The sequence below is a fragment of the Phragmites australis genome, chromosome 1, assembly GCF_958298935.1.
Source record: "Phragmites australis chromosome 1, lpPhrAust1.1, whole genome shotgun sequence".
Lineage (NCBI taxonomy): Eukaryota > Viridiplantae > Streptophyta > Magnoliopsida > Poales > Poaceae > Phragmites > Phragmites australis.
In genome coordinates, this window is record NC_084921.1 from 48,927,752 (window position 1) to 49,069,882 (window position 142,131).

At 43.7% G+C, this 142,131-nt stretch overlaps 9 protein-coding genes and 1 non-coding gene across 16 annotated transcripts; 4 read left to right on the forward strand and 6 right to left on the reverse strand.

Annotated features, from left to right (window-relative positions):
* Positions 1-14,472: 14,472 nt before the first annotated feature.
* LOC133924395 (protein HESO1-like) lies at positions 14,473-21,678 on the forward strand. 2 transcript variants are annotated; one of them, XM_062369914.1, is made up of 9 exons: positions 14,473-14,675; positions 16,321-16,480; positions 17,312-17,473; positions 17,720-17,898; positions 17,982-18,077; positions 18,175-18,244; positions 18,324-18,454; positions 20,118-20,225; positions 20,315-21,678. In XM_062369914.1, the coding sequence occupies exons 2-9, from the start codon at positions 16,330-16,332 to the stop codon at positions 21,353-21,355; spliced, it is 1,938 nt and encodes a 645-aa protein (XP_062225898.1). In that variant the 5' UTR covers positions 14,473-14,675; positions 16,321-16,329; the 3' UTR covers positions 21,356-21,678. The 2 variants fall into 2 exon arrangements, with proteins under 2 accessions (XP_062225898.1, XP_062225889.1); XM_062369905.1 differs by having other exon boundaries at positions 14,474-14,692.
* Positions 21,679-21,830: 152 nt separating this feature from the next.
* LOC133924406 (uncharacterized) lies at positions 21,831-22,925 on the reverse strand. Its single transcript, XM_062369926.1, has 3 exons — positions 22,762-22,925; positions 22,150-22,312; positions 21,831-22,072 (listed from the first exon to the last, which is right to left on the reverse strand). The coding sequence occupies exons 2-3, from the start codon at positions 22,309-22,311 to the stop codon at positions 22,025-22,027; spliced, it is 210 nt and encodes a 69-aa protein (XP_062225910.1). The 5' UTR covers position 22,312; positions 22,762-22,925; the 3' UTR covers positions 21,831-22,024.
* A 1,747-nt stretch (positions 22,926-24,672) lies between these two features.
* On the reverse strand, positions 24,673-24,829 carry LOC133891199 (U1 spliceosomal RNA). The gene has a single exon (XR_009904155.1). It is a non-coding gene; the product is annotated as a U1 spliceosomal RNA (small nuclear RNA).
* A 520-nt stretch (positions 24,830-25,349) lies between these two features.
* Positions 25,350-31,260, reverse strand: LOC133924416 (probable methyltransferase PMT11). Of its 2 annotated transcripts, none has more exons than XM_062369943.1 (9): positions 30,423-31,260; positions 29,855-30,004; positions 29,498-29,768; positions 29,068-29,178; positions 28,071-28,230; positions 27,464-27,721; positions 26,595-26,737; positions 26,068-26,145; positions 25,350-25,817 (listed from the first exon to the last, which is right to left on the reverse strand). In XM_062369943.1, exons 1-9 carry the CDS (start codon positions 31,137-31,139, stop codon positions 25,720-25,722), a joined length of 1,986 nt encoding a protein of 661 aa, XP_062225927.1. In that variant the 5' UTR covers positions 31,140-31,260; the 3' UTR covers positions 25,350-25,719. The 2 variants fall into 2 exon arrangements, with proteins under 2 accessions (XP_062225927.1, XP_062225921.1); XM_062369937.1 differs by having other exon boundaries at positions 26,615-26,737; positions 30,423-31,259.
* An 11,498-nt stretch (positions 31,261-42,758) lies between these two features.
* On the forward strand, positions 42,759-47,962 carry LOC133924431 (ultraviolet-B receptor UVR8-like). 2 transcript variants are annotated; one of them, XM_062369954.1, is made up of 11 exons: positions 42,759-43,269; positions 44,107-44,180; positions 44,271-44,355; positions 44,457-44,582; positions 44,683-44,919; positions 45,000-45,242; positions 45,791-45,834; positions 46,305-46,487; positions 46,635-46,725; positions 47,200-47,243; positions 47,330-47,962. In XM_062369954.1, the coding sequence occupies exons 1-11, from the start codon at positions 42,774-42,776 to the stop codon at positions 47,450-47,452; spliced, it is 1,746 nt and encodes a 581-aa protein (XP_062225938.1). In that variant the 5' UTR covers positions 42,759-42,773; the 3' UTR covers positions 47,453-47,962. The 2 variants fall into 2 exon arrangements, with proteins under 2 accessions (XP_062225938.1, XP_062225946.1); XM_062369962.1 differs by having other exon boundaries at positions 45,006-45,242.
* A 12,945-nt stretch (positions 47,963-60,907) lies between these two features.
* On the reverse strand, positions 60,908-65,942 carry LOC133924446 (transcription initiation factor TFIID subunit 12b-like). Of its 2 annotated transcripts, none has more exons than XM_062369984.1 (8): positions 65,271-65,942; positions 64,286-64,498; positions 63,302-63,811; positions 63,044-63,118; positions 62,786-62,864; positions 62,628-62,692; positions 61,933-62,140; positions 60,908-61,283 (listed from the first exon to the last, which is right to left on the reverse strand). In XM_062369984.1, exons 1-7 carry the CDS (start codon positions 65,814-65,816, stop codon positions 61,967-61,969), a joined length of 1,662 nt encoding a protein of 553 aa, XP_062225968.1. In that variant the 5' UTR covers positions 65,817-65,942; the 3' UTR covers positions 60,908-61,283; positions 61,933-61,966. The 2 variants fall into 2 exon arrangements, with proteins under 2 accessions (XP_062225968.1, XP_062225959.1); XM_062369975.1 differs by having other exon boundaries at positions 63,302-63,814.
* Positions 65,943-90,977: 25,035 nt separating this feature from the next.
* Positions 90,978-93,729, forward strand: LOC133924453 (probable mannose-1-phosphate guanylyltransferase 3). Of its 2 annotated transcripts, XM_062369997.1 has the most exons (5): positions 90,981-91,164; positions 91,397-91,541; positions 92,112-92,174; positions 92,267-92,506; positions 92,578-93,729. In XM_062369997.1, exons 2-5 carry the CDS (start codon positions 91,431-91,433, stop codon positions 93,247-93,249), a joined length of 1,086 nt encoding a protein of 361 aa, XP_062225981.1. In that variant the 5' UTR covers positions 90,981-91,164; positions 91,397-91,430; the 3' UTR covers positions 93,250-93,729. The 2 variants fall into 2 exon arrangements, with proteins under 2 accessions (XP_062225989.1, XP_062225981.1); XM_062370005.1 differs by lacking the exon at positions 91,397-91,541 and having other exon boundaries at positions 90,978-91,164.
* Positions 93,730-94,731: 1,002 nt separating this feature from the next.
* Positions 94,732-97,168, reverse strand: LOC133924467 (CASP-like protein 5B1). Its single transcript, XM_062370017.1, has 3 exons — positions 96,713-97,168; positions 95,695-95,827; positions 94,732-95,120 (listed from the first exon to the last, which is right to left on the reverse strand). The coding sequence occupies exons 1-3, from the start codon at positions 96,841-96,843 to the stop codon at positions 94,920-94,922; spliced, it is 465 nt and encodes a 154-aa protein (XP_062226001.1). The 5' UTR covers positions 96,844-97,168; the 3' UTR covers positions 94,732-94,919.
* Positions 97,169-119,992: 22,824 nt separating this feature from the next.
* LOC133885666 (uncharacterized) lies at positions 119,993-121,411 on the reverse strand. Its single transcript, XM_062325407.1, has 2 exons — positions 121,094-121,411; positions 119,993-121,028 (listed from the first exon to the last, which is right to left on the reverse strand). Exons 1-2 carry the CDS (start codon positions 121,351-121,353, stop codon positions 119,993-119,995), a joined length of 1,296 nt encoding a protein of 431 aa, XP_062181391.1. The 5' UTR covers positions 121,354-121,411.
* An 8,096-nt stretch (positions 121,412-129,507) lies between these two features.
* On the forward strand, positions 129,508-133,675 carry LOC133924474 (aldo-keto reductase family 4 member C10-like). 2 transcript variants are annotated; one of them, XM_062370027.1, is made up of 7 exons: positions 129,512-129,889; positions 130,028-130,078; positions 130,406-130,482; positions 130,706-130,793; positions 131,467-131,739; positions 131,846-132,094; positions 133,252-133,675. In XM_062370027.1, exons 1-7 carry the CDS (start codon positions 129,779-129,781, stop codon positions 133,333-133,335), a joined length of 933 nt encoding a protein of 310 aa, XP_062226011.1. In that variant the 5' UTR covers positions 129,512-129,778; the 3' UTR covers positions 133,336-133,675. The 2 variants fall into 2 exon arrangements, with proteins under 2 accessions (XP_062226021.1, XP_062226011.1); XM_062370037.1 differs by lacking the exon at positions 130,028-130,078 and having other exon boundaries at positions 129,508-129,889.
* The last annotated feature ends 8,456 nt before the right edge of the window (positions 133,676-142,131 follow it).

The window sequence follows — 142,131 nt, forward strand, 5'->3', positions numbered from 1 at the left end:
CGAAGCGCCTAAAGCCATCCCTCCCCTTTTATGGGGTGACACCAGGACACACACTACCCCTCTGGTAGGTTGAGCTGCCCGTCACCTTCGGGAGCCGGGATAATTTCCGGACGGAGAACGTCATCTTCGACGTCGTGGAGGTCCCTCTCCCCTACAACACGATCCCCGGGCGCTCGACGCTCGCCAGGTTTATGGTGGCTACACACTACGCCTACCTCACCGTCAAGATGCCAGGCGCGGCCGGCCCCATCTCTGTGCCTACCGAAACTGGCAGTGCCGTCTCCTGCGCCCAGCAGCTATACTTGGCCTTAGTCTCCACTCGAGCTGAGATCGAAGGACATCCAGGGGGTCCGGGACCCACTTCTTCCAAATCCCGACTCGCCGCCGACGCCTCCATCCCCACGAAGGAGGTCGCGGTGGGCGAAGACCCGTCTCAGGTCGCGCTTGACAAATAGGAAAGCGTGCTCGTTGCCTTCCTAAGGGCTAACGCTGAAGTGTTTGCATGGCAGCCGTCGGATATGCCCGGGATCCCTAGGGAGGTGATCGAACACCACCTTGCTGTGTGCCCAGACGCAAGGCCGGTGAGGCAGAAGATTTGCCAGCAAGCGCCTGAGCACCAGGAGTTCATTCGGGAGCAAGTCAACAAGCTCCTTGACACCAGTTTCATCCGAAAAGTTCTCCACCCGGAGTGGCTAGCAAACCCCGTTGTCGTCCCAAAGGCAAACGACAAGCTGAGGATGTGCGTCGACTACACCGAACTTAACAAGGCTTGCCCAAAAGATCCTTTCCCTTTACCCCGCATAGACCAGATTGTTGATTCCACTGCGGGGTGTGATCTGTTGAGTTTTCTTGATGCCAATTCGGGTTATCACCAAATTCACATGGCCAAGCAGGATGAAGAAAAAACATCTTTTATTTCCCCGGTGGGGACATATTGCTATGTGTCTATGTCTTTTGGTTTGCGTAACGCTGGATCTTCAATCCAGCGGGCCGTGCGCATTACCCTTAACATGCAGGTTGGTCGCAATGTCGAAGCTTATCGCGACAACATCGTGGTCAAGTCTCGAGAACGTTCCACCCTGCTGGAAGACTTGGCCGAGACGTTCAATAGTCTCCGCTGCACGCGCCTGAAGCTCAACCCCGAGAAGTGCATATTCGGGGTACCCGCGGGCAAACTCCTCGGCTTCTTGGTTTTCAGTCGTGGAATAGAGGCCAATCCCGAGAAGATCCAAGCCATCGAGCAGATGCGTCCCCCAGCTCGGCTCAAAGAGGTACAACACCTCGCTGGCTGCATGGCAGCCTTGGGGCGCTTCATCTCCAAGCTCGGGAAACGGGGGCACCCACTCTTCAAATTGCTGAAGAAGATCGGTTGTTTAGACTGAACAGGGGAGGCCGAGCAGGCCTTCCAAGACTTGAAGAAGTATCTCACCTCACCCCCCGTACTGGTGGCCCCCGCCGAGGGTGAACTTTTATTGCTCTACGTCTCGGCCACTCCTCAGGTCGTGAGCATGGTGCTGGTGGTGGAGCGTGATGAGTGTTCGGGGCAAGGCGCTGGGTCCGAGCTCCTGGCCACCCCCGAGCAGCCTCCCGGACTCAGGATCGGCCCCGGCCAGGGGGGCGAGCCCGCGGCCTCGGTAGGCCCCGACCACTACGTCGAGCTCGGGGGCTGTGACAAGTCCTCGGGTGAGGCCGCAGTCGGGGCCCGCCGGATAGAGCGACAGGTGTACTTCGTCAGTGAAGTCCTCCGAGACGCCAAGACAAGATATCCTCAGGTACAGAAGATGCTCTACATAGTGCTTATCGTTTCCAGGAAGCTACGTCACTACTTCCAGGTGCACAAGGTCTCGGTGGTGACCACATACCCACTAGGACCGATCCTGCGGAACCGAGAGGGTACCGAGCATATCGTCAAGTGGGAGGTCGAGCTCACAGAATTCAAACTGTACTTCGTCAGTCGCCATGCTATCAAAAGCCAGGCTCTGTCCGACTTTGTGGCGGGGTGGACGCCGGTCCCCGAGATCGATAATGAAGAATTATCCGCTTACCCCGGGCAAGACGGACCTGGGTACTGGGTCATGCACTTTGACAGCTCCCTCACGCTGAAAGGCACGAGGGATGGAGTGGTGCTCACCTCTCCGACAGGTGAAGTACTCCAGTATGTCGTGTAGCTGCATTTCTGAGCAACAAACAATACGGAGGAATACGAGGGCCTCATCGCTGGACTCCGAGCAACGGTGGGTCTCGGGATCCGGCGGCTGCTTGTAAAAGGTGATTCCCAACTAGTGGTCAACCAAGTATTCAAAGAATACCAGTGCGCAGACCCGCAGATGGCGGCGTACGTGGCGGAAGTCAGGAGGTTGGAGCAGCACTTTGACGGCCTGGAACTGCAGCATATACCTCACCGCGACAACACCGTGGCCGATGACCTCTCCCGCCTGGCCTCCGCCCGGGCACTCGTCCCGGCCGGAACCTTTGAAGAAAGGCTCACACGGCCATCCGTCCTGTCTACCGACTAGGATGAAGTGGAACCCTTAAGCTCAGTCGGGGGGACCCAGGCTGCACCTTCAGTGGGAGGTCCCGTCAAGGTGCCGCAGCCCGGCGAGTACGCTGCGTTTGCCGGTAGTCCTCAAGAATCCTCGTGGATCGACGAGATCCGAGGGTACTTCAAAGAAAACATCCAACCCGGGGACGATGCCTCTACAGGGAGGATTGCACGGTAGTCCAAACGCTATGCCATTGTAGATGGGGGTCTCTACCGGCGTGGCACGGACGGTATCCTCCTAAAATGCATCACCCAGGCAGAAGGCAGTGAGCTCCTCACTGAGATACACGAGGGCGAGTGCGGTGGCCATGCATCATTCTGCACGCTAGTCGGGAAGGCCTTTCGGCAAGGTTTCTACTGACCAACAGCCCTCCAAGACGCTTCCGAGCTGGTTCGGCGCTGCAGGACGTGCCAGTTCCACGCAAAGCAGATTCACCAGCCAACTCAGGCTCTTCATACCATCCCCTATCTTGGCCCTTCGAGGTCTAGGGGCTGGACATCTTGGGTCCATTCCCCCGAGCAATCGGGGGCTATGAGTACCTCTACGTCGCCATCGAAAAATTCACCAAGTGGCCGGAGACGGTCCTAGTCGTCAAGGTTACCAAGAACACGACGGTCCAATTCATCTGCAGCATCACAAGTCGCTTCGACGTCTCGAACAGGATCATCACCGACAATAGCACCCAGTTCACAAGTGCCCTGTTCGGGGAATACTGCGAGAACCTCGGAATCAAGCTTTGCTTCGCCTCTGTTGGTCATCCCCGTAGCAACGGGAAAGTTGAGCTCGCCAATGCTGAGATTCTGAAGGGGCTCAAAACCCGGACCTACAACGTGCTCGCAAAGCATGGGAAAGGGTGGATCGATGAGCTACCCGCTGTGTTATGGGCCAATCGGACCACGCCAAGCCGGGCCACCGAGGACGCCTTTCTTCCTCGTCTATGGTGCCGAGGCGATCCTCCCCTCCGAGCTTACGCTCGCCTCGCCTTGTGTGAATGCATACTCAGAAGGCGAACAGGAACAACGAAGACGCGACAACGTCGAGCACTTGGAGGAGGGTCGACGACGAGCCGCCATCCGAGCCGCCAGATATCAGCAGGGCCTGAGGTGCTACCATCAGTGCCGTGTCCGGACCCGGTCACTCGAAGTTGGGGATTTGGTTCTTCGACGCGCCCAGACGCGCGAAGGAAAGAATAAACTCTCCCCCATGTGGGAGGGCCCCTTCATCGTGACCGGTGCCCCGCGGCAAGGCTTGTTTCGGCTGGCCACAGAGGACGGGCAGCCTCTCCTAAACGCGTGGAACATCGAGCATCTACGCAAATTTTATCCATAGGTGAGCGTGTTTGTGCTCGGGCCAACCAGGTCAGGGGCCTTCCCCCTGCCCAAATTGGCCGGGGGCTGCCACCAACCATATAAGTTAGCACTTGCTATTTATTTTCGTCACTTCTGTATAACTCATTAATATACGTCCATGTTACTCTCATTCTGAGTTTTCCTCTGGAATCCATATGTTTAATCTGCTTGGTGAGATGCTCGACTCGTGCGAGAAAAATAAGCTCTCTCTCTTTTTCCCACTGATAAAAATGGATGTAGGTCGGTATGCGGCCCGGGCAGTGATCGCTGACCTAAGTCTATTGTGGTAGGCTGTGGTGCCCGGCTGCATAGCAATGCCCCGAGCACTACCGAGCCTCTGGGGTTCTCGGGTAATCCTAATGCTCAAACATGAGTGGTCGGGACCGCCTAGACCCTGGGGGCGGGCTGTCGGTGCTCGGCCTGGTCAGTCCTACCCTGGGCACCACCGAACCATTGGACCTCTTGGTCATATCTCTGTCTGTACACTTCACCGGTCCAGGCATTTGAGAGGTCACGGGTCAAAATGAGAGCAAGCTATAATGAGTACCGCACTAACAGAGCGCACCAAGCAAAGAACCTTTGCCTATCTTAAGCTTACAGATAAATGCTCGAGAACCAAGCAGCCCGAACACAAGGGCCTCAGTGCCCAGGGTGCTGCCGAGCCTCTAGGTCCTCGGGAAATCCTACCGCTCGGACATTGTAACACCAAAAAATTTAATATTTGCAATAATTTAAAATTTTGCTAGAAATTAAATCAGGTGTTGCAACTTAGCTCAATAGGAAATTAATTTCTAAATTTAACTTGGCCTAGGATAAATGTTTGAATGCATTCATGCCGTTGTAGATGCAATAAGGTTTTATTGGGTGGAAAAAGTTTGCAAAATTTCGCTAGGATTCGCCGCTTTAATACCTCATTTGGAATTGTGTTGAAATTCAATTGGAAAAGGTTTTGAAAATAAAGAATTGTGTTTGGGCCGAATTCCTTTTCCGGCCCAGCTCACCCCCTCCCCCTCCCTTCTCCCCCCTCCCGCGTGGGCCGGCCCTTTCTCTCAGCGTTAGCCTAAGTCGGCCTACTCCCCCGCCGAGCCGATCCGCCTCCCCCGCCGCTCTCACCGCCCGGTGGGCCCGGCTCAAGCCGGCTGCGCTGAGCCGAGCCGCCCCGGCTCCTCTTCTCCTTCCTCTGGCCGCGCCCGAGCTCCAATGGCCGCCGGTCGATCCACTTCCCCGGTGCCCTCTCCTCTCCCTATAACCACCGAATTCAAACCCTAAAGCTCCACCAAGTGTTCCCCGGCTGTTTCCCTCTCTTCCCCCCTCTCTATTGCGCGGTAATTGCGAGAAAACACCAGCCATTAAGGCCATGGCCGCGGCCCCTTCCCCTTCGAATTCCGGCCGCCCCGCTCGCTCATTCCCCTATTTTAGCCGCACTCTACCACCTCAGTGAGGACCCACACGCCACCGACCCGCTCACGCCTTGTTTTTCCGCTCGGAACGCCGTCGCCGCCCCTTTTCTTCTTCGGCTCCGGTGAGATGTGCCGCCACCGTCGTCCTTAGCGTGCGCGCCATCTCCGGCCGAGCTAACCGCCCCTTTGGACCCGCAGGACCATCCAGAGCTGATTCCTCGAGTCGCCGTCGTCGTTCGGGCGCCGGAGCGCCCCTTCCACCGCTGCACCGACCGCCGCCGCCGTCCTCGTCGTCGCCCGGTCACCCCGACGCCCCTTCGGCCTTCCTTTTGCTCGGGGTAAGTTCGCCGGCTCCTCCTCATAGCCTTCTGCCGCTCGCCGAAGTGTACCGGCCACCGAAGCCCCGTTTTCGGCCAAGTCCAGCAGCCCTCCGCCATGCCCGCCGCCGTGCTGGGCTGCCGGCCTCCTCTGGTCCATCGTGGTCCAGTGGACCGAGGGCTTTCCCTCCGATCCACGACCCGTGGACCCGGTTCACGTAATTTTCTAGTAGCAAATAATTCCAATTTTTATTTATCACATCAGCAGGTGCAATAAATAAGGTTTTCAGTATAAAAATTAATCATTTTATTCTCAGAATTAAACTAAAATTTGCAAGTAAGCCCCTGAAACTTCAAATGATCATAACTTTTTGCTCGTAGCTCCGATTTAGGCGATCTTTGCGCTCATATTCTCATAGCGACGTGTACATTTTGTTTATAGGGTTTTTCCCTAGTTTTAGGACTATTTGGTGTGCTGTTCTTATGTTTGATAGTGTGGTCGGGTAGACGATTCAGTCCAAGAGTTCGGGAACTTCCAGGAAGAAGATTTTGAAGGACCTGTGCATCACTTCGACGAAGGCAAGTGTCTTGACCATGTTGTAAACCCAGTTTTTACATAAAGATAGTCCTTATCAAATATGCATGATGTTTTACAAAATGGGTAGTATAGCAAATACTAGTGTTAGTTGTAGATGTTTCATCCTTAAAATAACATCATGTTTATGCTTAGCCATGCTTTTAGATGAACATGTAGCATGTAGGTGATGAATCATGAGTTATGAACTAAAAGTTGATATAGGAAGTATGACATGAAAACTGATGTTATTAAGGGAGTTAACAACAAAGATATTTGGGGTTTTGGGCAAGAAAGGGGCTATTTTTCTCAGCATGGTTGGTTGTTTGGAAATGTTTGGTAAACTACCCTTATGGGGTTATTGGAGGTCTTGCCTAGACTATTTTAAGGACCGGTTCATGGAGCGATCATCCATGGCAACAGAACAACCACGAGACCAATATGGTACGGCTTGGCCTAGTAATTAGATGTTCTCCCAGTGTTGTATAAACCAATTGGATGTGTAGATAAGGAGGGTTATTTCCTGATTCTACCCAGTACAAGAGGGGGCTTCTGGGGTGGAGGGTTACTCCACTTATGTACGGCGGTAAATACTGGGAGACTTTTTGAAAAAGCCTCGTAGTGATCTCTTGGAGCACACCCCGGAAGTATGTAAGGTACCGGCAACAGAGAAGATCACGACTCGTGGGTTAAGTGTACAAACTCTGCAGAGTGTCAAACTGAATATTCAGCCGTGCTCACGGTTATGAGCAGCATGGACCCTCACATGATTAGTCGGGTGGATGTCTTTCATGATTGAGAATTGGTTGAATTCTCGGAGGTTAAAGAAAATCTTTGTACATCTTTTCCTTTTTAAAAATAAAATTTGCTTTTCCATAATTCAGGGATAAAATCGGCTTTTATGCAAATGAAACCCTAGAGAATAGGAAATCTTGGTTCAAGCCACCATATCATATTTATTTTTCCCCCACTTGTTGAGTATTGGAAATACTCACGCTTGCTGTTTCAGAAGGTAAAACTTTTAAAGAATTCCCTGAGGATGATTTCCCTGAAGATGATGCCAAGTTCTAGGCTTGTGGAGCTCCCGGTCGGCTGCCTGTTGGTGTGGAGCTGCGCTGTTCTGTTCCGCTGTGGTGTATTTTCTTTTAGACCCGTGTGTGGTCATTTTGTAATAAATAGCGTTGTAATAAGAAGCACTGTGTCTGTTATGCACTGATGACGTCGCTATATGTATGAATAAACTGATCCTGGCATACAAATAGTTTACATCTGGTTTTGATCTTAAAACTGGGTGTGACAGACATGAGTGGTCGGGACCGCCTAGCCCCTGGTTCCATTACTAGGTTTGCAGTGCTCGGGTGCTGAAAGAACAACCTGAGGGCTAAAGCGCTCTGCACAAGAGAATCCATGTTCCCGGGTGCCCCGAGCTCAAGGCATCTACCCTTTCCTGGCCTGGTCGGCCAGAAGGTTGACACCGACTCGATCAGTCACTAAAGTCATATGAATTTCCTTTCATACATACGCAATAACTATTGTTTCCGAGTTATCCTTGGGACCCCTCGTATGCTAATCTGTTCGGCAAGGCGGTCTCCTCGCGCGCAAAACCCTGCCCTCGTGTTCATTTTTCCGGAACGACAAAGACAAACAATAGTCGGTGTACCGCACAGGCGGCGATGGCTGACCTAGGTCCTTTATGGTGGCTGTGGTGCCCGGCCAGCATGGAAGTACCCCGAGCACTACCGAGCCTCTGGGGTTCTCGGGTAATTCTACTGCTCGAACATGAGTGGTCGGGACTGCCTAGATCCCGGGGGTAGGCTGTCGGTGCTCGGCCTGGTCAGTCCTACCCTGGACACCACCGAACCGTGGGGACTCTTGGTTGCATTTCCGCCTGCGCGCGTCTCCGATCTATTTGTTTGAGAGGTCGCGGGGTGAAAAGCGTTCACTGGTCGTGGCGTGTACCTCGCCAAGTGGACTCGTTTCCCGAGCAAAGAAATTTGTGTGTGTCTGTGTTTATTTGACTCATCAGCCGCGTACTTGCAATCACCCGAGGGCTGCGTGCCCTGAGCATGGGATCCTACGCGCGGGCTCGGGGGTTGGATGCTCAGATGGTCCGGCTGCTCGAGCGCGAGAGGCCGGGGCAACCTATCTTCTCGGGGGTAAACTGCCGGTGCTCGGCCTGGTCAGTGCATCCCGGGACATCAGTACAAACAACATCAAGGAAAAACAAGCACAAAACGGATTTCGATTCCAAGGATGGCTTCTTTTATACTGAAAGGAACCATTCAGAAGGGAATCACTCCCATATTTAAAACTTTAAAAAACAAGACCCCTAACGTTTTACAGGCTAAGGAGGAGGGCACGCATCGCCGCTGCTATCACTGCCAGGGGCCGGCTCCCACACAAAAAATTCCGCCACCTCGGTGGCAACATCGCAGACGGCTGCCCAGGCGGCGACTTCCTCTGCCTCCACCACACCCTGCCAGGCTGGCTCCAGCGGGAAGGCGGGGTCTCGGCTGCAGTAGCAGGTGAGAACGTGCTCGGCCACACCTTGGGCCAGCACACACCCCTCCTGGGTCGCTAACTCCTGGACAACTGCAGGGAGAGCCTCGATGCATCGGGCAATCTCCGAGAATCCAAGGGCGAGATGGCCTAGCGTTTCCAGCCCCTGGGCACCCACAGATACGAACACGAGCCCAGCCGCCTCCATGGAATCCTGCGCCCGCTGAAGGACATCCTGCATCATCGCCTTGACATTCGTCTGCTCTTCGTGGATGGCATTAAGGTCCTCCACGGCTTTCTTCAGCTGAGCTTCAAGGCGTTTGTCGTCTGCGGTGATGGCAGGGGAGTCTTTCGCGGCCCGTACCTCCTCGAGTTGGGTAGCCACCTCGATCCGGGCCTGCTCCACTTGCTCGGCCTGGGCCTCGATGGCCTGCTCTCGGGTAGTTAGGCCTGCCTCCTTGTTGGCGACGGTCTCCTCCCGGGCGGCAAGTGCTGACGATGCCAAATCAGCATCCGTCTCATGCAGTGCGACCTGCTCCTCCCGATGGAGAACGTCGGCGCGGCCGCGCTCAAAATCATCGACTTGGCGGCAGAGGTCCGCCTATGCAGACCGCACGGCTTCCTCCCTCTTGCCGACCGCCTCCTCCCGTGAGGCAACCTTCCGCTCGTGCCGGGCAAATTGCTCCTCGCGAGCGGCAAGCTCGCCGGCACGCTTCCTCGACACTTGGTCGCGCTCCACTGCGAGCCGCTCCAAACGGTCGGCCTCCTCCTGGGCGGCGATGGCCTCTTCGCAGGCCTCCTTTAGTGCCTTCTGCTCCATGGCCAGCTCCTGCATGGACCTTTCATATGCAGTGCGAGTCGTGGCCACGCGGGTCTCCAGCAATTTGCGGGCCTTCTCCAGCCACCCCCTTTCGTCAACTAGGGCGGTGCGCTCCCCATCGAGCTTGGCCCGTTCCGCTGCAACGGCCACCTCGAGCCGCCCGAGGATGTGCAGAGTCCCGGGGTCTCAGCGCCCCAGGCGGTCAATCGGCCCTTGGGCGTCAAAGGACGGAATCGACTCTTGCAGAGCCGCCCGGCTCTGGTCTGCGCAAAGCGCCAGGTCCTCGCGTGACAGGACTGCCTGGGCAAGGTCTTCAACGCCGGTCACCACCTTAAGCAGCGTCGCCAGGGCCCCCTCGTCGAGGTCCCTGTCCTTGCCTATGCACGTCCTCGTCAAGTCATGAGGCCCGGTGTACATCCAAGTGAAGCGGGCGTGTTCTCTCAGGGGGCCAGCCAACGGCGCAGGAAGTCAGCGACCACCATGAGCGAGGTAAGCCCCGCCCAGCGCAGGTCTTCAATGCGATTCAGCACCGGACGCAGCCGAGCATCCTCCGCGGGGGGGGGGGGACTCCCAGACCAGTTTGTTGGGCTCCGCCGGCGATCGGGGCAGGTAGAGGCAGTCATGGGGACCGACATCAATGTAGACCCAGTCCTGGCACCAGTCGTCCCACTTACCGCGCAACACCTGCGGGATGTAGGCATCGTCGAACCCCTCACGCAGGCGGAAGTTGCAGCAACCCACGACCTCCACGTCGTCCGACCACTTCTTCTTCCCGGCCGCTCAAAGGATGAAGAAATGCCGGAAGAGCGCGACCGACGGTGGCACCCCCACAAACATCTCGCAGAGGTGGGCGAAGACCGCCAGAATGACCACTGAGTTTGGGCTCAGGTGGGCCAGCTAGACATCATAAGTATCTAGCACTTGCAAGAAGAACATCGAGAATGGCGGCACCAGACCGGCGGCGACGAAGGAGGCGAAGATTATGATCTGCCCGGGCCTACGCGGGGCGGGCGGATGGGTGGCAGGCGTCACCACCGACGCTCCCCGCTGGCCAGCGGGGACCATCAGCTTCCGAACCTTCTCCGCGCCCTCCTCGTTCAGGAGGCAGGACTTCGGCAGGATGCCACTAGCACTCGACGCTTCCCGACGGCCGCTTCCTGCCCTTGGCATTTTTGGGGGTGGGAAGTGCGCTGGAGGAGACTAGAGACAAAGTGCACTAAGGGCTGGAGAGAAGGCTCCCAGTGCGTAAGAAAGACGAAAGCAAGAAATGGCAACTGCAAGAATGGCGAATGAGGGGGTAACGGTTCGTTGCCCCTCCCCTTTTTTCTGTCGCTGGGAGTTCAAACGCCTTATTCCTCGGCGTAATATGCGAGGCGCATCTCCCTCGATCCGCGTGGTTGCCAGCCGCGCCTCTCGCCTCATCATCACTTTCCTCAAAAGTCGGAAGGGCACGCGCCCTTTCGGTTCCTCCTTGGGCTATACCGAGAGCCTGGGCTAAAAAATTACAAGGCCCGCAAAGATTTCAGCACCGGGCGACAGAAAGTCACGTGGCACCAATGCTGTGATTCGGCCTCGAAGAAAAAGGGCCCCATCCGCAGTCTCTGGGTCATCGCCTGCCGATGGGCTCGGGGGCTGCTGTCGATGATATGGGAACCGGGGGTTCCCGAGTCCCGAGGCCAGGACAGCGCAGTGCCACATGGCGCCATCCCTCGGGGACCATCTCCCCGAGGGCCCGAGAAAAGCCAAGTCCAGGAGGGGGTGCTCGGGGCCGAGAACAATTGGTCCCCGAGTACCCAGAGTTCCCCGAGGACCCGAGAAGAGCCAGATCCGGGAGGGGTTACTCAGGGCCAAGAACAATTGGTCCCTGAATACCCAGAGTTCCCCGAGGACCCGAGAAGGGCCAGGCCAGGAGGGGATGCTCGGGGCTAGGAACAGTTGGTCCCTGAGTACCCAGAGTTCCCCGAGGACCTGAGAAGCCCCTTGCCGGTGGACCCCGCAAGGGCTCCATGATGAGGTGTCGATCGGTGGGAGGCTCGATGCTGCATTTAAGGGGGAGCGTGGCTGGTCACATCCAACCACTCCCCCCCACGCATGTCGTACTGAGTACGTCAGTCCCTACCGCCGCCTAGCAGGGAGGCGTGGGCACAATTAATATGACGAGTCCCATTGAATGTCCTTCGCGGGGCCCAAGGAGAAAGATGGCTTAAAGATATCGTCGATGGGCTCGAGGTGTATCACCTATCGCCCTGCTGCGTCAGAACGTGTCAGACCCACTCTGACCAGACGGGCATGAGAGGATACTCAGTGGCTGGCCGGTGGCCCCCCTGCACCTGCTAAAGTTGGGGCATAAAGACCGACGGGGCCGTCCAAGGGACGTATTTTCAACCCTTGTAACTTCAAACTGTAGACCCATGATGATTGTTTTTCATTTATGGTTTATGGAAACTTGTGCCTCCGTTCTGGGCACACCCCGGAGGGCCTCCCACGGTAGATAAAAGGGGGGAGCACTTCATAGAAAGACAAGTTCAGAAACACCTTCACTGGAGTTAGAGACTTCAAGCTGAGGCGAACAAACCAACAAGAGAACAAAAAACCTTATAACACAGAGATCCAGAGAAAGGCATTCCAAGAGCTGCATTTACTCCTACTAGCTGACGATCATTCGTCCCGCCTATGTCCCATACACTCGCATTAACTCCACGTACGAGGTAGATCCAGAATCAGCCCCCCAGCCGAATCTCAAAGGGGGTCCCTCAGGATCCCCGCTTACGGTGTTCGTCCAACGACAAAGGCTTTAGTAGGCGTTTATGCCGCTCGGCCAGACAGGAGGTTTCTGGAGACAAGGCAACATGGACAGCGTGTATGTCGTTGCCTGGAGATCAGAGGAGCTGGGAGCGTGCTGGTTCTGTTGGGGAAAACTATAGAATCTATTTATATGATTTAGGGAAAATTATGTACGTGCTATTGAGACTTCTCCTGATTTGTTCATGTGGCGTCCAAAATAAAGTATTTGTATATGGGCCATTGAAAACATTTAGGCAGCTTGGTTCGATGGCGGTGATGGTGCAATGTGTACTTCTCAGAAGCGACGGTCAGTTTGGTTCGTGTGTTGAGGTGCAACGTAGGAGCAAGGCTTCGTCGGCTGAGTTGAGAGTGGAGGTGGCGTGGGAGCAGGGTTCCGCCGACCGTTTAGAGTTGAGATACAGTGTGGGAGCAGGGCTCCGCCAACTGAGTTTAGTTGGTAGTGCGTGAGTTGAGTTGGGTTGGACTTCGTCGTCTGTCTAGCGGTAGTGCGTGAGTTGAGTTGAGTTGAACTTCGCCGTCTGTCCGGCTACGTCTTTTTGAGTTTGACGTCGTTCTGCCGATCAGAGTTCATATTTTGTTAGGGTCCCTGTCGGTGTTGAATCGCATTTGTATACTTTGTCTAAACTAAGTCTATTTTCTTCTCTATCAATATAATAGACGGTTCTCTTACATGTTCCTTTAAAAAAAAACACCGAGGTAGATGACGTGTGCCATTTTTTACTCGTTGGGGAAACAACGTCAAAAGGTAGCTTTGAAATGACACACAATATTTATGTTTTTTCTTTCACTTTTCGGCTGCATCTATCTCCGAAATTTTAATCATTAAGTATCTCTAAAAGGTATATGCACAAAAGAAGTTATTGTTTCTTATCTAATACAATATCATTGCGGTAAAATATGCATACATGATTCGATTTTAGAGATCCTTCACATCCTTCACGGCAAAAATCTGCATACCTGATTCAATTTCATGGATCCTTCACATCCTTCGACGCACAGGCTATTCGAAGGGCTCATTAGGAGGGCAAGTATAAGTTTTTGCTTGGCTCTTGGTGCAGAGCAAAAATCTAACATCGGACAAGCTCATCGTGCGGAACTGGCCGTGCAACCCGATCTGCCCTCTATGTACTCAAGAACAAGAAACTAAAACACACGTCTGTCTCCATTGCAGTTTCGCATCTGGAGTATGGGAGAAGATAGACAACAACGTGGTACCCATACCTGCAGATGACTGCGGACGGGCTGCAGTGACAAAACTTCATGATGAAGGAAGCTGATGAAAATTCAACTCTAAAAAGTCTTTAAAGTAGACCGTGCAGTAGGGACGCCGTAAAAAAACACCTGCAGATGACTAGTCTATAGCACAATGGTGGCAGGCATTCCTGCTGCACCTCACAACCAAGGAGAAGAGAAATGCAACCGGAGGACCGTTGAAGAAAAGGCGCAGCAACCAAGTCAAGTCTTCCAATCAATCAAGAGGAGATCGTGCTGAGAAACACATGTGGGAGCCCATAGTTTCCTTTGTTATTCCCATGAGTAATACAGAGGCGTGTATTATGTAACATACTCTTGTAAAACTCGACTTACCTCCTCTACTTAAAAATGAAACATCAGTGCTACTATCAATCCTCCCTCCCGAGATTTATCCTAGTCTGCCTATACCTCTTGCAGTCTATTTTTTTTTTTACAAATCATAAATACCGAATCAAAATTCTGACACCTATGATGATTCTAAGTTATATTTTATATATCTATTTTTTTTTTACCAAATCGGATTTTGACACCTTGCATGTGTGAAGAACACTCATAGCACAGGCCTGCACCACCTAAGACTATCTCTAAGTGAGTCTTTTCGCGGATGAGAATCCATTCGCGAAGATATTTTTGTTTCCTTTAACGTTCTGACGATTTTTTTCACAGTTTTCGTCACAAAAGAATTTCTAAGACTATTTTTTTTGTGAGATTTTTTTTTTACGAATCTCTTTAAAAGGAAGTTGTTAAAGATAAAAAAAATAAAAAGAACGGGAATGAAAAGAAGAATTAAAATAAAATAAATATGATTTGGGATGGTTAAAGCGAATGCCCGAATCCGATCTGGTCTTTCCGTTTGGGTCTGGAGTGACCTGGCGCGCACCGCTTCGGCTTTCCGAGAGCAACACTAACATCCCGACGTGGCCGCTACTAAATCTGGCATGACCTCCTTCCTCCTCCTCGGACAAGTCGTCCCCCCGCATCCTCTTCCTCCTCCCATCCCGTCTCCACGACGCGAGCTCGGCGCACGGGGAGGTCAACGCCGCCGCCGCCGCCACGTAGCGGGCGCCGACTCGTCCCCTCTCAAACTCCCAGATCCACCTGCTACTTTTGCAAGGTGAACAAATCCGCAAGGTAGGTCGCGCCATCCGCTCCGCTCCGCACTAGTTCGAGAGTTCCAGCAATCAGTTTGGAACACTGGGTTTCTCGAATGGTTGGTGCCGTTGATCATCTAGTTAAGGTGTACCCACTGCCTGATTTTTCCGATTGAGCAAAATACTAGCATGCTACGGGGGGTTGGTTATACTGTTGGAGGGGATATGGTTGCCACTTACTGGCCACTGCGCCGTTAGATTGTTAGTGATGTGATGTTCTCGATTCGTACATTAGCTGAATACAACTACTTGTGATACTATGCGTGGCGCATTGGCAAAGTTGCACAAAGGGTGCTTTTGCGGGGATGCCAATATGCTGTTTGTCAGTTATGTTCAGAAATTTTGTGAGAAGCACGCCTATTGCCAGCCAAAATACTTAGAGCACTAGAAGAAGGCGGTAAGTTGATGCGGATTGGGTGTGCTGCCATTCATAATCTCATACATGTAGTTTCCTGTCACATTGTTGCTGCTCACCAGCAGTGGCGGAGCCATAAAATTTTGACAGCCTGGGCAAACTTTACCGGGACCAAACATTAACTGGCCCAACTTCGATTTTTCCCGAGCTGAAGCTACCAAAGTCCAGTTAGACAATAGTCTATTCTCCTCTGCCTGTATGCATGCTAGTGTTAGATCAGGGGCTTGCCTTTTTATGTTAGCCGTGTGGGCCTGTTGCATGCAGGATCGAAACGGAGACGTCATGGCTCATACGCGGGTTGTTGTGAACTTGTTATAACTTAGTCTCACGGTAGATGGACAGTTGTGATCTGGTTATAACTCGGGTCCACAGTAGATGGACAGTCAGATATTTTTTCTGTAATTAACATGAGAATTTTTTTATAATCTATAATTCGCATAGATATAGATAGATAGATACATATATAGATTTCGGACTCATGCATTTCAATCACAATAACATTAACCTGTTCCCGAAACACGCCGTCCAAACTTGAAATCATGCTGAACAAATACTAAATCAATCCATCCTCTTAAAAAGAAAAAAAATCGGTTCCAGGCACATGCCAGCGTTCGAATGCGCAGGGCACCAAAGATCCTGTAGGCACTGGAGCAGTGAAGGTGACATGCATGGTCTCCCTCAGATTCCAGTTCCTGCATCACTGCATGCACGGCGCACTTTGAGGAGGGACGAGGCAAAAGGCGCGCATCCTCATGTCATAACTCGACAAGCTCACAGACAAAAATCGCAGTCATGGGAAGCAAGTGTGTGGCACGTAGCAATGCTACACTAACGCTGCTATTAGTAGAAGTACTATCTGGAGCCGGGAGCCCAAGCAGCTACCTAGGGTCGCCGGGCCCTGGCTCCGCCTCTGGTCACTGGTGTTTGTGAATGAAAAGAGGCTTAGACATGCGCAGAAGTGTTCCTTGAAGTGGGTGAGGAGGCTTACTGCATGTGTTACTTAATCTTCTGTGTTAAGTGTTGCGGTGCTGCTTTAGACTTGCAGTCTTCTCACTGTGCAAGTTTTAAATTTTTGGTTTCTGTCTCGGTGTCTCCCAATAACATCTTCTTTTGGGAATCTGGTACAGTGGTAGCCACACGATTTCAATTTTCTTTCCTTGTTTGGTCACATATGCATTACTTGTTGGCTGCAGGATTTCAACATGATTGATTTTGTCCATGACTATGTTGTGCTGGAGAAGTGTGTTAAAGACATTCTTACACTAATCAAACCGGCAGAGGATGATCGAAAAAAACGACTGTCTGCAATTCTGGAGCTGGAAAATTGCATGAATTTTGTTCAGTCACTGAGAGGTAACTTACTTACTCCTTTCGTTACTACATAAGCCTTCTTGATTATCCGCAAACTGTCACTTGTGATCCTATTTTGATTAAGGTGCAACGATGTATTTTTTTACATTGGAGCTTGGGCAGACGTGTCAGCAGTATTGAAGATAAATGTTTTCCCCTTTCTGTGCATGTTGTATCGTGGACTTTCAATGTAGATTACTGAAAGATATGCATAGTGGAGCATATTTCCAAAATGTTAATCACAACTTCCGTTGTATTCCTTCCGGATTATTTAACGACACAATAAATAGTAAAATCTACATGTGCTAAGCACTGGTCAAGCAAAGTTCAGACTGCACTGCATCTGAAGATTTTGAACAATAGTTTTATGAAAAGATGACTACATGAGGATTGATAAGCTTGTTAAATTCACAATTCTAAAAGGATAGGTTTGGTTGTATGAAAACATGGTGAGCAATGGTCTTCCCACTGTGAGTACTGTAGATGAAAGGCAATGCCATCTCATTGACAAGTCCTCGAGGCTGCCATTATGCAACCAGTGATCTATGTCAGGATTAGGTAACAGTTTGTTTTGTCACGCTACTGCTACATAATAATTGCCTAGTACTCAGCAACATGGCAACGGTACAAGGTATCTGTGTTGCTAGAATGGAGCTGCTCAAACAGCACATGATGGACTTGGTAAAATGAGAAGTTTCTTTTCTTTGCGTATTATGCTTAACCAACACATCATTATTTGAGAATTTTTTTTAAATGACAAAGGAAAAGTTAGATACATTTATAATGATAAAGTTTTTATGTCCCATTAACGGAATTTTCAAATTTCCTTTACAGGTGTTGCTGTCAAACCTTTTGGATCCTTTGTATCAGATCTTTACTCAAAATCAGGTGATTTAGATCTGTCAGTTCAGCTCTGGAATGACTCAAACGTACCTACAAACAAGAAAAAGAAGCAGAATGTCTTGAAGGAAGTGAGGAGAGCTTTGCTAACTAGAGGTAATCTTTTTTAGATCGCTTCCACAATAGATAATTATGTGTGCTTACTGCACATTCAGTACATCCATGAAATAGCTTTAAGCAGAATGATATATTTGTGCTATCATATAATTTGAGGTAAAAGAATGATAATTTTGTTCTATGATTACTTGATTCATTATGATAGATACCTATCATTGTGTGTCTCTATAATCTTTACAGAACTGTATAATTTGCACTTGGTTTTATTGCTTTTACTGTATTCAGGTGTTGCTGGATATATGCAGTTCATTCCTCATGCAAGAGTTCCAGTTCTTCAGTATGTGAGCAACCGCTTTGGCATTTCATGTGATATATCAGTTGACAACTATGCTGGTCGAATTAAATCCAAAATCTTCTATTGGGTGAATACTTTAGATGAGCGCTTTGGTGATATGGTCTTACTGGTACGATCTAGTTAACTAGTAGTTTTATTGCTGCCACAGTTTTTGTTGGTAAGCTGAATGCTCAGCATCACCTTTCCTTGCAGATCAAGGAATGGGCAAAAGCTCAAAATATTAATGATCCAAAATCTGGGTCCCTCAACTCCTATTCACTTTGCCTACTTGTCCTCTTTCACTTCCAGGTATTATTTCTTCAGAAGCTCTCTAGTTGCTCTTTACTTATTTATTGTTTCACTAAATTTCTTGCTAATTCATACTTCCTTACCTTGCATCTTCTAGACTTCCGTGCCACCAATTGTACCACCTCTGAAGGAGATTTATGAAGGGAACATTGCAGAAGATATTACAGGTTAAATGAAATTAGCTTGTATTTTATTGTTATCTAGCATTTAAGTGCCTAGTCATTTACTCGTCGCATTCACATGCAGAAGTGGCACTTTATAATGAGGAACAGCTTGATGAGGTTTGTGCTGCAAATATAGCAAGATTTCGACTCCAGAACAAGGGACAAAGAAATGAAAGTTCTCTTTGTCATCTCCTTGCAACCTTTTTTCACAAGGTACTGAACCTTGGGACCCCACTATGCTGACTAAGTCAGCATTTTGTGACTATCTAAATTGCAGGTGCTACCTTCTGCTGTTCACATCTTGGTAAAATATGCTATTCATGTTTCTTGATGTTTTTCCTTTTATTTCTTATAGGGCCATCGACTTGTCTGTTACTTTCTAGTCCATGTTTGGTTCATTTTAAGCTTTTCATCATAGTTGGCTCGGCTCGGCTCAGTTCGGCTCGGTTTGCGAACCGAGCTAAAATGATGGCTCGGCTCGGCTCGGCTGCTGGCTCGAGCCGGCTCGCGAGCCTGCCAGACCATCAGGCATCAGTGCAGGCCAGAAGCTCGAAAGCACCTCACACGCAAACAGGAAACACACGACGACAACAACTACTAGATTTTTTTATATACATATATGCATGTCATAAAACACAGTTCAGGCTCACACTATGTAGCCTCAAACTTGCTGCGGCTTTGCAGTCTTCATCACCACGCCTAGCTATATGCCTATATAGCTCTGCACTGCATCCATCACGAGGCCTAGCTATGAATAAGCGGGGCAACAAATCAATGGAGCAAAAATATTCACACACGCACTGTCTACAAATAAACGGACTGATGCTGGAGTGCTGAACTACTGAGCCGGGCATGCTAAGGGTCCATGGCTCGGTTTGGTTCATGAGCTAGCTCGGCTTGGCTCGGTTCACAAAGCGAGCCATCGGTGTGGCTCGGGCTCGGCTCGTTTGGGTAACGAACCGAGCCAAGCCTCCACGAGCCCAAGCTAGTTCGTGAGCCGCGAGCTTTTTGTCCAGTCCTATAGTTACCTTAACATAAGGGTTGAATATCTGGCTTCTCTTGGGGGTGGGCTGGTTAGCACTCCTATACAGAGAGAATCTGAACCCAAAACAATGCAGGAGGGGAAGAAGCTCATGTGGTATAATTGGTTGAATTGTCGGAACATCTTTGATCCTACTTGGGCTTTGTTTGGCATTCCAGTGGTCATTGTCCGTTTCACTGTACTTTATTTTTCTTTAATCCTTGTGAACTTGTACACTTGTGACTTGGCTTCTTTAGAAGTCGGGCATTAACGCGATACCTTGTTTCCGAAATAAAATCAACTAATTGATAACATATCTTCTAGAGTTATAAATGTTTTACTAGAATTGGTTAGATTCCCCTTGAGTAGATTCTGCAGCATAGCATAGTGCAACACTGCAACAGCCAAGGGCAAGCTGCCTCATTAGCTCCCTGGGGTTATTGGGTTATTACAAGTCCACACTAAGCCAAGTATGCCATGGATCTTCTCTTTTGGCAAATAGTTTTTTACCTTTGCCAAATGAGTTTAATCCCATGTCACAATATTAGTTCATTTCGATAGGTTGATATTGTCAGCAAAAAATATGTTTAGTATTTAACTCCCAATGACCATTAGTACTACATCTGCCCGACAGAATTTGGTATGATTTATTGGCTACCAAAGGTTTATAAGTGTTTTCATGTCAAAAGGCATTGCAACATTTATTCTTTTTTAACCCAAGAGAAATAAGTTCAGCTGATTATTATATTAAGTGTTCTCATGTCAAAAGGCTTTGCAACATTTATTCCTTTTTAACCCAAGAGAAATAAGTTTAGCTGATTATTATATTTTGACTGATGCCTATATTGTTCACAGTTTATTCATATCAGTGCCTTTCCGGATGATGTCATATCTACTTACACGGGCCAGTTTGAGCGAACCCAGGACAACCCAAGTCGGATGACCAAATCTTACAATCTGTTTGTAAGACTGCCTATGCATTTAGTGGTTATTGCTTATCTTAATCTTAGCCGATGTGCTTACAGCCCATCTGTTTGCCATCTTTTGTTTAGGTTGAAGATCCAATTGAGAGACCTGATAATGCTGCTAGAGCTGTTAGTATGAAAGGTCTTAACCAAATTGCTTGTGCATTCAATGATGCTTATCGCAAGTTTGACTCTCTTGAGCATATCGACCGGAATGAATTACTGGCGCTGTTGTGTACTCCTGGTGTTGGCTCAAAACTTGGTGGGAGAGTCATAGCTAACTCTTACACAACTACTCCACAAAAGAGTCATCAGCTAACTAGGTCTATCGGACGTGGGGAACGTGATCAACGTCTCCAGGAAGCCAGAGGGTCTACTGGAAGCAGACAAGTTAATAAAAATCCTCAGGCGAATACTACAGTGCACCAAACAGCGGTGCAACACCAGAATCGTAACTGTCCACAGGGTTATACTACAGTACGACAAACAGCAGGATCATCCCAGAATACTACAGTGCACCATAAAAAACCTCAGCCGAATACTACAGTACACCAAACAGCAGTGCAAAGCCAGAATCGTAACTGTCCACAGGGTTATACTACAGTACGACAAACAGCAGGATCATCCCAGAATACTACAGTGCACCATAAAAAACCTCAGCCGAATACTACAGTACACCAAACAGCAGTGCAAAGCCAGAATCGTAACTGTCCACAGGTTTATACTACAGTACGACAAACAGCAGGATCATCCCAGAATCGCCATCATCCACAGGCATATATTGCAGGGAATCAAACAGCACCATACCTAAATTATTATCATCCACAGGTGTATCCTGCTTTGCTTCAAACAGCAGGACCATACCAGAATCATGATCAACAGGTTTATACTACAGAGTTCCAAACAGCAGGGCCATACCAGAACCATAACCAACAGGTTTATACTTCAGGGTTCCAAGCAGCAGGACCGTTTCAGAATCAGCAGCGGAGAAAGGAGTACATGTCGAATCGTCGGACTAATAGGCGTGCTGCTACAGCAAGCTACGAGCCTGTTCGTGGACAGTTCTACAACGGATCGACATGGGACTCACGATCTCAAGCCTCAAACAGTGCAGCTTCGCAAAGATAGCCGCCAACACCGACAGCTGACCAGTACAGAGACGCAAGAGGATAGTAACAAATAATCTTCTGATTTTGCATGACAATGTCCATCGATTTATGTTATCTTCAGCTTTTGCGTGACAACGGGCATCAATTTAAGATATCAAACATAGTTTTTTTCAGCCAACTCTTGTATAAGCCTTATGTTTTGTAGATCGGGGATTCGAGGTATCTAAAACTTGTATTGCCGGACAGCTCTCTGTCTCTGCTATCTTACTGTAAATTGCTGTTACCAGCAGTCAGTTTACAATTGCTAGTAGATGCAAGTTATTTTATTGTTGTAAGGTGCAATTTCATGACTCAGGTTCATTATAGAGCCTTCTCGGAAATTGGTTCCCCACAGATCTTATATAAGTTTTAGTAAAACACTTGGTCATTTATAATTGTTGCTCCAAGGCGTGCAGAAACGTTTTCATCATGCAAACTGCAATAGTGCATAGTCCACGAAGCAAATTAAACCACATCAGAAGCTGGACATGCAAAGAAACACGGTTCAGATGCACAGAGCAGTTTTACAAATTACAACCGCGTCACACCCGCGATACCAGGTACTGATACACGACGAACAACATACGAGGATGCCATGTCACAGGCCATCGAAGACGGCACGAAACTGGACTGACCGACTAGGCCCCCTTCATTCCTTCCTTCCGATGCCATGGGACATGTTGTAGACTCCTCTTCCCTGCTCATCAAACACGCCCGTACGCATCAAACAGAAAGCCAGCGCTCGTGTTCTTGTAGCGTGACGGATTCACTTACGATGAGGAACAAGCTGGAGGCGGCCAGCGCGAGAGGGATGCCAACGGACGTGATCGCGTCGTACCGCGCCTTCAAGTAGGTGTGCTTGTGGACGCTCTGGAAGTATCTCTGCACCTCGAGAAGTTTCTCCCTCGGCCGGAACGGTGGCTCCAGCTCCGGCATCCTGCAGCCGAAGGGAACTTTGGTGTGTCAGAGCCCTTTCTAATTTAAATTTTTACGGAAAGTAATATTTTGAGAAGTGATTATATGGTTGAAAGTAATTCTCTAAGTAATTCGCTACAACAGAGGAAGTGATTCTGTATGAGAAAGTGAATCAGGAAAAACTACTCCTCGGTTTCTAATTTATTTCAGAGAATAACTTTTACGAATTTTCCTCAAAAAACTAAAAACTGAAAGTTGCTGTTTGACAGAACTCTTTCTAATTTTAACCGGAAAACTGCTCTCTATCAAACAAACCTTTTGTATCCTTCGTGGGAAAACAGATTGCTAAGGGAAACTGGCCAAGAAGATGGCAAGATAGTATGGTATTCTTCGTGGGAAAACTAATCATACCGTTGCATTCTGATATGTTTGGTTCTCGTCGGTAAATAAAGCACGAGTGGAAGTGTGTACCTGGAAAGTTGTGAGATGATCGCTATGTACCGGTACGTGAGAAGAGCTCCAAGGTTATCCGAAGGAGGCTGCAGCAAAGCTAGGCTAAGCTCGCCTCTAGGATAAGCTGCTGGACGGGAGAATATTTTCCGGGGCACGAGTGTTTTCAACTGGAAGCTCCCAGAAGCAAGCCGAAGGATCCAGGATAGGGACGTAAATACAAATTTAGATTTGCATCGCAGCCGTCAACCATGGAATCTGTTGTTGGCAGCCCAGAATGTTCTGCAGACAACCGGAACGAACATTCCACTCTACGCTGCTCATGTTCTGCATGCCGAGGCTTCAGGGGACGCGACCGGACCTTTGCAGAATCGTTCGTGCAGAGGCGCGCCTCACTTCTGGCCAGTGTGAGATCCAGAATAAAAATGATTGAATATCTCATTTATTAGATTAGAGTTTAAGATGTCTTATTTTTTAAGTTAGAGATGTTTATGAATCTAATATATATGATAGATCATTGAAAAATAAAAATTATCAGATATCATATACACTCTAGCCTTAAACGTGAGTCCACCCTTGCTTTCGCCCGCTTTCCCGAGTTCAATGGATAAAAAAGAGACAATAACAGTTGTGTGCCCATGGCTCCATGCGATACAGAGGTAGAGATAGCAATTGGATCCGTAGGTTCGGGTATCCACAGGTTCTGCACTCGATGGACCCAAATTAGGGTCTAGATTTTCATCCGTGGGTTTGACGGGCCAGGTCCCCGAAATAGGTCAGGTCAAGGCTAGGTTTTCACTCTCACCCGCAGGTGCCCAAGGGTCACCGAAATCATTCACACACAAAGGCTCAGCCCAACTCAAGCAGTCAAGCCAATCCAACTCACTCGGATCATCAAACGCACACCCAACGCCCCCTATGTGGTACTACGGTTTGCCTACCTCCCCATCCCGCTCGGCCACCTTGCCCTCCCCTCAGCCTCCCCACCGGTCGCTGCCACTTCGCCGCTCAGCCTCCCTGATGCCCCACCCAGCCTCCCTGCTACCCCCTCGGCTTCCCCACCAGCACTAAATTGCCTGGCCTCATGACGCCCCCACCGAGCCTCCTTGCTGCCCTCTCAACCTCCCTGCTGCCACTCTACCGACCGTCAATGGTCATAGATCTGGCCTCCCCAGTCCCCGCCATGACGCCGCCTTGCTTGGCCACCCTGTCGCCCCCTCGGCCTCCCCGCCACCACTTTGCCGCCTGGCCTTCTAGCCACCCGATGGTTGCAGATCCGGTCTCTCCGCCATGGCGCCGCCTCACCCAGCCACCCTACCGCACTCTCGGTCACCCGGCCCGACCCGGCCTCACCATAGATCCAGCCTCCCCACGAACATCCTCCGTGCTCCTTGGGGGTCAGCAGGGGTGGATCCGCGGCTTCCACGCTCGAGCTCATCGGATTTGGCCGGTGCTCAGCGGCACATCGGTTTTGGCTAGTTGCGTTATCTCTAATGCTGCTCGGCGAGGTGGAAGTGAGGGAGGGGAAGGGAGAGAGAGACAACAAAGAGGGAGAGAGAGAGAGAACAGAGAGAAACCCAACAGGCACCTGAAAACCGGTGGGTGCGGGTTCGGGTGTCAGCTTTTACCTGTTTTTCACTTCAGGCACGGGTTGGGTTGCGACTGGTGAGTTTCGGATCGAGCGTGGTTTTGCTCCACCCAACTCTGACATGTTGCCATCCCTATGCAGAGGTGGTGACTGCAGAGGCAGTACCGCTCTTCCCGGGTCACATAGTTGTCTTCAGTGCCGTGATGCTACTCGGGAGCTTGCGCTAACATTGTATCAAACCCCATCCATCGCTAGATTAATGAATGAATTCTAAAAGAAGGACACAAGCCAATAGAAAAACACAACAAATACAATCAAAATTTAAATTTAATCTGATTATTTGGTATAGGCCACGCAAACGCTACCTCTCTTTTACAAATTATGACATCCACTCTCCCACTTGGAAACATAATAGGCTAGAGCTCCTCCTAAGTGTAATGGAGGCTGCTAACCTAGGCCATGAGCCTTCTTATCACCCATTGACCCCGGCCAGGTAAGTATGGTTAAAGGCTGCACATGGTGTTTACTTTGTATCCTTAGTACCTCTGACCCCCAACTGTAGAGGATCGATGCGGGACTAAACCTATGTTTCTCCTCGGCCTTCCCAGCCTCCACATACTGTTTAGCGTGCAGCAACGCGGATCCAAAACGACTTCGAGTCGGTTAAGCTCTATAATTGTTCGGCCTGTTGGATTGTCGGCAAGCCCATGGCCTGCAGAAACCTTCGTAAACCAATCCAACAAATTTATTGTACTAAAAACAGAAGAGAAAATTATAACATCCCATGTTCATTGCTTTCCTCTGCATCATTCCAACTTTGTCAGGTATCTCCGAAGAGAAGTTAATTGCTTCCTGCTAAGACGAAGTTCGATGCTTAGCCGATTCTGAATCTGAAGTCTCTCAGATGTGGTACACAAATCGAGATCATGAGCTGAGATGGAAAAGATCAGCGAGACCAAGTCAATGGCTCCTTTTATCAGATCTAGAGAGAGAGAGAGAGAGAGAGAGAGAGAGAGAGAGAGAGAGGCCCCTCTTTTTCTTCCGGAAAAACAATTCTCCTTTCCAACGTTAGATGTTACAACAAAAATATGCCATGCGTCAGAACTACACGTCATCATTGTACAAACGAATGATCAATCAAATTGCGTAGTTACAAATTTTGACCTTTACCTATCCTATCTAAGGAACAAATGTCAGTCTCGATAGCAGCTCTTGTAGTCAGCTCCAAAGGTGCCGGAACATTAATCCACATGTCACCGCAGCCCTGCTCCGCAGTTCCAAAGGTTAACGCGCCATAGGCTTGTCACACATCAAAACCTTCCGACTAGCGTATGGGCCTTCGGAAGTGTCCCGTATAGTAGCACGCCACCCCATGGCGTTTGTTACTTCTTTTATCTCCTGTATAACTTCTTTCCGATCACGAATATAAGCCCTGCCACCTGGTCTGAGTATGCGATCCATCTCCAGCAAGATGCTTGAGATGTTACACCTAGGAATCGAAGAGAACGTGGTTAGATGCTGATTGGGTATCTGATGTAACAGTGGACTGGTAGAACGAGGCAGCTTCATAAGTACTCATATTCCGGAGCTATCTTTACAAATTTAGTTAACAAGGTTTAAGATCATGAATGTTGTTAACGCACATGTTTCTTTTCAGTTTCGTCGTCGAGTCAGATGAAGCAAACAGATACAAAATGAATTTCATTATCAATCGAAATAATTAAATAGAGTACTCCTACCTTTTCTGCTCATTTGAGAAAAGACTGAATGCATGCAGTAGATCATACGTCCTTGGGTATGTATCAAATGGTTCACACCTGCCCATACAGAAGGTAAAAACACTAACATGAGTCAACTCAGGGCAGAACTTCCAATGTTATTAGCTATGAGATTCAACTCAGGGCAGAATTTTCAATGTTATTAGCTTATTAACATCAAGCATCCAGCTATTGCCACTTAGTAAGAAACGCTTATATCCAAAAAAGAAGAAGCATCTTTTTAGGAGAACAGTAAGGGAGGACCCTACTGACTACTAAAAATAAGAAGCTTGGTAACAATTATAATCAGACACGCAGGCTCAAATTAATCTATGGACCTCCCATTCTGACAAACTAGAATTCACAAGGCTCTGGGAAAACAAGGGGCGATAAGGAAAAGATGCAAGTGATCACTGTGCTCTATCTAGTACATTATAGATTGCAGTATAATACAGTTTCAAATAAACAATTCTGAATCAAGTTGAAATTGAAACGATATTTGATCATACCAGAATATACAAATGCATACCAGTCATGAGCCACTCCAAGAAGCCCCCGGTCATAAATTACAGGAAGCGTATTAGGTTCACTAACAGAAACAACATTCATCACCCAACAATCAAGTTTATGGTTGATCAATGCAGCTGCAAACCTACATATAAAATGGCAAGCAAAATAAGAATGGGAGTAATAAAAAAGATCACAATACATAACCACAGAAGTGAGTCCATTTCCTAATTATTTTGTCTGTAAAGGAATAGCTTAGCCAAACCACCAAATGACATAGAAACACATAATGAATATACAAGGAAACAGAAAGAGTTTAACTACAATAACTTCTCTTATTATACCCGTACAACAGTTCGACGTCAAGAGGTTCAGTTGGAATTATGCAGGTGATAACAGTAACTCAAGTGCATATAACACAACACTTTAAATTCTAAGATTGAATGTTTCACTCAGAGATGTCCTTGTTCAGATAATCTTTTTTATTTTCCAGTTATTCGTTAAAAATGCCTGTGGTTTTTGAGGAAAAATAACCAAATAAAGCTGCTCAGTTGCGTATTTCAGCAATTATTCTTTACGGCCTGTTTGGCAGCTCCAGCTCCGAGATCCATGCTGCATCTGGAGTTTGTATAATAAAATAAAGTGGTTTAAACTTTTATTTTTAGTTCAAAATAAAAACCAAATTGCTCAACTAAATACCCTCAATCCACACACAGCTCCAGATCCAAGATTCCTTGAAGTTAGGCTTGACCAGCTCCAAGAAATCTTGGATCTACAGCTGTGCCAAACAGGGCCTTAATTACATACTGCACAGATCAAAGTCATGCAAACCAAAGCAATTAGAAGGAAGAGCTTTGAACAGAAAAAATACCCTCCAAATCCAGCCCTCATGTCCATTACATTCCGGAATTTGAACTTCCTCCACTTAAAAACTCGAATATAACCTTCAACTATGTCATCCCAAAATTTTGTTTCTGCTTTGAAAAGCTCATTCTTTGACGAGTATGCATCCATTTGAACACCTTGAAGCCTCTTTGGCGGCTCCATTAGGCGTGCAGGCCATCGGATGGGAGTTAGTCCTTCACCATTTTCAGGAAGCCGACTGATACATGCTTTCAGATTAACATACCTGAGTCAAAAGAGAATGTAAAAAGTAGTCACAAAAGGTTCTGCAGCAAAGATATGTATAAGGATAACTGCAACTGTGAGTCTGTGACAACAAATATGCTGATGGAATAAGTCCATACTTCAAGGGTTGTATAGTTGTTGCTAGTTTGCACCATGCTACTAGATCTGGTACTAAAATAAACATAAATCTCATTCAAATAAAACTCAGTAGCAGTAAGAAAGGCTGGAGCCAGCTTACAAAAGAAGACGCTAAATTGAGACTTCACTAATCAATCAATCAATAATAATAATAGTATCCCCTAAAAAAACCAATAATAATAATAATAGGCCAAAATGAGATAGAAAAGTACCAGACATCATCTGGATTATCTTTAGCATCACAAAATGGAGGTTTGGCTGCTGGATCACGGTTCATGTAGCATGAGTTATTTAAAGGTTTCCTCCACATAGCAATATATCCCTCTTTCTTCACAAGCTCCCAACAAAGTCGGGCAGTGAGGTCCTCCATCTCTACACATAATTTTGTCTATAAGCAATAGTTTCAGGATAGACTAAAGAAAACCCACATGCCATTAAAAGTAAGCCTATCAAACCGATAAAGCAAGAAATTTAGAGAAGTAAACTTATCATTGTGTAGATATTAGATTCCTATTAGATAAAATAATGAGCATTTGCAGTTTTATGCATCCAGGTTTTCTAAACCCTTTACATGAAAGGATGCCTCAGTCATGATGTCAATTTAATCAGGTAGCTTATTCATTTCAAATAGTTCTGCGTGGTTATCTCACTAACTCCCCTCCACTTGCAAATTGCTTTGGCAGGTCCCTACTCTTCTTTGCCAAAGCAATTTGAAAGTTGAGGGGTTTGGGTGAGACAACCGCGCAAGTTTAGGGGCCAACGGTGCAATTTACTCTAAAATATTATGAAACCATTTTTGAAGTTTGCATTCTGTTCACGGGCTAGTGGATAGTCACAGGCTCACAGCAATGCATCATGCTAATACATGTATCATGTATTTAACTTAACTTATGTGGGTCCACCTAAGTAGGTAGTGGAAGGACGAATTCAGATTAAAGCATATTCAGTGCAATAAATGAGGTAAGGAGTTTCGTATGAAGCCATGAATGCTACATATATTTACAGAAAGACTGACTAATCCACATGAACAAACACAAAATACGCATTTTCACCAGCTGTAAGCTATTATGCTGGATATTCAGGAATAGGAGTGGTTTTCCTTGTGGTAAATCTTAAAATTCGTACTATAAGAACAACTGCTAAATTCAAACGAGTAGCATATTGTCACCCTAACGAAAAGAAAAACTACCATGCAATAAGTAGAAATACCTTTCCATGCCTCTTGTTGGGCCTCTTCATGCTTATAAACAGGTTGGGCTGCCCAAGCAAAGTAACCACCAGCTCTAAGCAGTCTATTAACCTCCAGGAGCAGGATTCCGTCTTCAAATAAACAAATATGGTAAAAAAAAATTAAGGCAAACTCGGAAAATGTATAAATAGGAGGCAAATTTATCCTTGGGATCAAGCTTAACATTAACAAACGTTTTTGTATTATTTGACAAAGTATAATTTCCTTTGAAAATATCGAAATAAATTCAATGTTTAACAATCATGAAAAAAAACTTGGAAAATGGGTCAGAGGAGAGATAAGTAAGCATTCAGCCTTATTGCGTAAATACATGATGAAAGGTGATGCAATAGAAAAGGAGTGCATTGCTAATAAAAAATAATTTTATATCGTGATCAGAGCAGAGCTCACCATCACGAGTCCAATTTATTCGGCAGCGGGAACAATGGATAATATCAAACGATTGGCTGGGATATAATAGTCGGTGTGTTGCAAATGCTGCTACCATTGCAGGCACACCACGCTCAAGAGCAAACTGTATCTGATTTTCATGAACATCTTTTGGAGCTATGGACAATGTCAAGACGTCACGTGAAAGTAAATATGCACCAAAACTTGCTACTCCACAGCCAACATCCAGGACAACTCTAGTATGAGATCCAAATGCAACATCTGGTACCATCTGGATGAACAGAGAGAAACAGGTTCACTACTTAGTCAGAGTCATGATTAAATTTTACGCAATTTAAACAATACTCGGCACCAAACCTGGGAAATCTGGTCCAGGTATTGATTTGCTCCATGAATGAATTGAGTTCCTCCACCAGGAAATCTGAATTTATCTTTAACCTTGGTAATCCAATTCTGCCCTCCTTTGTCATCAACCAATCGTGTGTGAGGCACATTGCTAAACCACACCTGCAGTGAATCAAATTGCATTTTAAAAGATCCTTTAACTTGGAAAAAAGGAACTTTCTGCAAAATAAGCCAAGCAGTTCAGTTTGATACTTAAACACACACCAAATACTGCTTAAATCATGTCCCAGTTCATTTCAACTATCATTTCAGGCTGCTGACAGAATCAGCAGTTAACCCCGGTCATAATAAGTAAAACAAAACAAAACCAGTGTGAAATCAGGTAACTGTGGCAAAACCATAAAATTCGATACAAACACATGTTCCATGACCATCAAGACCAAAGGTTCATCATCCATATTCGCCTAGATTGCAGATGCGGGTTAGACTTACTGATTTAGTACTCTAGTAGCATAATACACTGAAAAACCAGAGCATACAGGTTGCTATTAGAAAGGCAAAAGTGAACACCAATGCTCACCTCGTCTCTGCTCCGAGGCCAGGGGATGGGCGCCTTGTACCCCTTGGGCGCCGGCACGAGGCAGCTGAGAGCATTGTCCTTGGTAGGGCAGTGCCGCTCGAACCGCTCGCCGCGCTCCGTCGAGGGCAGCCGCTTGATCTCCTCCTCGTTGTCGAGGCAGGGTATGTACTCCCTGATGCTCTCGGGGCAGACGAGGAACATCCCAACCCGAGCCCTGCCCCTGGTCCCGCCGCCGGCGCCCGCGTTGCCCGGCTCCTGCGGTGCGGCTTCGCCGGTGGCCAGATAGGTGTCGTTGGCGCCGGTGCTGCCGATGTCGAAGTCGTCCCGCATCTCGCCGTCCTCGCCAACGATGCCAAGGCGCGTGGGCAGGGGCGGGAGGAGGAGGGGAGGCGGCGGCGTGGGCGTGGGCGGCGGCGGCGGTACTGAAGGCGGGGGCGGGGCATTGGCAGTAGGAGAAGCAGGCGGAACGGTGGCGGTGGCGGTTGTGGGGATCAGGGATGGGTCGAAGGAGAGATTGGAGTTGGGGGAGAGGGCGACGGAAGGTGAGCGGGAAGACGCGGGGGCGGTGGTGGATGAGAAGAAGATGAGGCGCGGGGAGGCGTCGGGCCAGTGGTAGCCGACGAGGAAGGCGACGGCGACGGCGAACGCGAGCACGGCGACGCGGAGTCGGTGCGGGCCGCGGAGCAGGTCGGTGCCGTGCGCGGCCAGGGACTTCATGGCTGGGCCCTCGTGCCTCGGAGAGCGGTCGGCGCGGTGCCTTGCGTCTGCGTCGCCCCGGGACGATGCGGAAGCGATGGGATCGCGGACGGAGAGTGAAGAGTGAACTGGGCCACTGCAACTTTATTATTTTTTTCCTATACTTCTGTTATTCTTTCGGGTGGATCCCAGTTGTCCGTGGCGCTTCGGATTTTGTGTTTGGGGTACAGCACACGCGTGGAATTTTTAGACTTGAACCTGTTAAAACATATTCTATAAATAAACGCTATGATAATTAGCGTCGTAGTAACCGATACCAATACCATCTATTAACGGTGGCGCGATCCACGAGCTAGCTCCTACTACTATAGCTACTGTAGTAATAGACTAAGTATGTATATATAGATATACGTGTATATATATAGGTATATATGTATATGTACATATACATGTATATATACATATGTAATTTTCTTTTTTTGGATATTTAGAAAAATGTCAAAATGAATATTAGTTACATTAATAAATCAGTTGAAAAAATCTAAAATGCAAAGAAAAATATCTAAAACTCAAAAAAATATGAAAAAAAAATTTTAGGTTAGTATTACTTTCAACTACATGTTAAAATTATGTGCATATATAAAAGTATTATTGTTTTCTTTATAATTAATTGAATATGTTTAATATTAATAATTTTATAAATAAATATTGAAATCTACAAAATTTATGAACCTAATTTTTTAATCTTCTTTTATCGTGTTCTATACAATAAAATAAAAATGAGCGTGATATAGATACGTCAATCAGACTAAGTATATTCTAGAGTATATGATCGTCTGGAGAATGGGCGACGCTTGAATTTCTTTTTTTAGAGGAGCGACGAGCGAGGCTTGAATCTGGGCTCGTGGAACTCGTGATTCCTGAACTGGCCGCCCCACTAGCCCAGCATACGGTAACAGGCATTTTGTTCCCAGATTCGTTGCTGTGCAGTTAGGCCTACATCAAAGGCCCATTGTGTATTTGGACACTGCTAAACTTACGTCTGTTGTTGAGCATAGTTAGATCACATTTGCAACAACAAAAGCATCTAGTCTGGACTGGCCTTGAGGCGCGCCTCTGATTGTGATTGTACTGCATTCTGATAGTCCATGAACTTTCTACCTTTTATTTTTTGAACTCCGTGAACTCCTAGCTGATATACAAAATCGTTCGCGAACTTGGGACTTCAGTGAGCTGTGAGAGCTCGATCCATTCTACTAAACTTTGTTTTTTTCAACCAACTCCAGACTTCACAGTTCCTACCTTCCAGTGAAGTTCACATTCCAACAGGCAACAGCACTAGTTTGTCAGACGTATCCTGCCGGTGACAACATAAAATTCTAGTATAAGACAATACGCCTTTTGTGATGTGTTCCCTCTGTTCCAAGGCATCCTACTGGAAGCAACCTTTTTTATTTTACAATGATCATCCGAATTATCTTTCTGAAACATCCTTCAAAAGTGCACTTCTTTTTGTTTTCTGTAGTACACGAAAGATGGATGTGCTTCGACGCTGCTAGAAGGATTACCCGAACGGAAAAAAATTCATGTGGATGTGCATGTGTTATCAATCGTTTATTTATATTAAAATTTGTATTGGAGGGATATATGAAAAAAACATAGAGTATATGAGGGAATTATCGGATGAATAGATATTAGTGGCATAAATGAACGGACAATATTGATCATGTGTGCAAAGTGAATGTAAAGTTGCTTTTTCTTAGGATTACTCCATGTTTAGAAAAGAGAATCTTTATAGTACACCATGATACTAAATGGTGAAGAGTATCATTGTTGTGATCCAACTGTCCATTTTAGTAGACATTATTATAATTATCTTGGTATCCTTAGGGGTAATTACGTCATTGACTGACCGGACTTTGGACCTTCGTCACCCATATCAGCCAACGGAGGGTGGAAACCCTAATAAATGAAATGAACAGAACAAGTGAAAGCTTATCCGAGAAATAAACTAACATTTTGACCTTCCCTAATTAAACATATAATTTACAAATTTATCATAATTTTTTTTTCCAATCCTACCCTTATGATACCCATGATACTCTTTAATGATACCCATAATACTGACGGGCGATAGAGTATTATTGGGTCAATCTAAACCACCGGATGAAGAAAATGAACGATATACACTCATTTAGATGTACCGTAAAAATCTTCAATGCAACTTCTATCCGCTGTACTTGAAGGAGTTTAAGGGCTCGTTTGGCAGGGCTCCAGATTCTCCTAGAAACGTTTCGGTTTCAGATTCTTCCTGGAAACGTTTCTCCGGTGAATCACCTTCAATTTTCTGAAAACGTTTGGCAGGGATTCTGGATTCGGATTCTTGAAGAAAAATGACCTGAGTGATTCTAGAAACGGGTGAAACACCATTTTAGGTGATTCTCCTCGTAGTGTTAAAAATGAGAAACGTTTCAGGTGATTCAAGGTGAAACGTTTCACGTTTTAGTGCGTTTGGCAGGGATTCTAGAGAATCAACAGAGAATCTGAAACGTTTCTTGCAACCAAACGGGGCCTAAAGTCGATCCCTAATTCCCTATCACCAGGCAGCTACTCTACTACCGCAACTAAAGTTTATGCACATCCTGTTCGATCCAATCTACCGACACGACTCCGTGCGTCACGAAGCCACGCTCCTACGAACTTCTCCAAACTTGCTCGGCGCTCCCACAAATATGTGCACACGCCCTCCTACTCCGCGTGTCGCCATCGCACCATGACGAGGGGGTAAGCATCAAGCACATCACAAACTCGCAAGTGGAATGACCGACCAATGGGGCACCAAGAGCAAGTGGCAGGCCGTAACAGTAGGCACGAGCGAATAGCGAGAGAGAGCCAGCGGAAGGAGAACCAGCTCGCGCCGCGAAAAAAAAGTCCACCACGCGTTCAGTTGCCGTCGAGTGAGGAGGGCAGCCCAAGGAGAAGAGAAGTTCGTGGGCAACAAACATCGTACGCGCGTCGCTGTCGCCTGGCGCGCTGTCTCGCCCGTGCCTCTGCTCGCGCGACGTCGCTGTCGGCCGCGCACAGAGAGCGAGCTGGTTAGGCCACCTACAACAGAGTTAGCAAACCCAGCCTCTGTCACTGACTCACTGTTTGTGCCACCAAATATGAGTTTGAGAGATGGACGCGGCAGCTGTTGTGAAAAAGAGAAGCCCCTCCAAATTTGTGAATCACTTTAGCACGTATAATACCGTTTAAGGTGGTTCACGGTGCGTCTTAAAAGATGATAAAAGTAATAGAAGATAAAATATATAGTATCTAGTGTTACAGTATGAGAAATAAATTTATCTTAGTAGAGCTCATATCCAGTGGTATAATGTTACGAAAGGAGAAGCTCATACTCTAAATTTGTTGTCTTGAAGATGAAAAAAGTGTAGTGTAATAATATTAGAGTATGCTGTAATAGTGTTATATGAGATAAAAAATTTATTGTCTCAAATATAGTAGCTACTGAAGATTAAAAAAATTTAAAGTACTGTAATAGTATTATATGAGATAAATTTTTAAAGTATCTGTTGAAAATAGTTTTACAATACAAAAGCAAGAAAATAAGAACTTAAATTATAATAGTGTCAAATACACAATTCAAAATAAATATTGATCATAGAGCTTAATTTATCATAACGTATATATTAACAAAATAAGATAATTACTATTAAAATTATAATTCATCTATTAAATACCCTATCTGGCTTCGCCCCCTGAAAGCAGGTGGTCGTTTTCTATGCCGGGGTGTAGCGGTGGCTGGTTAGGCTGCCTCGGAGACGGGCTCGATCCGTTTGCCGACAGAAAATGCAAGGTCAGCATGCGCAGGCGCGGCTTCCCGAAGCTTCCAGAGCCTGGCCAATCGCCGGGCACGCAACTCCGCCCCCGCCGAGATAGGGCCCGCCACAACGGGGACTTGGAATTGGTGCCGCTCCTGAGCCTTCCGGTTCTGTATCTTAAAATTAATCATAAGATTTCACGTTATACTAGCGAAGAATTTGCCTTCTTAATACACAGTCCAATAGTGGATCCATATCATTAATAGCCATCCTTTTTCTCTGTTTTTTCCCCAACCTTTCTTCTCCGATCCAGGCATGCAGCCCAGAGCATCTTCTATCTTCTTCCACTTCTTCGATGTAGCCAAGAACACACACGGTTTCATTAGCAATGGGACGATGGGGCGGCAAGCAATCGCATCGGCGCAAAAGGAAGCTAGGCACGATGCAAGCGGGCGATAGGCCGGTGATGCTGTGCTGAGCAAGCTAGCTCTATCTTCTATTTCCGAACTGTGTTGTGGGCTCCCACAAGATCCTTTGTCAAGGATTGTGATCCTCGATTTAGGAAAGAATCAAAGGGAAAAATTTAAAGAAGAGAAGAAGGCTTGCTGCTGTAATTTTAGAACAAGTTGGTGACGAAAATGAGCTGCAATCTTTCAAACCTTCATATATGTGAAAAAAATTTAGATGGATTGAGAGCTAGAGAGGTGAGAAATACGGTGGTATAGTATGTATACCTCTAATCCTTGCTTTGAACGGGAGATTTGGGGGAGAATGACAGAGTTTGAGAGAGGGAAGTGGAGCAGCAGTTCTGCTGCTTTTGTTGGCTGGTTGGGAGTGAGGGAGAGTGAGTGTGAGTGAGAGAGTGAGTTGGAGGGGTGGGGCCGCTGTTGTGCAACCATGTGGGAGAGAGGAGGTGGTGTGGGTCCGGCCAGGTGGGTCCCACTTGCGAGAGAGACAAGACCAAATAGCTGCAAAACCATTTCTCTCTCTATTTGTTTTTTCCCAAACGAGGTACTCTGACGCCCAATAATTCTAATCCAATTTAAATAGATTCACTCGTCACGCCTACACGAGACTTAAATTAGCAAAAACTCTAACATTGATTATTTTCAAAATACATAGTAAAAATCAAACCACTATTAGAAATAACAAGTACTCAACCATACTTAACAATTAAACCTAATACTTATGATGCATGATTATGCTTAATGATGTGATTATGAAAATTGGAGTGACAAACATGAACATATATACATACATACGTATACGCATATATGCATACGTATATGTATCCGTATATATATGTATGTACACATACATGAGACCTACATAAACAGTAGCTACAATATCTTGACCCCTAGAATTGTTCCGATTCTTGGCCCTTTAATTTAGGTAATAGACTAGGTCACCGTGGAATTTTTTTAATAATATTATTTTATTGAAAAATGGCAAAAATAATAGCTAAATTCAAAAAATTATAAGAATAGATACTTGTTAGCACGCGGAATACTAACAAGGGACTTATCGGTATTTCACATACTGACAGACTACGTGGCACTAGGTCCGAGAGCCTATCGGTACGCGGAATACGAACCAAAGGTCTGTCGGCATTTCGCATGCCGACATACATCTAAGTAGACACCAACAAAGGTGTCACGGTAGCGGATATCCGATAGAACTATTGGCAAACAGAATGCCGACATGCCTGTCAACACTCCATTTGCCGACAGCCCGACAACTATCTTTTCTAATTCATTTTTATTTATAATTAGCATAATATAATGTATTTATTGAAATATTTTTATTAATAATTAGGAGAATATCATGTATTTAATGAGGCACTGCTAGAACTCAGTGTGGATCCTATAAAAGAAGTTAAAAGAGTTGTCCAAACAGCATCACGGAGTGGTTCATTTTTTGCTTATATTGATTTGACGTAATTTTGTCGATATTTCTGTATTTAGTTGATGTATAATTGTGTGAGTAATTTTTTTAGTGAAGTAGCATCGGGAGGATACAAAATCTAAATTTTTAAACAATAGTAGTTGTGAAGCATAATTATCATAGTACCCAATACGGAGGTTATATACACTAGTAAATATTACATGGGACATAAGGTTTATCATCGCTGCGTGAATGGATCGTAACCATAAACAAGTGACGAGCAAAAATGTTGGCATCTATTGTAACCCGATCTATTTTTATTCCCTAAGACATGTACGATACGCCTAAAGACTAACCTAATAGCATGCCGTTGGTAAATCTAACATGTCTTAGGGAATAAAAATAGGTCAGATTAAAATAGATACTCTCTACTGAGTGCACATAGGATATTTACCCCTTTTCAGGGCATCGGGCTCTCACCTTAGCATGACGGGCTCTCTCCCGCTTCCTTTCCCTCTCTACTTCGTGTGCTTGAGCCACGGTGCACTCCTTCACGGCATTCCTGATGCGCTCCTCCTTATGTCGCTTCATCCGTAGCTGTTCCTAAGCCAGAATAGAGGTGTTGCCATTTAATTTATGAGTAAAGCTCTCTCGTGTGGTCACTTCGTGTCTAAAGTCTGAGTTAGGACAGAAGTGTTGTCATTTAATGGTTAAAGCTGAGTCGTGTGGTCATTTCGTATCTAAAGCCTGATTCATGACAGACGTGTGGTCATTTCATGCATAAATCTATGTCATGTGATGTAACGTAGTATTTTATTTGCGCATTGCTATACTTTAGGATGAAACGAGAACACATGTAATAAAACCATGACTAATAACATAGTAACAACACAAACATCATACATGTCATGCCAAACACATAATATAAATAACATAAACATGTACAAGTACTATCTAAAGACGTAGCCAAGGGGTGTCGCCATGGCCGCGGGCATGCTTCTTGGGGGACGTGCTCACTCGCACTGCCCCCTCGCATGTGGACCTCCGCATACTAGGCACTCCTTGCAGGGACGTGCTCCCTCAGCATCGTCCATATCATTTCCAATACGTCGAGTTTTGCGTCATCTCTTTGTGTCGACCTTGCTATCTGGTTCTGGAATTCAAAATGGATGACTTTCAGGCGGCTTTGTGAAGTTCTTCACCGCCTGCCACCCAAGCAACTCGCGCAACCAAGTACTTTGTACGGCTTTCTTGCGGTAGTGCGGTGACACAAAATACTCCGACTCTATGCCGCCCTTTGGGCAGCAAGTTAGCACATGAGAGCAAGGCAAATGCAACAATGATGGCTTGTTGCAAGTGTACTCGCACTTGTTGTCCTTTGGCCACAACCTGCATTCAATTGTAATTTTCTTCCTTTTGATACCCATTCCACCCTTGTCACGCAACATCATCTTGAAGATGTGCTGACGATTACCAACAATATGAACTCTGTGTGACTGGCCCTTCCTGCTCTTCTCTTTCATGTAAGACATTATCTTCACCGTATACACCCTTTGTGGGTTGGCTATATATAGCGTGGCCTTACTGTAACGCTCTTAGAGATACCACTGCGTTCCACGAGTGACTCCCTGCATAATTGCCACTAACGGCAGTGACATATTCCCTTTCATTACCCAATTATAAATCTCGGTGAGGTTAGTTATCATAATTCCATAACGTGAACCATCAATATACACAATGAGTGTCCATTTCTCTCATGATTCATGTCTAATCCAGTCGGAGAAACACTCAACTCTCCTTCTACCCTTCGTTCTCCTGGTCACACTCTACGACTCAAGTGGTAAAAGCTCTAGGCCCTCGGACTCCTCCTCCCTTGATACAATTGGCTTCTTCAAAACTTTGTCCATGTGCTTTCCAGTTAGTTTATCCAGCTCTTCGCACAATGCATCAAACTTCCTCCTTTGGTTCTCTTTGCACAGCTTCTTAAAAAGATCCATCAGGCTTTTGCTCCTGAGTTGTTTGTAGAAGTTTTCTCTGAGATGCCGCATGCACCAACGGCTATGCAAATCTGTCCACGGTAATACCTCGCCCGCACCACTCTGCATTGCGTTGATAGTGTTCAACAAGTTTGCATGACGATCGTGGAGTACGCACACGTTAGACATGTTACCAACAACACCTCTCTTAACCCATTGCAAGAACCACAACCAACTATTCATATATTCGCGTTTGACGAATGCATAAGCCAAAGGCACAAACTGGTTTTCACCATCTACCCCGATAGCTGTGAGTACATGCCCCCTGTATTTGCCTGTGAAGAATGTCCCGTACATGCACATTACCGGCTGGCAATGTTGAAATGTCTCGATCATACAACTGAATGACCAGAACGTCTACTGAAGGACTCGATCTCCATCCTGATTGACAAATCATGAATAGCAATGCAAGTGTCTAGGTTCCTGCCCTGAATAACCTCTAGCAGTGAAGGCAAGTTGTGGTATATGTCCTTATAAGTGCAAACCTCTTCTCTAACACTTTCTATTTCGCTCTCCATGATATGTCATATGAAATCTCATACGTAAATCTGGTGTTAATAGCATGCATAACTCCAAAAGGAGACATACTAGTCTTCTTCACTATCTCTGAGTACATCACATTTGCAACAAAATTAGCGCTCATGTTCCTATGCGAGCACAGAGGTCGACTCAAGTTGTAAGTATGTGACTCAACAATAGACACTAACCATACTGTGCCACACCTCGGCAACAATCCATGAACTCGCCAAGTATAACCTTCCGCTAAACATTTGATGTCGTATGTTCGAGAATTAGATATTACCACCTTGAACTCCCTCGCCTCCGAGAAACACCATCTCTTCATTGCATGTTACAGATGGATCTTGTCATGAAACATCTGGCCTTTGGTCACTACGATGGGATCATACTCTCATGCCAATTCGTGTCCATCATTCACCGTCAACTTCTCCAAAGCCAAAATCGACCATTCTTCCGGCGTTCCTGCATCTGAGTCTACAAATGTGCAGAACTCATCGTTATATGCCTCCATCTGGTCCACTAATGCCACGTCCTTCTCTCCCTGATCAGCACACATCCTGACATAATTTTCTTCCCCATCGTTACGTTCTTTTCTTACAATCTGTATTTCAACCGGTGCACTAGTCTGCAAGGGTACCTCCGGAACCACACTCTCCCGCACCTCCTCATGGACAATATTTTCACCGATAACTTCTACGGTGCTAGATCCAACTTTTGTGGACCCAACATCGCTCGCTTCTACAATGATACAGTGGAAAAAATCTCGTCTCAACCGCAGTGACACAAAATGCTACCATTGCTTCGAACATGTAACCTCCAAGAGCTCACACTGCCAACATGTTTCTCGACGTTTAGAAATCAGAACCTTCACCATCAAACTGCTGATGTGCTGGACTGAGTTGCAGCAAATTATATAGCCAACCTAACACTTGGGACCGTCGAATCTCTTCCGAACTATGCAATTCTGTGTCCACGAACTAGAAATTACTCGGATCTACCAAACTGTCACAATGCATGATATATCCAAGGCCGTAAAAAACCTGAACCCAACTATGGTCGACATTCCCGATTCAACAACCATACTATACTCCGTCAGTTTAAATAATTGTAATCAACATACAACAGTTACAACCATAAATTCTATTCAACCTCATCACTTGTATTCTATATAACCATCAAATATCATCACTAACATACTCTTTCTATTGACACTATATCATTCTAAATGTATTGCTGTAAAAAATAATTATTCTATTCATAACAATTCGACTTCAAACTACTAAAGATTGAAAAATTAAAAACTATGTATGGTCTATGCTGAATTATCTATTTTACAAGTATCTAAATTTTTCTGATATAAATTCTAAATGAATCATATTTTCTTCCTTTCATTCTAAATATAATATTACAAAAATCCACAACAATTCAAATATACAATTCCTACATCAACAAAAATATGTACATCTAATAATATCAAAATTTCAAATCATATTAAGTAACATATTTTAACTCTACATTACCTAAATATTTAAACTATTCCAACCACTCTACATTTCCTAACTAACTATACTATATTTTCTATATATAGCTAATTTCCAAATCATACCTACTCTACTTTAAATTTCATAGCCTTATTCTCCTAAATTATCTACTCTACTTGACATTTCTCTAACTATTTTTCTAAGTATTTCTAACATTAGATTATCTAAATATTCAAACTTTTCTAAATACTCTACATTGCCGAACTACCTCAAACTATTCTAACCTAAATTTTCAAACTATAATAAATTTTCTACCTAACTATACTAATTTTTGTAACTATTGCAAATTTTCGAACTAGATCTATTCAATTCTAAATTACCTATCCTAACTTTTTCTATTTTTTCTACTATATTCTAGATTTTTCCTACTCTATTCTAACTATTGTATACTAATTTTCACTACTCTATTCTAACCACTCCTATTTTTTTTTTCAATTTTCTAAGTATTCCTAATTTTCTAACTACATCTACTTTCTAAATACTTATAAATTTATAACTAATTCTAACTATTTAAAAAAAAGAAAAAACCCTTACTGGCCATTGCTGCTCCCCGTTGCTCGTCGCCCGAAGGTGCGTGACGACCATCGTAGCTCTCGCCAGGCGCCGCTGCCCGCCGGACGCCTCTGCCCAACTGCACATTGCCTCGCACTGCACGCCGCCCGCTCGTCGCTGTCACCTGTTCGTTGCCACCCGTGATGTGTACGGTCGCGTGTGGGAAAGTAATCGACAATCGTGGATTATATAAAGGCATGACCTCTCAGTATCCCGCGTGCCGACAGGTCATGATGCATCACCTGTCGGCACGCGAAATACCGACATGCCGGTATGCTGTACATGGCACACCCCTTTAGCTGGGTCCATAATTTGTCAGTATTTTGCATGTCGATAGGCCTCTGGGCCAAGAGCCACGTAGGCTGTCAGCATGTTGCCGATATTTCATGTACCGATAGGTCCGTTGTCGGTATTTCATGTACCAATACGTACCTATTCTTACAATTGTTTGAATTTAACTATTATTTTTATAATTTTTTAATAAAATAATATTATTAATTTTTTTTGTCATCGTGTCACTTCATATTTTTTTAACTTCATACTACTACTATATGTTTTCGCTTTTTTTTTAATCTTTTTCTCCACTTTTCAACTTCAACATGTTCACTCATTTCGGTCATAAATACATATCGTTTTGAATAAAATACAATTTCTAATATGTAGTTTTAACCACTATATTTTATTAGAATATATTTATAAAATTTATTAAATTCGTGATGTTATGGTATTATTTTTAAGACAAATTACAATGTATGATTTTATGGTTTTCAAACTTAATATTTTCAAAACTATTATTAATAAAAAATTTAAAAGTTTGATCAAATATTTTTAAAAACATCATGTATTTATAACCAGATAAAGGAGGTCCGTTCCTTATACCACTGGAGATCGAGATCCTTTACAATAATATACAGATACTGAGACTAACATATGAGTTTTAACTCAGTGTCACCCTGTGTACAGTAACTGCAGAGGATCCGCTTCCGCGTACCACTAGCGTTGTGAGCTTCTAATTCTAGCGCGGAAGCTGGGCCTCGGCACTCCTTCTCCCGCATACTTTAATTGGTGGATGCGGCGAGCGCCGGTGGTGAAATCGCGACCGGACACGTCTCCCCGGCCCTGGCCCTCCCACCCCGTCCCCTACTCCCCTGGCTCCGATCCTCTCGACGTGGCCACCTCTCTGGACCGACACGTCCGCCTCCCCAAAGGGCCCTCGGCCTCTGACTTCCAGAAGCCTCCGGCCGGCCGCTTCCTGGTCACGAATTCCCGTCTCGATCCAGCGGCCCCTCGCTCGCCACGTGAATGGGGCCCAGCCACGTCGGCGTCCGATGTGGCGCCCCTGCCCCCGAAGAAACTGATGCGGCCCCAAACCTCGCAGCTCCTAGCCTCACGCTTGGAAAGCAAGTGGCCGCCGCAACCAACGCCTTGCTCATGCTTTGCTCCCGGCCGCGGCCGCCAGCGATCGAGACGGAGAAAATAGCGGAGAAATCAGCGGTGGATTCGGAGAGGGCGGGGGTTCACGAGGAGATGAACGGCCGTAGCGGCGGCGGAGTTGGAGGAGGGGGAGTGGGGGAGGAGATAGAGATGGAGGAGGACGGCGGCGCCGGCTGCGCGCGGGGGACGGGGGCGGGGAAGGAGCGGGTGGTGCTGATGTGGGGCTACCTCCCCGGCGTCTCGCCGCAGCGCTCGCCGCTGCTGGGGCCGGTCCCAGTGAGGCTGCCCCAGGCGGCGGCGGGCGGCGGCGATGGGTGGAGGGATGTGTGCGGCGGCGGGTGCGGTTTCGCTATGGCCATCTCCGGTGACTTCTCGTGTTCCCTTACTCATTCTTCCCGTGCTTGTGTTCTGTTGCTTCCGGTTGGTTGGTTCCGCGCTTGGGCTGTGTTAGATCTGCTGGTGGTATCGGCCTGTGGGGTTTCTGTGGCGAATTGCTGGTAGGAATCGTTAGGGGAGGTTTTTGTATGAGATATTTGGTGAAATTTTGCGAACTAATGGTAGGGAACGGTGTTAAGTTATGGGGCACAAGCTGTTTTTTAGGAGGATTGCTGAGGAAATCTGCTAAGACAAGCAGTTCCCTATACGTCTGAAGGAGCTGGTTGCGAGGTTGATTTTTGGAGCTTGCGTTGATTGGTGATTCGGGTTCAGAGTCAAGGCTGAGCCCAGAGAGGTTTTCGTAGTATGATTGTGCTTTAAGTATAATAATTTCTTAGTGGTGAGTTTGAATGCGTGAAATGGGGATTTGTTTCTGATTGGCAAACAATGCAACAAGATAAACGTGCAACGTTGTCGAGCAACGTTTATTTTCTTAGTTCTCGTGGAACTTGATTCCTGTTAATCCACAAGGATCAAACGATAAATGCAGTGACCGAAGAGTAGGAGGAAAAAAAGGGCCTTAGACTGCTATCTGCCGCTTAACCATGATGATATGATGGGCTGTTTAAATCTCTTCGTTTGCTTTGGGCATCCACGCTTTGTTGGCTAGACTATTTTCCACAATATTCATCAGTTTGTTAGTTCTAGACTTCTAGCTACAGCCAGGAGATTCCGTTTGTTCACCGATATGCATAAATGTCTAGTTGCTATGAATAGTTAATCAAGTTTGACACAACACTGAACCTGGAGTTTTCATTTCCTTCAGAGTCTGGAAAACTCCTCACTTGGGGTTCTGCTGATGACATGGGCCAAAGTTATGTGACTGCTGGGAAGCACGAGGTAAAGATACCGTATTGATTCTTATGCTTTCCTGCACCATGAGAGAAAACTCAGAGCCTATTACTAAAGACGGAATCTTATAACTCTCAGGAGACTCCAGAGGCTTTTCCTCTTCCTAGTGGTGTTGCAATAGTGAGAGCGGATGCCGGATGGGCTCATTGTGTTGCAATAACAGGTATTTGGTGATCCAAGTCCTATTTCTGGTCTAAACATCACTCACAAACTCACAATTGTAGTATCAGTGGTATTATTCTTATAAATGTTATGCTGGAGCAGATGAAGGGGATGTCTATACGTGGGGTTGGAAAGAATGTGTTCCTACTGGAAGGGTCATCGCTGACCAGTCATCTGTTGGAACTTTGGAAAAGGATGAAAGACAGAGTGCAATTGCTGCTGACCAAGGTGATATCCTTACTTCCTACCTTGTTTCATTTCTGCCTAAAAAATATAAGCTTCTCTACATCAATTGTTTACAGACATAACAAAGGCAACTCCATTACAGTGAGCCCGAGGTCACAGGCGTCTAGGACAAACAGCGGAGCAGCATCTGGTCCTTCCGAAAGTAAAGGTATTGAGGATAGCACAAAGCGACGAAGGTTGTCTTCAGCAAAACAAGGACCAGAGAGTTCAACATCTAGTGATGAAAGTCTTTCAGCACCCCCTTGCGTTGTGACATTTAATACAGGAGTTAAAATAGTGGCAGTAGCTGCTGGTGGTCGTCATACATTAGCTCTATCAGGTAACCTGCATTTGGCATTATGGCGCTGCTTTTTGTCTTGCTAGGGAACTTTGCTGATTGAACCAATGTTTTCTCCAAAGCATCAGATTTAGGTCAAGTATGGGGTTGGGGATATGGAGGAGAAGGGCAACTAGGTCTGGGTTCTAGAATCCGGACAGTTTCCTCTCCACATCCCATACCGTGCATTGAGTCGGCGATATACAGCAAGGATCGGCCATCAGCTATGAAAGGTAACAAATCTGCTGAAGGGCATATCAATAAAGTCATGGGAAATTGCGTGAAAGCCATTGCTTGCGGAGGTCGTCATAGTGCTGTAGTAACAGGTCAGTTATAATTCTAAGTTCATTCCAGTAAGTTATTTACCGTATTCATTTAGGGGCGTATCGATCATTCTGGATCTCAAGGTAGTTTGAAAAGTCAGGTACATTTCTGTGGAAAGCAAGAGTTTTTAAATCAACATTTTGTGTCTGCTCTGATACAATGTAAAGCAGTCTTTAGTCATGCAATTTAAGAATAGTAAAACACATTTTTACCAATTTGTTTTGCAACATTGTAAGAAATGTAGGAAAAAGAGGTGTTTCAGGTACACAACTTTTTTGTCGTCCTAGATGGTACTGCCCTTTTCTTTTTCCCTATAGGATCACATGTCCAGAAATGTTGACGCGTTTTTATGTTTCTATCAAGAGGATGTACCTAATCGTTAAATTTATAAATCTATAATCTAGTCTGTGACACTGAGTTGCCAACATTTGTGACTGTTTGGTTTTCAGATTGTAGCAACGGTGTATTTCATTTGAAGTTTCTGCAATAGATACTCTCAACATAGTCAAGATTTCTCCTTGCACTTTTGACACCTAACTCCTGCTTGCAGACTCAGGAGCGCTTCTTACATTTGGATGGGGGATGTACGGACAGGTTAACTTTCTATCTGGCCAGTTTGATTGGATGAAACAAGTTTGTGATTCAATGACCGATCAAATAAGTAGCTAACAAAAGATATATACTCAGGGAGGGATTGCAATGTGCGTCTTAGTATTGGTGGGAGATTCAACATGATTGAGAACTGGATACAAATTGTTTATTGATAAACTGCCACCTCCATCTGAATATAAAAATAGCTCATTCAGATTGAAACCTTGTTGAAACAAAACCTATATGCTAATTCCTCTAGTTCATTTTATTTGTAGTTTGAATATTGTTCAAATTTGTGCTGTATGAAAATTGTGGGCATCACATTTTTATAGTTTTTTTTAATATATCGTGGCATGTTTCAAATTAATGCTATGTTCTGCTGCGCAAATTAGTTTCAGTTGCTTTATATGTCTCATGGAAATGTTCTGTAACAATGTGCTTCATAAGTCACAACCGTGCTCTTTCTTCTTCAGTGTGGACAAGGGCATACAGATGATGTTTTAAGTCCGACGTGTGTATCATCTATCCTGGGAGTCAAAATGCAAGATGTTGCCACAGGTTTATGGCACACTGTATGTACGTCTATAGATGGTGATGTCTATTCCTTTGGAGGAAATCAGTTTGGGCAGCTTGGCACTGGTTCTGATCAAGCCGAGGTATAAATTTTTCGATGTTAATAGATGCTAATTGCAGAATCTGAGATTTAGAGTGAACAGCTACATTCAACATAGTTAATGCCCATAGCTGTCCATTAAGTCACCCGTACATAAAAAACTAGAGACTAACGTTTTATTTCAATGCAGACTGTTCCGAAATTGGTAGATGCCACAAGCTTGGAACATAAGAACGCCAGATCTGTTTCTTGTGGAGCTCGCCACAGTGCTATAATAACAGGTACTTCAGTTGTTCTGTTTGTTCTAGGGATCTGCGGCTGTACCTGCCTGTAGTATCCTTCAACTTTTTTCTTGTGATACCGTACGCTCCTTTATTAGTTCTAACGTTCGTTTTATGAGTATCATGCTATTAGCTTGCCGATATTAGTGTCATGTTGCAAAGATACCTAATGTCACCTCATCCTAGTATCCTCTTGTGCTGAATTGTTCTAGGTGTGCAGGGAGTCCTGAAGTATCTGTCACAGGGGGTCCTTACTCCTTAGACCCTAATACTGATCTCTCTGTTTTATATTGTAAATAGACTAGCATACGTGTACAAATGCAAGTGTATAAATCTATAGCAAAGGAAAGGTGTAAATTTCGCCGTCCTTAGGGATTTCTGTCTGTTGTTTAGGACATGGGGGTGAAAAACTGGTTAGGCAATGGTCCATATCAGTGCCTCTGGCATCTGACAAGTGTTACAAAACTTTTGCAGATGAAGGCGAGGTCTTCTGCTGGGGATGGAACAAGTACGGCCAGGTGGGCTATCCCTCGACTCTCCTTTTCACACAGGTGAAATGAAAAAAACATGCTGCGGTTCTTGAATTTTCAGTTTGTTCGTGCAGCTCGGTCTCGGCGACTCGATGGACAGGAACGTACCTTGCAGTGTTCTCGTGGAAGCGTACCACCCCCTGAACGTGTCGTGCGGTTGGTGGCACACACTAGTTCTCGCGGAGTCTCCTACTTGAAACCTGACGAAGAAATTACCCTAGTTTGACAATTTTGTTAGGAAGTTGGTAGGCTCATGCAGGTGCAGGGATGCTGCATTTCGTGTACATACATGGCAGTGCATATAGATGTGCGTGTTCATTCTTTCCGGTGCGCTCTTCAACACAGAACGTACACAAAGCTTGTATCGCACTGCGTATATGGTTGAGTAGGATTGCCTGTACAACGCATTGACGCTTGTCATGCGGTTATGCTGGGCTCGCACTTCCAGTGTCAATGACGACACAGGGTAACGGGATTGCTAGTCTGCTAACTCCAAACGTACAAGTTCTTCCATCCGGCATACCGCGCCGCTTCTCTATGTTCGTTTGGTTTGTAACACCGATTGCTTTTTAGCTAATTCATAAGACTCTTGCTTCACGTCGCGTTGGTAATGACAACTTGGTATACGTTGGGTCTTCACCCTGGAAGTGTGAAACATCGCAGAGATGTCTGACATAAATGTTAATGATCAATTAAACACTTATGGAGGAGGGACGCCTCTCAAGGGATACTCATTGGGGGAGAGATGTCTGACATGAATTTATCCTTTCATTCTGTATGAATTAAACATGAGTGCAATGAAGAAGAAGACGGTAAGGAAAACATTTGCACTTGCGCGTCCTCCCACCGACTCCAGAAGAGAAGAAGATGTAGGCTCCTGAGAAGGTCGCCATTCTTCCTATGCTTCATCTTCGTCGGCCTCAACACGCACCACAACATCGTTTACGTTGCCGGCATCGCTGGCATCCTCCTTGCGCGGACGGATTCCGTGGCGTTCCTCGGCGGCGTACTCTCCCAACTGCGACAGCTGCCCCCTCCCCTTGAGCGTCGGATCCATTGGACCTGAAGGGGACTTGACCACAAGAGTAGACAACGACTACATCCTCAACGAGACTGGTGGCGACTCAACAGAAGAACAGAGGAGTAAGTACCAACATGACCTTCAACCCGATAGAAAAATGGAATTGGAGACGTTCGTCGCAGACCTCCCCATAGTGCACAACGCGTAAGGCCGGCAGCATCCGCCCTTCGGTGGCGCAGTCCTCAAGTTGGCGGCTGGCCGTGCGACTCCCTCCCTGACCGGACCGCCTAGATCCGCTATATCCACCAGCGGCGGGCGACGTGGCCACGCGGGCACGTAGATCCGACCAAGCCGACCAGCCGGTGGCTTCACGCCCCTCCCCGAAGGTCGGCGATGGCGACACTCAACCATGGCGGGCGGCACTCTTCCCCAATGAAGGCGGCTTCACGCCATTTAGGCAGCATCCGACCTCCATGGCGGGCAGCCTCTTCGGCGGTGGCTAACCCAAGGGCGGCCAGCCCGAGCCTGCCATACATGGCGGCGTGCACGCCCACCACAGCGGTGCCCGTCCCACAACTTCCATGCCAGAAATGGGATGCCAGCCCAATAACTCACTAGCATACAACATTTTTACAAATAATCCTTCAGGTTTATATAAATTACGTGCCATTCTGCAAATAATGCAGATTTTATAGAGAACTCCTTAGTTTTTCTGTAAATTATGCGCTACATTTATATAACGACGTTAAATAGTACAAAATGCAATTAAGCCCCTCATGTATTAATAAATTGCATAAATTATGATTTTAAGACCCTTAGATCCTTAAAAATTACAGAACTAATGTGTAATACTGCATATCTTTTAGTATTACCTTAGTAATACTTTATCATTGTATGTGATTGCAGTTTATTAATCAATATTTATTGCAATTATTATTTATTATTTCTGCAATTCTTAATTATTTAAGCATCATATTAGCTTACTTAATTTGTAAAAAAATATGCAAAATGTATATTGGTGATTACTTCCAATAATATTTGCACGAACACATGATGGTAGAGACTAACCATGGCTGTGACTGTAGTGGAGCAACGAATTATTTGTCTATTGCTGTGAGGTCTACACAAAATTGTGACTACCTTCAACGTATTTTCCAATATTTACATGTACAGTGACTAAGTATTTGGCAATGACTATATGTCACATATTTTTAAAATAGAGACTAATACTTTAGCAATGAATTTTTCACCTATCATGAAAGTCTATACTAATAATTATTCAATACTTATATTGAATTTTAATTTTGTATTATTACCTCATATTTAACATGTACAAAGTCTATATCTTTGGTATTGACCATATGTCACCCACTTCCTCAGAAGTGGAGTTTGAGACATTAGTAGTGAATTATTGTCTGTCTTGTAGAAGGTTTACACCTAAATATCACTCTTGAAATATTTTGGTTAATATTTTTTGCTACAATAAATAGCAAATATTAGTGCAAAATATTTTGATGAATATCTTCTATAACATTGGTAAAAACACAAGACAGTGGAGTGTTTCTCATCCACTACTGTAAAGTCTACATCATGTTACATATCAACATGATGACTACCTTCAACGTGTATAACCAAAGTTTATAGATCAGAGTCTATGTTTTGGTGGTAATTATTAAATCACATATCCCTCAGGAATGAAGTCCAAAATATTAGCAGCGACTTTGTCGCCTGTTTTGTCTAGAAGACTACATCTATATTCAAGACTCATCTTGAATTTAAATTTTGCATGATTACAATATTTTCATGCTATTTAATTTACTGTCATAGTAAATTAATTGAGTAAATGGTCATTTCATGTAGTGCATAACTCATATTTCCAATGAAGAGTTTAATAAACTCATGTTAGATGGTCACAACTATCTAACTTGGGCTATGGACGTAAAACTCTATTTAACACCTCAATGACTCATTGCACAATAAATGCACCTCAACTTGAAGCCCAAGCAGTATGTGGACAACTTAAATATATTGCCTTATATTTTTAAGGCACCACCTCCATCTAGATCTAATGGAAGAGGATCCACATGCTCTTTGGATATTGTTCAAAGAGCACTATGGTCAGCAAAAATATTTTTTCTTCTGCCAAAAGCAATATGTGAATGGCCTCTCATTCATTTTCAGGACTATAAGTCCGTGACAGATTATAATTGTACTGTTAAGAAGACTTTATCCACTTTCATTCCAGCTAACAGAGTATTGTCTCAGCAATAGTGCACTTGGAAGAAATTCGAAGGAAATTGGAAACACATTATCAAGTAGAATTTTTTTATAGATCTAACAAGGGTAATAGTATTTTCAAGTAAAATGACCACAATGACAACTCATAAGTTTGTTATAGGTGTGGATGTACGAATCATCGTACTAAGAAATACCGCAACCCTAAGCATGTGGTTGATTAATACCTCACATCCATTGGAAAAGAAACATAAGTTCAAGAGAGTAAGTTTGAAGCTCACTTCAAACCGAATATAACATACTCGTGAAATATAATTCCCTAGATATGTTTGGAGCTCTCAATTTGTCTCTTAAATCCCCAAGAATTGTTATAAGCATCTCAATACTACTAATGTTGTAATTTGATTGTTGTCATTATTTGTATCTCCAAAAGATGCTATTGTTATGAATTATATCTATGAGTTAACTCTAATTTAATCTATTTAGATTTTTATGGGAAACTATCAGATAAAGGAGGAAATATTTTTAGTGGGCAGTTGTTCCACTAGTACAAAAATTAAGGGAGATAAAATATTTTCATACTCTTCCAAAGAGGTAAGGAAATATTAAAACAATCGTTGTGCGCGATACATTGATTGTCAGTTCCGTCAGAGCCATAATCATTCTCCCAATAGGTACTCAAATTAGTAATCTATGATATCCTGATTCTACACATACCTTGTTAAATTACAAATATATCCGTCAAAATGGTTTCCATTGGAAACTCACAATGACAACAATGTTGAATATCTCATCATCACCATGACAGATATGACAAGCAAATGCTTGCGAAAATACCTTTATTTTTATCTGAATTGTATTATACATACATCAATCCCATATCACATGTTGCGTTCAAGGTAATTTTCATAATCTTGATTAAATTCAAGACTTGGCATGATTGCTATTGGTCATCCTAGTTTAAGGATGAAAAAATAATAATCATCAATTCTATTTGTCACAACAATAATATTGCAATATTCCTAAAATCCTCATATTTTATGTGCACTGTATGTATCACAGGAAAATTAATGTTAATGCCCTCTTACCTTAAAATTAAAAATGAGACACTCATTTTTCTTAAACACATTCAAAGAGATATATATGGTCATATTCAACAATAATATTGACCACGAAGGTACTTTATGATGTTCATAGGCGCATCTACAAATTTATTACTCAAAATTAAGAGCAAATTATTATGAACAGAGGATAAAATCTATTGGGATGGATAATGCTGTTGAATTCAATTCACGGGCCTTCAATGATTATTGTATGATCTTAGACATTAATTTAGAGCATTAAGTACCTTATATGTATACACTAAAAATGGTCTAGCTGAATCTCTCATCAAGAGAGCTAACTTACTTGCACGACCATTACTTTAGAATTGCAATTTATCAACCTCATGTTGGAAATCATGCAGTCTTGAATGCCGTAGATTTTATTCAAATAAGACCAACTGCATATTATACGGTTTCTCCATTGCAGTTAAGTACGTGAAAATCAAATAATTATTTCCCATATGCGATAATTCGGTTACATAGTACAGATATCATCACCGCATCGTACATCAATGGTCCCTCATAGGAAATTGGAGATCTGTATGGGGTATATTTTCCGTCAATCATAAATACCTCGAGCCCCTAACAGGGGACTTATTCACAACTCGATACGCTGATGAGGACAATTTTTAGGCATTATGGGGAGATCAAAAGTACCACAAAAAATGCTAGAAAATAGATTGGAATGCCAGATGCATTCAGTCCTCAGATATGGACATTCAGTCCATAGATCCATGTACTAAAGGATCTGAAAAAAAAAAGTTCAAAGATTCATAATTTTGCAACACATTGCAAATAGTATGGTCACAAGGAATAATGTTTTTTATAAGCATCCACGGAAACAAAAAAGTAAATACAAATCAACCTGAAGTTGATTGATACCTTATAGATACTAAATATCCAAGGTCTTTGGATGCTCAACATCCACGACCCAGCATAAATGTGCACACTAATTTAAGTGTTGGGATATTAGAACACTCTAACTCTATTATTGTGAGAAATCACGATGAGTTAAAAAGGGTAAATAGAATATCCATAAAAACTATATTGATTCTGGAGAATCATACAATAGAAAGACTACAATTATCAAAAAATATTTCTCCTTGAAAAATTGCAAAAGATCTTTAGCTGGATCTAGGCTAAAGTCCATGGCCATGGCAGAGTGCCTCAAGCGCTCAGATTGGACCATATAGAAGGAAGCAATTGAGATAGAATTGCTCTCTCTCTCAATAAAAGAGAGATATTTACCACAATAATCCTACTCCTCAAAATATCCTCCATGTGGTATCAAAGGGTTTTTGTCCGCAAACGGAATGAAAACAATGAGGTGGTGATACAAAGCGAGGCATGTAGCATAATTGTTTACGCAGGGACTCGACATCGATTTTCAATGAAATATTCTCTCCAGTTATAAGTGGAATAACATTTAGATATTTAATATCATTGGTAGAATCTGGTCACTTGATTTGAAAATATATATGAAAGTCCCTGAAGGACTTCAAATTCCGAATTCCAAAGTAAATCGCAACATGTATTGTGTAACGTCACTTCATGGCTTAAAACAGTCGGATAAAATATGGTACAACCAATTGAATAAGTTCTTTTTGCAGAAGGGCTACTCAAATGATGATTGCTCATATGTATTTCAAAGAAATCTCCAAAAGGATTTTGAATCATCTTAGTATTTGTATATTATCTCCACATCATCGGAAATACATGAGAAGCACTCAAACATCTTAAGTGGAATTTGAGATAAATAATTTGGGTAAAACCAAATTTTGCTTAAGTCTACAACTTAAGCATATTTCCTCAGGAATAATTGTATACTAGTTTGCATATATCCAGAAGATATTGAAGAAATTCAATATCATTATATCATCTAAATACATATAGTCTCTCAATCCCTTAAAATGGATAAAGATCCATTCAAATCTCAGGATGATGAAGAGATATTAGGATATGAAGTTCCACATCTTAATACCTTTGGAGATCTAATATATCTTGCGAATTGTAACAGACCTGATATTGCATTTAGATAATTTACTAGCTAAATATAGCGCAACTCCAACAAAATACCATTGAGCAGGAGTAAAGGATATCCCTAGATATCTCTAAAGTACAAAAGAATCTTGGTTTATTCTATCAGAAAACTCAAGACATGACTATAGTTGGATATACATATACTGGCTATTTATCTGATCCTTACAATGCCAAATTGCAGACAAAATTTGTATATTTATATGGTGAAAAGCCTTTTAATATAAGTCATCAAAATCATAATTCCGTGGCTACTTGCAATAATCCTTCTGAAATAATTATAATTTTATGAAGCATCACGTGAATGTGTATGAGTTCATAGAATGATTAACCACATATAAGAATTGTGTAGTATTAGTTTATCAGAATCATCTAATATTATATATGAAGATAATGTTTCTTGTATTATTGAAATACTTGGCAAACAATGTCATGTGATAATTTTACAGGTTTATTCACAGAGTCTTTACCAATATATTTATTTCTTTTATGGAATTGGTATGAGGTGACTTTATATGCAAAGTTTAGGGGAGTATATCCCTAATACATAACATGTTATGATTCTTAGATCATAAATATTGCACTCTTTTCCTTTACGAGTTTTTCCGATATAGTTTCGCAAATAAAGTTTTTAATGAGACAATATCAATACAAGCAGATACACCACATCATTTTCTCCTAATTTTTTCATTGAGTTTTTAAGGAGTTTTCAATTATATATTACATTATTTATCCTCATATTTTTTTTCTACAGTTTTCAGAGGAGATTTTATTGTATTATATACATATGACCAAATTGATTGAGAGGGAGTGTTGTGACACAAATATTAATGATTAATTAGACACCTATTATGGAAGGATGTCTCCCCCAAAAGAACACATACTGGGAAGGGATGCTTTACCGTAGGGACATAAACTTGTCCCTTCTCTACTACTTAAAAATTGGCTAATGACTTCGTCTGTCTGCCCCCGTCCTTCGTCCAACTCCTCATCTACCCTGTTCCTCTGTCCGACCGCAATCCAACGCCCCCCATCTCCTCAATCCGAGAAAACCAGGATGCCACACCGCCCTCTCACACCTGCAACCAACACCATCCCAACCACAATCCCCTTCCCTCCCCACCACCACCCCTGAACCCTAAAGCATGCAGCACGCACCCAAACACCGAGCCACCGGCCCAGCAAGCACCATGGCGGCGGCAACGACATAGCAACATAAATCCGTTGGGGCGAGATCATGGAGGAAAATGGTGGCGACCTCGACTTTCTCCTCCCACATCTATAGCCCACGGCGCATGGCCACCTTGCCCAGTCACCTCTCCTACCCTCTCTCCTTGCCGCCTCCTCCTCCACGCATCATCATCCGCTGCTTTTCCCTCGTCGCCTCACTCCCTCTTCTCTTTCATCTTTGCCCTCTCCGTCGTCTCTCTGGGGGCCAGCACCATTGTCTTCCCAGCTGCCAAATGGATCATTCTGCTCTGCCACATCCATAGTGCCTAACCAGCCCTCACTGCTCCGCTGCCTCCTAGTGCTTCCGCCTGTCCAACCTCACACTATTGAATACCCATTGTTGCCATCTGCTCCTTGCTTGATGTGTAGAGAGGTAGCTCTCATTCCGCTCTGAGCGAAAGGGCTACACTTCATGGGTGTGGCGGGTGGGAAGGTGGCCACTGCTCCCCAGCTGCTCAGCACCCCCTTTACCTCCTAATGCATCCGTCGCCTGTTTTCCAGGGAGCCGTCATCGGCACTGGTGCACATGATAGCAAATGTGTAGGTGTTGTTCGTGGGACCCCTAGTGTACGACACCACAACGATGTTGTAGTGATTGGGTGTTGTCCGTGGGACCCCAAGTGGTCGACACCACGATGGCGCTATGGTCATCGACGATGGTTTGGAGGGCGCTGGAGTGGGCCGCGGTGAGGGCCACGCTGTGTTGAAGTAGCAGTATGTTGCCTCGCCGTGGAATGGTGCTGCCAGCATGCTACCTCGATGCGATGCCAACAAGGAGGAAGGAGATGAGAAGGAGAAGGGATGGGAGGGAGGCTGCGTAGGGAGTAGAAACTCACCTCTTGTCTTCCTCATCTCACATCACCCCTTTGATCTCTTCTCTCTCTTCCCGTACTCCCACACCTCAGCTGGAATAGACCACCATCCATATAGTCGCAGGACATGCCGTAGCAGTCACCGATCTCCACTTCCGGCATGGTAGGACCATGGATTTTACGAGCACATCGAGAAGCCATTCCCCACCTTGGTACACCTCCTTCCCTTTGCTACTCTTTAGATTCAGCTAATTTCTCAGTACAATTTTGGATTTTCGTTGGAGTAATGGGTGATGCGGCTCACTCAGTGTTGTGGTGGATTCTCATCGGCTACGCGCAAGGTTGGTGGGGTTGGAGAAGTGGCTCAAGTGGACGGATGCCGAGACAGAGGAGGATGTTGTTGTGTGGTACGATGTTGTGCCTAAGGCCTCATTCAGTTTCACGTCCCAAATTCATAATCACATAATTAAATTTAATTATGCATCATTAGCATCATGATTAGTTTTGAGGCAATTTATTTTGGGAACGTTAGTGCAATTTGTTTTAAGTCAATCGGACGAGAGAAAGAATTTTGGGAGAGAAAAGAATAAAATTCACAGTTAAAATGTACCCTTTTCTCTAACACGTGGGCCCCACATGTGGCCCCATGATCCATCTCTCCCTCTCTATGGGCAGTAGCCCAATTACTCCCTCAGCTCCCCACTCTCCCCGTGCTCTCTCTCTCTCTCACTCCCATGCTCCCCACCGGCCACAAGAGCAAGGAGCTCTCTCCCTCCCTCCCTCTCAAGCTCCCTCTCTCCTTCTCCCTCAAAATCCCACCTCAAGAGAAGGAATCGAGGTGTGGTACTCATGCGTTCACAAGCCTATGAGGTACGCATCCATCCAATTCATTTTTGTTTTCCCAAAAGATTCGAGCCGATTTTGATGTCTTTTGGTGTTCTTGGTTGAATCACAAGGAGAACCGTCATCCTTCCTCTTTCTAAGCTTTTCCCCCTTTAACCGATAGTCCCCAACCTCGGCAAAGCATCTTGGGTGAGTCTTTAGGCTCCCATAGCATAGATGCACATTTTGGTTGGATGAATCCTGAGTTTGAAGCTTCGGTTGCAAAGTTCTTAAGTTCTTGAGCTTTGGATCTAAAATGAGAATTTGGGTGAGTTTGGGGTTAGGAGTCATGTTGCTAGGTTGGTGAGTGAGTTCTAGACTCTATAAACTCTCTCAAATATGTTATCCCTTTGGTTTGGAGAAGCTCACAAATCAAATCGGTCAAGATTTCCCCCTTGAAGCAGTCTCTCTGGACAACCAAGATAATCCGAATTGACTCGGATACTTCGGGTAAACCTGGAGAAAACCCATTGAATTGTCCTCAGGAACTATGGTGATTTAGGGTGCAATTCGAGCCTAGAACCCTTTGTATAGTGTATATCCATGTTTTGGTGGAATAGATTTAGCATGCGAGTTGAATCGGCCGGGGAAAATACTTTAGAACTCAACTCGGCTAGAACCCGGATAGTCCGGATCAACCCAGAGTGTTCGGCCCAATTCGGAGTATCCGTACTCGACCCAAAGGATCCGGGTAAATAGTTGAGAGCCCCACTCGGAGCCTCGCCTAGAGTGTCCGGCCCAATCCAGAGTATTCGGACTCACTCAGAGGTTCCGAGTTATTTAAAAATTGCTAATCGAGAGCTTTCACCCGGAGGTTCACCAGGAGGTTCCAGAACCCGGATACTCCGAGTCCAACCTAGAGTCTTCGACCTCTTGTTACTTTTCTGACGTTGTTTAGAACGCAAGTTTCATTATTCCTCTGTATGTCTTACACCTTTAGCTTGTTGTTATGCATATTATAGCATACATTGTACACTTTATTCATTCTCATCATTGCACTCGTTCTTCTTTAGTGAACGAAGAATCGGAGCTTGTCGTGACCGTGGTTGAAGTCAACATCAATCTACTCGAGTTTTGCGAGTGTTGCGCGGGTAGCATAAGGCAAACCCTAGGGCAGCAAAGCAAGCATCTAAGCATAATTCTCTCCTATTAATTTGGATCATATGGGTCATATGTGATAAATTACGTTTTATGTATGTTATACATGAGTTCGAGTCGATGTCGGGTGTATGATGGGTAGAACCTATGTTGATGCACTAATTCTCCTATCTTGAATAATTGTTGATTCGTATTCTTGTAGCCTAGGTTTAATATGATGTCATCTAACTTAAAATGTTATTCGTGGTGCTTAGCAAGTGCTTAGGTCCTCGGTAAAAGTCGAGTGGTGAAATATTTCATCGTTTGCGAGCATAGGCTTTAACTTCTTGTACAATGATCATAATGATAGGTTGATGGTGTCAGTTGGATGAGTGGGGTGGATAAGGTGAGATGTGGGTGGTGTTAGGGGTGTTTGTCCTACCCGGATGTAGAGTTCCCCTGGGTAGGTCGGGAGAGGGACCCAGACACCGTAGGCCGCTTGCATCGTTTAAGCACTGGTAATTGTTGCAGTTGGCTTTAACACTTTCTGTGCTTACTATATGTCGTATATGGGAATGATAAGCTGATTACCTTTGTAGCTGTGGCTTTTTTTACGTGCGGGTCGATGGTGTCGGGCATGAAGCCGATTGGGGTATCCAGTTTGCTTTGAGAGTAGTTCTAGATGATCTCTGTACCTATTGGCGCAAGATCAAACAGTCAGAGCTTATTAGAAAAAGGTGTACATAAGTACCCCTTTGTATGGACTTGTCTGATCATGCAAACCGTATGGTCCTCAAGTCGTGTAGGTAAAGGAGTACCCCTACAGGGTGTAAAAATATTTTGAAATGCCGTGCTCTTGGTCATGAGCATATTTTTATCCATTTGCAGCAGTCGTAGAGTTACGAATATTGTTTGGTATGGTTGAGATGTTGAGATGGTTCGTTATAGATATCACTACTATGGTTCATTTTACATTATGTTCAATTGATATTTATGGGCTAGTTTATTACTTTGGTTAAGTATAGATGCTCACATATGTGGCCGTATTCTTGTGCCGATAGGTTAAGTAAATTCATATACAAAATGCAAAAAATCCTCTAAAAGTCACTTGGATTTTGATCCCCTCCAAAGTTATTTTGTTGCAAAAAAACCCTAAATATTTGGTTTTGTTGCAAAAACACCCCTCATAATTAAAAAAAATTAAAAAAATCACAAAAAATTCTAAAAAAACTAGAGACAATTCTAAGACATTTTGTGAAATTTGTTTCAAAAATAATATCCTTTGCATCATATTTCATGGAGAGTAAGTTTTTTTAAAAAAGAAAAACGTGCGGCTCATTTATTAATTTGAGTTAAATGCATAGTTAATTATTTACTATTCCAAAAATCATGAAACAAATTTTTTAGTCTTCTTACATGATCCTCTATCTTCTAAAAATACATGAAATCTTGAAATAGTTATTGTAACATACATGATTGAGTAAATGTGTTGCAGATAGATTAATTCATAACTAATCCATAACACCCCCAAAATTAGTGAAACCACTTTTATTAGTTTACTTAAAAATTATTTGTGTAGGAAAAATAATGGTAGACATGAAAAAGTTAAAATAACATGAGTTAATAAATGAGTTGCACATTTTTCTTTCCCCCCCCCCCCCCCAAACTTCCAATCTATGAAATATGATGAAAAGGATATTATTTTTGAAAACAAATTTCACAGAAGGTCTTAGAATTTTCTCTAGTTTTTTTAGAATTTGTTTTGTGATTTTTTTTATTTTTTTGAATTTTTGGGGTGGTTTTTCAACCAAGTCAAACTTTTGGGGGTTTTTTTTGCAACAAAATAACTTTTGCGGGGAGTCAAAATCCAAGTGACTTTGTGGGGGGGGGGGGGGTTGCATTTTTCAAAAAATATATGCTAAAACGGGTTATATAAACATAATGATTTGACCATCACGTTAAAGAAAAGCTTAACATGCTAACATATATTTTTATATAGGGCGTATCTTTTTAAAATTGGTTTCACTTCATTCAAAGTTTTATTAATTATCCATGATTTTTACAAAGCTCACAAGCATAAAGTGAACATGTTAAGAGACAACACTTCAATTAACTTTTTTTTGTCTACCATTACTTTTCCTACATAAATCATAGTATAATTAAACTAATAAAAATAGTTTCACTAATTTTGGAGATGTGATAGGTTAGCTATGAATTAATCTAGTTGAAACACATTTTCACTAATTTTACATGCTAAAATAACTATTTAATGAGTTCATGTATTTTTAAAAGACATAAGATCATGTAAGAAGACTAATAAAATTAGTTTCAAGATTTTTGGATTAGCAAAGAATTAACTATGCATTTAACTAAGTTTAGTAAATACATTTTCTCACCGAAAATATTCAAATTTTTATTAATAGAAATACTTTTATCATGTAGATCGTGTTACATGGAAAAAAAATTATCTCACTTGATTTGAAGCACAGATGAATTAGTTATTGATTTTAAGGTTGAGCTATTTTTTAGGGGTTTTTTAACCTCACTAAAATTAAAGAAATGCGCTCGGCAAATCAAAAAATTTGACTGATTTTTGACGAATTTGTTCAATATGTGAAAAATTTGCTCAGTAAATCAAAGAAATCACTCAGTTTTTGGTTGAATTCAACCGGTTTTCGCTGACTCTATTCGCTTGGTTTTTGTCTCTGATTTACAAATTTGGCCAAGTAAATTTGTCTGAATTCTCACCGAATTTTCCAGTTTTCACGAATATCAAAAAATTGTTAGGTCCCGATTTGTAATTGTCAAACAATTTGTAAACCCTGACTGAAACACAAAACAAGAGAAGCACAAAAGTAACTATTGCGAGACATTAAAATACAACACAGTTGAAGACCTGTGTCCTACCTCCACATCCTCTAATCCTCGCCTCCCAATCCTTGCCTCCATAGCCCCTGTCCAGCACCACCCCATCATCAGGCACCATCGAGTTCCCCTGACATGCCTCCCGTTGCATCCTCAAGGATGATCTCCGTGTCGCTTCAACGATGGTAGTTGATTTTAGAAGAATCAACAATATTATCATATATAAATTTTTAGCTCACATTGTAACACATGGCCATTTAACTAGTCATTCTATATAAATTAAACATAACTGCAATGAAAAAAACGATTAGTTCATTCTCTATCTGATGTCTATTATCTCGTTTACTATCATAGTACAAATCAACTTGAAGGCTGAAACGGCGACGCCGCTGACAGAACTGCTCACTCGTATTTGCTCAACAAATGTCCGTAACAACCGACGAAGCATGACATTACGCCTTACAGCTTACAGGCAACTTCTGGGCTGGATAGTCACTCAAATACACCTTGACATCAAAATTGAAAGGTAATGCCCCAGTTGCAAAAACATTTATATACAACGGACGGGGGCAGCTACATAGACAAAAAAGTAAAGTTACAAGTAACCTTGCATGAGTCTGGTTAACAATCGGTTAGTCAGCGACTGCTTTTCCTGTAAGCACACGAGCATCTGCCTTTAACCCATAGATGCTCATGGATTTGTTGTGCTTCCATTTGCTAGCAATCCTCGAGTTAGAGCCTACCGGTGGGTTGCATGTAGAATGTCCTGAAATCTTCAAACGGTTAGTTGCTAGAAGAATTAGAACAAGTACTAGTCAATAGATAGACAGGCCAGCATAGTAATGTCCATTTGTACTATTGCTAGCTGAGATTGTTAGAGCAGGCCGTACAGTTGATAGATTGACTTCCAGATATGTTTGTCTGAGCTTCTGTTTTTGGATTTTTCTAAAAAGTTATGCTTTTAGTTTGTCTAAAAAGCTACTTTTGAAAATAGACTGTTGACTTCTATAATAAATTTTGAGCTTCTCAGCACATAGTTTCTCAGAAAAACGTCTCTCAGTATGCTTTTCAACTTTAATTTATTTTCCACAGAAGCAGTCTTTTGACTTCTACATAAATCCGTTTGTTCTGGCTTCTGTATTCTAGTAGCAACAAAAGCAGAAGCAAGAAACAAATAGGACCTCTCGTAAGTTGCTTCACTCCTAATCGAAGATAAAGCTTCTTTGTGCTAGAAAGGGCTAATAATATTGCACCATCATGCGTATAATACAAAAAATCATCACCAGGAAATTCAACTTTCGAGGGGTTAGCAAACATATACAGTATTCCAGTTTGATAGGTGAAATATCATCACATTACCAAGCATTAGCATCTAAAATTAGAAAGAAAAGCATATATCCACTGAATGAACTTACAGTGAATTTCCTTCGATAGAGAACAGCATAACACTTAGAAACGAGGCACTTTCGACAGAGGGCCCATTGTCTGCATCGGTGAAGGCTCTGCAACCTGAGATCTTATTTGATGGTTGCCAGCCGAATTATTAGTAATAAGTTTATTGTTTGTGCCTCTAATACCAGCAGCATCACTTTCCGGCTGTTGGGGATCCACCAATGGCTTTACCTGTTGCAATATAAGAATCGAATCAACCTTTTGTTTGTGCACGGTAATTCTGGGACACAATTTCAATTTTACAAAATACTTGTAGAGCCTACATTATACTCCCTCCGTTTCACTATACTTGTCCATGGCCTCAGGAGAATATGTTTCAAAATGTTTATCCATTGAGGAAATCAAGAGTATAGCTATTGCAATATTTCCACTCTCTACCCTTAATTAAATGCTTTGAAAGAGGGAAAGCTGTATCGTGTTAATTAAAAGGGGTATGGATGGTCATTTCTCATTGACTCTTTCTTGGACCAAATACTTCCTTGGTTAGTGTGCATGGTGGGCTATGGACAAACATTGTGAATTGGAGGGAGTAAACTCATAAAATTCACTACAATAGCCAGGATGTTGGTGCCCATAGATAGAGGAAACCAAGTATTGTGGCTCCAAGCAAGATGGTTTCATGAAAAACAACAGAATTCACAAAGTGATGTGATCTTACAGGATTTTTTTGAGGATTATTGTCCTCCCTTGAGAAACCAGGAACAGACAAATGCCAATTTCTTTCTGCATGATATCAATATTGAATTCAATAAGCAAAATAACCTGTAGCATGTTTGTATGCACATGTGTTCGTGAGAACGAGGTGAAGCTACTGACCTAAGTGCAGCAACACATCCTTGGCTTCCACAACTGATGATTTCCTGTGCTTTGCCAAGGTGCAAGCAAATGCAGTCACCTAAAGACAAGCAATGTCAGCTGTATCACAAGATATCTCCAGCAGATAAAATATGATTGAACTTAGAAGATGAAGATACTCTAGTTCTGAATTTGATAGGAAATTATACTTTCCAAACAAATAGTATTTCATGACAAGGGGTCCTTCAAAGCATGATTCGTAAAATACAAAAGCATTACCGAGTCGATGAAATCATCAGCAATCTCTAAAAGTAAGTCTTCCACATCAGGGTCAACCTTGCCTTGGGGATCCACCTGTAACAAGAGTTTACAGTTTGAGAACAGACCAAAGTATTGTATTCAACTAAAAATAACAAATGTGCTTCCAAACAAAATGTAGAGGATTCTAACTTTTTCTGAAATTATGACCAGTAACATGAATTACACCAGTCACACAGAAGTTGAGGAGCACAGGCAAGAAAAGGACCAGGTTATCACCTGCGCAACCAGATCTTGTATTTTTCTTTTCCCAAGAAGTTGGCTAGTTCCTTCCGCTCCCTGACTTACACTTCCACCAGTCATAGTTCCACCTGACAAAGGTGTACCCGGCTGTGATCCTGAAAGGTTTGCAGACTTCTGTGAACCAGAGGCTGAAATCCTTGGAGATTGTTGTGGTTGCTGCTGCTGAAACTGCTGTAGAAAATGTTGCTGCTGCATCAGCTGTTGGGCATTGAGATGTGGATGCTGTTGTTGGAATTGTGCAATCTGTTGTGGGCTCAATCCTGTCTTCTGCTGAAGTTGCTGCATCAACAACAACCTCTGTTGCTGCTGATATTGATGTTGTGGAGAAATTGGTGAGGCCATCGATGATTGCATTTGCTTCAACCATTGATGCTGCTGTTGCTGAGGCATAGACATGGCCACCATCTGTCCATTTTGCAATGATCCAGGTAGTTGTGAATTTAATGCTGCAATAGGTGCTGTTCTCGACAAGCCTTGAGCAGCTACCTTCTGGTAAACAAATCAATATAAAAGTTAGCATATAGTCCTTGGAAAAGTAGAACTACCGCATAAACATAATAATATGGTCTATGGCAAATTCTATAAAAAAAAAACTTGATGTAAAAGCAAGTAACATGTAGCAATTTCAGCATAGCACATGTGCAATGCAGGTTTGATAAAGCCTGAATAAAGGAACACGAAGTCTCAACTCTAAACTCTCAATCAGTTTTGGTAACATTATGGAGTGTGGATAAAAGAATATCAATAACAATGTTGTCAACAGACAGTTTATTCCTTCATTCAGCATTCACGTTTTAATATATGTGCTCCCCACAAAAAGAAGAACATTGTTACAATGCAGCATTTCTTAACATTAGAGCGGTAAGAGCGCCAGAAGGCCATGTATACATATTACTAGAACAAAATATAGTTATATAGCTAATTTGTCTTACAGATATAGGCATTAAGCTATCAGAGCACCTGTGGAGATAGTGCCGCTTGCTGAGATGCTTGCTGTGGCCTCATTTGCGCATGGGCAAACCGTTGTTGAGCACCATAGGGAATAGTACCATTCGGTCTGATCTGGTTCATCCCCAAAGTACCCATGACTCCCATGGGCTGCATCCCTTGCAATGCTTGAGCTGCATTAGAAGTATTAAGTTGTGTACCTTGTACCATGCCCTTTTGCCTTGGCTGCAGTAACAGGAACAGTCAATTACTCTCCTATCACCTCTAAGGAAAAAAATATTCTCCTAGTCTTACAAATAGCAGGTTATAGTTATCTTAAACTGAAACATTTTCATCTCAGATCTCACAGTTGTGATTTATAAGCAAAAGTAAAATTGGACAGTGGCATTCCTTTCAACAGGTATAGAAGGTCATTCATAATTTGTGCCATTTTTATCAATAAAAATGAAGTACGTACAAGCACAATTCCAGCTAGAATATATTGCTAAGAGATTCTTTAATTGAGTGTAGAGACAATTTCCTTTCTTTTGCAATGCACCTTCACACCCAACAGGTTACGTCCTTCGATCCTTTCCTTAGTCCATCTAATGGTCTTACAGAAGCAACGAACAACTTCAAGAGAATTCAAGGATTCATGACTCATTTCATTTTAATTAGGCACAGATGGCTAAAGGTAAGTTTGTTCAAGTTCACTTAAAAAGCACCGACTATTCATGTCAACACTTACATATTCAACTTCACTTAAAAAGCATCGACTATTCATGTCAACACTTACATAATTTATTTGTCCAAGCATTTGGCTCATCTACTGTACGATACTATATGAAACTGTTTAGAAAAGTCACCTGATTGAACAGATAAAAAACTAAGGAATTTATAACCACAAAATAAGCGAACATTAGTGATTCACAAATAAAACTCCTGATGTTTATCCTTCCTGCTATGCTGGACTCTATCACTCTATGCATGTGGTGGTGCGCCAAATTCAGAAATTCACCTGCACCATCATCTGCGACTGAAGCCCGAAATGCGTCGCAGATGCCGCGTTCCCCTGGCCTTGCAGCATCCCCAACTGGCCCTGCCCAAGCATGGCCGCGCGCGCTGCCAGCTGCTGCTGTTGTTGCTGGCCCACCTGCCCTCCGCCGCCCGAGAAGCTCATCTGCCCGCCGTACATCCTAGCCGCCATCGCGGCGTACTGCGGGAGCTGGCTAGCGGTAGAAAGGCGGGAGACCGACCCCGAGCGATGGATCTGGTGGCCGAAGCCCCCGGCGCCGGTCGCCGCCTGCGTGGGCGAGGGCGCCTGCAGCTGCGGCGGCCGCGGCGGGAAGTCCGTGGATCCGCCTCCGGAAGCAGCCGCCGCGGACGGGTCGAGCTGCTGCGGGGAGGAGATGTGCGCGGAGAGATCGGAGACGGTTGGGGACGGGGGGATTTGAGGGGAGAGGAGGGGGTTAGGGTTGGGGTTCTGCGGGGTGGATGCGGAGGCCGCGGCGATCTGGTCGGGCTGCGGCGAGGCGGAGGCGGCCACGGGCGGCGGATCCGCCATGGCGGGTGGGGGTTAGTTTCGGCGGCGGTGGTCGGAGACGACGCGGTTTGCGTCGGGGGAGAGGGAAGGGAAGGGGAGGAGCGGGGCAGGTACACTTTGACGTGGCCGCGTAGTCTTTTCGCGGTTGAGTCGGAAGAGGGGTTAGATGCTACCCGGGTCACTGCTGGGTGGGCCCCATGGGATCATTTAGCGGATAAGAAGTCGGTTCGGGTTTGCCATGGAGAAACTTTTCAGTCCGTTCTGAGATACTGACCATTACCACCGACCAGCCCTAGCACAGGGATTGATTATCTAACCATATTGTCAGTTAGTTGATTAAATTGAATTAAAGTAGATTAACGAATGCTCACAGATCAACCCATGTACATCTCTACTCACATAAAAGAGACGTTCTACACCTACATGTCGAAATCGGTCATTGCAACAGTCAAGTTGTGTATTTTGCATATCTATAATACACATTTAAAGACGTTTCTCATGTATTTATGTATTCATGAGCCCCTTTTCTTCCGCACGTGTAACCACTCGCTTTTATGTATGTGCACATTGGTGTTTCCCATTCCTCACTTATAAAGAAATGTCTTGACCATAGGACTTGGAAGAACCACCACAGATGCCATCTAGTAGGTTCTGCCAGTGTTACTCCTGACAGGAATCCACCGAATCGAAACATGGATCATTAGCGATAGGGCGTAGGTTCACATTGAAGCATGGATATGCGGACACTCAAATTTCTTTAAAAATTATACTCTTCCCATGGCATGGCATGGCATCAAGCCCACTTGGGCCAAGCCCAACACGTGGCAATGGCAACGCCTAACGCCAAACTACGTCCTGCTGGCCCAATCTAATGCCTAAACACATGCACGAGTCGAGATGTAAGGCAATGACACTGAGCCTCGCGGCGGCATGAGCATATCTAGATGGGGCGATGTGAGCACGGCAAGGCATGACGCAAGCATGACGGTGCCCGTCGGAGCCACTTCTGAAGGAGTCGTGACCATTGGAGTCACTTATGAAGTAGCTATAAGTTGTAGCGGTTTGATCCTCTTAAATGTCTATTGTCAATTTCTCACATTTTAAGAGGTTTGCTAATTTATTGTTTATAATAGCTTGATCATAATTTCTAAATAAAGACAATTTTCATTCATTGTAGGTGTATACTTAATTAGTTAATTTATGTGCTCAGATGTCATGCTGTCCTTTAGACCTTTACATTTCTTTCCTACTAATACATGAAATGATAGACCAATATGATCATGTACCTTTTACTCGAATAATATATTATTTATTTTACAGTACATGAATTCCTACTAATAAATGGTTTTTCTTCTTTAAAGGGGACTATGAAGCCATCAGGTAAGCCTATAGAGAGAAAGGGATGCACAAGCGCGACCACAGTAAGCATTTGTCTTTTACATTGACTGCTAATTTGTTGGGTATCTTGAATGCTTATAAGCTTGAATTTGCTACGCAACTTGCATGATTGCATATTTCCACGGCATGAATAAAATTATGGTTATTGAATAAAATTTTAAAATATGTATACTCATCGTTAAAATGCTACGTCCATTATTAATGGACGAATAAAAAACATCCGTGATCGTGCAAAGGGAAAAAATGCACGTAAACTGGAGACTCGCCCCTCCGGTTTACGTTATCGTGCGGATCAAAAAATCATTGGCTTTGAGTACTCAAAAAGGGAAGGGGAAAAAAAGGAAGAGCGCGGCTTTGACATCGTCACTGCCCCGCTGCTTGCCCCTCCTCACTGCCGACCGAGCGAAGCACGGCACGTCGCATCAAAACCAATTCGTCGCCATCTGCATCAGGCACCCGTCCGGGGACCGGCCGCCACGCGTTGATTCCGTAAACTGTCTCCAAAACGACCGCGAAAGTCGACGTGCCGGTACGTGCCGTGCCGGCGCTCGTGCGCGACGGGCACGCGCGTACGTGCCCGCGAAGCCAAGACCGACCTTCACCTTAGTCCTCGCCTCCTCGGCACGGCGCAGTCGGCAGCGCGCGCGCGCGTTGCCATCACGACGTCCTCAACTTCTACCCGTCGCGCTTGCCCGATGGTGTGTCCAACGACTTCGTCGGCAAGTGAAGCCTGTCGGTAGAAAGTGTGTTCCCAAGCTGGTTCCGCACGTCGGAAGTCAAATTCGGCCGCGCGCGCGCATCAATACTATATATATATATTAAAGCTCTAAGAATCCGAGCCAATCTAGAGGTCAAGATACTGTAGCTACTGTTTAGGTAGGTTCTATGTATGCATATACTTATACGTATACATATATGTATACACATACTATATGTATGTATATACATATCCATAAATTTACATGTATAATATAATTTTTTTGAAATTCCAGAAAAATAGCGGAAAATATAATAGTTATATTGATAAATCTGCTGAAATAATCTAAAATGCACAGAAAAAATATCTAAAACTCAAAGAAATATGAACCAAATTTAGTTAGGTTCGTATTACTGTCATCTACATATTAAAATTATTTACATGCATAAAAATAATATTGTTTTCCTCATAATTAAATGAATGTGTTAAATATTAATAAATTCATAAATAAATATTGAGACGCCCAAAATTGGTGAACCTAATTTTTTAGTCTTCTTTTGTCATGTTCCGTGTAATAAAAATAGGTGCGACGTAGGCGCGTCAATCCACCTAGTATATACCTGCGCCAACAGAAATCCGGCCGCACACGGGATCTCAACTTCCTGCGGATAGCCTCTTGGCCAGTCCCACTTCAGAAAGTCTCAAAACGTCGGACCGTTTCAATTATTTTTTTAATATTATAATTTGGTATGGAAATTTCAAAAATAATATGGAAATACCAAAATTTACAAAAATAATACCTATCCGCGGTTAGGTCTCGCGAAAAACGAGTTTACCGCCTTAGGAAGCGAAATCTGTATTTTTGCCACCTTATAACGTGAAAAATGTGTTTTTGCGGACTCGACATGTGAAAAATACTAGCATCTCAAAGTTGTCGTAGGCACTCGAAAACCCAAGGTTTTCGCGTCCTAGAGGCGCGAAAACTGTCCACCCTTATGCACACGACCCCTCCTCTTCTCGGTTTCATTTGTGTTATGCGCGATTTGCATTCGACCGAGCGGAGTGAGAGAGAAAAGAGCGAGGAAGAAGAAAGAGGGGAGGAAGGAGGAAGGAGAAAGGAGAAAGGAGAGGAAGGAAAAGGAGGGAGAGGAACCGAAGGAAGCAGGAGGGAGAGGGGACAGATGAAGTAGGAGAGGAGGAGGAAGGAGAAACATCTTTATTGGAAGGTAAATTTTTTAATGTTTTTCTTGTTCGTATAAATAATGTAAAGTAGTTTAGAAATTTTAGATGTAATTATAGTATAGTATAGAAAATTTAGTTTAGTTGTGAAAATTATAGTGAGATGTAAAAAAAGTGTTAGGAAATAGTTTAGAAAATATAGTTTTATTGTAGAAATTGTAGTATCGGTGTGAAATAATTAATATAAGGGTATAATTATTAGATGGATGCAATATTTACTATAGGATAAATGAGTCATGAAATAAAATATAGATTTTGTAATGATATTATAGGTGTACAATTTAATTTAAGGTATTTGGTAGTTGTATATGTCCATAGAAATAATAAAAATTAGGTTCTAATTATTATACATATGTAATATTTACTTTATGATATACGAATTGGGAAGTTAATTATAGAATTAGAAATTGTATTAAAGATGTGCAAATTAATTTGAGGTATTTGTTGGATGTTATGCATGTTAGATAGATGTAACATATAACTTTATTTGAGACATTTGTTCTAAGTTCAATTATGTTTTGTACAATTTTTTTTAATATACAGTAAATTATGTATTTAGACTGAGAATAATTTTATTTCATTTAAAAGTATATCATGTCACAGAAATGTTTTGAGCACTATATGTCTTAGAGTAAAGTAAATATTTTGTATGTAATATTTATCTTTATATATATAGTTTTAGAAATGTGGTTATTGTTTGCTATATTTGAAGTTAGTCACATGAAATTAACTTGGTAATTTATTCGGTATATTTATTTTAGGTCACAGTTATGTCAAACACTATAACTCTTAGAGTTTTCTATAGAAATGATCAAATCTGTAACGGTCCCTCGAGTGTTGATTTGAGCAATTTTCCGTTTACTACCATTGAGCACCCAAACCCTGAGGGTACAAGGATGAAGAAGATGAGAATATGGTTCACCCAATATTTTCAGTTGGATCCTGACATGTTTTCCATTATGGTGCATTGCATGTGGACTCGTACGTTTGATCAAATTTATTGGGAGTTGAAACAGGTGAATCGGACGGAGAAGTGGTTGCAATGGTTGGAGTGGTGTCGGCATCGTGGGGCTGAGTTTAATATACTAGTGCAGGCTTGTCTAAGAGAAGCGTATGATGGTAGCAGTGCAGCGACACCTATAGAAGAAGTGGATATGTGGGGGAATACAGTGGCGAGGGAAGAAGTTGAGAAATGGCATAAGGTCGAAGCATATGTTGTTGTGCATAGGCAGGCGGCAGAGGTTGAGGGTTAGGCTGATGCGAGGGAGAAATTGAAGAAATTGTTGCTGATCTTGAGAACATGGACCATAACACGATACACGAGGAACAATCTTTACTGCAATCTACAAATGTGGAGGATGATGATGACGATGACGGTGATGACGACGACGAAGATGATGCGTCCTCTAAAGCTACCATTCCATCCCAGATCAATGGAACTTGCATGAAAAAGCGAAGATGCAACTAATGGAAAACCATGATTCCCCTTGGGACTATGGATCAACTACGGCTAACCTAAATCAAGTTTTTCCCAATCGGTTTGAAATGAAGGATGCAGTGGTACGGTGGGCAGTGACATCACATAGGGAGGTATGAGTTACTGTGTCGACCCCAGAAAAGTACAATGTGAAGTGCAGGACTCATGGATGCAACTTTTATGTTCATGCATATAAGCCGAAGCATGCGACCCATTGGGTAGCCTCTAGAGTGATTGAACACAATTGTAAGCTGAAAAACGTAGGTCAGAAGCATCGTTACCTCACTGCTACACTAGTTGTAAATGAATTGTTCATTGAGATTATTCAGAAGTAGGACAAGGAATGCTCTTTCATCCAACGATCCATATTACGATAGCTCAAATACGAGATTACTTATCAAAAGACTTAGCGTGCAAAGCAGAAAGCCTTGGAGAAGCGATGGGGGTACTTATGAGACTTTTTATTGCAACTTTCCTCGTGTCCTTGAAATTATGAAGGAAAGAAACCCTACCACATACACCGCTTTCAATAAGATTGAATTTGATGGAAACCAGGCCATGATCTTTTGACGTGCTTTCTTTTATTTGGTTAAGTGTATTTAGTCCTTTCAGCATTGTCGTACTTTACTTTGTGTGGATGACACATTCTTGACTAGAAAGTACACATGCTAGATTCTCACTGTAATTAGTATTGATGCGAATAACTAGATACTTGCTTTAGCACTTGCGTTTGTGGAGGGTGAGAGCAGGCTGAGGTGGCTCTGGTTTTTTAGGCACCTTAAGGCTGGGATTGCCCATGATCGACCAAATATTTGCATTATACATGACCGGCATGTTGGGATCTTATTTGCTATAAAGACACTGCAAGAGGATTCAAGTAAGTCATTCCCATGGCCTGACCTGCAGAACCGGTGGTGTATGCATAACATGGGAGCAAATTTCTACAAGTAATTCAAGAAAAAGGTATTGATGGACATGTTTAAGAGGTTATACAGTCAAAATCAAAGTCACAAGTTTGATGCTTTGGGGAAGAAATTAGATAAGTGCACAAGGACATATGTCCAGGAGAGGAATAAGAAGCCGCCTACTAATGATGACATTGTACCAGAGGTACTACCGCCTCTTGGAGTAGGCATTGACCCTCCTAATGTGAGAAGAAGGTCGTTAAGAAACATCAAATGTTTCTCACACTGGATTGAGGCAGAGCTAGAGGAGAAGTGGTCCTTACTATACGACACCGGAGGTGCTAGGTATGTGTTGTTCGTAAGTTATTTTGATGTGGAGTACGAACTAGTATGTTCGAAAATTGCTGATTTTTTTTTTTTTTTGCATTTCGGTAGGTATAACGTCATGACGACCAACATAGCAGATGTTTACAATTGGGTCATTAGAGGGCTGCGTGAACTCCCTCCTGTTGCAATCGTTGAGGGAATGTTATACGGCATTATCAGGTACTACCAAAAGAGGTATGCTACTGTTGTTATTCACTGTACAATAATGCATACATTGTATGCCAGCCGAATAATGAAATACTTGCAAAAGAAGAACGAGAAGGCAGTGCAACACATGGTTCGTAGCATGGGGGTCAATGAGCATCGTTTCAAGATAACTATATGTGCCACAATTCTACTTGAAAGAAAATGTGGTGCAGACATGGACTGGGGAGTTTCGTGGATTTAGTGCATATGGTGACTTCACAGTTTATGGCAGAGGTATGCCGATATGTCGCCCCTATGATGCTGCTTAGACATCCGCATGGAAAGGTGGTCAGTCGCAGACTACGCATATTCGCAACAATATGGATGAAGTTGAGGTTGGCGGGCCTTTGAGGATGTGTATTGAGTGTGATGAGTTGGGTCACAAGGCAAAGAATTGTCCACAGTCTAACTGCGGTGATGCCTGAGCAGGGCCATCTACCGGTGCTCGATGTGGGAGAGGTATACGTGGAGGACAAGCAATGAACAAGTGCGGGGAGGACCACGAGAGATATGCTATATAGGAATTAAGTGTACTATTGATGTTAGTGATGTGAGAACTATGTTATGTTAGTTGTGTATTACTTATGTACGTGATGTTCAAGGTGCTCAAGTTTTCAGAGTTCACCGCACTCGAGCGGGAGCAAGTTCTTTGACTACGGAGGGTCGTCCATAGTTATGGGCCTCTCTCAGTTGTGTGGTGCACCTCCTCCCACTTAGTCTATGCAGTAGGAGGCGGAAGACACCTTCGTTCTCCACCAGTTCCCCAGGCAAGCGCCACACGCCCGATTGGTACACACCTTCCACATACGAGCATCCTCGGGAGGTGGATGGCGTGGACGTTCCAGCATCAGCACATAGGAGAAAGCGTGACAAAGGTAGGGCCCAGGGTAGGGGTGCGGGAAGCGATCAAGAGTAGCTTGTGTTGCTTTCAACTTCATTAGTTTGGACTGTACTTTGACATGTTTATATTATTTTTATTTCGTGGTTGACATATTATGTAGGATGTTTATTTCGGTACTATGTTATCATCTATGTTTTTATTATTTGTGTTCTCGTAGCATCACAAAGCGTAGCATCATGCATTCTTAGCGCTTTTGAACTTATCTGTGTGCCCTCCTGCCAGGCAATAAATTGTTGGCCTACAACTTTCCACATCAAAACCATTCACAATACGAACCCTACCACTAATATGCGTGCAAACATAATACAACGTTATAACATGGTACTGCTAGTAATGGATGATGGCACCATTGAAGTCCTTGCTAGACTCAAGCGTGAGGATAAAGAGCAAAAGAGAAATGAAGACCCAGAGCAGAAGAAGAGGGAGATCGAGCTGCAGATAGAAGCGCATGAGGCACACATGCCACAGTGCGACTGAGGTAAATAGCATGCCAGAAACTGTTCCCGCTTGCCACAGTTGGTTGGTACGGATGTGGGGTAAGTGTGCATAATATCTTACCGTGTTATGAATTTCATCTAATTTACCTACTTCCCTCCAATAGTATGACAAGCCTAGGTGTAAGTACGAATGGTATGCGAACGAAGAAGAGTACGCGAATATCAACTACGGTTACGAAGAGGCTCAGGCAATGAGGCGCATATGTTGAACAGTTGAAGCTGAGGTTGCAGAAACTCAATGAAAAGTGGTGGAATAAGTACCTCACTACATACGGCAACATGGACTAGCATAAAGGTACGTGTGCAGCAAGCCCTACCCCCATGGATGCAACTTCCAAGAGATCCGCTGGGAATATCTGGATGAGAAGCCTTCAGCTTTTCCATCAAATCAGTAGATATTTTCTTGCACACGGTAGTCTGTCTTTCCATAAGACATGCTTCATTTAACGATGAAGTACAACATGCTATCGTAACTTATTGTAAATTGTGAACGATTAGGGTACGAGTCGGTGCGTATTGTCTTATGTTCTGTAGCCACAGATAGGTAATGAATGCTTACGATAACCCTTATATATGATGCACTTTTCTTTTATCAATAAAATGACCGGGATTTATCATTCTACCAATACGATTTTCCCATGCCCAATGCTTGCATAGGATTCCATGTCTCATTGCAAAGGCAACAATAACTCATTGCTGAACTTTTTCATAATGAAATAACCACACCAAGCATCAATGCCACAACTTTTTCAGCTTTCGCATGGAATCCTATACTCTAGTCCACAGCTAAGCCTATGCATTTAGTCCATGCACCAGCCCTTAGCCACCATAAATACCCCCACCCTTATCCATGGATACATCACTCCTTCCTCAGCTCCCTCAACTGCAATTTTCTCCTCAGCTCCCTCAACTGCAATTTTCTCCTCAGCTCCACCAAACCCATCCAAGAAATATTGGGGGAGGGGGGGGGGGTTCATCCCTCAAGGCGTCAAAGCACCGATGTGCTTCTGTGGTGACCCTTGTAGGCTTCATGAGTCTCATGACATCTACTATATCTATGGCATACGCTTCTTCATATGTCCCAACTAACAATACGACAAGCCTTGATATGGACCATATGAGTGCCCACTGATGTAACGACATATATCACTCGTGTGGCACTTTTCATACGATTGTATGCATTGTCTTACTAATCTCTACTCTTGTTTTATTTGTTTAGTCTCCTCCACCTATCTGTGACTTCATGCAATGGCTGGATACAGAGCAAAATGAGCATCAGAATCAGTGGGTAGACATGGAGATGCGGTGGAGGAGGGAAGCTTATGAATGCTATGAGTATGAGCAAAATCATGAGGAACTACGGATGAAGCGGTATGAGGAGGAGCGCATCAGGAACGCCGTGAAGGAGCGCGCCGCGGGTGAAGCACGCAAAGCAGAGAGATAAATGAAGCAGGAGAGGGCCTATCGTGCTCAGATGGAGGGCCCCGATGCTCTGAGAAAGGGCATATATTCTAGGTGTACTCAGTAGAGTGCTTTTATTGTAACCCAGCATATTTTTCCCTAAGACATGTTAGGTTTAGCAGCGTCACTCTATTAGGTTAATCTTTAGGCATACCGTACATGACAACGTTTATTGTCATCAGCTCTTTTTGGTTCATCAGCGTATGTTCATTAGCGTATGTCACATGTAATGTTCATCAATATACGTAACATCCATACCGGGTTCTATAATACTTATGCTTTACAACTACTATTGTTAAAATTAAAAATTGTAGCCTCCCATGTAATATTTATCAACTACGTTCTATTGTCGGACAAGCAATTCTACGATTTATTTTATCTTTCCATTCCATATAAGAAATAGGTTGAATCATAAAATAAAATAGAGACATAATATTTTTGCGCTAAATATCTTGTTTGCAAAAATGTGTGCCATTTTTCACTCCCTCAGGTCGTGGCAACCTTTTTTCACGCCCTCAGTACGTGAAGACATATTTTTGCACCCTCAAGCTATGACAACTTATTTTTGCATTCTCAGGACACAGAAAACAATTTTTCACACCTTTAGGCTGCGAAAACTAGCTTATTGCGCCCTCGTGGGAGTTTCACAAGAGTTTTTGAATATCCAAGCCACGCAAACCTAGATTTTGCGTGATGAGGCCGTGAAAACACAGATTTCGTGTGCTGAGGACACGAAAACTCATTTTTTGCGGGACCAAGCAGCGAATAGGTATTATTTTTGTAAATTTTGGTATTTCTATATTATTTTTGAAATTTTTGTACAAAATTATAATATTACAAAAACTCATGTTCCAATGAACATGAATAATTTAATCTAAATAGCTAGTACTCCTTCCGTTAAAAAATACAAGGCGTACTTTTATTGTTTGAAAATCAAAATTTATATACTTTATTAACAATTAATGAAATTATAAGTATGTTTAGTATATAAAAATTATACAAATAGATTCATATTTCAAAACTTTTCACACTATATTGTTTTTTAAGCTATAAACTATATATTTTATCAGAAAACAATGGCCAAAGTCTAACTTTGTAGGCTGAGCCAAAATAAAATGTGTCTTGTATTCTTGAACTGAGGAAATAACTTTTGATTTTTTTTATATCTTTTTACAAATGTATTCAATGTGTGCTTCTTTTGCTCATTGATCTTGAGAACTTTTACGATGGATAACAATTAATATGGACCATCCAATTTCTTAATCGGATGATTTAGATTAATTTAATGATACTCTTCATCGTCTCTTGTATCATGTTATTATCTATGGATATCATAGGGGTCTTATTGGAAACGCAAGAAGGTGGGTGCGGAGGCAGGCCTGAAGTAGTGGCTGACGAGCCTACCGTCAATGACGATCGACATGTCCAAGTTCATGTTCGACTGGGAGATGGTGAAGCTGGGCATGTCGGGCGCCATCATCGTCAAGAACAACCACGCCACAGATTTCTTCCTCAAGCCCATCACCCTCGACAACATCCCCGATCACGACAATGTCATCATTGTCGCCAACAACGTGAGTGATCTACTCGCAATCCAAGTACCACTACAACTGCGTCTTCTTTGCCAACAATGTGGGTGATCTATTTCTCTATCGATTGTTTCATGAGATTTTTATCATGTGGTATTTGAATTTATTTGTACTACGGACGTGCGTGTGCACGCAGACGTACCTGCCCAACCAGATGCTAGCGGCACTAAAGCCATACCGTGACGATGACATCCGAAACCTGAGGGGCGATGACCAGCAGGGCCTGTACCAGGAGCACGACCATGTGTACCTGAAAGTGCATCTAGCCTTTATGTGTGGTTTTGATAATTAATGATAATAACTATAGACTAACAATATTATTGAGTTTGTTAGTAAGTTGTTCCATAGGTGATGCATGGAGGAGACATATGCATCAAGATGAATGGAGGAGACATATGCATCAAGATGAATGATGCTTTTAGTGATGCTCATTAGAAGAAAGAAAAGCTCATATAAGATTGACGATAAGCACGAATGCTAAGTTACTTGTAGAGATCAAGTAACTAAAGGTATAACATCGTTAATAGAATTTTATGGACTAACCCGTGTGTTTATGCTTAAGAGTGAGTTGGGGTTAGAAGGCATAAGTTGAATTGAAATGCAATATGCCAAGGGTGAAGAATAAAATTAGACTCCATATATGATAAAGTGAATTCCTTAAAGATGTCGAACATAAAATAGTTTTTCTATGGCAAGATGGAGAAGTGCAATCAAGACTCGGTTGTGATGGACCATCCGTGATGAAGGGCAAGCAAATGGTTTGGCGTTGAAGGACCAAGGTGGTGGTGAAGAGAAAGTGAAGTCTTTGCACCTATACCGTGCGAGGTCATATGAAGCTACCAACGATTCACATCAATCACATGAAGAATCAAGAAGAGATGGAGTGATGACGATATAAAAGTTGGTAACCCTCTAAGTTTGAAGGAAAGAAGCGGTACTTGAAGATATTCAAAGGCTCAATGCCAACTTATTAAGAGGGATACAACGTGGAGCTATCTGTCATGTCTCAGTGCTCAAGAGTTTTTAATCAACCCAAAGTGAGAGTTCATTTTAGGAATCCGGTGCGAAAAATATGGAAGTGTAAAAATTAGGTTTCAGAGTGTTCCTAGTTTGATAAAATGTGTTTGGAATCATGAATTCAGTTGGAATATGTAGCCCTCTAAATAATCTTTTCGTAGAGTCCAAAATCATCAAAATCAAACTTCAGGATCAAAAGTTATCGTTGTTTTAGCGGCAACGCGCACGGCGTCACAACGAGGAAGGCTGGCCGACTGCGCATGCCAGCGGGACTGTTGGCTCAGCGCTGCGGTGTGGTGCACGGTTGCGTGATGGCAACAACCAAGAAGGACGCTGTGGCGGTGTTCATGTGGGTGGAGAGGAGCAGCAAGGGAGAGAGGAGAGCTGAGGAGGGTACCGATGCTACTGCCTGTGTGTATGTATGCTTGTGTGTGTGTATGTATGGCATGGGGTGAGTGCCAGGGGAAGATCAGAGGGAGGAGAAGGAGAAAATGGCTTTTGCCATTCGGTGAAAAAGATCAGAGAGAGTGCAGGGCATGGGAGAAGGTGGCTAGTGCAGAAAAGAGTAGGACTTTTTGTGGTGGATGAACAATGACCATCAGAGAAAAGATCAGGGAGAGTGAGAGGGAGGATTGAGAAAGAGCATTTGAATGTTAAATTCAATTGATGTAATTGAATTTGAGATGGATTTGTTAATAATTCAAATTGAACAATTTGTATTGGTAGTTGGATTTGGAAAAATTCAAAGGAATGTATTTGAATTTTGTAAACTAGATTTGTAATGATTCAAAGGAATGTATTCGAATTGAATTGGAATGTACAAATCAATGAATGACTTGGATTCGAATAGATTTAGAACAAGGATTTGAATTAGAGATTGAATGACTTTGGAACGAGAATTCGAATTGAATCGAACTGAATTGAAATTGTGAAACAATTAAATTGGAAGTATTCGAATATAACTCGAATGATTTGAATTGCATTAAGATATGAATTTGATGATGATTTGAATGAGACTAGCTTTGAGATATTTGTGATTAAATTCAAATATAAGTATTTAAATTTAAGATTTGGATTTGATATTGATTCAAAAAGAATATTTGAGTTGGATTGAAAGATCGATTTTCTTGGATTGATTTGGATTAGGAAATTGACGAAAAGAACTAAAGCATATTTGAATTGAGAAGCATTCAATTCGAATCACCACGCAAAGAACCATAATAGCAAACAAACCAAAAATGCATCTGCTCACTTTACTGTAAGGATTAATTGGGAATTTAATTTTGTAATCTCTGGAATACTTAGCCAAAATAATATATTTAAATACCCATATATAAATATATACATATTCAAATATATATTTTCTTGATTTTATATTAGTTTAATAATTAGAAAAGTTTTAATTTGGAGTGATTTTTGCTATATTGCTATATGCTAAAACTCAGGGTGTTACAGTTAGGGACCTAGAGGAGATATTCCTTTGCTTGTTTAATATATGTTGTTCACACTTGTGTATGGTGTTGATTTTTGTTGGCTTTTGGTTGTGTGATTGGCAAGGATTGTCCTTGCTTCTATCTTGCTTGCCCCTTCTCTTATAGCTTTATCTCAGCTCTTGTTTCCTCTCTTATCTTCAGAGAATAGATAGAGTCATCCATGCAATCGTCTCGCCTTCAGCAACAAAGCGAGGGGGCTCTCATCATCATAGCCCATGAGAGTGTATCTAAAATCGGAAGTGCAATAGGATCTAGAGGGATGGCCGCTACGGGCCAAGGTAGAGGTAGAGGCAGAGGCAGGGTTGCCAACTCCCAAGTCAGCTGAGAACCAATTGAGAAGAAAGTGCAGCAAAGCCGCCGTAGTAGTCAAGGAACCCCACTGCCCTCACCATCGGAGAATGATTTGGAGCCTCATAAGTAGGAAATAACAACTGAGGTTATGGACCTCAGAACAAGATATTAGAGTTCATGAGGATCAAACCTCCAACCTTCGACAGCACTGAAGACCCCTTAAAGGCTAATGACTAGCTTAGAGGCATCACTAGAAAGCTCAAGGTCATCAACTGTGAGGATCAAGAAAAGGTGAATCTAGCAGCCCATCAACTCACTGGATCAGCAGCAGAATAGTGGGAGAACCAAGTGATGGCATCAGTGGATGTTGATGTCATCACTTGGAGGAATTCTATGAAGAATTCCAGAAGTACCATGTACCAGAGGGAACCATAGAAATGAAGGCTGATGAATTCCCTAGCCTAAAGCAGGGATCAATGACAGTAAATCAATACATCCAGAAGTTCATTCGTCTTTCCCGCTATGCACCAAAAGTCCTATCAACCTATAAGAAGATGCAGGATTGCTTCAAGAAAGGACTGCAGCGCAGCTTATATGTCTAGCTCATGCCTGCCATCTACCCTGACTTTAATACTTTGATGAACAAGACCATCCTTCCAGAAGAGGCTCGTGCACCTGTAGAGGCATAAAGGAAGAGAAAGTTCTCTGATCAGAGGCAGCAGGGCAGTAGACCTCAAGGGAACAGACAAAGCCAACGACTGAGCTCCCAATACTGGCAACAACAAACTATGCAATATCAAACTCCGAGATCCACCTCCCACATAGCAGCATCAACTCCTCACAATTCCAATGTAGGACAGCCCCAACATAGCAACACCCCAACTCCAGTAAATACGCAAAGGCCATGCTTCATCTACCATCAAACTGACCACTTTATGAGGAACTTCCCCAATGCTAACAGGAGCAATGCTCCAGCTCGTTCAGCGCCCAAAGCCCCAGCAGTAGGAGAGGGATGAGGAGGGAATCAATTAGCCGGACAATCTCAGAATTATGGACGAGGCCACATTAACCACATTGATGCACAAGAAGCCCAGGAAGCACCGAAAATCATACTCGATGAGTTCCCCATCAACTCAACCCTTGCAATAGTCTTGTTTGATTATGGAGCTTCGCAATCATTTATGTATTCAAAGTTTGTTGCACCTCATGAGTTGCAATATGTGGTTCTTAAGAATCCTAAGATTATTCAATCCCCTGCGGGAAACATCTTGTATTGCTTAGGATTCCCCTAGGTTAAACTCCTTTTAAGTGGGGTAGAGTTTTTAGCAAACCTAGTGGTTCTGATCTCAGATGGGATAGACATCATCTTGGGAATAGACTGGATAACTAAGCATGAAGGCAATATAGCTAGTGCTAGTAGAAGTGTTACCCTAGTCAACCACAAAGGAATTAGAGTAGAGTTTGAGCCTAAAGGACCTAAATCTGACCTAATGGTATGCAACTTGACTACCCAGTCAATAGAATATGTGCCGATAATATGTGAGTACCCTAATATATTCCCAGAGGAATTACCTGGTATGCTACCGGACCATGACATAGAGTTCGTTATTGATCTCTTACCCGAAATAGTCCCGATTGCCAAGAGATGAAGAGACCTTATAGAATAACAGTCAATAAACTGGAGTAATTGAAGGAGCAGATCACAGAATTGCAAGTGAGTGGTTTTTATCATACCTTGTTCTTCACCATAGGGATCACCATTTCTGTTTGTAGAGAAGAAATATGGGAGCCAAAGGATGTGTGTTTATTACTGTTCCTAAATAAGATGACCATCAAGAATAAGTACCCGCTACAAAGGATTGATGATCTGTTCAATCAAATAAGAGGAATTAAGTTTTCTCTAAGATAGATTTGAGATCAAGATACTACCAGTTAAAGATCAGGAATAGTGATATCTAGAAGACCGTATTTGTGACAAGGTATGGGTTATATGAGTTTACAGTCATGTCCTTTGGATTGACAAATGCACCGGTATACTTCATGAATCTGATGAACAAGGTGTTCTTGGAAAAACTGAATCGATTTGTGATAGTGTTTATTGATGATATTCTCATCTACTTAAGGAGTGTCGAAGAGCACGAACAATATCTTAGGATAGTTATGGAAAGGCTAAGAGCATATCATCTCTACGCCAAATTCAACAAGTGTGAGTTTCGGCTTCAAGAAGTGGCATTTCTTCGCCATATCCTAACAGTAGAAGGAATATCAGTGGACCCTTCAAAGGGTGAGGCAGTAGTCGACTGGATTCAACCAATTAATATCTCAGAAATTAGAAGCTTCCTAGAACTGGTGGGTTATTACCACATGTTTATTGAAGGATTTTCAAATTTGGCTAAACTAATGACCAAGCTTCTCCAAAAAGACGCCAAGTTTGAATGGGATGAAGCCTGTGAGAGGAGTTTTCAAGAACTCAAGAAGAGACTGACTACCACTCTAGTGCTAAAGTAGCCAGATATCCAGAAAGACTTCATGGTCTATTGTGATGCATCCCACCAAGGTCTGGGTTGTGTACTTATGCAAGATGGTAGGGTTGTGGCTTATGCATCCAAGCAACTGAAGCCGCATAAAGAAAATTACCCAACTCATGACCTGGAGTTAGCAGCAGTTGTGCATGCGCTTAATATATGAAGACACTATCTTCTTGAAAATAAGTGCAAGATCTATATGGATCACAAGAGTCTAAAATATATTTTCTCTCAGTCAGAATTGAACCTAAGGCAATGAATATGGTTAGAGTTGATAAAGGATTACAATTTGAGTATCCAATATCACCCAGGCATGGCTAATGTTGTGGTTGACACTCTGAGCAGGAAAGCTTACTTCAATAACCTGCAAGTGCAAGAGTTAAGGCCAGAGCTTCTTTCAGGGATGCAGCAACTGAATTTGCATATAACACTAGGACAAGTTCACACTCTAGTGGTACATCCAACACTAGAGGATAAAATTCGTGAAGCCTAGTCAGAAGATGAGGAGGTTCTGGAAATCAAGAAGAATCTCGTTTAGATAAAGCACCAGGGTTCGGAGTAGATCAGCAAGGAACTGCGTAGCACAAGGATTGGTTATGTGTACTGGACCAGGAAAATTTTAGGGAGCTCATAATGGATGAAGCCCATAACTCTGCTTACTCCATTCATCTTGGATATACCAAGATGTTCACGGATCTGAGGGCCAAATATTTGTGGACATGAATGAAGCTTGAAATAGCAGGGTTTGTCACTCGATGTGACACCTATCAAAGGGTCAATGCAGAGCACTAAAGACCAACAATATTGTTGCAACTGTTGCAAATCCCAACTTGAAAGTAGGATGAAATTAGTATGGATTTCATAGTCGGGTTATCCAGAAATCAGAAGAATAACGACTCCATATGGGTTATAGTGGATCGTCTGACTAAAGTAGCTCAATTTATACATGTTAAGACAACCTATAGAGGGGATAAGTTAGCAGACTTGTATATTGACAATATATTGAGACTGCACAGAATCCTTAGCAGGATCATCTCCGATAGAGGACTCCAGTTCACATCAAGGTTCTGGAGGAGCTTGCACACTTCCCTAGGAACTAAATTGGACTTTAGTTATGCTTACCACTCACATACCGATGGGCAGACTGAAAGAGTAAACAAGATCTTGGAAGATCTTTTGAGAGCTCGTGTGATAACCTACGGAAATGACAGAGAGAAAAGTCTACCATTTGTAGAGTTCTCTTACAATAATAGTTTCCAAGCTAGCCTAAAGATGTCACATTTTGAGGCATTGTATGGATAAAAATATAGAACACCTCTACTATGATCAAAGTAGGAGAGCATTCACTCTTTGTACCTGCATTAATAAAAGACGCAGAAGAACAAATTGCCAAGATTAGAGAGAATCTGAGAGCAACTCAGAGTAGGCAGAAAGGTTATGGCGATAACTGAAGGAAGAGCTTGACTTTTAAGGTCGGGAACTACGTCTACCTTAAGGTATCCCTAATAAGAAGCACCCAGAGGTTTCAAGTTCATGAAAAATTGGCACCAAGATATGTGGGACCATATGAGATACTTGACAAGATTGGAGCAGTGGCATATAAGATAGCACTTTCAGAAGAAATATCCAACATGCATAATATGTTCCATGTATCACAGTTAAAGAAATGTTTAAGAGTTCCAGAGGAACAGGTTCCCCTAGAAACCATGGATCTACATCAAGATCTTCAATACGAGGAGAGACCCAACCAAATCTTGGACGTGGCAACCCGTCAAACCAGAAGGACTTCAATCAGATTCTACTTAGTACAATAGAGTAATCATACAGAAGCAGAAACTACATGAGAATGCAAAGAGGATCTGTTGAAAGAGTTTCCCCACCTCTTTGACGAGATTTCTATATCTCGAGGACGAGTTCCGTTTATGTGTGGTAGGTATGTGACATCCTAAGTTTTAGCATATTAGTTAATTGCAAATTTTTTCTCCAAATTAATTTTTGTAATTAATTAACCAAATAAAATCAAAGAAGTATATATATGAATGTATTATATACATGTATGTATATATTCATATATAATTAAATTGGCTAAGTATTCCAAAGTGCGCCAAATTTATTTCTAAATTAATCCCTACATTGAATTGATTCATATGCATTTGGTTTATTGCTCTTATGATTCCTTGAGTGGAGATTTGAAATTGAATATCTCTCAATTTCAAATCTATTCTTAGATTCTATTCAGCTTAAATCCAAATTAAATTCAAATCTTTTTTATTTGAATCACCTTCTAGATCTCAGTGCTTTACTTACATTTCATAAATTCAAATAACCCCATTTGAAATTAGACCAAGTCCAAAGTCAAATATGAATTCAAATAACTCATTTGAATCTATCCAAAAATTATTTCTCCTTTTCTTTTTTCCTTTTCCCCTCTCGGGCCGCCTCTTCCCTCTTTTCTCTTGTGCGGCCCAGCAGCTCAGCCGGCTGCCCCACTTTGCTTTCTTCGTGCTTGGCACACCAACACCCCTCTTCGGCCCGGCGCTCACGCACGCGTGAGCTCAGCCGTCCACGTGTCGCCCATCACGCGGTCTCCCACCATCGCCGTCCTCCTCCAGCGCGATGTCGCGCCGTGCTGTCCCACGCCACCGGGACAACCACCGTCTTCCCACATTGAATGCCCCAACCACTTTCTCGCCACCACGCTCGTCCCTCTGCGCTCTCGCTCTCTCTCTCCTTCCCTCTACTCTCTCACGCGTGCAGCATGAGCACCTGACACCTCGCGACCTTCTCGCCTGACCCGCACATGTGGCCGGCGCAATGCTACCATGCCATGGGGAAATACCGCCATGTCGCGATTCTGTTCATTGTGGACAACACGATATGCGCTCCGCCTCTCTGTTCACCCCTTCCCCCTATAAATAGAGCCACCAGTCTCTCTCTCTTTCTTCTTTTCCCCATTTCATCGCTGCTAAGCCATTGCTCTTCACCGTAGCTCCACTGTTGCTGTTCCATCTCCACGAGCTGCCAAGGAGCACCAGGAAGTCGCCATCGTCCTTGCGCCACTGTCCATCCACCAAGAGCCCGACGGGAGCACTCTCACGCCAGAAGCCAAGCCGCCCTGCCGCCACTGCATCGAAGCACCGTTGTCTATCGTCCAGCATCTCACTGATCTCTAGCTTGATGAGCTTCCTATCCCCTTGCGTAACCCCCCAGGTAGCATGTTGTCGCCCCTATGCTTCCCTTCACGTGCAGCTGCATGTGTGCCTTTCGCCGATGTGTCGATTTCTCATCATCAGCGTGCGCATACCCATTGTGTGTGGTCCGGCCATCGTGCCGTGAAGCCAAGGAGCGCTAGGCTCCTTTTTCTTGCTGGAAGATTGTGCATAGAATAAGAGAGGTGCTGCCCAAATTTTTTATGTCGCTGCTGTCAACTCCGTCCACCATCTCGCATTGCCCAGGTCTCGGCCCACTGTCGATGAGCCCCCAGTCGAGTCCATTGTGTCGTGTAGAAGTCCGGCGACCACTCCTCTTAGACAAACCCTGGTCAGAGCACGGATTTGGTGAGCTCGCTGGCGCGGCTCCACCGCAATCGCTCGACACCTGCCCGACCCCCCTTCGCCACCCAACTCTGCCACGCGCCAGCCGCTCGCTCAGCGCGCCTAGTCGGCCTAGCCAAGTCAGGCTGTGTCTCGACCCGATAGCCGGCCAACCCAGCCACCCAAAGGCCGTGCCAGTGGACTAGCCAAACTCAGCAGTCCGCTAAAACCAGCTAGCCCGACCGAGTGTGTTGAGTATTGTGCAACCCAGTATTGTGCGGTCCAAGCCCAAGATTAGCCCAGTCCAAGTCTATTTTGATCCAACCCATGCTACTGTTCATATGGACACATGTTACTATTTATGTATGTCCCATCTATAAATAGTGAAATTTTGTATTTTTCTGATTTAATTTTAGGTTAAATCTTGCAGGAGTCATAACTTTTCCGTTCTGGCTCTGATTTTGGCGATTCTTTCATCGAAATTCATCTAAATTTGGGATCTACCTATTTATCATGGTGTGATATCCATTATGGTTCATTGGTTTTTATCATAGTGTGATATCCATTAGGGCTCATTGGTTTTTTATTTGGTGTTATTTGATTCTTCTCTAGTATAGTTTATTATTGATCGTAGTTGTATTTGCAGAACTCACTGAGTTTAACGAGTGCTGCACAGGAAGCATCAAGAGAGAGAAGGATCCTAATTACGACCAAGGCTTAGAGGAAAACTTCATAAAAGTCAAGTCTTATTCCTTAATCATATTGAACCCATGTTTTTAGATAATATACATGATCAACTAAAACTTGAATTATTATCGCATGTGCTATGTATTGTGTTTTTACAAACTACTTAAGGTAGTTAATCCTATCAAATACATTCTATGTCTTAAATGTCTCATCCAGTATACATATCACCTTAAGATTTACCTGTCACTATATATATTAACATTGGGTGATGCCTTGATACCTAGCATACTTAGGATTCAATACGTCTCCTCGGAGATGTCGCTTTTAAAAATATATCTCTTCGGAGATAATGATTTTCTGTTATCAATTTTAAACTCATATATACTATGAATCCTTGATGGTTGTGAAATCCTTGATATCGTGTGGGATAATGGTGGGATATGTATAAAATGGGTGAAAACTATTTTAGCGAGGCAAGCAGGATAGTCCTCTAAAAATTAGAGGCTATCTCATACGTTGGGGGCTTGAGGTGATACCCATTGCCAATGTTGAAGATGTCTGCTCTGAGCACTTAAGAACCAAGTCATTGTGCCGCCATGCTAAGCCACCCCCGTACAACCATGCGTACATGTATGGGCAGAACTTGACTTTTATTTCGCGGGACCAAGTTGGCATCGTACTAGGAGACCTGGGAGGCAACGTTGACCCAAGCGTCTTTAAGTTGTGGTGAAGGAGTTTCCGCCCCAACTGATCTCGGGGGTCTGCCCTCTATACGAGACCTGAAGCACTTGATGGATCACGTAGAAAAGCCCGACAGGAAAATTGTTTGAAGTGTCTCGATATGATTCTCTCCTCCGCTTGCAACGTTTGGAGGCTAAGCATATCGCGTGGATACAGTGTACAACCTCTGCAGAGTGTAAAACTATTCGAATAGATATATCAATGATCATGGACATGTGAAAGCGGTAATCGTCTTGATTAGACTCTAGGTGTGTGTGTCATGATAAGTTAATGTGTGGACTAGATATCTATGTGATGAGGTTGCTGGCTCAATCCGTCAGGATTTATGTGGTACTAGAGGTACACCAGATGTGATAATAGGAACTGCGGAGAGAGGTGTAGACCCTACTAGGACCAAAAAACCTTTAGATATGACTTGTTATCTGGTTTTGAATTACTCCAAGATGTTTTAAAACTATTAGTAAAGAATATAACTGAATGATTGTATAAAAGTGTTTTACGCTTAAAACTAAACTGTAAAGTCTTATTCTTGAAGTACCCTTTATGCATCTATCAATCATTTGAAATAATATATGACTTACTGAGTACCTTTCATACTCACTTTTGCTATCATTTAGATTAGGAAGCCACTGTCAAGTACGTCGAGTATGGAGGTACGGATGAAGAGTAGAGTTAGAATTCGCACCGTATCTGTCTATGTCTTAAGTAGTTATTTCTATTGTATCTTAGGTAGTTATCTAGGTTGATCAAGTTTATAATATATATAATATTTTGTACTCTGAATTTTAATATCTTATATAGTAAATTTGATTATAATATTATAATTATTATACTATATATATCAGCTACTTATTAAAAATTGATACAAAGAAGAAAAAAATCCCAAGAAATTAGAGCCATACAGTTAGGACGTGTTCAATAACTTGGCGAGCCCAACAGTGACAACCCCTGTCCCGTCCTCTGCGGCTCTAAGATCATCTCCAACCATATTCCTTTCATTTCGTTCCCTTCCCGATTCCCTTCCCCGTTCTCATTCTCTTTATTTCCTCTTATCTCCAACAGCTTCCCCTCGAGGGGAATCGCGAAGGGAAAGGAGAGAGAATCCTGTCCTGAAGGGAATGACCCTAGGAATCCCGTCGTGACGGGAACCGTGAAGGGAAACCGTTGGAGCGCTGAAGGGAACGAAAATCCCGTCGTGAAGTGATTTTGGTCCCTGAAGGAAAACCGTTGGAGGTGATCTAAGAGCCACCCCTACCCGCGCAGCGGCTGCACCGGCCGGAAGCCCATGGGAACTGGTGCGCCTTCCATCTCGGTTTCTCTCCTCTCTCCTTTCTCCTCCCGTGCGCGACAGAGCAGAGCCACTAATACGTACTGAATGAATTATTTGGGTTGATCAGGAGTTCCTGTCGAGAAGCACTCTTGATCCGAGCAAGTATGGCAAATTTAATCATTTAATAAAACAACTATGAAAATATTGAGACTAATAGACGGTTAGATTTAATCTATAATACTTTTAAGCCTGGAGGGGTTGAACACTCGACCACACTCATTGACCTTGCACCGGCAGCTGGCAGCGACACGGTGTTTAGCTGGAACTTGAACTCTATCACTCTCCTGTTCAAGAGAAAAGTGTAGGACTCGGTTGATTTCCAGTGGATTACGCCACCGGGCAGTTGAAGGTTTCCACTGCGTCTAGGTGTATCTAACGATCAGCACCACAATCATGATTTTGAAAGAGTCTTCTTTCCTCGCGGAGCAGGTAAGCTGTAAACTTCCGGGCGCTGAAAAGTGCATCCGGACATGATCACTTCCCAATCGCAAACTCGTGTAAGACTACGCAACCATTTTCTTCCGAGTGTCGTTTCCTGGAATGCACTGGCCCAAAACCCACTGGCTATCCATTCTGCGGGCAATAGAAGTAAAAAACCATCGAACTGTCGATCCATGAGATATGCACATCACCACATCAGAGTTAAGCTCAATGTGTCATTCAGAGAACAGCAGCAACATTCAGAGTGGTATTTGATCCATTGTTTGGGTTCCGGTCTCGGTTCAAACAGTGCTTCCCAAAGTCTTGTTGCCAGGCTATTGGATTAGTTGTCCATGTCCCTTTCATGGTGACTTTACCGGGCCTTTTTATACCCCATCGTTTCTCAAGTTTCCTTGGCCACTACTCATCATCCTATCTAGCTCTCTGATTCATAAATCACACAGGGCAACAGCTTCTGATTTCTGAAACCACTCTAGCTTCTCTCATGGAAGGCATCATCCCGTTCATCTTCAAGGTCGTAGCGCAGTACAAGGAAGAAGGGAATGCACCCTTCGGTGGCATGATATTCTCTGACTCCGAGGAGCCGTCGCCGGCCTCGTACGTGCTCCTGCCAGGGGATTCTGACGGCCGACACGGCGATGATAGGAACCGACAGCTCTGTCCGACGTCTGTGCACTCCGAGGAGGTCACCACCTGCACCGCGCGGCCGTCTCCCCTCCGATGCTCGACGCTGCACCGGAGGGTCTAGGATCGTCAACGAGGGGCAGAGCAAGCGAAGGCTCAAAAGAGGTGTTTCCACCTCCTTGCTCTTTTTCTTTTTTCCCCCTCTTCTCTTACACCATCTTCTCAATCTAAAATCCCATGTGCAAACAGTAAGTGAGAAGCAGTACTGGGAATGAGCCCACTAGCTTCAGGATCGATTGCATTTTCTTTTAGCTTTTGTGCTTCGTTAATGAGGCGCTAAGTCTCAAAGGAGGCTGTGCAAGTTAAAGATGGAGTGTTTGTAGTGTGGAAAATAAATTTATGTACGAATAGCTGGTTTGTGCGCAACAGCACAAATCATGTATGCAAAGCATGGTTGCAAAACAGTGGTGCTATGCACCATGATTGTCTCGTCACTGAATGCAACGAGTCCTGCAGGATGGTTATTTCCGTCAAGTCTGACTAATCTCTTTCCGAACTTGCATTTTGGTGGCTCAAATGATTTTTTTTTTTGAGAGAATGGTGGTCCAATTGATTGTATGTCTACTAGCCTAATGGGCATATCGCACTGCAAAATGAAGCCTAACGGGCCATGGGCCCACAAGAGAGCTGTTTGGGAGTCCGTACACGCTACAAATGTACGTGAGGAAAAGGAGGTGCAGAACCTGCACATCACGCCGCATGACTGTATGTGATACCCTGAAAATATTCAGCTCGTCTAATGGCACTGCACAAGATCATTAGAAGATACTACGACATGGCATTTTCTGCCATGCGTATCACGCTGCGTTTCACTGAGGTGTACAGTATAATATAGCCCGTCGGTCCCAAACTCCAACGAGCAAGACGCAGATCACGATTTCTTATTTGCAAGCAAAGCAACCCGGCCGATTCCTTGGGTTCCCTCAAAAAGGGCCGATATCTGCCGGGTTTCGCGACGCACTAGCAGGTGCGTGTCGCTGCGGAATCAATATGCCGAATCTTTTTGTTCCCCTCAAACTTAAAGCCCGTCAGGTTGGGTTGAAGCCTTTTAGCTTTTAGCTGATAAAGCTGTTTTTATGGTCTCCGATTTTTAATCGTTGGCTTTTTTATATTGATATTTGTAATAAATTTTTAGTTTTTTACCCATCAAAAACTAAAAAAATTATCTCAACTAACTCCTCAGCTTTTAATTTATCTCATTATAAATCAGTTTTTAACTTTCTAAAGTTAGCTCAATAACTAGACTGTTTAATTCGACTTCTAACTTTCGAAAAGATAAAAAAGCCGAATCAAACATAGTCTTAGGAGGTGCACTCAGTTGACTGCTTCCGGTGATTGTTAGGAGAGAGCTTCGTTCGTCATTAGATTTAAAAGAGTTCTTCAGAAGGGAGGTCGGCTATCGGTAGTGGCACAATGGGCTACGACACGACTGCTCCAGGGTAGTCGGCAACGGCGTGGTTCGCGAAAAGAGAAGTGGGCATATATGTACTTTTTCTTAACTTTTCAGGTCTGCAGGGGAAAAACAAATAAAATTGATACATGACGGGTAAAATGCTTTAAAGTAGCAAATAAGTAAGATTTTGTGAAACCCGATGATATTTTAGTATACCATCTCGGAAAGGTAATATTTAAGAGTGTGTCATCCGTTAGAGTAGAAAAAAATAATTAATCCGTTGCAGACCTCCATCGAGGAAGGGTTGAGAAGAAACGAAAGCCTTATGAAGGAGGCCTTACGCTTGTGTTGGGCCCGCGAGCCAAACCCCCTCGCCTCGCTACGGTCTGGTCGCTCACCTCTTTGGCGCCCGGAAGGGGAAGGAGGCAATCGACCGACGCAGGGAGAGCGCGACAGTGCGAGCGCTCCAGATCTCATCCTGTCGTCTCCTTTTCCCGGTAATTCTCGTCTTTTGCTCGTAAGTGTCCCTAGCGTTCTTGGATGGATGGATTCTCTCCGTCCAGTTAGTCACGAATTTGTTTGCTGAAAGATAGATTAGGTTTCCTCAGTTAAGCCCTTTGCAGATCGATCGTACCCATGTCCCCTATTATTTTTCCCCTTTTGTTGCGCTGCATAGTAGATAGGCTGAGGTTGTCTTTCTTTATTTGAATTGTGATGTGCGACAAACAGAGATTTGGGGAGGAAGAAGAGGAGGTGCTTCACCATGAAGGCGCTCATTCTTGTTGGGGGTTTTGGAACCCGCCTTCGCCCTTTGACTCTCAGCTTCCCCAAGCCCCTTGTTGATTTTGCAAACAAGCCCATGATTCTGCATCAGGTAAATACTCGTTAAGCTGATAGAATATGAGAATTGTAATTTTAGTGGAGGGAATATGAGCATTGTAGTGTGAGACCGGTATTCTTACAGCTTATTGGCATAAGCGGCTCAGTATTTGGCAATCTAGTATCACTCGCCTTGAGGAGCAGTACTGGGCTCTCCATGAGTAGAAGTGCTTACAGTTGCTTTGGTATTCTGTGCCCATGTACACATCATTTAACCATGCACCATTAGCATTTGGTTCCTTTCAAAAAACCAATAGCATTTGGTAGTGCTGTGACTGAATTTAGCTAAAAAAATCATTAGCCCGGCAACAATTACTTTCCTTAGTAGCATCCTCTTTGTTTTACAAGATTTATGCTTCTGCGTGGGAAAATATTTAATTCATTATGTACCACATCACAATTTCCTCTCTGTTTTTTTTCTTCCCTCAAAGATGTCAAACAGTTTTCCGCCTCTAGGGAATTTTCTTTAAATCCAAGTACATATGTTAGCACCAACCAAGTGATTTGGGATTGTTTTTAAGAGAAACTTGTTTCGGGGGAACTAAAACCTACTCACTCTGTGCAGATCGAAGCACTGAAAGAAGTTGGGGTGACAGAGGTTGTTTTAGCCATCAACTACCGCCCAGAGGTAAAAAGAACAGATCATCTATCTTCCACCATTTCACTTAGCCATCTGTATTTAGCTTCTGCAATCTAATCGGTTTGTTTTATATCTTCCAGGTGATGATTAATTTCTTGAAGGACTTTGAGGATAAGCTTGGCATCACAATCACATGCTCCCAAGAGACTGAGCCCTTAGGAACTGCTGGCCCTCTTGCTCTTGCAAGGGACAAGCTTGCGGATGGATCTGGTGAGCCGTTCTTTGTCCTCAACAGTGATGTCATTAGTGAGTACCCATTTGCTGAGCTCATAGAGTTTCACAAGAGCCATGGCGGTGAGGCAACAATTATGGTCACTAAGGTAAATCATTGCTTCTCCACCTCCTTATGGAATCAACCTGTATATGTGAACTGACTATTATTTCAATATAGGTGGATGAGCCATCAAAATATGGTGTTGTGGTTATGGAGGAGGCAACTGGAAGGGTGGAAAGATTTGTGGAGAAGCCAAAAAGATTTGTGGGCAACAAGATCAATGCTGGGATTTACTTGCTGAACCTATCGGTCCTTGACCGCATTGAACTGAGGCCAACTTCAATTGAGAAAGAGATCTTCCCTCAAATTGCAGCTGATCAACAGCTCTTTGCGATGGTCCTTCCAGGTTTTTGGATGGATGTTGGTCAGCCAAGGGACTACATTACTGGCTTGCGTCTTTATCTAGATTCACTTAGGAAGAAATCAGCTGCCCGGCTAGCTACTGGAGCACATGTTGTTGGCAACGTGCTGGTGCATGAGAGTGCCAAAATTGGAGAGAGTTGTCTGATTGGTCCTGATGTTGCTATTGGACCTGGATGTGTCGTGGAGGATGGCGTGAGGCTTTCCCGATGCACTGTTATGCGTGATGTGCGTATTAAGAAGCATGCTTGCATCTCAAACAGCATTATTGGGTGGCACTCAACTGTTGGACAATGGGCACGGATAGAGAATATGACCATCCTGGGGGAGGATGTTCATGTATGTGATGAGGTATACAGCAACGGTGGCGTTGTTCTCCCACACAAAGAGATCAAGTCAAGTATCCTGAAGCCTGAGATTGTTATGTGAGCTTAACTGTTTTAGCTATGGTACATTCTTAGGTTCTTTTATGAAGGGAGAATTGCAAACCCCCCCCCCCCCCCCATGAATGGTCTTGGTCCTAGTGCAAACAGCTTGATACATGTTCATCTGTTAAATTATTGACAATGTACGCTTATTGTTCACTTCCACTCTTGTTCTCCAGTGAGCTTTTTGGTTTCTTGGTCCGCAGAAGTTTAATAACATAGCAAAAATAAGTGAAAAGATTGTGTTCCAAGGTATCTTTGAGTATGCTTGATATGAATATCCAGATTCTGTTGAAATACAATGTTCTTCAGCCTTGCACCAAGAGGAACCGAAGATATTGAAGTATCAATGAAGAAGCTGTATGGATGGGAAATCTGTTTTTGTTGCTTAAATGCTCTTCAGTAGAAATGTATACGTAAGCCCAGATGTGTGATGTAACCGAATATTGCCTCTATATAATTTTATACCAATGTCTGGCTGCTACCTTGTCCGTGGTTCCCAAGTGCTGTTTTGGTCCGTCAGCTGAGGGCTATGCTTGTTGCTCTCTGTTCTAGAAGTCTAGATCTTCTAGAACTGATACGTTCGCAGTTTGAATAAAATGTTGGAACTGTAGCGTCGTGCATCGGATATTGCTCAATCTTTTAGCAAGTGATGCGCAAGTATACGATCACACTTTTGATAATATGCAACATCGATCTGACAGTTTGAACAGTTGTAGATATCGCAGTTGGTGAGCTATAAGATTTGGGCCTTGCTGTTCCGGGCTTTTCAGTTGTGATGTGTGGTGATTTTTCTCTGCACTGGCAGTTGTTTCTCTCGCTGTCGCCTTCTCCTGTAACCGTTCTAAAAAAGTCTGGCATTTGTCTTAATGCTGAAAGAGTGATGGATTATTTGTCCTGAACTTCCGCTGCTGGCGTCTCAATCAATTAGACAAATAATCAATCGTGTCATCGTAGCCAACAAAATGAAAAACCATCTTGTCCTTCAATGAGACTCCTGTAACTCGAGGAATTGTGTGGATTGGACCGACCCACATTATTTTCTAGATAGATTCCAGAATTTGTTGTAGACATATAATGTGGCCTGGAGAAACTCATACAATGGACCGAGTATACTGTGACTGCAAAAAACAGCCGCATAAACTTGTATCCCCCCTTTTTTTATTGAGACAAAAACCTATCATGATGTTTTCATGTCATGGTATCTGCGGTAGAAAATTGAAATAGCATCTGTTTTGGTTGCAAATCCTTGTCCTTGGATTCTTTTGATCTCAGCGTCCCTATCATATTCAATCATCCAAGGACTTCTGCAATATTTGCTATGAGCAATTTTTTTTTAAAATGAGGTCACTCGATGTGTCATTCTCCAGAACAACATGAGTTGGAAATTGACATTGGTAACTTATGTTAAGAAGCTAACCAGCAGCAGTATCCATCTTTTTAGGAACCAAGTTATTTTTTTGTAAAAAATATTTAAAAAATGGCATGTACTAGAAGAGAACTTGCTTATCCAAAGCAATTGGACAAATGTTTGACCAAATGGAACAAATATTCTTGCCCAAAAGGGTTCATGGAGTATGCCACAGAATTTTTCAGCCTTTCTATTGTGTGATCTGCTTCAAAAATGAGCTCGTATACACTACAGACAGAGCTTACACAAGGTTATTCACTTATTCACAACGAAGCAAGGAGCCAAAACATTACAAGAGCGGATGTAGCACTAAACGCACAAGAAAGAAATGCAAATGCTGTGGCGACTTCAAATCTAACACAAGGGAGTTGGGGATCCCTTCTGCAGAAGTATACATCCCTTTCGAAAAGTACAACTACACCTCCTGCTGAGCAAGCCGCAGCAAATGATAGAATTGCTGCTACCTGCATCATGTAGAGCAATCGTTCAGACTTTTGAAGCAACATTTCAATAGTTAAAATGTCAGTACACATGCTTAATAAAAATATGTCCAATACCAACATGGCTTGATCTTATTGTTCACACGAAACTAGTGTGTAAACTCATACAAATTACTTGCAGTTCATCTATTTCAGTTCAAACTCAAACTGGTAAAATATCATCTGAAACTAACACAAGAAGCTTCGACTTCATGAACATGTAAAACTAGGTAATGCTACTTATTATACAGTGTAGCTTAGATTTTACTAGCTTGCAACATTCGAACAAAAGTTGGATAATATTACTGTCTCTTAATATGTAATGTGAAATGAGCAGACAAAATAGAGCAGGGACGCTTAACATGTTTCCTTTTCAATTCCTAATTCGATTCATACGAAGAGCAGGAATATGACATCCTAGGTGATAAGATTTGTAAGTAGAAAATGCTGCCAAAAAGTGAGAGGTCAATTTATTTAGTAATCGATCACTTTGGATGGTAGAAAAAATAAATGACGATAAATAATATATAACATTATAAAAAACTTGTAAAATTTTTACCCAGTCGCCAACAACAAATAAGCTCATGAGAAAAGCTTGATGGAGATCCTTTCTCAATACCAACGCATAGAAATCAAGACACGCAAGTCCCAAGCTCCATAGTGCTTGTAGTCCCATAGATGCAATCAAGTAACTGAGATTTGATAGCAGTGACAAAAAAGGGTTACATTGGAAACCATGCTAATGCTAAAAATCCAAAAGATAATGCACTGATGTCAACGAATATGCCGTTGCATGGGCACAAATGGTTGCATAACCAGATATTTGCATTCACATGACAGTCAGAAGCCAATATCCAAACTTAGTAGAGATGAAAGCATATGCCACGCATACAAAATAATATAACAGTTGCAATGAACTACTCATATGCCTTGTTATACTAAAGAGTTACTAACAGAGATAAATTTTGACTTTGTTCACTAAAAGAACAAATGGTGAACATCCCGTCAAGCAACTCAATGTTCCCACAAAGGGATATGCACATATGAATTCTAGTGGATGTACATACTTCAAAATATAGGTTCTTCCTGGTGCTGGTCAATCAACCAATCGGTTTAACTGCTTGTCAATTTGCAGGGTTGGCTGGTCAGATCCTAAACTTTAGGGTGGGGCAAATTTTCATTTCAATGTTCCGAAATGCACAAAGTGCTCAGGAAAGGAGGCCTCTTTCAAATGGATTGTACAAACAAGACGAACATGTCCAGAGGGAACCAATTGCAACGGAAACTACACCCTGAATCACAACCATGCGTCTCAACGCTAATAACTAAAACAAGTAATCAGGCAGAATCATGCTTACATGATTATCCAGCTAGCGTAGCAGATAACCCATCAACTATATCAGCGAATTCCGTGGCTCCATCACACTGCTCAAGCGTATAAGATGCTACCAGACCAGATGGCTCATGAGTCATGGCCACCAGTAGGATCCATAATCCAACCCGATATTCACGAGAACTAACATACAGGCGCAACGCTAAGCAAATCGAGGGACAAGAAAACGGGGGCAAGGCGGTACCAGAAGGCGGTGTAGTTGGTGAATCCAGGCGCAGAGGCCATGACGCAGATGCACGCGGCGGCGAAGGCGAGCTGGCCCGCCCGCAGAGCCAGGCCGCCCCACGTCCCGGGGCGGCCGGCCATCTCCCTCATCCCACCGGCCTCCAGCCGCCGCCCTCTCAGAAGACGCCACTCCGGCGGTCGGCGGCCATGTGAGGCGGGCGGACTAGGCGGGTCTCGGTGGGCGGCGAGCCGGCGACGCGGCGTGCGCGAAGGAGCGGCGAAAAGTTGGTGGCTTTCGTGCTGGGACTGGGAAACGATGACGAGGATTTGGGAATTTTCAAAGAAGGCGGAGGGGAGACTCTGCGATGGACGGGACAAAGGTGGCGCGTTTTGGGGAACGGCGGCAACCAAACGTTGGTGCGCGGTTTGGGTCAAGCGCACGGGGGAGGAGTTAGAGGCGCCGGTTAACCGCCGGCAGGGCGGGACTCGGTGGGTTGTATCTACTACTCTATATAAAGCAGAGTAACTCCTAATTTTATTCTGCACCCCTTAGTAAAAAACCACGGCCATCCCACCTCCCACACAAAAAACCGAAAAGAACTCATACCCTATCCTGACTTCACTCTCACCTAATAAAAATAGAAGAACCGGTCTCTTATCTTATCCTTCCCACCTAACCCTAACCCGCAGCACCGCTCCCCACCGACCAACCAAACCAGTCTCTTATCCTATCCTCCCCACCTAACCCTAACCCACAGTGCCGCTCCCCACCGACCAACTGATGTTGTGCCACCCCTTCCCTTAGTCGCAGCTCCATGCCTCTCCCCCGCACCATGCATCCTCTCAGCCACTACACACATCTTCGGTGCGCCAGCCGTAGGCTATGTGAGAAGATTATGCGGCATGCGGCGACATATGAGGAGTGGGTGCATGCTACCAAGGTGCTCGACAAAATGTCCGAGCAAGTCCATGAATGGACAAGATCGGACCGTCCCCGTATTAGCATCTCCTCCTCTCTGCAAGCTGCCGGTAAGGTGCCGGCATCTTCTCACGGCCGTCCTGGGCACTTTGAGGTCGACCTCGTTGTGAGCCTTCACATCTCTGCCGTGTTTCGCTGCTACCTCAGATGCCATACCGACGCCATCCCTATCGTCGACCGCATGGTCGCCACACCGGTACCGTCGATGCCCCCGAGGGCGACGGTAACGGCAAGGGGGCAATGAGTAGCAGGCCGACCAGAAGGGGAAATCCTTCATCGTGTTCATCTCCTTCCCTACCGGCGACCGCTTAGGTGAGTACGCCTGCATTTCTTCGCTAGCTCGCCCAATCCAACGATCAACGCGACATTCAAAGCCCCGACCATGCACTTGGTCATGCGGCACTCTCATCCCGTCCGTTGTCCGATAAGCCGAGGGCCCCGGGTGATCCATCCGTAGCGATTGTGCACTGCACTCCTCCTCCATCCACTAGTAATGGACTGACGTGGTTTGGAGATCCATTCGGGCTTGGGATTGCTTTCTTTTGTTGCTAAGGAACCCTAGCTTGCTTGGACGTGAGCTTTGTGTTGGGAGTTTGTAGGAACGAGATTGATGACTAGAAGAGGGTGAATAGGCGTCTCAACAAATTTTTTTTGTAATTGATGGCTTTCTCCTATTTGGATCACCTAACACACGTCAAAAACTCAAGCGAAAGTAAAAATAGAGAGAAGTTTTAACAAGAGAAAATCGAGATAACACAACTCCACGGATGGTATATGAATCATATGTCCCATTTAAGATCAATTCATGTGTCTTAGCACTCAAAAGATCACAACTTGCAAGAAACAAGAAAAGATGAATACCGAGCAACGAAACTCTCCAAATTGATTATCTAGAGGTAATTAAATTCAAGACTCCATCACATAAGTGTGTATATGCGAATTTTATGCCTCTAGCAACAAGAAGAATGACCTCATAAGGTACTAAAATTTCAACAAAAAAAACAAAATGGAAATAAAAACGAGAAACCGAAAAACTTGCAAACTTGTAAGAGAACCAATAGAGGAAACTAGAAGGAGGGGAATTCAAGTATATGCAAAAACATAAACTTCATTACTCAAAGAGGTTAACCCTATTTTAGACAGATTACAAAATTTAATCTCTTAAAACTCTCACATATTACATAGGCTAAACACTCATCATTTTCTCATCTAAAATCATAGCTCTAAGATCTCAAATAGGTGTTACAAGTGGACTCAAGTGGCTGGTTTGAACTCTCTCATAGCCCTACGCCTCTATCTATAGGCCTAGAAAATTTGACCTCTAAGTTTTCTAACTTTTTTCCAAAATACCTCTCTCTTGCAGTACACTCCTACTTACTACCGAGGGTATTTTTGTCCATTTTCTTCTCCATTTATTGGACGGCCGCGGCGCCTTCACTACTTAGCTTCACCTCAATGCAAGCTTTGCGAACTCCTCCAATCCTCCCACGGTTTTGAGGCCAAACCGTGAAACCGCCAGCACGCTTCTCAAAGCATGACTCGCCGCCTTGCTTACACCTTAAGCAAGCGTTTCAATATCGACGTGTGTACTCCGTCATGCGATCCTGACCGCTAGCAAACCTCTTCCGCTCCCGATCTCTCGGACCGCCTCTTCACTTGCACCGACATCCCCTTCGCTTGACTTTGTCAACACGTCGTTTCCATCCACCTTCCATGCTTTGCTTGACCTCCACGTGTTCAGCTAGAATCACCTTTGAATCCACCCGCCCTCCTTGATCGTCCGGCACCAAGCACTCCGCTTGGTCCCGATCATCCCGCCATCAACTGCCAAGTTGCATCATCACATGTACACCATAAGACAAGCAAACACATATCTTCAACTTCAATTTCAGTTAGTCCATAATCAATATGCTCAAATGAAATCCCAAATCACATCAAAGCTCATGCAAAAATGAAGATCATCAAGCCATATAAATACCAATATCAATCATTCATCACAAATACACAATGCACATTTTAACTTGGTTTCTCGGAGTTCCTTTAGCTACTCTGGGCAAATGAATCCTAATATTTCTTTGTTGTCAAACCTCAAGTTTGTTTTTTCAAAGATTGGTTGTATGTTAATATAGAATTGTTTTTGCAGGTTAAAATTGCTTAAGTGAATGAGAAGAATGGAGCTGCATGTTTGAGCATCATGACTGATGAGAAACATTTCAGGTGACCGTGGGTTGGTATTTGAGTGTTTATTGGGGTTATAGATGCTTAGCTCAATTTCTTAAATTGTATAGGGAAGTTTTGATGCTGGTGCTAGTAGATTTTTTGTTCTCTATTTGTTGTTCCATCTCAGGAGAGTACCTGCATTTTCATGGTCAATTTCTTTTACAGAAATGAATGTGCTATCATTTGCATAGTTACCTGATCATTTTACCTGTGATGTTGAATGTTGCCCACCAGATGTAAGTACCGTTCTCACTTAAGATTGGGTAGCTCTTGGAAATCAAATAGTGTCAGCATTCTTGCACCATATGAATATACATACTATTACTATTTTTCTAACTTTGCCTCATAAACACCTTTTCCATATACTATTCTTGACGAAGAATTTTTTTTTTCTCACCTGGTGCTTACCATCTATATGTGCAGAGGTTGTTCTTTAAGTCTGCCATATGTGTTATTTACATGATATTTTTACCATGGTTTTGTTCAGGAGCTTAGTTTTGCATTCTGCTTTGGGAGAAATTATTGGAATATTTGGGTGGTAACAATACTTCAAGAGACATTAAGCAAGTCTTTTGAATTACTGCACACATCCTTTTGTGCAAATGTATTCAGTGCCATTGTTCTACAGGTTAACATGTAACTAGTTGGGCAATTGAGACACTGGAGCTTTTCCCCTTGCTTATGACTGTAGATATGTTCGAGTGTTTCAAGATAATGGTGGCAAATGAAATTATGTTAATGCTCAAGGTTTGTTTTGCAGTTAATCCTTCAATTGATTCCTCTATGTAATATTACTTTCCTCTTTACTTTTTAATATTTGTTATGCTTGAAAATGTATTTTGCAACAGTTTTAGTTAAATCAATTCATACTGCTATATTTGTGTGGTAATTAGATTAATTGTTAGAAGCAACAAGAGAAAGACATGTGCAGCCTATGCCAAGCACTTTCTTACATTCAATTTTTCCTATGGCTTGGGGAAAATGATCTTCTTACAGGTGGAAATAGAAGCAGTCAGTTGTTCCTTAGGCTATAACTTAAAGAAACACATAGAAAAGGTGGTTGGATCATTCTTCTTTATCTTTTCCTATATTTTAGCTTGGTGTTCCATACTGAAACACATATTGCTTGTAGCTGATAAAACAGATCATTATGCTTGGTTGGTTTTGACATTTGGTGGACAAGATTCTTGATCAGTTTTTTTTAACCATTGTGGTTGAAGGTATTTATTCTTTGGCTGTGCCATAAATATCCAGATGACTGTATGCTGCTGAATGTTATTGCAATTTCACCTTCCCGTGTGAGGATTATTGTCTACAAAATTGATTGCCAGTTCACTTTGATGAATATTCCTGCAATTTTGCCTCCCTCTCTGAATATTAGTGTCTAGAGAATGGATGCCCTGTGCACTTAGATGTTATAGTTATTGTTGAATTCGATGAGGTATCTACAATTACATGCATATCAGTGCTGAGTTCTTTTTTATTTCTTCCATGTTTATTTTTGTGATTGTATTTCCTTGCATAGGCAGCTGTTTGTCCCATGAAACTAACCCTTTTCAAGTGAAATTAAGTTGTAGCTTTTGATATCTCATAGTATTATTGTGTTATCTCAGGTTCCATGCATTTCAAGTTTTCACTCAATGAGAACTTTTAGAAATCAAAACTACAATGATTTATATATTATGTATTTTTTCAGGTGGGCGTGGTGTGGTGTGGGTGAGGCCTCTCGAGAGGTAGAACAGAAGGCTAGAGGAGCGCCTTGGACCTGAATCTTGGAGACATTGGGTAAATTGGTTGGAACGCACTTCGATTTGGTAGTGCAAGACAATTTAGCTGTTTATAGATGCTTTTACTATGATTTGTAGGCCGGTTCGCAGCGGTATGAAAGTTGGTGTTAGAATGCGTTCATATTCCAGCTTGCTAGACCGGGGGGGGGGGGGATGGGGGCAAAGACATATTGCAGAGTAGAACCTTGACTAAAACAGTTGACAGCCATAGCTTTGGTCTGCTACAGTTAGTAGATTACATTGGTGAAGAATTTATTTGGGATTCCAAGCAGTATATTACTTTATGGTGTTTGCTGGAGGATGTCGAGATAAGAAGTGATGAACAATTGCTAGAGTGGTTTGACCTCAACCGAGAGGAGGGAGTAGTGCACATTGATGCCTAGATCAATGAATTCTCTGGTCCATTACAATGCTCACCCACAAAACATTGTTACAGATTCATGTTTACTAATTTTTGCTCATTTACTATCAACTCATTTACTGATGCAATTTTACAGCTCTTGTAGATCTACCGCTACTGCTCTTGTTTGGTTAAATTTCAGAGTGAACAAAATATTTGTTGAGAAATATTATGATGTCCATAAGCATTTTAGTTTCTTTGATGTCTGAATCTGGTTTGTGCAGATCAAATATCCATTTTTTCTCATTCATGTGTTGTTCATGTCTACATATTGGAGTATTTCTTTTTGTGTACAAAATGATATTTTTGTGACTACTGTGCTGAGGAAAATTCATGTGTACATGTTAAAGAACACTTGTACAGATTATAACTTTGTGTACATATACAATTTTGGGTGTAATTTGATGATTATCTCATGAGCTCGTGTAGCTTAAGATGTTAATCTTTACGAGATTGTGTACAGATACAAATTTTCTCATTCATGTGTTGTTCATATCAGCATATTGGAGCATTTCTTTTTTGTGTACAAAATGAGATTTTTGTGACTATTGCGCTGAGGAAAATTCATGTGTACTTATTAAAGAACACTTGTACACATTATAACTTTGTGTACTGATATAATTTTGGATGTAATTTGATGATTATCTCGTAAACTCACATAACTTAAGATGCTACTTGTTACGAGGTTGAGTAATATGCTTCTTTAAGGTTATGATCTCTTGAAAATGTATTTGAAAACATTTATAGTTATAATTAGTTTGAGTGATGGTTCAGCAAACTGATAACTAAAATGTTTTAGAAAAATATATGTTTTCTTTTAAAAAAGTTCCATAGTTGAGTGCTTGCCTGTTGCTATAGAAACACAAGATTTGCCCTCAACGTAAGCATGTTGATTGGTATTGTTTCAATTGGCATCTCATGTTTTTAGCAACGTATGGACATTCAACTAATATTTAATGATCTGGGTGCGTCTGGTCAACTGATAGTTGTACATTTGCCCTGCCACGGAGCCGAGGTTTTTTAATAATATTATTTTATTAGAAAATTGTAAAAATAATAGTTAGAAAAACAAAATTACAAGACTAGCTATTTGTCGGCATGCGGAGTACTGATAAGGATATGTTGGTATTTTGTATGTCAACACTACGTGGTACTAGGCCTGAGGGTCTGTCGGCACAACTAATGTGGAGAAAAGGTATGTCAGTATTTCGCGTGACGATAAGCTTCTGGGTAGACACTGATATAGGTGTTGGTCCAATTCATAGCCGACAGGTCTATCGGCACGTGGGATACCGACAGGTTTGTCGGCATGTGGAAACCGATAGGCTTGTCGGTATTTCACGTGCTAATAGGTTACGTCTTTTTTTATTTAATTTTTAATAAAAATTTGGGAAATATTAATGAGGCATAGCTATAATTTAGTGTATAACCTATAGAAGAAGTCATACATGTTTGAAAATAGCAACTAAGGCTACACGGAGGATGAGGCAATGAGACGCGCTGATATTTTATAATGAGATTGAGGCTAATGGCATCTCAGAGATGTTCAATTTTTTTTTCCCAAATGTTGGTTAGATGTGATTTTATCGATATTTATTTATTTTGTTGATCTAAATTTGCGTGTGTAATTTTTTTAATTAAGTAACATTGAGAGGATATAAAATCTAATTTTGCGAGCAATAGTAGTTGTGAATCACAATTATCATAGAAACAGACATGTATGTTACATACGCTGATAATTATAAAGAGATGACGATAACAAATATTAGCATGTACGGTATGTTTAAAGACTAATCTAATAGTGTGTCGTTGTTAATCCTAATATGTCTTAGGGAATGAAAATACGTCGGATTATAATAGATACTTTCTACTAAGTGCATCTAGGATATTTGTCTTTTTTCAGGGTATCGGGGTCCTACCCATTAGCGTAACGAGTCCTCTCCCGCTTCCTTTCCCTCTGTGCTTCGCATGCTTTAGCCGCGATGTGCTTCTTTGCGGCCGTCCTCCTCTTGTCACTTCATCCATTGTTCCTTCTGATGCTGCTCGTACTCGTAATGTTCGTAAGCTTCCATCCTTCATCGCATCTCCATGTCGATCCACTCCTTCTGGTGCTCATTTTATTATATATCCAACCATTATATGAATTCACAAATAGGTGGAGGAGACTAACAAATAAAAACAAGAGGAAAGAATAGTAAGATGGTGCATGAAATCATATAGAAAAGTATCATAAGAGTGATTTATATCGCTATACCGGTGGGTACTCGTACGGTTCATGTTGAGGCGGGTCATATCGGTAGTTAATATACATAAAGAAGCGTAGGTCATATGTGTAGGATATGTCATGGGACTCGCGAAGTCTATAAGAGTCACCACAGAAACACATCGGTGGTTCGGCTCCTTTGGGGATGAAAATCCCTCTATGTTTTTGGGTGGGCTTGGTGGAGCTGAGAAAGACATTACAAGTGAGAGAGCTAAAGGAGGAGTGGTGTATCTATGGATGAGGGTGGGGTTATTTATGGTGGTTACGGGCTGGTGCATGGACTGAGTATATGGGTATGGCTGCGAGCTATAGCATAGGATTCACTGTAAAAACTGAAAAAGTTATGGCATTGATACTCTTTCGTGTGGTTACTTTGTGTCTAAAGCATGATTCATAACGTGCATTAGTCAATATTGTAGTGTGTTATATTGATCAAGGGGCATTGGATACTCTGGTAAGACCATTAGCGTGCGTTACTGCAACAACAGGGAAAAACCTGTCTATTATTCAATGCTGCAGTGCGGTGCAGTCTAGCGAAAAAGATTTTTTTTAGTGCTACCCCTAATAGGTCGGTGCAATCTTAGCAATAGGTTTTTTTAGTGCTGCCTCATCTATCCACTACCACCAGGACTTTTCGTATATAAACAAAACTTAATCGATTCTCTATTCACACATCTCGTGACCTCGAATTGCATCGAGACAATGGTGTATCCTCATCCTCTCGAGGGCCTAATCGATCTACCACCTTCACATCCCTATTTAGATGTCTATGGTAGAGATTTCTACGGAAACCACACTACTCTTCCTTGCTCGTTTTGGCTACCATGTCAACATGAAGATGATGTTGTAGTCTAAGTTTATGAGCATTTTGGTGACGCAAGCTGTCGATTCTTCCTTTGTCCATATTTCAGTGTACGAACAAATAATACTCACTTTCTTTCATATTTTATCAACACCATTTACTTACCTCATGTACCACTCTTTTCCAGATAGATGATTGTGGGTTCCAGTACTGGATTGACCTGCGGATAGAACCACACATTCAAGAATACATCCGTTACCTCCATGTCGTTATCAAGAAACTGCAGGAACAATTACAGCAAGAGAGATCCAGCAACGTCAGAAGACGCTATATCTTGCCTCGCATTGCAGGTCAGAGGAACAACTGAAAGTAATATAGATGTGTTCATTCTTAATCAGTATGACTAGAAGCAATGTATCCTGATGTATTGCCTTAGCCTTATGTACTATTTCAATGTACCATGTTGTTTGTAGTGTTAGATTTTGTACCCTGTCATGTAACATTGACAATGTCCGCTACTGCCCGTCGTGCACTCGCACTGCGCCATTTTCGTTGCCCCTCTCTGCTCGCTCATCGCGCATGGAAACGAAGAACAGAGGAGGAATCGATTGCCGGACTATTATTAAAGGTATGTTGACATTTCGTGTGCCGATAGGTCATGCTATATCACCTGTCGGTACGTAGAATACTGACATGACACTAGAATGCAGCAACAACCTATGTGGCACCCCTTTACTAGGGCCCACCAACTGTCAATATTTCGCGTGCCAACAGACCTCTAGGCCCACTACCACGTAGGAAGTCGACATTCGAAGTATCGACATGTCTCTTATCGGTACTCTGCATACTGACAAGTATTTATTTTTGCAATTATGTTATTCTAGCTATTATTTTTACAATTTTTCCAAATAAAATAATATTATTAAAAAATTCTCAGGGAGCCCATGCCGTGGCTCACGTGCTGCTCTCCCATCCTTTGTACATTGTCACCTTCTGCCTCGATCTTGAGAGGAAATCCTATACAACCATCACAAATTTAGCACTTCTTTGACTTCTAAAAACATAAACCTGCAGAACTATTTAACGAACTCTATGTAGAAACGAGATTGACGACTAGATGGGGTGAATAGATGGCTTAACAAATTTCTTGTGAAATCGATGATCTTCTCCTAATTGGATCAACTAACACACCTCAAAACTTAAGCGGAAGCAAAAATATAGATAAATTTTAACAAGAGAAAATCGGGGCAACACGACTCCACGGATAATATATGAATCATAGGTTTCATTTAAGATCAATCAATGTGTCTTAGTACTCGAAAGATCATAACTTAAAAAAAATAAGAAAAGATGAACATCGAGCAACGAAACTCTCCAAGTTGATTATTTAGAGGCAATAGAATTTAAGACCCTATCATATAAGCATGTGTATACGAATTTTATGCCTCTAGCAACAAGAAGAATGACTTCACAAGGTGCTGAAATTTCAGCCCAAAAATCCAAAACGAAAATCAAAATCGAAACCCGAAAAACTTGCAAACTTGCAAGGGAACCAATAGAGAGAAACTATAAAGAGGGGAATTCAAGCATATGCAAAAACATAAACTTCATTACCCAAAGAGGCTAGCCCTATTTTAAACGGATTACAAAGATTTATCTCTTAAAACTCTTATCAATTATATAGGCTAAGCACTCATCATTCTCTCCTCTAAAACCCTAGCTCTAAGATCTCAAATGGGTGGCATAAGGGGTTCAAGTAGCTGGTTCAAACTCTCTCATAGCCCTATTTCTCTATTTATAGAACTAGGAAATTTGATCCATAAGTTTTCTAGTTTTTTCCCAAAATATATCTCTTGTACTACACTCATATCTACCACTGAGGATATTTTGGTCTATTTTCTTCTCCATTCATCGGACGATTGCGGCGCCTTCACGACTTAGCTTCGCCTCGACGTAAGCTTCGCGATGATGCTATGTACTCCTCCAGTCATCCCACGGTTTTGAGGCAAACTGCGTAACCGCCTGCACGCTTTTCAAAGTGTGACTCGCCGCCTTACTTACACCTTAAGCAAGCGTTTCGATGTCGATGCGTATACTCCGTCATACGATCCTGACCGTCAGCAAGTCTCTCCCGATCCCTCAGACCGCCTTGTCACTTGCACCGGTATCCCCTTCGCTTGAGTTTGTCAACACGTCGTCTCCATCCGCTTTCCGTACTTTGCTTGACCTCCACGTGTTCAGATAGAATCACCATTGACTCTGCCCGACATCCTTGATCGTCCGACACTAAGCACTCCGTTTAGCTCCGATCATCCCGCCGTCGACCGCCAAGTTGTATCCATCACCTGCACACCATGAGACAAGCAAATACATATCTTCAACTTCAATTCTAGTTAGTCCATAATCAATATGCTCAAATAAAATCTCAAAACAATTAAAATCACATCAAAACTCATGCAAAACCGAAGACCACCAAGCTAAATAAATATTAATATTAATCACTTATTACATGTAAATCAAGACACATTATAACTTTATTTCTCGCTCCTCAAATTAGTTACGAGTCATCTTCAACTTTTCAAGCGTGTCACGACTAGCAAATCGAGCAAAGCATGTGTATACTATGCCGGTTTTCTCGTGGGTAGCTACAGTTCATGCAGGCAAGTGCGCCCCTCGCACACATTTGCCAAGAGTGCGGCCACAGCACAAAAGAATCATGGAAGGGCCAAGGATGAGTGGACTGAGAACAGAAAACAGTTTCCATGCATGCATATTAACATGGCCATCCATCCATCTTCGTCGAGAACAAAGGTAGCCAAGAAGAATCTCCAAGAGATGACTAATGCTGCAGCCCTCCGTGCTAGACAGTTCATGGAGGAGCGCTTCTCTCTTCCTTTTGAGATGTGGAGCGTTTCTGCTGCACTCACAGAGCTCATTAGCTCAAGCATGACGCACGAGAGATGAATTTTGTTTTGAGAGGTGAGGTAACAGCGTTGCCATCAGCGGTCGGAGCTCACGTAAGCGCCTAATTCTCATGGGCTTTCGTTTCAGTTTTCCTGAAATGCACAAGCACAATGCTGCCCTGGCCTGTGCGAACGCGCAGCACAGCGCAACCGAACCTGCAGTTGCACAGGCATCAAGCCCCGTGCGCTGGCCGTGCCCGCTGGTCGCTGTCCCCCACTTCACCCGTCACCATTCCACGCGGAAAAAACTCCCCAAAAGCCTAAAGGCACCAACCAATCAAGCAGCCAACGAGGCCGGCGACAGTGACAGGTTGAAGGCGAACGGACGGCGACGTGCTCGACTGGGCGGCCCGGTTCTCCGATGGAACTGAACAGGCAAGCGGCGTCAGAAATTGAAAGTTGGAAGCTGCATGCAATTGCACTTGTTGAGCACAAGTTTGGCACTCGCTACTCAAGTGAATACTATGCAGTGTGCACAGCTGTTTGCTTTGGTGATCGACGATCAGCGTGGTCTTCGTGCTACGGCGATAGCCTGAGATGAGATCGATCTACACCCATGGACGCTTCGGTCAGTCACGAGTCACTGTCTCAAAAGTCTCAGATAACGCGGATGACGTCAGATGCGTTTGGCATCTCACTCACATAGTCAAAGACTTATTAGGCCGACTCCAGCAGGAGCCGCTTTCGAGTGCGCCAGTGCCGATACGGACGCCGTCCACCTGCAAAGCCCTCCAGCGGGTGAAGTTTTCACTGCTACAGGCCGTGTACGTGAAGCGGGAGAGAGGGATCGTCCGTAAATTTGCGGACTGAAACCGGGGATCGTATTAATGTTTAGTATGTACGTGGTTTTAAGAGGGTACGAGAGTAATAGAATGTAGGAAATAAAGTAGTTGTTGGAGATGAAAAAAATAAGGAATATTATAATAGTGTTATGAGATACTGTAATAGTGTTAAGTAGAATAAAATTTTAGAGTTTCTGCTGGAGATGACCTTACAGGCCTGAGATGCGAATCCAATTCAGGATGTAGCACAAGCGACAAGATTAGGTGACCATAATTTTCATGTCAATGTCCTAAACAAGAGACGATTGGTTTCGTGCTATCGAAAGATAAAAGTTTTAGAAATTTACCATTGAACTGTAATAGTTTACTTTAATACCATTGAAAGTCCATCCGTTTATATTTTCGGATTTATTATGTTTTATTGATTGGAATCAGAGCTTTGTTTCACTCGACGCGTTATCCATCCGATCGTACGTCTATCTTTTGATCTATACTCGGTTAGAGATTTTTGTCTGATATGCACAGAAAATTATATATATTTCTACTATAAAAAATATTATTAACTTGTAAATCAGTTTTTTTATCAGCCATTTAATTTTCATCCAATGATTAATATTATCAAGTGAAATATATCTTATTTTCATTCAATTGAAAATTAGCAACTCCCTTAATTTTTACCACTCCGTCCAATCTCCTAACCCACCGGCGCCCGTACCGAGCCGGTGCAGCACGCACGCACGCATCGCTCCGTCCTCTCCTCGCCACTGCCGCTGTTTCCCGTGCTGCGCCGGTGCGCTCCCTCCAATCTCGTGTGGTGCATGTGATGGAGTGACCAGCGGATAGAAGATGAGGAAACACTTCGTGCTCAATACCGGTGCCACGATCCCCTTGGTGGGGCTCGGCACCTTGCTTTCCGGCCCGTCGCCGTCTAAGGTCTGCACACAACATCCCCTTTCTTCCACCCCACATGGTTTGGTTTTATATTCCCTTCTCTTCCTTCCGATTCTATTCATTTTTATTGAGGCAATTCTGACTTGTTCATCCGTAAGTGATCTAGCTTCTGAGATATATGATATTTTTTATCCTTTTCTTTTCCTAGTCTTTTCAGCTAGAATCTACAACGATTATCTCCCGAACAAAAGAACCATCTTTATCTCTTCTGATATCAAAGTATTTTTATTTCATACATTTAGATAATGAGACCATCTAATCTTGGTTGTTTTTTCCTCGGAGCGAATCACGAATGTGTAAATTGTTTCCGAATTATGCAGGCGGGGTAACCGCGGCGGATCCAGAGAAAAAAAAAAACTAGGTAGCAATTCGCAGGCCATATGCCTTCATCTGAGCAACATGTCGTTGTACTAGGAACTTTGGCCTTGTGTCCAAGCATTTCAACATTTGACTGACCTAAGTTTTTTGCTTTTACAGCCTCAGTTCGTGGACATAACCTGAGATATGGAGTTGATGCCTTGAATTGACTTTACAATGGAGCTCGTAGGAACGTATGCTGCTGATCCTTAAAAGCTACGCCATGTTATACCAACTATCTGCACTCTTGTTTGTTGTTGAAAGCTTCCACGGAAGGTTGGGCATGCTGCCTTTGCGGTCGCAGGCGTCTGTTGGCACCCACTCATACCATTTGCATCCACTAGTCTTCTATTTTTGCCGAGGCTCAAGCTGGCAGGGGCCGTGCAAGATATGCATGGTGGGGGAAGAGGTTTGTGGTGTGTTTGATTGGTAGCCACATTTAGTCCCACCTATTTTTTTAGCGTGCCCCCAGGTAAGAGCATTCCTAGGAGTGCACGCCATTCGACTGAAATGCTAAAATGATCAATTTTTCATCTTCAGCAGACTAGCCAACGCATACGCTATTTTGCTGGCCTCATCATTCGGCTCCTCCTGCACGCCAAACTTGACGTGTCTCTCCCCCATGCCATTCTTCAACTGCCAAAACCAAACTCCATCTCAGCCTCCGTGCAATTGCCAAATTCGTCGAGTCCGAGCTCAAATTGATCGAGCCCAAGCCACAAGAAGCGAAGACGGAGACCACGTGAAGCTTCCTCGAACTTCCCCGTTGGATTCCCGCTTTTCCCCTCTGGATTTCGCGAGCCACCGTTGTCTTCCCCAACGCTGACGGGTCGTTTTGCCACCTTGTCACCGAGCCACCACCTCCAAGCTCCCTTGTTCAATCCGAGCCCATTGTGAGCATAGCGGAGTCCTCGTCGATCTTTAGCACACGTTCATTCCGCCTTGGCCCGACACTAACCTAGCCTTCCGTGGGAGGCATGCTCCACCACACCGCCATTGAGCAAGCTCGATCGGGCCCACCTAGTCGGAACACCCTGAATGGGTTCGCATGTGCATGTGGAAGCTTGTGGTGCCGCCAACTTGGTGTCCCGATGCCGAATCCGATGCCATCTTGTGCATCTTCTTCCTTTGTTCTCCACTGCTTTGCGTGAGTTGGGAGCGGCGAACAACACCGACGGGCCCTAGTCCCACATTCCAAGAGAGTGACTCAGTGCAAAGTGTTTAGTGCATTTTATTAAAATAGGAGAACGAAATATGATATAAATAGTCAGTTAGAGTACGAAAAGATGCAGAGGGGAAATATTTTTGGATGGCCCTCCGTACGAAGATACTGTTTGGATTGTCTCCAAATTTTTGGTAAGCCAAAGCACGTCCGAGCATTTCTTCAGCCGATGTGGGCGAGAATCGAGCAAAACGCTCGCCCGTGTTTTGGCTGCCTAGTCGATGGTAACCAAACTACATGGCAATATTCTGCACGGATTCCAAACCTCATATATTAATAATCCAAATTGTGATCCATTTACATCATTATATTCCTTACAATTAAATTTACAAAATAATATCTTACTTGGTATGTTTCGTTAAAAAAATGACATGTGGATCCCACGTGGTATGCTCACAACTTTGACAAGAATTGGTAGGACTGAAATGCAAACAATATTTTTCTTCCGTATTTTGTCATTGCCGATAAATTGGCAAGGCTGTGATCCAAACAATTATTTTTCATCCATATTTTGGTACTGTACTACTGCTCACGTTTTGTTGATACTGAAATTTCAATAGGACTAGTTGTGGCTCAAACCAAACAAGCCTTAGACTTTCTTGACAGTTGCATTTGTCCTAGTCTCTCTCTTCGGAGGTCTCACGGTTGTGCAGGATCATGTCAAAAAGGAGGAGCAGACAAAATGCTGGCATGGCCGTGTAGGCTTCCTGACTTGAGGCAAGAGGAGAAGGTGTGCTACCATGAGAAACATGGGTTTAACGGCCCAAGAAAGGATGTGATGAGGCTGCCGAGTGGCATTGAATTTTATTGTTTTAGAATTTAGGCATCGCACGATATTTCTTTCTTTATGAGCATATAAATTATCTTCGGTGTCATATATTGTTCGCTTTATGCAAAATAATAAAAGATATTTTAGGGTAAGATTTTAAAACCATTGCGACACTTGAGCACCGTACTAGATGATAGCGACCCAACATGCTGTGTAAAGATTTATTTCATCTATTGCAAGCATGGACATTCAAGTTTTTGAAGGTTTAAGCAGCTCAACTTGTGTTTGTGGTTTATTCTCTTGGAGAGATGTAAGTTATGGTGTTGTAGTTTATGGGAAAATTGTATTCGTCATGGATTCCTGCGAGCATAATTTTTTTATCATTTTGTGCCTATATGTGTGTGGGTTTGTGTTATTCGGGCATGCTTCACTCGTCTCAATTAAACCAGTTGGAAGCTGCATAGATTAGCGGGCACAAAAATACAATATTCGGTGCATGATTTGAAAACTGTTGCGGCGCTCGGGCACATGAAACGAATGACAGTTCGCGCTGACTGATCTGCGTAGTTCGCCGGTGAAGTTGAACAGGCAAAGCGGCATCAGGACTTGTATCGGCGGCCTGACCAACATGCGGGCCTCATGTTCAGTGCCAATGGCGAATGAGTAGCGACCCAAGTGGTCAGCTGGCTCAAGTAGCATTCGGGAGCTTCGGGTTTGATCCTCGGGTGGATGAATTTTGGGGCTTCTACAAGATCACGTATAGAGTGTGAGGATAATGCTTCAGGGTGGAGTTGAGCCTGACGAAGGTTAGATCCGTTTCACTTTTGACCCAGGTCTCTTTAAGGGTCGCACTGTTTTAAAAAATAAAATAATAATAATAAAAAAAGGTTCAGTGTCAATCCGATCAAAACTTATCTGGACCCATGCTAGTACGTAGTGGCGGGTCTTTTGCCACGGGGTCTGATGGGCTTCGTTTTGTCACAAGGCCTCGCGCTTCCATCAAGCCAGTCCAACATACCAATCCGAAGGCACGCACAAGCACAACATTGGCCCGGCCGGTGCGAACCGCACACGGAGCCCAACCCAACCCGCGGATGCACAGGCATCAACCCCGTTCGCCGGCCCTGTCCTTCCACATTTCCACGCGGAAAAAGCCAGGCGAAACGCGAAACTCGCCTTCCGCTAGAAAAACCTCGCCGAGCACTTCCGAAAAGCACCAATCGAGCAGCCGAGGAGACAAGACGACGATGACAGGCGAACGAACGGCGGTATGCTAGACTGATCTGCCGAGTTCTCCGGTGAAGTTGAACTTGGAGTTCAAGGCTTCATGCACCTGTTGAGCACAAGTATTTGCTCTTCTCGAACCAGCCCTTCTGCGCATCAAAGTAGTAGGACAAAGGGCGAACCGACGGTGACCCTTGGCAGGCTGTTACGTGGCCGCCTCCGATCCCAACGCACCTGGACTCTTTTTCGATGAACGAACGCACCGGGAATCTGGTCTCTCAAGTTTGGACGTACGATGCAGCTGGGTGAACGAACAGACAAAAACTTTACGTTGGCAACGGACCTTTTGATCCCGTCATTGCTTACGTTGATGATGCCGACGAATCGCCTATCCGATTTTGCGAAGCCTGGGAGTACCGTGACGAACCAAATTGAAATATGATTTAATTTATATGTAATATGTTATTAATAAAGTTGTTAATTTGGTTTGATAATTTAGGATTATATGAGTATGTCTATGTATTTTAATTATGATTATGACTAATCTAAGTTACATAGAAAAATAGAGTTGATGTTTTTATTTCTGAGTTTAGAGAAAATATACTCACCGGATGATCTAATGCTGGAGAATATATATACGTCGAATGGTCCGACGATAAGGCACTATATATACTTAGAGTATTCCAATAGCCAGAGTTTAGTATTTTTATACGCCGGATGGTTCGACGATATATCACTATACATATCGGAGCATTTCAGTACAAAAGCAAAATTTAAAATATATATCGGATGATTCGGTGATAGTAAGCTATGCACGTCGGACTAATTTTTTAGAAATATTACAAAATAACGTGTTTGATGAGAAACACATGCCGGATGATTCGGTGATGGGCATCAATGCACGCCAGACTAATTTTTTTTTTAGAGAGGTTGCAAAACAGCTTGTCCTATGAGGATGTGCATGTGGAATGGTCTGGTGATGACGATCTGTCTGGGATGATTTATTCAATAGAGAATTTTAATTTTGACTAATCTATAATGAAGTTGGAGATACATGTTTGCGCTTGCTTTATGATATATAGATGACAGATGAAATTTGATGGTCGACAACAGGATGATCGGAGCTAAGTGGGGTGTTTGGTGTCAGATAATTAAGGAGCTCGGGCAGAATCAAGGGTAGTCCTAACTGTACACATGGAGATCGAGCAAAGTATGAAAGGGTGGATAAATACGGCATATTGATAAAGTCAAGCACAAAGGATACCGGTGTAAAGTGACAAGATGGCATGAGGGATTAGGAGCGGGAGAGACATACCGGTGGTTAAGATCGCAAGACGGACTAAACACGTCGACATCAGAACGCTTGTTTAAAGTGTAAGAAAGTGACGGTGAGTCACGCTTTAAGAAGCGTGCAAGACGATTTCCTGGTTTGGCGTCAAAATCGTAGAAGGATGGAGTGCACGTGGAATTATCGCGAAGTTTGCGTTAAGTGAAGCTAAGCTATAAAAACGCCACGAGTGATCGATGGACAAAGCAAATGATGGACTAAAATATCCCAGTGATAGGTACGAGTGTATTGGAAGAGAAGAATATTTTAAAAATAAGAAAATTTAAGGACTAAGTAACCTCTCTAGCATATAAATAAATGAGTAGAGCTATATGAGAGGTTTAAGACAACCATTCGAGAGTTATATGGTAGGGTTTTAAGAGAGAGAGGAGTGCTTAGCCTATATATTAGATGATAGTTTTTGTGAGTAAATTACTTTTGTAATACGCTAAAAAGAGGTTTGTTCTATACAGATAATGAAGATCATGTTACTTCTTATGCTTATGTTAATTTCTTTCTAGTCTTTTTCTATTGGCTTCTTTGTGTTGCTGTAAGTTTTTCGGTTTTTGTTAAATTTCTGTTTTTCTTAAGAGATGATTTTTTCATGGACCTAGAAGTTGTTCTTGATTGTTAGAGACATAAAATTTATTTTTAGAATGATCTTGAATCTCTCTTACCTTTAGATCTTTCAACTTGAAGAAATTCTTCATCTGATGATTTGATTATTGGTTCTAAGTTGTTCTTTCTCAAGTTGCAATCTTTTTTAGCTATGAATTTTAGAATAAGTTTCAATAAAACCTAGTATCTATATGTATCTACGAGAGTCATACTTATTTTGAGTTTTTTTTATTTTGATTTGTTTATCTTAGAATTGATTTTGAAGTGTGTTAAGTAAGAAAATAAAAAATCATCCGTATTAAAAAAATTAATTAAAATGTCTATTCACCTGCTCTTTATTGTCGTTCGGGTACTACCACTGGTAATGTAGACGATGCAATGCTGTTTGCTTTGGTTTCGTGTTGGCCTCAAACCGGTCCGGTCGGGACTCTGGATTCGTGGACGCGTCGCTCTTCGGCCACTCACGACTTGCAGATGCGACTCGTAATAATGCAGATGCTGTCCCATGCGCTCCGCATCTTACACGGTCAAAGATTAGAGGACTACGTACTCTACGATATGGACAAACAGGTTTCTCCACTTCACTTCTCTAGGCGGGGCTCAGACCGTCTCCAACCGAGTCGGTATCGGGTCGGCATTCTTCCTGTTGCGGCTGGCGGGCGCCCGGACGCGGCTCCAACGGAGTCGGTATCGCGTTCCACAGGGTTGCGGGGTGCGACGCGTTCGGCAAAACCCGATGGCGCTGCAGGCGGCATTCGGGCGAGCGGATAGGATAGCCACCAGCTCCCGAGACGCGGCGGAAGGGGATCTGGCGAGGCGCCGCGGCGGTGAGGACGGCGGGGGCGGACTCGGGCGGAAGCGCGGAAGGTCGGGGCCCTCGGCGGCGGTCCCTGCGGAGGAGGAGAGGAGGGGAGCAAATCCGGCGGAGGCACTTCCATCGTCCCCGCCGTCCGCCGGCTCGGCTACAGCACCAAGGAAGACCTCCAGTGCAGCAACGTAAGTCCTCTCGCGCTACTGGAGACCATGCGGTGGCCGCTGGTGGGGGGGGGGGGGGGGAGGGACCGAGGTGGGTGCATCGGCGTTAGGGATTGGGTTGTCCACGGCGCTAGGGATTAGGGATTTGTTCACTTTGCATTAGGGATTTGCGATTTGTTCACTTTGCATTAGGGATTAGGGATTTGTTCACTTTGCATTAGGTATTGGGTTGTCCACGGCGCCTCGGTTCGGTTGTGGTTGTGGCAAGCGCGTAGACGCAGAGCATGTAGCTTCGACGGCGATTCATGGTGGCCACAGGTAGTTCAGACCGTGCTTGGTTGATCTGGTTAATCTGGAAAGCTTTGGTCTAGCACATGAACTGGAACAGTTGCTCACACAGTGAAGGCTTTGGTTGATCTGGAAAGCAGACAGTGAAGGCTTTGGTGATGATAATGTAGTTGAATTGATATTTGCTCCCTCTGCATTCATGTGCTAGACCTGCTTTGGTGATGATAATGTAGTTAAGCAATGTAGTTGAATTGATATTTGGTCCCTCTGCATTCATGTGCTAGACCTGAAGATTTGTAAAATTGTGGTAGACTTGCATTTGAGCTGTGTAGTTGATAAGCAATGTAGTTGAGCTGTGGATCTGAGCTGTGTAGTTGATAAGCAATGTAGTTGAATTGGTATTTGCTCCCTTTGCATTCATGTGGTAGACCTGAAGATTAGTAAAATTGTGGTAGACTTGCATTTGAGCTGTGGATCTGACATCATGGAGTCATGTGCTCTCCTGTCTTTGGTCTGTGTATTAGTAAAAGTGTTGCTTTGATTGAGCTATGTGTAGTATGCACTGATCTTTCCCTTGCCCCTAAAATTGTGCAAACTATGTTTGGTTTATATACACATAGCTAATATTGTGCAAACTATGTTTGGTAATGTGTGCAAAATGTTTCCCCGGCTGAAACCTAATTGTTTCTTTTTGAAACCTGAGATGAAATAAAGGGCTCTCCTGGCCTAGCTGGTGTGGCTAGTGTGGCTTTCTTGAGCTATATGCACTGATCTTTCTTATGTAGACACTGTATTTCATATATGGACACACTGTATAGAATTGAGGATACACACTGTCTTCCTTTGAGGATACACACTGCCTTTGGTATATATACACATAGCTATTCCTACCTGTTGGCCACAGTAGTGATATCCAGTTGCAAATACCATGCTGACCTGTTGATTTCGTCCATATGATCTGTTTGTGTCAGGCATATTCAATAACGCAATGAACCAGAATGCTTCATTCATTTTAGATAGTAAATAATGGTCCATATCTAGTGTCATGTACCAGAATTATTGGTTAATTTTCAGTAAATAATGGTCCATATCTAGTGTCATGGACATTAGGTACATGTACAGACTTCATGCATGATTGGTAGGTAACAGATTCTCAGTTGAGCCATCGGTGTCATTGGTTGTAGATGGACGCCGCTTCGCTCGCCGCCCTTGTCTCCAAAATGCAGGACCACGTCGAACAAATGGCGGTAGAACTGAAGAAAGTCGTGAAAGACAACTTGACTACGGAGGGCACCCCTGCCGATGTGGACCTGAACCGAGCTCTCCTTCAGGTCGAGAACATTGCCGGGGAACTGGAGATGCTCGTGTTCCAAGTGGAAGATGCGCTGCAGACTGGTGATGGCCGCAAGGAAGTGTCGGAGGCCACCACTTTGCTCGAGGATGGGTCCGGTTCACAGGATGTCGACTGCAACGACATTGTTCCAGTGGATTGGAGCGGCGATGGGCTGTTGTGTGGAGATTCCGCGGACTCTATGTCAATAGAATCCGATAGGTCGTGGCGTATGCAGTGAGTTGCTCTATGTAGTCGGGTTTAATGCAGTGGTAATAAACGTAGTGTTGTGTTGTACTGATATAACGAAACCATATGTTCCTTACTGTCTTTGTGTATTGTCTTTGTCGAATAAACTGCATGGTTCATGTATTTCATAGCCTTTGTCCCATATTTCATGTGCTGTACTGATATAACGAAAACATATGTTCCTTACTGTCTTTGTGTATTGTCTTTGTCGAATAAAGTGCATGGTTCATGTATTTCATAGCCTTTGTCCCATATTTCAGGAGCAGTATGGAGTATGCCCCTTTTCTTCGGGGTGATGAGGATGACATTCCGTGGGATGATGTTGTGCCGCCCTCTCAGGATGACTTCATCGGGACGCAGCTTCAGACGTCCGAAGAACAGAACGAGTTGCCAGCGGCATGTGGTCGTGGAAGCAGTTACACTATCCAGGAGGACCTTCTGCTAGTCAAGTCGTGGCCCAACGTGAGTATGGATCCCGTGGTGGGAACGAACCAGAGTATGGGGGCTTTCTGGCAGAGGATCGAGACATTTTACCACGAGCACAAGGAGTTCCCTACCACTCGGAACAAGAAGTCTCTTCAGGGTAGGTGGACATTCGTCAACGGCATGGTGCAGCGATTCTGCGGGCACTATGCTAAAGCCCTTCGTACTAGGAGGAGTGGGATGACGGAGGCCGACACGGTATGCATCATTAAATGCGAATGTATAGTTTCCATTCAATATATGTACTGTGCCATTTAATATGTTGTGGGCAAATTTCAGATTGCAGCTGCATGTCAGATGTTCCAGGCAGCGGAGAAAAGGGAGTTCACACTGATGCCATGCTGGGCCGAGTTACGCCACCATCCTAAATGGCAATCAGAGTCTTCTCGCAAGAAGCAGAGGACTGCACCATCAACACAGGAGGGAGAGACCTCCCCCGGCTGCATCGATGGTGACGGTGCGACGCCGACGCATACCAGCGGGAGCAGCCGGCAGAAGCGGCCAGCAGGCCGAAACAAGGCAAGGGACCTCGCTCGCGGTTCGGCTTCATCAACATCGGTCACAAAACCAGTGCTTGAGATGTTCGACAGGCAACTTGCGGTAAAAGAGAAAGTTGAGAAGGAACGCGCCGATCGCTTTGCAGAGCTGTTGAGGATTGAGGAGCACAGGTTGCGCCTGGAGGAGGAGCGTGTCCAACTGGAAAAGGTCAAGGAGGAGAGGCAAAAAATCAGGGAGGAGAGGGAGATCATGAGCATGGACATTTCGCAAATGGACGAGGACCAGCAGGCATATTACAAGAGCCTTCGCCGAAGCATCATCGCAGCTCGCCGAGCTGAATCTGCCCCCTGAGTTTTGGTGCTTTACTTTTCATGCAAACAGACTTTTCCTTTACTGCCTGGGACTTGTTAAGCAAACATGATTTTCAGTTTTGTCTGTTCAGTACTATGTAGTACCTACAATTTGTATTAACTGCCTATTTTAGCATATTTTGGACCGAACTATTACATTGTGGCCGATTGTATCCGATGTTTGTTCAGTACTATGAAGTTTGCTGATCATTTCCTATGCGCTGTCAGAATCTAGAGGATCGGCCAATATTGATCTGTTGAGCAACGTGCATGAGTGCGATACGAGATTACATTTTTTTGAACACGATGTAATGCGATACGAGATTACATTTTTTTTAACACGATGTAATGCGATACGATATTACATTTTTTTGAACACGATGTAATGCGATACGAGATTACATTTATTTGAACACGATGAAACACGATACGATATTACATTTATTTAAGGTGGCATGAGGTCTATTGTCCTCCTGCGACCTGCCACAGGTGCTCCACAATGTCGTCACGGAGTTGATGATGCGTTGGTCGACTTCTAATTTGCCCGTACCTTTCCATAAATGCTTCAAGCGGGGGGGTTGGTTCGTGAGACGGCACCGCGTCCTCGCCCGAACCCTCGTAGACGTAGTCGACAGCACCTTCCGTTCTCTCATCCTCGATTATCATGTTATGCATGATGATACACGCGGTCATTACGTCGCTGAGGATTTCTTGATCCCACAACCTCGCCGCGCCACGGACAATGGGAAACTTGGACTGCAACACTCCAAATGCCCGCTCAACATCCTTTCGTGCAGCTGCCTGCTGCACCACGAAGTGTTGATGCTTCGGGCCTACTGGAGATGGTATGGGTTTCACAAATGTCGCCCACTCTGGGTAGATCCCGTCTGCAAGATAGTACCCCATTGTATAATGGTGGCCATTAATAGTGTATTGTACCTTCGGTGCTACTCCCCCAGCAAGGTTGTCAAGGAGATGAGACCGGTGCAGCACATTGATGTCGTTCAATGAACCTGGCATCCCGAAGAAGGCATGCCAAATCCATAGGTCCTGCGATGCCACAGCCTCTAGAATGATAGTCGGTGCATTGACATGGCCCCTGAACGAACCGGACCACGCCGTGGGACAGTTCTTCCACCTCCAGTGCATGCAATCGATGCTTCCAAGCATCCCGGGGAACCCTCGACGCTGGTTCATATCCAGCAATCGAGCAGTGTCCTCCTCGGTCGGCGCCCGGAGGTACTCGTCACCGAACACCTCGACAATGGCCCGCACGAAACGCCGCATGCTCTCGATGATGGTGCTCTCCCCTAGCCGGAGGCACTCGTCGAGAGAATCTGCAGGAGCATCGTAAGCTAACATACGGAAAGCGGCAGTTACTTTTTGCAAGGGTGACAGCCCAAGCTCTCCGGCAGCGTTCCTCCTTTGCTTGAACCACGGGTCATGTTCCTCCACCTCCCTCACAATCTTGCAGTACAAATCGCGATTCATCCGGAACCTGCACGGCGATGGATCAAAACTAGTTCATATCTCGTCCGTTCGTAAAAAATAGAATAGTGTTACCTGCGCCGAAAGATGTAGTCGGGGTACACTGCGGACTCAGCAAAGTAGTCGTTGTACAATCGATTGTGTCCCTCCTGACGATTCCTACGGATGCGCCGGTGCCCGGGGACGGAGCCTCCCCACGGCCCTCTGCGCGAAGCTTCGACGTCGGCATGCCATGCGGCAAGCGTCGCTAGGACCAACTCATCTTCCTCATCGGACTCCTCGGTGGAGAAGCATAACTCTCTCATGTACGGCTTCCATGCAGCACGAGGCTCCATTTCGTGGCTTGCAAATGAGAGCCCCTCTTGCACCTATATATAGTGCCCGACCGAACCTTCCAAGAGAAGCCACTTGTGCTCCTTCCCTTGCAAGCCACTTTCTCGGATCCTTCGCCCGCAAGCTTCCGTCAGCCTTCCTCCACACGATTCCTTCTACTGCAAGACCCTAATATTTATGTTGCAACAAACCAGTGCAACGGGATGCTCAGTATATGTCATCACGATGCTCAGTACACACCAAAATAGGAAAGAGAAGATAGAGGATGAAATAAAGGAGATTCTGTTGGAGATGAAGGGAATGAGGGATGCTGCAATAGTGATAGGGGATGCTGTAATAGTATTTTAGAGGATGAAGTTTTAAGGATTCTGTTGGAGATGGCCTCAGATGCCAACCGAGCCATATTTTTTTCACGCTTGTGGCCTGCACAAATGACAAGACGTTTTCAAATGACGAGCGGCGTGAAGAACTTAAAGACAATCTCTACTAATATAATATAAATCATGAGTTCTTTATGTATCACCTTATATGACGAAATGTCTCTAAAGTTCATTAAATTTATTTATTTATATCATTTATCATTATCTTTCATCCATACTCATACCCTTCTCCCATATATCCCCAAAAGCCTCCCCCAATGCCTTGGGGTCGTGCACTGCGACCACACCACCCTCGACAGCCCCCACTCCCTCTCCTGCTGACGTTGTCAATTGAGTTAGCACGGTCATGGATGTCAAGTTCTTTGTCAACTTTGAAACCAAATCCCTCCTCTTGCGCTCCCCTAGTTTCTGGTTGTGGATTGTCACAAAGGCTATTCATTTGTATTTTCAAGGATGGTAAATTTCTCGGTAGACTTTAGCCTACGTCACTGGCTTGCAAGTGCTTCACACCTGAACAAAGGATGGGACTTGATAATTCTTGCAGTCATAAATCTTGGATAATAAGGAACACACTTATGATCTAAGAAAGGAACAGTTAATGCACCACACATCTAATTATTTTTCATTGTAAAATGCACCATTTTTGTTGATGCTCCCAAAACTCTCTTATTGTTGTTGTGGTCATATGCTAGCTTATACTAAGTAGGATTTTCAAATAAGTTTGTAACAAAATAATTATACAAGTAATAAACACATACTTCTTTTATGTGTAGCTAGAGCTGAGGATCTTAGCAAATCTCGGTTGTTGTGAAAGCATTGTTGATGTAAAGAATAAAGGTCCCTGTCAGGAGGGTCCAGGCCGGCAAGTGCTAACTGACAGTTAATATTTTCAAAACCATAGCCCTCCCACGCGACCAGGCGGGGCTCACGCGACTAGTCCCTTCGTCGTAGATGAAATTTCCGTGATCAGGAAGGGCTGGTCGCGGAGCAGGTACTCACCTAACCAATCTAATCATATTTAATATCATATACTCATGTGTTTTCCTTCCCAGGCACCCTTTCAGCGAGCGGAACAGTGCACTAGCGTAGAGGCAGTGTGACCCATCATGTAGCATTTAATGCTATGGGACGTCCTGGCAGACGTGCGGGACAGCCGAGCTCACGCACAACGGGCATGACGATGGTTGGCGGATAGGACAAGGCGTGCAAGATGACTAGGCTGGGTCAGGCGTACCCGCCCTCCGTAATGATGACCTAGGAGTAGCTATCTTTCTTAGGTATAGGACATCCACCGTATTTTAGGACATTTTTCTTATGTCTACACTTCGTCTCCTACTATATAAAGGGGGAGATTGGGCCTGTAACAGAACAAGATCATCCAACTTATAAGAAAATGCACATGACGTATGACTATTATCCTGATAGAGGTCTGAACCTGGACAAATCTTGGTGTTCTAGAGTTCTTTCGACACACACATACTCACCAACAGCCATTGAAAACACTGATCACACACCTATCGTCCGATATACCCTAGATATATTGTCAGGGACAAACCCACTACAATTGGCGCGCCAGGTAGGAGGCGTGTTTTCATGTTTTAATAAGTGTTGATAACTCGATTGGGCTACCCATAGCTAGATCTATGGCAACTGCTGAGCCCTATTTCGAGGACCCGGTCACAACGGGGTATTCATCATGGGATACAACTCATATAAGCCTGGTGTGCTCCAAGCCTGGGACACCGAATCAGAGCCCAAAAGCTCTAAGAATCAACATGAAGTATGCATGGCAGACCATGTAGTAGGGCGCAGTGGAAACCCTTGTGTCCCAAGCACCGTTAGTGAGCCTCAGGCCTTGCGCCCAGGGGAAAATCGGCCTGGCACTGAACAAGGAGTCACTCCGATACAGCCCCCGCATAGGGCGTGACCCTCGGTGGTGTTGCCGTCTAAACCATCACACGATGAGAGCGCTGAGGGCTCCCCTCTTTGCGATATATGATGCCCACATAGAATCTGCAGATTGTGCGAATGCTTCTCAGCCACCCGTCGGTGGTCGCGCTAGAGGGTTCACCAGTAGCGCCATAGATACACGACCTCGCCCTCTTAGTGGAGACCGCTTGAAGCCAAACCATGACTGCGAACACCATGGCCGTCGTAGGGACTGGTGAAGGCTTCTATCGCCAAGAATCACAGCAGGCCACTAGGCAGGAAAGATCTTATCCTCCATCTGTGATGGAAAGTACTTGAAAACCCCCTCCGCACTTGGACAGTCGATCCATTGACTTGCGTAACTCTCTTTGCCAACGCAACCATTGCGATGTGATCTAGGGCTAGAGGGTTGGCTGGGAGCAGGAAGACCAGGCTCGACAGGAGCAGAAAAGGGGCAAGAAGCCCTACAACTCACCTCCCGATTGTAGGGAGGCGTTAGACTCCTCCACCTAGTTGCCAGGACCGCGAGATTGATGTCTCTCTCTCTCTCTCTCTGAGCGTGCGTCGCCAACAATCAGCAAGCGACTCCCTGTTATGGGACGGGGTGCAACGCCTTGTCTGCCCGGCTACGAGAGGTGTGCTGGCCGGACAAGTTCCGGTCGGTCCTAGCCGAAAAATATGATAGCTCGACCAATCCTGAGGAGTTCCTCAGATTTACACCATCAGAGTGCAAACCGTGGGAGGCTATGGGAAATTCATGGCTAACTATTTCCTGATCCTGGCTTATGAACCTGCACCCTTTCGGCATTTAATGTCATTCACTCATGCATTTTCCTTCCCCAAGCACCCTTTTGGCAAGTGAAGTCATGGGCCGACATAGAGGCACCCTTTAATGCTATGGGATGGCTTGGTATGCGTGCAGGACGGTCGGACAGGCAGGCATGACGAGCATGTAGCGGGCATGACAGTGGTTGGTGGATGGGGCAAGGCATGCAGGACGAACAGGGCAGGTTGGCCATGCCACCCTCCATAATGATGACCTATGAGTAGCTATATTTCTCATGTATAGGGCAGCCACTGTATTTTGGCATATTTTGCTTGTATGTACACTTTGCGTCCTACTACATAAAGAGGGAGGACCATGCCTGTTACATAAGAAGATCATCCAACTCATAAGAAAATACAAAGGACGTAGAGTTATTATTGTCACACCCGATTTTATAAATGGACAAAACCAGATGTAAACCACATGTATGCCAGGATCAAATTTCATACATGCAGCGACTTTATCAGTGTGTCACACACAGTGCCATTATTACAACGTTTAACTTAAATAAGATAGAAAGACCTCAAAGTCTTTAACTAAAATACACTAGCAAAACATAGCAAAGCTCCCATCTCTAACAGGCAATTGATCGGGGTCCACCAGCCTAGCAATCTTCATCTTTATCAATGTAGTAGTCTGATTCTCCTTCGTTGTCTGAGCAGCGTTTGATGTACATTTAGATGAAAATAGCAAATGTGAGTACATGTCGTACTCCACAAGTGTGGAAAATAAATGACATGTAAACTTAAATAAAGGAACAAGTTATAACAGGTTAAATTTGCATAAATGCCAACTGTGCTAACATAGAGTTATAAAAGCATCATATTTAACTCTGGCATTCATCACTAGACTTCCATCTCCTGAAAACATCTCCATATGTTTCCCAACTACTTGAAAACCACATCAGGTTCCCAAACTAACTGATTTAATACCTATCAAAGGTAACAACCCACCAACCAAACTAACTAAACCAAAGCAACCCATTCCAACTAATCATGTGAGGATCCAAGTCTCTCATAACCGTGAGCACGACTGATATATCAGATTTTACACTCTGCAAAGATTGTTTAGCTTTCCCTACGAGTCATGATTTCCATGTTACCGTATTTACAAGACACTTAACACACGCCTATGATGTGTCGCCTGAAAAATCACTACAAGGCCATTATAAAGCATCCTTCCAACAAGAATAAACTCACTAAGGTTTCACCACCGTCAAAATGACATCATACCACTCAGAAACCCCCTCTTGGGCCTTGTAGCTCCAGAAAATTTTATTCTTCCCTTCCACTATACCACTATTGGCTCATTATACGCTGAGAATCCACTAATTAATATGCAAGACATGTCCCATATCAGGTCTCGTGGTTGGAACGATACTTCTTATGTTGTCGCTCCACGAACCGGTCCTTACTTAGGTCACTTGAGTAAATATCAAACCAACAATATAACTATAGCCACCATCACTAATACCATTTTGCTCAAGGCCTAAGATTCCATATTGCTATTATTACAAGAATTTTTCAACTCATAGTTACATAATTCATTAGTCATATTTAACTAACAACATATCCATACCCTTGTGCAAACCAAAGCATAAGCTACCCATCATAACCACTACTAACAACTAAACAACAAGGAATATCGGGAACAGGGTGCTATAAGTAAATAGGATTCAAAATTAACACCATGCATGTTTGAATTAAAGAACGCATTTGAAAAAAACTAGGATCAAAATGTTCAAGGACACTTGTCTCTTTCAACTTGCTTCTCAAACTCTTCAAAGACTTGGTCCTGGAGATTCTCGAACTGCTCCTCGTCTGCTCTAGAATCACACCAGAGAAATACACAATATAATTAACCAAGAACAGTATACCAAACAATAGCTAACATCTATGAAAAAGGTACTAAAAGATAGTACACGTCGCTATGAACACACGAATGCAAAAATCATCTAAATCGGAGCTAAAACGAGAAAGTTATGCTAAAAATAAGTTTAGGGTTGAATTAAAAAGAAAATGATCTATACTGAATAAAACAAAGAGGACATGGACTTATTGTAAATACAGGTGAGTTTAGGGTCTAAGATATAAAAAGATAGGGGCTTTTAGGTAAATACAGAAAAGTTCAAGGACTTATTTGCAAAAGTGACATTTTTTCCGAATTAAAAATAAATCCGGTCGACTGGGTAAATGGGCTTGCTAACGTGGCTTGACAATAGCAGGCTGAGGTAGTATTTGTGTTGACTTGGTTTATACATGACACATGGCGAATTTCCATTGGTTAACGAAGGGGTATGTTCTAGATCTAATCTCAAACATTGGTTTTAGATCCAACGGTGGAGGAGGGTTTTGGCTGGGTTTGATCACCGGTGGCGATTTTGGACGGCAGCGTCGGCTCGAGTACTCGCCGAAGTTTGGCCAGGTTTGCGCTCCAGTGGGCTAGGGTCGACGACAAGCGACATAAAAGCGAGGGTGGCGCACAAGGAACTCACCTAAGGGGTCACAGGCGATGGAGAAGGACCGTAAGACAGTTGGTGGCGAAGGATGGCAGACGAAGGCGATGGTGAACGCTAGAGAGGTGGTTGTGGCTGCGGATTGATGGTGGGAAGAGTCGCGGCAGGATCCTAATGCTCCTGTGATGCTGTAGAAGGTGTTAGGGAGGGCGGAGCAGCGTCAGAGGTGGTAAACAGGAGCGGCGATGCTACTCACCAGAGCCAAGGAAGAATTCGATGCCTGCGGCGCTAGGGCACGAGAGCGAGGGCAAAGAACGGTGGACTAATTGAGGAACCGAGCTAGGGTGCCTTGGGCTCCTTTTATAGGGGAAGGTGGCGTGGGTGAGGGGTTTGGGCTTCAATGGTGGTGGCTCGCCGGATAGGGTTAAGCTCGCTATTTAAACGCCTAGGGTTTGGGATTGATCTCGATTCAGTGTGTAGGTAGTTAGGGAGATCTCAACGAACTCTAGCCCAACTCGGATTAGAGCGGGACTCAGCAAAGGAGACGACGGTCCAGGCCGACTCGAACTCGAGCCGAGTGGCGTGATGAAGGAGATGGGGGTGGGGTCCATGCGTCAGAGGGTGAGAGGAGGTGGGTGCTAGGGAGGTGCCAACTGGGCAGCAGGCGCGCGTGAGAGCTAGGCTAGGCACGGCCCAGGCGGGAAGGCGGGCGCAGAGACAAGCCGGAGTGCAGCCTAGGCAGGAGGGAGAGAAAGGAGAGGGAGAGAACGGGCTGGCCCGGGAGAGAGGAAAAAAAAAGAGATTTCTAATTATGAAAGCATTTTCAAACTTTTTCAAAATTTAAACGGCGCACCTTGATGCTGTCAAAACTCATTTTTCACACAATAAAACCCTAATACCTAGTTTCAGCATGAATGCAACACAAGATATAACCTGTGGCTAAAATAAATTTACTTTAGAAAATAGGTTTTTAACCTATTCTATTTATTTAAACCGTATTTAAATTCTAGGTAAATTTAAGGAAATTATAAAACCAGGGTGTTACAATTATCTTGAGGGAGGTCTGAACCTAAATAAATCTTGGTGTTATAGAGTTCCTTCGACACACATATACTCAACAACATCCACTGAAAACGCTGAACACACACCTACCATCCGACATACCTTAGATATATTACCATTGATAAACTCACGACAAGCATGCTCCAACCTACATGCTAGACTTTCGTACCTGGACATCAATCTACGTGTAGCAGCATAATCAGGAGATCGAAGAAAAGAATAATTTCTCGAGTGACATCCTCAATCTGATCAAGGCTCGGAGAAAGCGTGGCTCCTACTCAGGTCAATCCTGTATGTTCAAAATTAGGTTTGAAGGCGAAATTGTGAAGCTTTTTTTAACATCATAAGGCGGTGTCGCAGATGTTGCTTTGTGCAGTTCTTGGGTCGATTGGAGTACCTATCTTAATTAATTAAGATGCTTGGTCTGAATATTATTGTGTTTCAAACTATGTGGCAATTTTTTTATTTATTACTCCCTTAGGTTAGGAATACATGACTTTCCCGACCGCGTGTTTGCACTGACAGCAGGTATGACCCTATGGTCAGAACGTCAAGTAAGAATGACCTGAGGGAGTATGTATTATCCTCGACATCTTGTTTTAAATGCATATATTTATTATAGTAGTACCGTGCTTCTTCACTGGAAAAGAAGAGACTCTCTGGTGTCTTCTGAGTGTGTGGCAGCAGCAACAATAACAAAGTCTTAATCAACCCTAGCTTAGGGATACATTCACCGTCATATTTGGGCACGCTTCATTGGAGAATAAATAAGTGAAAACCATTATAGCGCATTATTGAAAAAAAATAAACATTAGGGTATGACTTGAGAACCGTTGCGATTGACGGACATCTACGTGCATCTTACTGCAGCGCACATATGTTGAAAATGCATGAAATGCCACATATTTTAACCAATTTTGTAAAAAAATCACTATTTTTTTTTATAAGGAACAAAGTTCGGTACGGTTCAGCACTTGTAATTATTTTTTTTATTATAGTAACTTTGACCTTATATTTTTTAAATAAAAATACTTAAAATTATATAATATTAATAAAGTATATTTTACTATTAATCTAATGATACGAAACTTTTAGATATCTATAATTTTTTTAGAAAAATATAAAATTAAAGTTACTATCATAAAAGGTAAATGAAAATGGAGATAATACTTCCTCTGTTTTTCAATACTGATCGCTTTTGATAATTTTATCTATTTTCAAATACTTATCACTTCATATTTTTTAAACATAATTTTTAATTTTATTCCTACAAAATATCTCTTACCCATCTATTTACGGTAAGTTCAAAAATATTTGAGCTAGTTTCTAAGAGTATTTTTGTTATTTAAAATTGATACCGCTCTTAGTATGTTTTGATATACATGTTTAATTAAAAATAATAAGTATTGAAAAAGGGAATCCACGTCGATCGGAATGTCGAGAGAGGAGAAAAGCAGAGCGATATTTTGGCTTGTCAAAGATCCGATCCCATGCTGGCTAGTAGTGGCCTGCCTTGTCACGGCAGGAACCAGAAACCCCGGCGAGCCACTTGGCGCAGTCGCAACTAGAAACTGCCACCACAACGAAGCCCCCCGAACGACCGAGCCACCGGTGCCCGACGCCCGCACCGAGCCGACCTCGCCGCCCGCACGCCCGCCCTATATACCACCACTCCCTCCTCCCACCGCCACCCCCGCTGCTTCCCGTGCTGCGCCCCTCTCCATTCCCCAATCTCGTGGCAGAGCAACCAGAGAGAGAGAGAGAGAGAGGCGGCGATGGCGAGGCACTTCCTGCTCAACACCGGCGCTAAGATCCCCTCGGTGGGGCTCGGCACCTGGCAGTCCGACCCCGGCGTCGTCGGCAACGCCGTCTACGCCGCCGTCAAGGTCCACACAACATTAACTTCTTTCCCCTTTTCTCCGCACGTGCTCCATTATTCAGATTATGCCCCCTTTCTCCCTGATCTTTTCTGCTGTCTTCCTCCTAGAGAATCGCGACTATTTATTTGTTTTCGAATCATGCAGGCGGGGTACCGACACATCGATTGTGCCAGAGTTTACGGGAATGAAAAGGAGGTAACTACTAACTAGGATATGATTACAAGTTATGCAATTTGCAAATCATATTCCTTCATCTTAGCAACATATAGTTATACTGGGATTTTTTTTTTCTGTCCATCTATGCGATATGGACTTATAGTGAACCTATTTAAGAATTAAATGGCCAATTTTGGACTACTTTTGAAGCACCGGACCAAATTGGCATGGCACTCACAGCTCACAAGCAGCATTTGCCCCTCCTGCCCTAAGAGGCTAAGACGTGTTGTGTGCAATGTTGTCTCGATTCATGTTGCATAACAATTGGAGTAAGGAATGCCTGACATCCATTTTTGGACTATCCAGATTGGTTTGGCGCTGCAGAAGCTATTAGAAGAGGGTGTAGTGAAGCGTGAAGATCTGTTTATCACCTCTAAGCTATGGTAAGCTCAAATCTCTGGTGATATTCCTGTAGATTCCTGTTTAGGGCTCCTTTGGAACGCAGGAATTTCACAGGAATGGTACGGTAATTTCACAGGAATCAATTCAATTTCACAGAAAAAACTTAGGATTCGGGGAAAAAAATCCCGCAATTCAATCCAAAAGAGGCCTTGAAGTTATTAATCATTCACGTATAAGTGATTTGTGGATGGCTTATGTTTTTAGGAATGATCATCATGCTCCAGAAGAAGTGTCTGAGGCACTAAATCAAAGCTTGAACGACTTGCAGCTTGAGTATTTGGATCTTTATCTTGTACGCATCTTCCTATTTAAGAATTATATTTCAGCACTAGACTTGCTCTATTATGGTCGTTTATTATTAATGTCTTGCTTTGTGAGTACGGAGATTGCTACTTTTTTTAATCTTTTCATCAAGAAAAGGCTCATAAGCAAGCAAAGAGCATTGGTCTGGACTACATGATACTTAAAAGTTTATCAGAATTACTGGCAAAATTGTGTTATCCATGCCAGTCTGTTGTGTGGTAACTCTATATTTGGAAACTGGAAATACAGTTTCCTCTTGTCATCCATTGAATATGTGGGCCCCTATTCCCAAACTTGTCATACACCCTTAGTCAAGAATATAGAATTCTATGTGACTAGCCATTACATCCATCGATGTTTCTACATCTTTTGCTACAGATTGGTGTTGTGTTCATGACTTCTGGTGTGAATTGGTTTGTTGTTTCAAGGTCACTTCCATTGTTTGTTTCTTTGGCATCTTGAATACATTGCAGAAAAGATTATATATGTTCAATAATTCTCGTCTTTTATGTTGTTCAACAACACTTTTGCCGTCCGTTAAAAAAACGTTGTTCAACAACATTTGTTCTCTGATAGCTTTGCCTTAGAATTATATGATTACCTGTTGAAACTGTTTGGCATGGTGTTCACAAATAATCTCTAATCATATGTACATTTTGTAGATCCATTGGCCATTTAGAGTCAAGAAGGGAACGAACACCAGCCCTGAAAACTTTATTTCACCTGACATCCCAGCTACTTGGGGAGCAATGGAAAAGTTATATGATGCTGGCAAAGCTCGTGCGATTGGTGTAAGTAACTTTTCATCGAAGAAATTGGGTGACTTGCTTGCTGTAGCTCGTGTACCTCCAGCTGTTGATCAGGTGGAATGTCATCCTGGTTGGCAGCAAACTAAGCTTCATAGCTTTTGTCAGTCAACTGGTGTTCATCTCACTGTAAGTCTGCATCAGACTTTTATATTTCGATATCACTAAAGGGCCTGGTTTGGTTCTGTTAAAAACTCTGTTCTTGTTTCTACAATTCTATATCTGTGTTTTGCAGGCTTACTCGCCACTAGGTTCACCTGGCACAACTTGGATGAACAGTAATGTCCTTAAAGAACCGGTCATCGTCTCAATAGCAGAGAAACTTGGGAAAACTCCTGCACAAGTGGCCCTGCGCTGGAACATTCAGATGGGTCACAGCGTGCTACCAAAGAGTGTGAGTGAAGAAAGGATAAAACAAAACCTTGATGTTTATGATTGGTCTATTCCAGACGACTTGCTCGCAAAATTCTCTGAGATTAAACAGGTAAATATGCACGTATTACTCTTTAGAATACTTCAATGGGGATAAAATTGCATATTTGTTGATGATAATTAAAAATATTTATAGGATAAGATGATATTCAAAATTTCATCGTATGATGTTTTTTTCTTAAGTTTCATATGATTTTACTTTACCTTGACAAACAACTCCATGTGTCAATATCCTTCAGAGACTTAGTTCGTGCTTGTTTGGAGCATGCTAAATTGCTAGAATTAAGTAGAGCATGTAGGAGGATTTCCCCCCCTTTTTGGGTATCTTCACTTCTTAGGGCTTGGTGCATCACTGTCACTGTGTCACGTTTCTGTTACTGTTGCCTGTTCTTTTATCCCTTGATCGTGCCTGTGCAAATTCTATTCTTTGCGCAGCCATGCAAAATCTTGATATATGGTGCCCTGAGCATAAACATTGCGTCACCGGCTCACCGCTTATACCTCTATTATTCTACCTGTTCTGTGGCTTAGCTGCCAATTGTTTCCTGTAAACGCTGTTGCAGGATAATTCTTTCCTTTAAATTCTTAAAAAAGGTGTGCAAATTCAATATTATGAGTTATAAGATTTGAACAATGTGTGTTTATTCAGTTTTGCCTTTTGAGTATTGTGATGCTTGTTTGACATAAATGCTTGTTGATGTTCAACTTTGTGTTATTAGGTTCTCTGACACATAACCCAACATGTCCTCTTAGTCTGGATTGACTACTGTTTTATTCTCTCTCAGTGGCAGCACTAGCGACCTTGGGTAGAACCATATTAGCACCGTCACTTTCTTTTGAGAGTAACGCCGTCACTGTTTAATGACCATTGTTGCGTGCCGCATGACCTTGTCAGGACAGTGTTGTGTACCTCTTAGTTATTTTGTTCACTATATGCAGTGTCACCCTAATTTCCCATTGATCCACAAAGTCACGATGAAGTTTTCTTGACTTATTAATAACAGGTTTTAGGAAGAATATTAGTACCACATTATGCATTTTCGAATGTTGAACCCAACGTGGGGGTTGTTGTGCAGCAGAAATTTCTAGATTTGCTTTCAATCTTTCTAGCTCATTATTATCCTGAACCTCTTTTGCTTTTTCCCCCTTGCGAGACCATTTCATAACATGTTGCGAATGCATCTGATGTTCTTATTTTGTGACCTTCAGGTTAGGCTGCTCAGAGGCAACTTCATTGTTAATCCACAGAGCGTTTACAAGACCCATGAGGAGCTCTGGGACGGTGAAATTTAGGAATGATATCAGGGTTGATCCTGAGCGGGGAGCAGCATAGATTAGTGCCCATCACTTCTTTTGTATCTCTAAATTTGCTCTTAAGAATGCATGAACTACTTTGTCGTTGAAAGCTCTGAGTTGGATCCTGAATCACGAGCTACTTTGTCAGCGGTTTCATCACTTCATGTCCCGAAAGGAATGTTGTGTAGTTTACTAGTGTCACTTTGGATCTTGATTTCCTGCTTACTGTTACTTAAGCAGTTAAGCCTTTGGCGTCATTTATCACGTGCTGCTAGTTTGTATCTGCCCCAGGAAATTGGCAAATTTTATCTTGTTATACTTTCTTATTTTCTACCTATTATTCTCTCTGAATTTGCTTAACATGCTAACATATTATGTGTAGCATATACACATGCACCCTTGATGAATCTTTAGGGGGCGTTTGGTTGCCCGAGCAACCCTATATGTTTCAATCCACCAGGCCCAGGTTGGGTTGATGCAAGGTGATATTGATGCAAGGTCACATTGTTTGGTCAAGCAGAGAAGGGGTTTGGCTGCCTGTATAGAACAGAAAATTAAAAATATAGATGCATGAGAGTTTGTTTGATTAGCCGTATACACAGGAGGTTTGGTAACCTCCTGGCTGCTGTGGTGAGAATACCTTATCTAGTATGCTAAGTCGTGAGAACAAGTTACAAATAGAGAGCACACTAGTTTGAAGTCCCAAATAGGACCGGTTACAACATCTTGCATAGAAAAAAATGATGATTAATGTCTGAGCTAAAATTATAGCATGTGAAAGCACACTTTTTCTTCAGTGGTAACAAATTTCAGCTCTTCCTAGACGTCTTTCACTGTTGTATGCAGCTAAAGCTTTATGTTTTGTCTCGTATCCTTTGTAATAAACTCCTTGAAAACCATGAACTTGTACGTGACATACTTCTCAACTAGAGAACCCTCTAATTTGCCAACAACTATGTATAACATATCATGTCATATCAGTCTTAAATTTTAGAAAATATGAATGAATGGAACACATTTGCATGAACAGAAACTGGAGATTACTTCATATGCCTACAAACTTGATGCACACTCCAAACTTGATGTACACTCCAGTCATCGTTCCATTGTGATTTTATTCACAATAAAATGGTCATGTCACAGACAATGGAACAAGTTGAAGAGAGCAGCACAAAACAATGAAACATGGCAAGTAAACAAGGAAACAAGCAGGAGACACATCAAATTCATAATGTAAAACACTAGCGGTAATTTAACTGAGTGATCCATAAGGTAAGCTCAGCAATGTATCTGATGTATAATTTGAGATCGGAGGGGCACACAGACCACCTTACACCACCTCACGGTGGACAAACTTAACCTAAACATGGCACACAAACCACCTCACAATACACTGACATAATCTAGACTTAGAAAATTAGAGAGTTTCATTGTCTCCCACCAAAAAAGGGTCCCAATATCACCTACTCCAATATCACCCCCACCTCACTGTACAAAATATGAACCTGCAGCAAGAGACCAGCCTCACTACACATAGTAATGCTTGGCCAAGAACATGCTCAGATTGAAATCCCAAGAGGAAGAGCTTGCCTTTTTACCTTGGAGCAACACAAGGACGCAGATCCAACCCTATGGTGCAAATTTGAGAAGGAAAAGTGAGAGACGGCAGTAAATCTAGGAAAAAAGACGAACGAGTCCCGCGTGCCCCCTTTGCACGTGCCAAGCCAAAATATTGGCTCTTCGCACGCGTGTTGTACCAAGCGAGTTGCGAGAGAGAGAACGGAGAGGGGGAGAAAGAGTGGGAGAGTGTAGTGGGATGGGCGAGAGAGGGCAAGTGGCCTGCGCCAGCTGTCACGGTGGCGCAGGACAGCGAGGCGTGGTGTCGCACTGGAGGGGGAGGAAGGCGACGCGGGCGAGCTGGCTGTGCGCGAAAGAAGGAGAGGGGGAAGAAGGCCGGGCTGGCTGGGTTGTGCAAGGGAGAAGGAGAGGGGAATTTAGCCCGGTGAGAAGAAAAGGGATAAGGAAAAAGAAAAGGAGAAAGGGGTTTTAGGATGAATTCAAAAGAGAGTTTTCGAATTTGGATTTCAGTTAGGTCTTGGCACGAATTCAAACGAGGACATTTGAATTGTGATTTGGATTTGGATCTTGAGACTTTGAAGATGATTTGAACAAAAGACTTGAATTCAATTTGGACTTGAGCTGAATAGAATCTAAGAATAGTTTTGAAATTTAGAGACATTCAATTCCAAAACTCCACTCAAAGAACCATAAAATCAATAAACCAATGCATATGCACCAATACAATGCAGAGATTATTTTGAAAATAATTCAAGTGCATTTTGGAATACCTAGTCAATTCAATATATTTGAATATGTATTTTTCCTTGATTTTAGTTGGTTTAATGAATCACAAAAAAGACTTTAATTTGGAGTGAAATTTACTACAAATTAGTATGTTAAAACTCAGAGTGTTACACTTAGAATGTCCCAAATAACACTCATGTGCATAAGTAATTAATTGCTTATATAGACTGGTCATTGCCATGGTAATATCGCCTCACGGAATCTGAGGTTTCCCATATTATTTATCATCACTCATCATTATATTATAGGGCGATCGGCCCGGCCAACTAAGGGTTTCCCAAACCCTTGATGACTTGACGGGAGCGGTAAGGTAGCACGGTTTGCCTGTCCGCGCATGCTCAGCAAGAGGAGTTAGGGCTCGATGGGGAAGCACAGCCTGACGGCAACAGCGGCCTCACCCGACGGTGGCAGCACAAAGCATGGCTTGGCACACTCTGGCCTTAGTGTCACCCAAAGGCGGTTGCGCAAAACACGATGGCGCCTGCTCGACCTTGGTCTTGTTTGGTGACAAAGACGATAATGAATAATGGCGATGACACGGCCTAGCATGTCCATTCATTGGCTGCCAAGGCGGCTAGGGGTTGGTGGCTTACGCCTAGGTGAGGACAGCATGTGACAGTGTGGCGCTACCTGCCCACTCGCCAGCGCGTCCCCTCAAGGCGGCGATGGCATGGCGCGGTGAGGTACAACGGCCCGCCAGCTGCCAGCCTAAGGTGGGTGCGGCGTGGCGGTACGGTGGCCTGTCCCTGTACGTAGGCAGTGGTGCTCGGCCTGCCCACCCGTCTCTATCACCGGAGGTGGAGACTATGACTACGCGACATAGTGGCATCCCCTCTCCCACCGCACATTCATCCGGTTGGACACAACGGCAGCAGGAGGCACTGCTCACCTAGGGGCGTTAGCGGTGGCTAGGCCCGGTGGCGTCGCGACCTGCCCAGAGGTGTGCTTGGTAGCGTGGTTGGTCATCGGAGTCCTTAATTCACTCTAGAGAGTGATTAGTGGTGGTCGGCAGTGTCACTTGCATGTAGAGGTGTTGGTTGAGGGATTGCATGGTGGCCCCGGTGTACGACTCGCCATCTGACGCGCCAAAGCACGGAGGTCGATGACCTGCTCGACGATGCATACACACCTACAACAAGGAATATGATGATGGCTCTAACCAGCGGGGTGCAAGCCTCACTACGGTGAGGTTGCGGCTGACCTTGTGCAGTGGCGCGCAGCCTCACCAAGGCTAGGCGAGCGGCGACCGACCCTAGAAGGCGGCACAATGGTTGAGGCATCATCGACTGCGGCACTAAAACTTTAATTAAAAACAAAATTAGTATGCGGGAACGTATGTGATTAGCAAGTACTCTTGTGCTGATAATATGTTATAATATTCATATTATTGTGCACTGATCAAATAAGAATTTAATAAAATAACACATATAATACATAAAATGTAGTTTGGTACCACTCTACTTTATTGACAATTATGTGCATAATTTGGAAACTGTCGGTGACACAGGAACCAGGGGTCCCCGAGTCCCGAGGCCAGGATAGCAGAGTGCCACGTGACGCCCTCCCTCGGGGGTTATCTCCACGAGGTCTGAGAAGACCAAGTTTTGGGAGAGGGTGCTCGGGGCCATGAACACTAGTCCCCGAGTACCCGAGTTCCCCGATGACCCGAGAAGACCAAGTTCCGGGAAAAGGGTGCTCGGGGCCATGAACAGTGGCCCCCGAGCGCCCGAGTTCCCCGATGACCCAAGAAGGCCGAGTTCCGGGAGAGGGTGCTCGGGGTCATGAACAGTGACCCCCGAGCACCCGAGTTTCTCCGATAACAAAAGAAATCAGTTCCGGGAGAGAGTGCTCGGGGCCGCGAACAGTGGCCCCTGAGCACTCAAGTTCCCCGAGGACCCGAGCAGTCAAGTTCCGGAAGAGAGTGCTCGGGGCCATGAACAGTGGTCCCCGAGCACCCGATTCCCCGAGGACCTGGAGAGGGCATATCTGGGAGAGAGTGCTCGGGGCTGTGAGCAGTAATCCTCGAGCACCTATAGTTCCTCGAGGGCCTGAGAAGTCCTTCGCCGGTGGTCCCCACAGGGGCTCAGCGGTGAGGTGTCAACTGGTGAGAGGCTCGATGCTGCATTTAAGAAGACGCGTGGCCTGTCACTTCCAACTACTCCCCTCATGTCTGCTGTCAGTCCCTGCCACGGTCTGGCAGGGAGGCGTGGGGACATTCAATGCGCGGGTCCCATTGCGCGTCATCCGGCGCGCCTCTAGATAGTGTCTCAGGGCTCGAGGCACACCGCCTGCCGCCCGGCTGTGTCAGGCTTGCTCTGACCAGGCGGGCATGCGGGGCTGCTCGGTGGGCCCTCCCCGCAGCATGATGACGAACAAGACCAGATGAGGGCGCGTTTTCAACCCTCCCCGTCACCTCGCATAGCAGCCTATGATGGTTGCTTTCCATTTATGGCGCCTTGGAACTTGCGCCGTCCTTTCTGGGCACGCTACCGCCCCGGCTGGTATATAAGCGGGGCGGGCTCCCCGGAGAAGGGGGGACACAGAAGACGGAGATCGAATAGAGCACATCGGACGAACTCCAGTCGTCGAAGAACAAGGAGCACGAAGCTCTAGACTTAGACAAATATTCTTGTAACACAGCAGATCCTCAGAGAGACATCCTCAAAGCATTTATAGCATACACACAGGAGTAGGATGTTACGCTCAGAGCGGCTCGAACCTGTCTAAAAATCCTCTGAGCATTTACTTCCTCCAACATCCGATTATCCACTCCACCTGCATCTTATTTACTCTCACTTATTTCACGTACGAGACAGGTTTAGAATCATTCCCGGCCGAATCTCAAAGGGGTCCCTCTGAATCCCCGTTTAAGGAATTCACCCTCCGACAGAAACCCTACCTCTACCTATATGTGAGGTAAGAACTTATTTTATATGAATGAGCAATATATAATTAAACTTTCTATTATTAATAGGCCTAAAGGTCCCTTTCTTCGTAGATCTAGTTTAGGTTAAGTATCTATGCATATAATATAGTACATGAACGGGCATATAGGAAATTTAATCTGAAGCTTTTTCTTAAAAGAATTCTTAGTTGACCACCATGGTAGCTGGTTGCAATGTTGATCTGTACCAATTTTTCCGTGGTTCCCGGGGTCTAAGTAATCTAATCAGAAGCTTTTTTTAAAAAATCCTTAGTTGATGGCAGCTAGTTGCAGTGTTGCCTTGTACCAACTTAGCTTTTCACATGTGAATCACATGTTACCGTTCAGTTGGCTATCGTAAAAAGAATCTAAAATTAACGAGGCACGCACCAAACCGCCGACTGAACTGTAATACATGATTCACATGTGAAAAGCCCATTTGATCTGGATATTTTTTATTGACTCGGATATTTTGCTACATCAGTTGTCGTTCCCTCGACTCGTTCCTTGCTCCGCCGCCTCTCGTCACAACTTCAGCGCTCCGTCACCTGCTCAAAAGAATTGCAATCGCCGCCGTCTGTCACACTGTCGCCTCTCGTCCGGACTCCCGCTCCCACTTCCCAGCTTGCACTCAGCGTGTCTCTGGTCCTCCCTGGAGCTCCGCTGCCTCCCTCGATCGGAACCGCGCCGAAACTCTATAACGTTGGACAGATCACTTGTTTTAATCAAGCATCATTTTGATTTCTCCGTTAACCAATCCTGATTACACAAGTTGCCATAGGGATTTCGATTAGAACGCGGTAATGCGATTTTTAATCTGTAGTGCTGCAACTCCGAGTCTCGAGGAACGGTTGTGGTCAGATACTCAGATCTACTACAAAACGAATTTAAAAGTGGCAACAACTCATTGATGAGCCCTGCTGCAGCAGTTGCGGTCGTCAGGAGGCTGCACTGCCGCGATCCTCAAGCCACCACCAATCAGCTCCGGCGGCAAGCCATCATTGATCAGCCCCAGCGCAGAAGCTCAGGTCCTCGATGCCGCGCAGAAGCCCTGGTCCTCGATGCCGCATCGCCACGATCCCCAGGCCACCAATCAGCGGCGCGACCGCGGCCGCTCTCAAGCGCCATCTACATGCTAGGGCACCCTGGTGAAGCGGCCTGCACAATTATCATCCTACCCTTCACAGTACCATACTCCCTCGTCCGTTGGGGTGGAGTATGTCTAAATCCAAACAAATATAACCCATTATATCAAAAGATTTTAACGGGCCGTATTAGTTGTAGGTACCGTAAAAGAGCTATAATTTTGAGCTCTAAGCTCCCGGTCCCCTAGTGTTGGCATGTGGCTACAATCATGTTCACTTATAACTGTAACCCCAAAGTCACAGAAATGGCTCTTCGTTCACTTGCATTGAGACATATGCTCTTCGTCCACTTAATCACCATGTGCATAACTGCAGGAGTCGAAAGATCGCCTGAAGCTAATGATTTTGGCCAGTAATCTGGAGCTATGTCTCGAGAGAAGTGAGAAGAGGCCATGCTTTTCTAGCCCAAAAGAGACTGACTCCTTCAGTAAAACGGACCAAGCCAGGAAACCCAGCCCAACAACTGCACTGCTCCCGAGCTTCATGCGCCAGTCCAACTGACCAATTCCTTTCGGCCCACCAACCGAGAGCTACAGATCCAGACGCATAGGGGCTCACTGCCCATCCTCCCTGCATCCAGTTCACTTGATCTGGCATCTCTCCTACCTCGGTGCTGCCTCGGCACTTCGATCGTCTCACGTGTACATCCCTAGATGATCCTGTTATCACTTTTGTGTGAGCGCTCGAGAGGCAGGAGGTGGACGCAACCCCATACATAGCGGTTCGCCCGTTGCCCGCAGTGGGCATAGGGAGGCAGCTGGTGTCCGCCTCCACAGCCTTGGTGGTGCCAACTGTGGAGGAGGCAATCCCTGCCATCCCAGCGATTGTGGTCTATGGGGCCCTAGCGCGAGAGTTAGATGGTGCTTCGCCGCTGGAGGTAATGGATCATGTGGCCACTTCCTCGTTGATCTCCTCCTCTATGAGCGCCCACGCTCCTCCGCCCACGCCTTGACCTTGGCGTGTGACCTTGTGGCGCGGCGTCCTGATTCTCGCACACCGGCGTAGCTACCTACTAGATCATCAGTTGAATTGCTTTTTGCTTGTAGAGATGCAACAAATTGCTTATGATTTCAACCGATTTGTCTTTTACATTTGTATGAATTTGTCTATACAATGCTTCAAATATGATGAGCAAATACATTGAATTGCTTTTCAATTTTTTTTACAGTTCAATTGCTGGTGGCTAGGGCGCATCAGGAGGCACCCTGAGAGGAATCTCGGTTGCTATGGCGGCCTACACACCTTTCATACAGATCATCGAGCTTCAGCGACATCGTCATTTTGTGGTGTGTAAGTGCTCTACACGGTCCCACATGTATCTCGGTGATGCAGATCGATCTGGGCTTCGATGGTGTCCGTTTAGAGAAGCAACCTCATATTTGGTAACGAGTTCGCTAGACTTACTTGTCGATTGAAATAAATTTGCACTTGATTTGTATGGATTTGCTTCGTGCGCAGAAATAAATTTGCTTTATGATTTCATATGTATTGGCTTTTATTAATTGGAACAAACTTGCTCTTTTTTTGTTTGAAATTGCTAGTAAACTGAACAATTTTTGCTTTTGAGTTTGTATATCAACTTCCTCTCTGAGTTAGCATGGATTTCGCGTGTAAATTGGAACAATTTTGCTCTTTGAATGTGTATGAATATACTTATAAATTAGAAAAAACTTTCTTTCGGAGTTGGTACTGATTTGCTTGTAAAATTATTTAAATTTGCTCTGTGTTTTATAGGTTTTGCTTTTGTAATATGTGACAATTTGCTTATGAAACCATAGAAAAACAGAAATAGTAACGCCTTGTAAAGTTGATGGAGGCATCCAGAGAGGGAAGGGAGCTAGTAGGAAAATTGTGGCAATTTGCTCTAGGTAGTTTGTCTAATGAGGAATACAACTCATTAAGTACAATTTCCTAATTAACGGTGTAAAGCCGGATAAGCATTAGCATGCGTGTGCATGGGTTAGTCTGATAAAAAAAATATAGGATATGATACACGATGAAAAAATAATTATCCCGTATTATCTGTATCCACCTTTAAAAGAAATATAAGATAATATATATAATGAGCTGTATACATCCGTATTCGATCCGATTATATCCTTACCCACAAGTGTGAAGTGCAAGTGCGCGATTCAATTGTCCTCCAGCTGTCTTCTCAAAAAGAAATATACCCTCCTGTTGTGGCGTTGCGTAAAGGCAGCAATTTTGCTCCGATCAGTCGCAGATAGGTAAAGTGACATGTATAGTGTATGTACGTGTTATGCGTCGAGCATTCACGATCACTAACCTGGTAAAATGCATCACTTCTTACAAAGTTATGGCTGGTAAACGCCAACCTGAGGCAGTAAGGCTTGCATCCTT

Coding starts and splice junctions, on each gene's coding strand:
- LOC133924395 (XM_062369914.1), top strand. CDS start 16,330: ATGATTGATTTTGTCCATGACTATGTTGTGCTGGAGAAGTGTGTTAAA. Junction 16,481..17,311: donor TTTTGTTCAGTCACTGAGAG/GTAACTTACTTA, acceptor TTTCCTTTACAG/GTGTTGCTGTCAAACCTTTT. Junction 18,245..18,323: donor CATTGCAGAAGATATTACAG/GTTAAATGAAAT, acceptor ATTCACATGCAG/AAGTGGCACTTTATAATGAG.
- LOC133924406 (XM_062369926.1), bottom strand. CDS start 22,311: ATGCCGGAGCTGGAGCCACCGTTCCGGCCGAGGGAGAAACTTCTCGAG. Junction 22,073..22,149: donor CCTCCAGCTTGTTCCTCATC/GTAAGTGAATCC, acceptor TTTGATGAGCAG/GGAAGAGGAGTCTACAACAT.
- LOC133924416 (XM_062369937.1), bottom strand. CDS start 31,139: ATGAAGTCCCTGGCCGCGCACGGCACCGACCTGCTCCGCGGCCCGCAC. Junction 29,769..29,854: donor ACCTGGACCAGATTTCCCAG/GTTTGGTGCCGA, acceptor CTGTTCATCCAG/ATGGTACCAGATGTTGCATT. Junction 28,231..29,067: donor CCAACAAGAGGCATGGAAAG/GTATTTCTACTT, acceptor AATTATGTGTAG/AGATGGAGGACCTCACTGCC.
- LOC133924431 (XM_062369954.1), top strand. CDS start 42,774: ATGGGGCCCAGCCACGTCGGCGTCCGATGTGGCGCCCCTGCCCCCGAA. Junction 44,356..44,456: donor TCATTGTGTTGCAATAACAG/GTATTTGGTGAT, acceptor ATGCTGGAGCAG/ATGAAGGGGATGTCTATACG. Junction 44,920..44,999: donor TCATACATTAGCTCTATCAG/GTAACCTGCATT, acceptor TTTTCTCCAAAG/CATCAGATTTAGGTCAAGTA.
- LOC133924446 (XM_062369975.1), bottom strand. CDS start 65,816: ATGGCGGATCCGCCGCCCGTGGCCGCCTCCGCCTCGCCGCAGCCCGAC. Junction 63,815..64,285: donor AAGCGGCACTATCTCCACAG/GTGCTCTGATAG, acceptor TTTGTTTACCAG/AAGGTAGCTGCTCAAGGCTT. Junction 62,141..62,627: donor ATAATCCTCAAAAAAATCCT/GTAAGATCACAT, acceptor ATATTGCAACAG/GTAAAGCCATTGGTGGATCC.
- LOC133924453 (XM_062369997.1), top strand. CDS start 91,431: ATGAAGGCGCTCATTCTTGTTGGGGGTTTTGGAACCCGCCTTCGCCCT. Junction 92,175..92,266: donor CCATCAACTACCGCCCAGAG/GTAAAAAGAACA, acceptor TATATCTTCCAG/GTGATGATTAATTTCTTGAA. Junction 92,507..92,577: donor CAACAATTATGGTCACTAAG/GTAAATCATTGC, acceptor ATTTCAATATAG/GTGGATGAGCCATCAAAATA.
- LOC133924467 (XM_062370017.1), bottom strand. CDS start 96,843: ATGAGGGAGATGGCCGGCCGCCCCGGGACGTGGGGCGGCCTGGCTCTG. Junction 95,828..96,712: donor ACCAACTACACCGCCTTCTG/GTACCGCCTTGC, acceptor ATCAAATCTCAG/TTACTTGATTGCATCTATGG. Junction 95,121..95,694: donor TATTTGTTGTTGGCGACTGG/GTAAAAATTTTA, acceptor TACATGATGCAG/GTAGCAGCAATTCTATCATT.
- LOC133885666 (XM_062325407.1), bottom strand. CDS start 121,353: ATGGAGCCTCGTGCTGCATGGAAGCCGTACATGAGAGAGTTATGCTTC. Junction 121,029..121,093: donor GACTACATCTTTCGGCGCAG/GTAACACTATTC, acceptor ATCGCCGTGCAG/GTTCCGGATGAATCGCGATT.
- LOC133924474 (XM_062370027.1), top strand. CDS start 129,779: ATGGCGAGGCACTTCCTGCTCAACACCGGCGCTAAGATCCCCTCGGTG. Junction 129,890..130,027: donor CCGTCTACGCCGCCGTCAAG/GTCCACACAACA, acceptor CGAATCATGCAG/GCGGGGTACCGACACATCGA. Junction 131,740..131,845: donor CAACTGGTGTTCATCTCACT/GTAAGTCTGCAT, acceptor TGTGTTTTGCAG/GCTTACTCGCCACTAGGTTC.